This window comes from Lissotriton vulgaris, chromosome 9 (assembly GCF_964263255.1).
Source record: "Lissotriton vulgaris chromosome 9, aLisVul1.2, whole genome shotgun sequence".
Taxonomy (NCBI): Eukaryota; Metazoa; Chordata; class Amphibia; order Caudata; family Salamandridae; genus Lissotriton; species Lissotriton vulgaris.
Window position 1 is genome coordinate 685,707,712 of NC_141697.1, and position 144,179 is coordinate 685,851,890.

The following is a 144,179-nucleotide window of genomic DNA, read 5'->3' on the forward strand; positions in this document are numbered from 1 at the left end:
GTTCGCCTGGGTTGGAGCCTGGAACAATGGCCCAACCCGCTGCTAAAAAGGGACAGACCCGGAGACAGGGAGAGCCTGCTCCGGCTTCCACACCCCATGTGACAGATCGGCCACCTGCGGTGGTGGACCAGGAGTCCGTGGAGGGGGAAGTAGACTCTCTGGAGGATTTACCCATCCCTGATGAGTGGCATGTGGAGGGAGGTCCTACCAGAGAGGAATTCTGTAAGGGGCAGAGGGAGTGCCCCACCCTTGAGGGACTGAGGCGACAGGCTGAAGCCCAAGCAGCAGGTGATGTTACGGGACACTACCATATTTACTGGGAGGATGGACTCCTCTACAGTGAACCCAAGGTACCCTTGCCTGGTTCATCAAGGGCCTTGGTAGTCCCGCAACAATACCGAGCCTTTCTTTTGGAATTGGCTCATGCCATACCCCTGGCAGGACACTTAGGTCAGGACAAGACCTTTGCACGGCTTGTCCTCCACTTTTACTGGCCTCAGATGAAAGTGGCTTCCAACACACACTGTCGGACATGTGTAACCTGCCAGGCCAGTGGGAAAACAGGGGTGAAGCTAAAGGCTCCCCTGGAACCACTTCCAGTCGTTAGCACACCCTTTGAGAGGGTGGGCATCGACATTGTAGGGCCTTTAGATCCACCAACAACAGCTGGTCACAGGTTTATCCTGGTTCTGGTGGATCATGCCACACGGTACCCAGAGGCAATTCCTCTGAGGACAGTCACTGCACCTGTAGTGGCAAGAGCCCTAATGAAGTTCTTTACCCGAGTGGGATTTCCCAAGGAAGTTGTGTCTGACAGGGGAACCAACTTCATGTCAGCTTACATGCGGGCAATGTGGAAGGAGTGTGGAGTGACCTACCGGTTCACCACTCCTTATCACCCCCAGTCGAATGGACTGGTTGAGAGGTTTAATAAGACCTTGAAGGGCATGATCAGAAGTCTGCCCGAAAGCCTGCGGAGGAAATGGGACGTCCTCCTACCCTGTTTGCTCTTTTCCTACAGGGAAGTGCCCCAGAAGGGAGTGGGCTTCAGCCCCTTTGAGCTTCTGTATGGGCACCCTGTACGCGGTCCTCTCAGCCTGGTGAAGGAAGGTTGGGAGAAATCTCCCAGGAAACCCCCCCAGGATGTGGTGAGCCACATGCTGGCCTTCAGGAGCCAAATGGCGAAGTTGTGGAAGCAAGCTTCTGACAACTTGGAGGCCAGCCAGGCAGTCATGAAGGAGTGGTATGACCACAATGCTCACCAGGTGGAATTGGAGCCTGGCCAGAAAGTGTGGGTGATGGAGCCTGGAGAGCTTAGTGCCCTCCAGGATCGCTGGACAGGCCCCTTTAAAGTGTTGGAGAAGAAGGGTAAGGCCACATACCTGGTGGACCTTAAGACCCCTCGACAGCCCCTACGGGTGTTGCATGCCAACCGTCTCAAGCCCCACCATGAGAGGCCCGAAGTCATGTTGATGATGGTGACTGACGGGGAAGAAGAAGCGGAAAGCGAACCTCTCCCAGATCTATTCTCGTCTCAAGAGAAGGATGGGTCAGTGGAGGGAGTGATTCTCTCTCCCACTCTAACTCCTGAGCAACGGGAGGACTGCCGCCAGATCCTGGAGCAGTACTCTACGTTGTTCTCCCTTGTCCCGGGAAGGACTCACCTGTGTACCCATGACGTGGACACAGGGGACAGCCCACCAGTGAAGTCGAAGACCTACCAGCTGTCCGACAAGGTGAAGGCTAGCATCCATGGAGAGGTTGCCAAGATGCTAGAGCTGGGAGTTATTGAACCTTCCAACAGCCCTTGGTCCAGTCCGGTGGTGCTCGTGCCAAAAGCCGCACCACCAGGCACCACACCCGAACTGAGGTTCTGTGTGGATTACCGAGGACTGAACTCAGTGACAAAGACTGATGCTCATCCGATCCCTAGGGCGGATGAATTAATCGACCGGCTAGGAGCTGCCCAATATCTGAGTACCTTTGACCTCACTTCAGGGTACTGGCAGATCTCCTTGACAGATGGAGCAAGGGAAAGGTCAGCCTTCTCCACACCCGAGGGACACTTCCAGTTCTGTGTGATGCCCTTTGGGCTCAAGAACGCCCCTGCCACATTTCAGCGGCTGGTGAACCAGGTCCTCTCTGGAATGGAGAGTTTCTCTCCTGCTTACCTGGATGACATTGCTGTCTTCAGTAGCAGTTGGGAGGACCATTTGCAGCATTTGCAAGCAGTTCTCCAGGCCCTGAAACAAGCTGGATTGACAATCAAGGCCAGCAAATGCCAGATTGGGCAGGGGTCAGTTGTGTACCTTGGACACTTGGTGGGTAGGGGGACTGTGCAGCCCCTGCAGGCGAAGATTGAGGCAATCATGGCCTGGGAACCCCCCAAGACACAGACTGAGGCCCGAGCTTTCCTGGGCCTCACAGGCTACTACTGTCCCTTTGTGAAGGGGTATGGCACTATTGTAGCGCCCCTCACAGAGCTCACCTCGAAGAAACAACCTCGACGGGTAGTTTGGTCGGGAGCTTGTCAGCAAGCTTTCGAGAAATTGAAGCAGGCGATGTGTGCAGCACCGGTCCTGAAGGCCCCAGACTTCTCCAAGGAGTTCATTGTCCAAACAGATGCATCAGAACATGGCATTGGGGCAGTGTTATCGCAACTAAATGAAGAGGGCCTGGATCAGCCTGTAGTCTTCTTATCCAGGAGACTGCTTCCCCGGGAACAGAAGTGGAGTGCAATTGAGAGGGAAGCTTTTGCGGTGGTGTGGGCTCTGAAGAAGCTGCGGCCATACCTCTTTGGCTCGCACTTCCTGGTTCAGACTGACCACCGACCCCTTCGTTGGCTGATGCAAATGAAGGGGGAAAATCCCAAGCTGTTGAGGTGGTCCATCTCCCTACAGGGAATGGACTTCCGGGTGGAACATCGGCCTGGAGTGGACCACGCCAATGCAGACGGTCTCTCCAGGTATTTCCGCCTTAGTGATGAGGACTCCCAAGGGGTTGGGTAGTTCTCCCCACTTTCAGCTGGGGGGGACGCGTGTTAGACCTGTCTGGCTTTTAGCGTAGTCCCTCCAATTTATTATTTATTTTGTCCCCTTTTTGCCCCTCATACCCTTAATAATTTTTGTGTCCACTAGTTTTTATAGGTGTTGGACAAGGGGATAGGTGTTCTTTTGTCCCTCATAGTTTTTCACCTCAGGCCCAGAGGCCTGTTCTGTCAGGAAACTGCTGTAATTCACAAAATGGAGGGCCCTAACTGTTTCCAACTGCCACATCTTAGACTGCCCCATAGGATAACCTTAGGCCTTCCAGAACCTTCTGGACCCTACTGGACTCTGTGGGGGTTGTCTATAAAAGGGCAGGGTTTGGGAAGCCGTTTTGTGTTGACCAGAGAGTGGAGGAGTGAGGCAGTGGTGAGAGGAGGAGGACGCACTGGGAGCAGTTAGTTTGTCCTAGTGACAGACAGCCACTACAGGGAGACGTTCCACCTTCAACCCCTGACCAATCCCTCCCAACCACCTTCTTCTGCTGAAGAGATCGATCTAATTGTGGTGGAAGCCCCCTCTAAGCCTTGGCCCCATTGATCCCTAGCGGAACGCTCTTGCTGGGAGACTTTCCTAATTTCCCTGTGGCAGAGCTTCACCTACCAGCGTTGTGGAGGAAGCAGATTCCAGCCAGGTGTTGTGCTCTGTGTTTCCCCGAAGCTTTGAGGGAGAGGCAAGTGGCTGCGGAGCCTATGTGGCCCTGAGGAGTGAGCGTTCCGCTCTGAACAGCGTTATCCCTGGAGCCAGGTGAGGGGAAGAACTGTGGGTGAAGGAGCGGTGACAGCGCGGCGCCAAGCGGGAACACTAGTCCCTCGTGCCCGCGCTGCCTTGCTCTGTGACTGTGAGGCGATCCAAGAAGTGAGCAGGCCCCCGCAGGAGACGCTTCCAGCATCAGGTCCGCGCATGCCCCAATTCGTGAGGTGATCCGTGAAGTGAGCAGGCCCCCGCAGGAGACGCTTCCAGCGTCAGGTGATCGGAACCGACTCCCAGCCGGCAACACTACTCCCCCGCATTTGCGCAGTGGAACCGCGGAGCGAGTGACGCCCAGACCGCCGGGGAGACGATCGGCGCGGGAGCAGGCTTTGGCGCTTCCCCGCGTCAGGTACCTCTTTCCCTGCTGAAGCGCCAACACGGAGGAGCCGCGCTGAGCAGTGGGGAAGGGGAGGAAACCTGTCAAGTTCCCGCATTTTTGGTATTGATTTTTCCCGCGCCAGCACCAGGCTAAGTAGATGGTCGGGGAAGCTTGGCAGAGTCGTCGGTGGCCGGCTGTCAGCCAGAAGCCGGAGGACTGTGGCAGTACCGCCACTGAAACAGTAAGGAGAGTGGGGGTGAGGAAGGAAGGTGCTGAGCACTCTTTGGTATTGTTTAATAACACAAGTTCTAGTGCTTAGAAAGGTGCCAGACATCCGGTTCGTCTTCACTCCTAAGCGGTGTCCTAGTAGGTGAGGGAATACTTTCAAACCTCCGCCTTCATTGGGACAGGTCTGATTAAGGCTACTTCTGAACCAGAAACCAGGGGGGTAATCTATAGTCAGAAGAGCGCTGACAGTTCCTACCAACTGAGAAACCCCCCCTGCTGACACTTATAGAGGTAGTTGATGCTCCTGGAGAATTTGTGAGTTCCCCACATTCCACGCTGGGTGTGCATTCACTCTGTGTGTTAAGGTGCAGATAAGGGAGGGAAAGATCTTAACACAGTAGTAAAGACATAGCCAGTGAATTTGAAATGAAATGAAATTAAATTGAATTTATAAAGCGCATGGCTGCCCGTAAGCGTCCCAGCGCTACCATGCGAAATTAAGAGGCTCTAAGGAGGGGCAGGGGAATTTTAAGAGGTTTTGGGAAAAAGAAAGAATTTAAGACATTTGCGGAATTTGCTAAGGGATGGTTCAGTGCGAATGTGTCTAGGGAGGGCGTTCCAGGTCCTTGCTGCATTTACCGAGAAGCGACGGCCTCCCGAGCGAGCCTTTCTGACTCTGGGGACTATGACCAGGTTTTCAAGGTCCGATCTCAAGGCTCGTGAGGGTCTGTATGGGCGTATCAAGCTGCTTAGGGCTTGGGGACCTTTACCTTGAAGAGCTTTGTGGACGATACATGATGATTTGAAAGAGATGCGTTCACGCACTGGGAGCCAGTGCAGGGTTTTCAGCAATGGTTTTGCTGATGCTCTTCTTGGGGCACCCAGGAGCATCCTGGCAGCAGCGTTTTGTACTCGTTGTAGCGTGTTGATAGTGGCTTCCGGGGCTGTCAGGAGCAAAGCATTACTATAATCCAGTCTGGACAAGATCAGTCCCTGAATTAATAGTTTTCTGGATTGGAAGGGTAGTAGTGGCAGGACTTTCCGCACAGTTCGGAGCAAGCCGAAACATGTGCCTGCCACTTTCTGGGCATGTGCCCTGAAGGTTAGTTCGGGCTCGAACCATACCCCCAGGCTCTTGATTTTGTCTTTTGGTGAGGGCACCTCTCCCATGCACGGGGGCCAAGATGTGGTGGGTAGAGAGGAGAGTTGGTGACCCAGCATTAAAATCTCGGTTTTTGCTCCGTTTAATTTGAGCTTGGAGTTGGTCATCCAGGAGAAAATTTCCGAGAGGCAGGCTGAAAGGTTGTCTGAGCATCCCGAATTTTGCGTCAGCGAAACGACTAGTTGGGTGTCATCAGCGTAGGTGACGCATTTAATCCCGAACGGGGCTACTACCTCCTCCAGTGGGGCCATATAAACATTGAATAGGGTAGGGCTCAAGGATGAGCCCTGGGGGACTCCACACTGGAGGGGAGTAGATTTGGACATAATGCCATTTTCCCAGATCTTAAATGCTCGTTCGTCCAAAAAGGATTTCAACCATTTCAGGGCCAATCCCGTGATCCCGAGTCTTGCGAGGCGGTGGACTAGTATTTTATGGTCCACCGTATCAAATGCAGCGCTTAGATCCAGGAGGATCAGAACTCCAGACCCCCCTGAATCCAAGATGCATCTTGCCTCCTCATTTGGCAGGGTAAAGTGATGAAATGTATTGTTGTTATTGATCATTAATGCAAAGTAGCACTGCTGAGAGTAATCTTATTAAGATAAGTTCACAATTCCAAAAGTAAGCATTTCTGAACTCATGACAACTGAATGTTTTGAACTGTAATTCTTCCACAGCCAGAAGAGTGTTGAGAACTTCTCCTGATCAAAGTTGTAAATTCCAATTGTGAATACTTGTGAGCTAAAATGCAGAGAATATTATTTTTATAAAGCAGTACTTATTTTTCCACATTTTGGTGTAGCGTTATCTTTTTGTGTGATATTGCGAGGTTTTACTGTTGGGTGGTTTGCAACCTTCACACGTGTGCCTTCGAAATGCATGTCTTGCCTTAGGCCAGGCTACCCCAGGTTCTAACAGTGGTCCAAACTATAATTAAAGGGCCCCAATCGGTATGTGATAAGACCGAGAAGCAGCATCCGATGGTTTCCGAATCCTAACGACGGCACGTTTTCCAGGAGCTTGAAAACGCGCCGCGGTTAGAATTCGGAAACCACAAATTACAAATCAAATGTTAAATGTTGTGGTGCACCTGTGCTGCTGTAGTTAATTGATTCAGTTCCTTAGGGAACAAGCACTGTGACAGTGGGTGCTATCCAGTGTGCACACGAACCCCTATACAAATACCAGGGGTATCTATTATTATTTGGGGTCACTTTTTGTTAGGTGCTAGCCTTAAGAAGGTTCCACTGTTAGGTTCTTTTTTTCTCCTATATGTTTGTTATATTTGTCACTCTATGCCACAAGGAGGGGTTTGCCCATGATCGACTCCTGTTTTGTAAATGTTTATTGTTCAAAATATAACACATCTAAGCTTATTGCTACTTTTCTTCACTCGTTCTACAACTCAGATTTTACAAAAATTTATTTTCTTGTAGCTATATTTCTACATAAAATAATTGAAATGTTCCTTCTCCATTGAGTTGATCTGTGTCATAAAAACATTGCAATCAAGCACATATTGACATTGCTGCACTATTTGGAAAAGTAAGCTTGCTTTCTAGGCCTTCCTCCTGCACCACAAGCTTCCATACCTTTAATGCATAAATAGTGACCATGTTAGCATACAACCAAGCCTGTTAGGTTTAATTGTTTAATGACAACAAACCATTGCAATTATATTATTTTCCCATTATGCAAGGAACAACAATGCTACATACATGAAGTTTGTTTGGCAACTCTGCTTTTATAAATGTGTAGAAATTATATACCATGATTTTAACTAGAGACCCTTAAAGTGAACATGGTTTGAAATACTGTATCAGTTTCAATTTTAGATGAAATATTTTTTATAAACAATAGGCACAAGTAGTTAGCCTGGAATACTAGTAGGATTGATATTCCTTATAATTGCGGACTGCCTCTAAACCTGTGCTTTCCTATAGTTTCCTAAGTAGCAGGACTATATTATATGTTTCACAAGCATATTAGCACTTAAATTCAACTTCTCCACTTAAATAAAATGTATGTAAACACTCAGGGGCCAAAACACAAAGAAAGTAGTACATTTAAGCTTCTAGATTTATATCTACATCCTGTGTAGATCTAATACTTTATGGAATTCATGGAAATTTAGAGAAATCTGCGCAGAAAGCTGTGCCAGGTGCAGGATTCCTGGGAAGGCATGTCATTTCCAATTGGGATACCATTCCCGTTGTGCAGAATTCTCTTTTTTTTAAATACATTTTTATTGAGCAGAGCTTTAGATAAATAATTTCACAGATACATGATCTATTTAAAAGACATCAAAGAAAAAACACAGTAATACATATTCAATTTGATAGCTTCCAATTTCAAGATAAAACTTTAAAAACAAGAAAGCGAAATATTCAACTGTAGCAGCAAATAACATCATTGTTTAGTATTGATCCTGTGCAAATTATTAAAAATAAAGTGCAATAACCACTACGGTTACAAGTTTATATAAAGTGCAAGAGTGTAAAGTGCAAAGTATTTCTAAAGTGCAATTCAAAACGATTAGCGTATTGATATAAAAGATGAATATTACAATCCCTCTTTTAGACTTCTCTAAAAGTACAAAAAACAAAGGAATTACGGATATTCCTAAGATACTAATAAAGTGTGACAATTTAAAGTGCAAATGCTTCTAAAGTGCAGCACATTAAAACTACAGTATTGATATAAAAAATGAATACTATAATCCCTCCTTCGATTTTTCTAATCCAATAAAAAACTTCCAATTCTTTTCAAACTTCCTGGATGCCCCGACCCGTCTGGCATAAGCTTTTTCAAATTCTCGGGTCCTATTCATTTTGTTAAACCATTTCAAATGCGAGGGGACTTCACTAGATTTCCAATTCTGGAGAATTAATGAACGAGCTACGGTACAAGAAATAAATAGAAAAGTTTTCTCAACCTCCGATAAGATCGTTCCATCTCAACAGATTCCGAATAACGCGGCCTCTGTCTTGAGTGGAACGCGCCTACCGATTGTTGACTCAATATCAGCAATAATTGCATCCCAGGATGGTCTCAACCGAGGACACCCGAAAAAAATATGATGCCAACACCTTCCCCATCTGCCTGGCAACGGAAGCACTTATTCTCGGCTCCTGGAAATCTTTTTTCTAAAACTGTTGGGGTTAAATAGGAGAGCCATCGTGAAAGGAAGGCCATCCTTTTAAAATTCGCTGCATGCAAAGATTTGCTTCCTAGATGGCATATGGCCTCCCAGACATTCGGGGAGAGGATACACCCTGTCTCGTGATCCATTTTAGCTAAATGGCTCTCCAACACAGACATTTGATCCTGTTTATATATTAACCAATACCAGTTCATCCACACCGCTCACTCTGGCCCCATATAGAGCTACCATCAATTGATCTGGGGTGTCCAAAACACCGTTCATCTTTTTAAAAAAGTGAATGATTTGTAAATATTAAAAAAAGGGGGGTTCCGATGGCTTTCTGCCCGGGCCAATATTTCTTGCTAAGAAATCACCCTATTTTTAATTATAAAATGTCTTAACTCGAGTAACCCACAGCTTTCCCAATCCCTAATGTGTCTAGATCGGAGCTGGAGACCGCAGCTACAATTTTCCCTCAATTTTAAATATTGGAGACCCGAGGAGCCCGTTTTTAAAACAAATGACTGAAGCCTAAGAGCCACGTCTTTCAAGGTCTTATTCCTAGTTTTTTTGGGAAGTTTGGAAGTTTTCAAAAACACTGGGGTTTGTGAGCCGCTATCTTGAACCATTTTATCTAAAAAAAAAGCTATCTTTAGTGCATTTAGATCCCATCAGTCCCGATATTAAATCAATAAAGGCTGCCTCGTATTACGTTCTTAAATGAGGCAAGGCTAAGCCCCCTTGTGCAGTAGGTAGTTGAACCACAGCCATTTTGACTCTTGGTGCTTTCCTTCCCCAGACAAATTCTCTAAATAAACTTTCTAGCTCTTGAAAAAAGGACATGTTATCCTTATTGGGACATTGGTAAAAAGAAATATAAGTAATGGGAGTATAGACATTTTAATTAACGAAACTCTTCCTACTATCGAAAGAGGGAGTAAAAGCCATTGTTCCAAGAGTTTCTTAATTTTCTCCTTCATCCTTAAATAATTCAGTATGAATAGCTAATGGTATTGGCTAGATACATATATCCCAAGATATCTGATTGGGTCCAGTTTAACTGCTTGCCTCCTCAAGCAAGGTGGAAAAGAATCTAGGTCTGCATTGAGAGCAAGAACTTCAGTTTTATCTGCATTTATTTTATACCCGTAAATTAACTCAAACCTTTTAAATTCCCCTAAAACCAATTCAAAATTCTCTTTATCTGGGATCAAATATTATTATTTGGGGTCACTTTTTATTAGGTGCTAGCCTTAAGAAGGTTCCACTGTTAGGTTCTTTTTTTCTCCTATATGTTTGCTATATTTGTCACTCTATGCCACAAGGAGGGGTTTACCTATGATCGACTCCTGTTTTGTAAATGTTTATTGTTCAAAATATAACACATCTAAGCTTATTGCTACTTTTCTTCACTCCTTCTACAACTCAGATTTTACAAAAATGTATTTTCTTGTAGCTATATTTCTACATAAAATAATTGAAATTTTCCTTCTCCATTCAGTTGATCTGTGTCATAAAAACATTGCAATCAAGCACATATTGACATTGCTGCACTATTTGGAAAAGTAAGCTTGCTTTCTAGGCCTTCCTCCTGCACCACAAGCTTCCATACCTTTAATGCATAAATAGTGACCAAGCCTGTTAGGTTTAATTGTTTCATGACAACAAACCATTGCAAATATATTATTTTCCCATTATGCAAGGAACAACAATGCTACATACATGAAGTTTGTTTGGCAACTCTGCTTTTATAAATGTGTAGAAATGATATACCATGATTTTAACTAGAGACCCTTAAAGTGAACATGGTTTGAAATTCTGTGTCAGTTCCAATTTTGGATGAAATATTTTTTATAAACAATAGGCACAAGTAGTTAGCCTGGAATACTAGTAGGATTGATATTCCTTATAATTGCGGACTGCCTCTAAACCTGTGCTTTCCTATAGTTTCCTAAGTAGCAGGACTATATTATATGTTTCACAAGCATATTAGCACTTAAATTCAACTTCTCCACTTAAATAAAATCTATGTAAACACTCAGGGGCCAAAACACAAAGAAAGTAGTACATTTAAGCTTCTAGATTTATATCTACATCCTGTGTAGATCTAATACTTTATGGAATTCATGGAAATTTAGAGAAATCTGCGCAGAAAGCTGTGCCAGGTGCAGGATTCCTGGGAAGGCATGTCATTTCCAAATGGGATACCAATCCCGTTGTGCAGAATTCTCTTTTTTTTAAATACATTTTTATTGAGCAGAGCTTTAGATAAATAATTTCACAGATACATGATCTATTTAAAAGACATCAAAGAAAAAACACAGTAATACATATTCAATTTGATAGCTTCCAATTTCAAGATAAAACTTTAAAAACAAGAAAGCGAAATATTCAACTGTAGCAGCAAATAACATCATTGTTTAGTATTGATCCTGTGCAAATTATTAAAAATAAAGTGCAATAACCACTACGGTTACAAGTTTATATAAAGTGCAAGAGTGTAAAGTGCAAAGTATTTCTAAAGTGCAATGCAAAACGATTAGCGTATTGATATAAAAGATGAATATTACAATCCCTCTTTTAGACTTCTCTAAAAGTACAAAAACCAAAGGAATTACGGATATTCCTAAGATACTAATAAAGTGCGACAATTTAAAGTGCAAATGCTTCTAAAGTGCAGTACATTAAAACTACAGTATTGATATAAAAAATGAATACTATAATCCCTCCTTCGATTTTTCTAATCCAATAAAAAACTTCCAATTCTTTTCAAACTTCCTGGATGCCCTGACCAGTCTGGCATAAGCTATTTCAAATTCTCGGGTCCTATTCATTTTGTTAAACCATTTCAAATGCGAGGGGACTTCACTAGATTTCCAATTCTGGAGAATTAATGAACGAGCTACGGTACAAGAAATAAATAGAAACGTTTTCTCAACCTCCGATAAGATCGTTCCATCTCAACAGATTCCGAATAACGTGGCCTCTGTCTCGAGTGGAACGCGCCTACCGATTGTTGACTCAATATCAGCAATAATTGCATCCCAGGATGGTCTCAACCGAGGACACCCGAAAAAAATATGATGCCAACACCTTCCCCATCTGCCTGGCAACGGAAGCACTTATTCTCGGCTCCTGGAAATCTTTTTTCTAAAACTGTTGGGGTTAAATAGGAGAGCCATCGTGAAAGGAAGGCCATCCTTTTAAAATTCGCTGCATGCAAAGATTTGCTTCCTAGATGGCATATGGCCTCCCAGACATTCGGGGAGAGGATACACCCTGTCTCGTGATCCATTTTAGCTAAATGGCTCTCCAACACAGACATTTGATCCTGTTTATATATTAACCAATACCAGTTCATCCACACCGCTCACTCTGGCCCCATATAGAGCTACCATCAATTGATCTGGTGTGTCCAAAACACCGTTCATCTTTTTAAAAAAGTGAATGATTTGTAAATATTAAAAAAAAGGGGGGTTCCGATGGCTTTCTGCCCGGGCCAATATTTCTTGCTAAGAAATCACCCTATTTTTAATTATAAAATGTCTTAACTCGAGTAACCCACAGCTTTCCCAATCCCTAATGTGTCTAGATCGGAGCTGGAGACCGCAGCTACAATTTTCCCTCAATTTTAAATATTGGAGACCCGAGGAGCCCGTTTTTAAAACAAATGACTGAAGCCTAAGAGCCACGTCTTTCAAGGTCTTATTCCTAGTTTTTTTGGGAAGTTTGGAAGTTTTTAAAAACACTGGGGTTTGTGAGCCGCTATCTTGAGCCATTTTATCTAAAAAAAAGCTATATTTAGTGCATTTACATCCCATCAGTCCCGATATTAAATCAATAAAGGCTGCCTCGTATTACGTTCTTAAATGAGGCAAGGCTAAGCCCCCTTGTGTAGTAGGTAGTTGAACCACAGCCATTTTGACTCTTGGTGCTTTCCTTCCCCAGACAAATTCTCTAAATAAACTTTCTAGCTCTTGAAAAAAGGACATGTTATCCTTATTGGGACATTGGTAAAAAGAAATATAAGTAATGGGAGTATAGACATTTTAATTAACGAAACTCTTCCTACTATCGAAAGGGGGAGTAAAAGCCATTGTTCCAAGAGTTTCTTAATTTTCTCTTTCATCCTTAAATAATTCAGTATGAATAGCTGATGGTATTGGCTAGATACATATATCCCAAGATCTCTGATTGGGTCCAGTTTAACTGCTTGCCTCCTCAAGCAAGGTGGAAAAGAATCTAGGTCTGCATTGAGAGCAAGAACTTCAGTTTTATCTGCATTTATTTTATACCCGCAAATTAACTCAAACCTTTTAAATTCCCCCAAAACCAATTCAAAATTCTCTTTATCTGGGATCAAATATAAAATTATATAATCTGCAAAAAGTTTCAGCTTTGCCATGCCAGAGATAGGAGGTTTAATCACCATATTATTACATATTTTAATTGAAAGTGGCTCAATAAAAAAGGTAAAAAGCACAGGCAAAAGCGGGCAACCCTGCCTGGTCCCACAATTTATTTTTATAGTCCCTGCTTGTTTCGAGTTAATGACTACCTGGGCCGTGGCCCCTGGTGTACATTACGAAGCATGTTGACAACCTGAACTGGGAAACCAAATTGCTCAAGGGTGAAAACAAGGTTCTCCAGTTCACGAGATCGAACGCTTTCTCTGCGTCAACCATAATAATACTGGCCGGGATAGAGGTCGTAGTAAAAAAATCCAGAGCATGTATTAAAAACTGGGTGTTCACCGTCATTAATATGCCTGCTGTAAACCCAGTCTGATCACCACCAATAGTCTCCTGAGCTGCAAATATAAAGCGCTCAGCCCATACTTTTCATTAATATTTTATAGTCTGAATTCAGAAGACTAATGGGCCTATATGAATTAATGTCTGCCGGATTTTTATCTTTTTTGACAAAGGATATAATTATTGATTCTTTAAAGCTTATGGGAACTGGGCAACCTCCTTTTACGTAATTAAGTAAGTTCTTCAAAGGAGTGATCAATTCCCCTAAAAAAATCTTTAAAAATTCGATAGGGAATCCATCCTGTCCACATGCTTTAGCCCCAGCTGTTGCTTTAATGGCTGCCGAGATCTCATCTGATTCCACATCTGATCCTACTAATCTGGTCCTATTCTCTGATAATTTGGGAATATCCATATTAAAAAAATACTCCTGGATCTTTTCCTCTGTTATCAAATATTCAGCAGAGTAGAGTCGTTGAAAGTGGTGCAGGAATATCTGGGGAATCTTGTTGCTATCAACCACATCCAGACGTGTCAGGGGATCAAACACTTTCGATATTATGGCCGCTTCTTGTTTATTTCTGGTTCAGTTAGCCAAGAATTTCCCTATTAACTGGCTTTCCTCATAAACCCTTCGTTGGAACATTTGTGAACTACAAATCTCCTCTAAAACAAAAAAATCCCTCAGTGCTATTCTTGTCGGTTCTAGATGATTGGGCAGCAACTGAAGTTGGAGAGCATATTCCTTTTCCACCTTTAATTGTAGTTCGGCTATTTTTAACCTCCGGGTATTTGCTTCAGCGGCCGTAAAGGCAATTATTTGGTCGCGGGCAGCTGCCTTGCACTCACCCCAAACTGCGAAGGGTTCTGTTGTGTTCTGATTAATATCAAAATATTCAGATATCCACTTTCTGAATTCTTTCACCCAGTCCTGATCCTGCAGAAGGAGTCATTCCAGCTGCCACCTGGGCCGCTCCCTACGTTCTCCCCTAAACATTATTTCCAACCCAACATACGCGTGATCTGAAAAAATGATTACACCCAATATCTGCTTTAAGAGCTTGAAGAGATCTAGACATAAGAAAAAAATCAATCTGTGACGCTGTTCGAAAGCGATGCGAGTAACAAGTATAATATTCTTTATTGGGATTCATTTTCCTCCATGGATCTAACAATTGCTATTCTGTTCTAATGGCTTCCACTATCTTTTTGGTATTGTGTTTCAAATGTCTTTTATTTTTATTAGAAGTGTCCTTTCTCAGGTCCTGTATGAAGTTAAAATCCCCACCAAAAATGAACTTCCCAGGGGCCCTAACTTAAGCTCTTTTATCTCGACCAATGCTGAGGTACCATCTAAGACAGGACAATAGTAGTTTATTAAGCCTTGCTAACACCCAAATCCATCTGCCTTGTATGTCCCTATGTATTTGTAAAAATTCCCAGGGGAGTTGTTTAGAGAAATAAATAGCAACTCCTTTCATGGCAAGACCTGCAGATGCATAAAAGACATTAGAGGAAACCCTAGGAACAAATAATTTAGGAGAATTAGATTTTAAGTGTGTCTCTTGAAAAAACAGGTCTTGGGGATTAAAAGATGTCAACCATCTTATCAAAGCACCATACTTCTTTTTGTTCAAGATTCCATTTACATTCACAGATAGGATTTTACATTTACTGGTTTCCATTATAAAAAATTTCTAGCAACATTTTCGATTGTATATTCTCACTAAACCCTGACCCCCCCCACCCTGCCCTTCCCAGCCACCCTGGGAAGAACAACCCCCCCGAAATGTGGAAGAACCCCTACCAACCACACTAACCACATTTCTCTCCTCCCATCTACCCTCATGGGTGTCATGAAATTACACCCTGAGTGACCTCGCTGACCCCTAGGCCCCCCTTACAGTACTTTTCAAAACACACCAAAATTAGCTGGCTGATAAACACATCTTGTACTTTATATAACCATGTTTAATCACCTGATCCTGATGAGATTTCTTTTAATAGCGCCTGAGATTCTTCTAAGTTGGAACATATAAAAAAACTTCCCCTTTACTAGGACTTTCAACTTCGACTGTTGTGCAATAGAAGCCTGGGCACCACGGACTTTAAACAAATGAAGGATCTTAACAAATTCTTTCCTTCTCTGAGCGGCAGGGGCAGACATGTTGGAAAAAATACGGCACTTGGTGGTCTCATTTACAGAAAACTATCTCTACTGAATCGCCCTTGTCTAAATCCTTTCCTTAATACGAAAATCTGCGAAATTCAGCAAAATGTTTCTTGGTATCGAGGAGTTCAGAAACAGTTGTGCCGGGACTCAATGAGCTCTCGTAATCGTAAGATCGCCCTCAAACTCCGGAAGAACTTTCTTCTTATTAAATGAATTGACCCATTGGAGGGTTTGGGAACCTTCAATACCCTTTGAAACTTCCACAATCCGGAGATTTGACCTCCGAGAATGGTTTTCGAGCTCCTCCAATTTAATCTCCAGGTAGCTTTTGTTCTTCACTGCCTCCGTTGCCTCTCCCATTACCACATTCATTTAGTCCTCTAATACCGAGATTCTTGCTTCTGCCTCCTGAAGTATGATGGGGAAACATGTAATTGTTTTTTCTATTTTCCCCAGTCTTAGATGCAGAGCAGCAAGTTCCAGTTGCTGCGTTTTTTTCATTTCGCGGACTTCTTCCAGTATCAAGTGAAGCATATCTGTAATATCTAGCTGATACACACCCGTAGTCTCCGTAATTTTACAGAAATTATTTTGTGAATCATCAATACCATGACTTATACTTCCAGCCTTAGAGTCTACCTGGGCTGTTATGGCCTCTAACAGTCCTTGCCCTTGAGATCCCAGTTGAGATAAAGGTTGAGTTTGCTGCCGAGACTCCATTTGCGGTGTTCTCAAGCTCGAGGGGGTATCAATCACTGTCCCTCCATCTTCGACCATTGGATCTAAAGCCTGAGATGGATTAGGCTTATCCATGGTGTTTTACCCTATACTCAAGGATGTTTGCGATATAACGGGTGCTACCGAGTCTTGTGCTTGTGGTTGAGTCAAACCTTGTTGCAGCATCTGAACTCCCCGATAATCAGCTGTGGGGTCAGATATGGGATTTTCCAACTCTTTGGGAGCCGGGTCTTGTACCGGGTCTGATAATTGTAGTGAGGAGACCGATCCAGACCCTGCTGATACCGTTATAGATGGTCTTGTAGTTGAACTTAGATTTAGAGAGGAAGGTTATAGGATGGTTTTCTTTACAAACAATGGAAATTTCTTCACTTCCCTTAAGCCTATTTTTAGGCCATTTGACTCCGGGTTACCCAGTGGGCTTTGGTCGATAGGACAGTAGCTTCTATCAGTTCAGGTGTAATATCTGCCTGATCAATAACTAAATCTCCATGACCCTCATGTTCCTCGTGTTCCTTATGTTGTAGGGAAAGGGTAGTAGGGGGTAGTTCTTCCTGTGAGCTTTCAAGGGTGGTGTCAAGTCCTGGAGAGCCAAGATTAGGCTGCTTGCTGTTGACCCGATGCGCTGCTTTTTTTGCTTGGGCTAGGCGTGTTTTTGCCTTAAGGCGAGCTACTGAGTCTGCTTTATTAACAGCATTAATATTCTTCTGGGGTTTACCCATTTTTTCCCTTTCCTTTCCTCTCTTGTTTTCTGCTCTTAATATCACTGTATCTTTATTTGTCTCCTTTTCTATCGATTTACATTCTCCGGCTTTCTGTGTTTTTTTCTTTTTATATATATATATATATATGTATATATATATATATATATATATATATATATATATATATATATATATATATATATATATATATATATATATATATATATATATATATATATATATATATATATATATAAAAAAGAATACCGGCCCTTCACCTTCAGCTCATATCTGGCGAACAGAAACCACGGCGAGTACCAAAATTTCAGGCAAATGTTATTTTATTTCACCACAGCACAGCGGTCTGACGCGTTTCGGGCGGATTCCCTTGCTCACATATATATATAAATATTTTTTTTAGCCCCTCGTGTAGCTGGTAGTAGTTAGCCTGTGCCTTTCTATGCCTTTCTGTGTCCAGTAGCACACCCTACTACTCCCAATCGCGCAGTTGCCCTGGAAGATCTGTATCTGGGTTACTTTCTCTCTACACGAAAGTTTCTTCCAGGAGATGTTCACTCTGCTGTATCCACAGTCTGTTCGTCTCTTCACCGCCTGGCACGGAAACCCGGAGGCCAGCACTGCAAGAAAGTCAGCCCAGATCCACCTCAGCCGACACAGGACAGAACGCGCCGCTCTCTCTGGAGACGCCTCAGCTGGACGTACCGCTCTCACTGAGCGCGCCGGAGCCTGTCAGCTGCCTTTCACACCGGGTGGATTCCTCGCGGGTACCTCACGATCACCTACGGCGTTCGTCGAGTCAGAAACACTGTCGGCTCGAGAAGGGAAGCCTCTCCTGCCTCACGACCCCTGTAGCTCGCCGCCCGGTCCTTCTCTCTGAAAAAATACTTACTGATGCTTTTCAAATCGCTGCGGCATCAAATGCCAAGCCAGGTACCTTCCTCCATTACTGATAGGAGGTGGAGCTGTGGGTCACCTGTGGCTGCATGGAGGCATGATTCTCTGTAGCCATCCCCCCAGGTACCCCTTGTGCAGAATTCTCCAGGGCAGGGAACTCAGTACAAGGGAGTAGGACCTCTGTGATGGAAATATTTTTTCCCATGGAGAAACCTTTTTCCTTACACCCCCTACAAACGTGTGGATGTTTAATTTTCCTTACCACCCATGAAAAGGGAATTACATCAGCACCGTACTTGAGTAAAAACCAGACCCTTTCCAGCCCAGAAATGGATTTGTGAGGACTGTGTGAATGTCCACAAAGTTGTTTGTGGGATATTCCAAATTTCCAAGGCTAATCACAACTTGGGACACCCACACTCCCAGCCACACTCCCAACCCTTGAGTGGAACTTACAAGTGTGGGGAACTCCACATTTGTGGCAGAGATTACTGCATTCAGTACTTGCCAGGAATCCCTTTGCAAATTACTGGCACGCGTAAATACAGAAAATATGGTCATAGACCTAAGTTTGTGAATTGGCCAAATTGACATTTATTAAGAGAAATGTAAATATACTTAAACCATAATATGTAAGCCTATAGTTAATATAGTACTACTTGAATTGTACCTCTGCGTGATGCACAATGGGCTAAAAAAATGCCATGTTCATTTTAGGACTACGGGCGCTATTTGGAATATATTGATTGATTGATTGATTGATTGATTGATTGACTACAGTTTCCCTTGCTGCAAAACATTTGCTGTGTTCCTCTCTTACATGTATGTCCAAAACTGGAAATCATGTCAAGATGAATAAAGATTTTCTGGCTTAGGACAGACGAATTTGAGAACTATATGATACTCAAGTATTATAAAGACTGGATGAACTACTATGTGAAATGTTATAACAAGTATATGTATTGAAACAAACATGAAAGACGTAATTTAGCAGAAACGTTTTTCTACTTCTGATTGTATGAATGTGTGGAATGACTTGTTTATAAACCTTTAAAAAATGTAAACATTGTTCTCAGAATTATCTGAATGTAAATAACCATCAATGTTGTTAATGTAGATAAGAATATATTTCAGCAGTTATAGGGTACTCTTTCATTAGTAAATTGCAAGCTGTGTTTTTATTTCTGTCGCCACAGAACAATATCGGGCCCCACCCGAGGTACCGAGTGTACCTCAGGTGTGCTTCGATGCCAGATTACTGCGGAGCGGGTTCTTTTGGTTTGTGAGGGTGGTGTGAGTGTGCTCTGAGTTAGGTTTAAAATACTGTCCTGGATGTCCCAAAGACTGTTTTAATGGTGGGCCCCAGGCAGTCAATACAAACAAAGGCTATCGGACATGCACGGTAGGCTTCTGGCCTCCAATGTCCTGTGCGGTCAACTAGTTTCAGCCAGGACTTTTCTTCTACTGGCTTTCGTCAGGACCTTATATGTGTAGGGTGTTACAGGGGTTAGTATAAGTTTGTCAGTGCCCTGTGTGTAAAGCACACGCTACGGTGCTTATATGTGCAAGAGGTGTTTCCTCTCGAGTTGTACCTGTAGGGGGTAAAAAAGGACAAACATAACATTTAAGTAAAGGCTCCCTGTAGCGGGCTAAAACCATTTAGTGAGGCCGCGCTGGGTGCCTAGAGGTGACCACGGACAAGGCAGTAGTGTTGGCGTCAGTGGCGGGCAGTGAAAGTGTGGCCAGTCTCACAATATGGTTTATTATATGTGAAATTAGGCCTAAGTACTGTAACCCGAGTTGGCGTAAATAGTAGTGAAGGAATAAAAAATATAAAAAATGTAGTTGCTTACACCTGATTTTAGCGAACAACTCAGCATGGAGCTCAGCCGGGGGCCAGGACCATGTGCACTCTAAATTGGGGGAAGAAAAGAAAAAAGGCTGTTGGGGGAGGGGGGTAGTCTGCACCCAACAAGGTAACGGTAAAATGATGCACACACAGACACGGCCGGGGGCAGCATGAATGGTGGCTGTACCGTTAGCAAAGTCGAGTTCAGGTACTTACTGCGCGATGTCGCTGGGCCCGCAATGAACCTGTAGTCCGGGCAGAGCTTCCGTGAGGAGTGAGCTTCAGTATAGAGAGCGCTTAAATACCTGTGGAAAGCGCCCGGTGTTGCTTGTTGGCTGTGTCAGGTGTTCATGCCTGGGCACGTGTCACGGGGCGTGTTCAGCTTCCTGTTGTCTCGAGGAGATGCCTGTACTAGAGGAAATAGAAGAAAGACTCGCATGCAGGTGTATGTAGCGCTCTCTCTATTTATTTTCATGGTGCAATTGAATGTCTAAGTTGCTAACATGCGCGTGCAAATCTGCGGTTATCTATGGGAGTGCTAACCCATTTAGGGGAGTTGCGCTCCATCTGCGCACTATAACGGTGGCGTACCCTCTCTATTTAAATGTAAAGTGGCAACTAGGAGGGGCTGAGGAGGTAGCGTACGCTAATGTGCAGTGATGTTTCTGCATATTGGCCCTGCCATGAAAGGAGGTGATGAGCCCACTGTGTGGGGGCTCATGGGAATGTGCAGGTGGATTACACATGGGGGGCACACGTGCTCTTCAGGGAAGGGACATTGCAGGGTCATAATGGTCTCATGTGAGTGTATACCCTGGCCCAGTATAGTGGGTCTAGGCGGGGCTTGGAGTTTAAGTGCCCGGCCGGGTGCAGTAAGGTTCACAGGGCATCAGTGGGCAGGATCTGATGTTGTCCCACAGAGAGATGGTTTAGCGCATTTAGAGAAGGACCTGTGAGTGCGGTGGTCACAACCTATGTGTTAGAGCCAGTACGTCGCACTGAGGACGTTTGGTGTTGGGACATGTAACAGCATGGTCATGGAAATGATGTGTCAGGTGTTGACAGAAGGGGGGCCTTATCTGCTGAGGCTGTTCCACAGAATATTATCATTCAGTCCCTCCGTCTGGGTTGACAATCTGTAGATCCAGCGTTGTTCTTTGGACAGTAGCTGCTTCTCGTTGTCTGTAGGGTGGACAGGGATTTGTTCGATGACTGTCCATCTGAGGTCATTTGTGGTATGTCCAAGCCTAAGGAAGTGGTCTGTGAGTTTGCTGATAATCTTCTTGCACCAAATCGTACTTCTGTGTTCAGTGATTCTGGTGTGTACTTATCTCATGGTCATCCCCACGTATCGGAGCTGGCATGGGCACTCAATCAAGTAAACTAGGTTGGTTGAATTGCAGTTTGTGTGCTTGCGTTGGTGCCATGTTTTTCCGGTTTCCAGATTGAGGGATTTGGTATGTGTCATGAGATGGTAGATGCTGCAGTCGCCACAGGGGTAGTGACCTGTGACTTTAAGGAGGTTCCACACTTGATGTAGTGTAGGGTTGATGGTGGTTTCTGTGGTTCTCGGCTGTGTAGAGATGAGTTGATCCCATAGGCTGTTCGATTTTTTATAGGCGAAGAGGGGTGGGTCCCAGTCTCGTTTGCCCATGTTGATGATTTTCTAATTTTTCTTAATGATTTTAGCCACTGTATTGGAGATAGGGTTATACGTGGAGACACAGGTCAGTGGTGTTGTTTCTCGACGGGTCGGTGTTTCCAAGAGGGCGTCTCTATTTTGGTTCTTTGCCCATTTCTTGGTCCTGTTGATGATCATTGTTGGATAGCCCCGTTGTTGTAGTCTGTGGGAAAGGTCTGTGGCCTGTGTGTTGTAGTCCTCCTTATTGCTGCAATTGCGCCTTATGCGTAGAAATTGGCCATAGGGCACGTTCTCTGTTAGTGGTCGTGGGTGGAAACTTTCAAAGGCCAGTAGTGAATTTCTTGCCGTGGGTTTGTAATACGTGGTGGTTGACAGTTCACCATTGGCGGCTTTGATCAGTAGGTCCAGGAAAGGTAACTGGTCTTTGCTGCTGGTGTACGTTAAGCGTAGCTAGGGATCACGTGTGTTGAGCCAGGTCAGGAAGTTCTTCAAGGACTCCTCCGAGCCTTCCCATATCATGAGGACGTCATCAATGTATCGACGTCAGAAAAGTATTGATTCCGTGAAAGGGTTATTGGGCTCGAGGATGTGTGACTGTTCCAGGTGGTAGACGTATAGTCCCGCCACGCTGGGAGCAAAAATACTACCCATGGACGTACCGTTTGTCTGGAGATAGTATGTTCCCTCAAATTCAAAAAAGTTTTCCTTTAATGCCAATCTTGCGCAGTCTAGGACAAACTCTCTTGGTGTTGTGTGTTCCCATTGTGAGTTGGTCAGAGTTTCTTATAAGACCTTGAGGGTGTTGTCTTGGGGCAGGCTTGTGTACAGGCTTTCAATGTCCAGTCCCACAAGTAACTGGGTTGTGGGGTTAAAATCCAGGTCTTGAAGGAGGGACAGGAGATGTTTGGTGTCCTTGATGTAAGTGGTTGCAGCCTGTACTAGAGGGTTAAGAAAAAAGTCACAGAACCTTGAGAGGGGCTCTAGGAGTGAGTTGCAGCCTTACACAATCGGTCGTTCCGGGGGTGTTCTCGTTTCCTTGTGTGCCTTAGGTACTGTGTAAAAGTACGGTATCCGGGCTTGTGTATTGTAGAGGAAGGTAGCCTCCTGTTTGGAGATGTGGTTGTTGTTTGCCACTGTGGTCACCAGGTTGGTGATTGCTAGCTTGAGTTGATTGGAAGGGTCGCAGTCGAGGTGTCTGTAATTGCGGTTGTCATCGAGAAGTCTCTGGCACTCCGCTCGGTAAGCCTGGGTATCCTGTATCACAATCCCTCCGCCTTTGTCGGCGGGTTTGATGGTAATGTTGTCGTTGTCTCGGACGGTTTTCAGTGCTGCCCGTTCTTCTTTAGATAGGTTGTTGTAAGTCTCTGTTTGATTGGTTTTCTCTACTTCATTGTAGACGGCCTGCTCTAAGGCAATGATTTCTACAGGTATACTGGAAGGGGGAGGCATGAATGTTGATCTGGGTTGTAGACCAGTCTCATTGGTTTCCCTTGTGTCATTGTTGGTGTCATGTCTTTCAAAAAAGGCACAGAGCTTCAGCTTCCGGAAGAACTCGGCTAGTTCGGTGTGTAGGAGGAATTTGTCAACTCTCTTGGTAGTGACAAAGGAGAGGCCTTTATTCAGTACTTTCTCTTCAGTAGCGGTTAAGTCTATGGAGGATAGATTGAAGACCAGGGAAGGTGTGTCTAATTCCCTGGTTACCGGCTGGTGCTCGGTTGTTGTTTCTTGCCCTTGTTGCGGGTATAGGCGCTGACCGGTCCGTCTTCCTCTGTCCAGTGTACATGGGGTGTCTGTTGTGCATTTCTCCTGCGGCCTCTTGTTCGGCAGCCCTGCCCTAAAAAACGCGGTCTGTAGGGTTGGCCATAGAAGTTCTGGGGTGCTTGGTGGTACAAGGGTGGCCATCCGAAGTAGGTGTTCTGTTGTTGGTGGTTTAACTCCGGGGGTCCATAGGCCTGGTTGGGCTGTTGTTGTCCTCCCCATGATTGTTGCCAGCGACGGCCCCGGCCTCTGTTTCTTTGTTGTTTTACAGACCCTGAGCTAGAGTCGCTGGACATTGAGGTGTTGTCCCCCGATGAATCTGAGGCTCTGTCTTGTCTTAGTGGGGCAACATAATCATCCGCGGCGTAAGGGTGGGTTTTTGAGTAATTGAATTTCTTTAAATCTTTGTCAAATATTGCTATCTTTGCTTGGGTCAAGTACTCTTTGTACTCATTCAGTTCTTTATTGGATTCTTCCAGTTTCTTTTTGAAGTAGGTTATTGTAGTTTTGAAATGTGATTCAGTGTCCTGTATGTCGATGATCATTGCATCCGAGAGGCGTGTGGCGGTTTTGATTATGAGGACCAACCAGTCTCGTGTGCAGTGCCAAGCTATCTGAGCTCAGTCCTTCCAAAATGTGGCATCATCAAGGAAGATCCTGGGTGCGTTGGTGACTAGCAGGCCTTTAGGTGCGCTGTTTGTTCATAGGTATTGGGTTAGGATCACTCCACGTAGAATGGTCCTGATCTTGTTCCTTTTCTTTTCTGTGAGTGCGTCCCAGTCGGTGATTTGAGCTATGGCCAGGGCGATGTTGATGTCCAGTGTGAATGGCGGATTGGCGAGGAGTTCGCTGATCTCAGTTTCAGAGAACGTGAGGCCAGGGTTTTCGGCCATGTTCTAGACAATCTCTCACAGCTGCGCGCTGCCGAGGATATGTTGTAATCAAAAAGAGAGAGGAGAACTAGAGAGGCTAGTCCGTTTCCCCAGTTTATATGTTAGCAATCAATGAGAACTAGCTCTGTTTTAAATTGTTTCTATGTCTGCGGGTGGAGGAAAACCATTCGCTTTTATGAAGGCCCTCACCCACCAACCTAGTTGGTGGCATGCTTCATCATCGGGCCCCACCCGAGGTACCGAGTGTACCTCAGGTGTGCTTCGACGCCAGATTACTGCGGAACGGGTTTTTTTGGTTCATGAGGGTGGTGTGAGTGTGCTCTGAGTGAGGTTTAAAATACTGTCCTGGGTGTCCCAAAGACTGTTTTAATGGTGGGCCCCAGGCAGTCAATAAAAACAAAGGCTATCGGACGTGCACGGTAGGCTTATGGCCTCCGACGTCCTGTGTCAATTAGTTTCAGCCAGGCCTTTTCTTCTACTGGCTTTTGTCAGGACCTTATATGTGTAGGGTGTTACAGAGGTTAGTATGAGTTTGTCAGTGCCCTGTGTGTAAAGCGCACGCTACGGTGCTTATATGTGCAAGAGGTGTTTCCTCTCGAGTTGTACCTGTAGGGGGTAAAAAAGGACAGACATAACATTTAAGTAAAGGCTCCTTGTAGAGAGCTAAAAGCATTTAGTGAGGCCGCGCTGGGTGCCTTGAGGTGACCACGGACAAGGCGGTAGTGTTGGCATCAGTGGCGGGCAGTGAAAGTGTGGCCGGTCTCACAATATGCGTTATTATATGTGAAATTAGGCCTAAGTACTGTAACCCGAGTTAACGTAAACAGTGGTGAAGGAATAAAAAACATTAAAAATGGAGTTGCCTACACCTGATTTTAGCGAACAACTCAGCATGGAGCCTTCATAAAAGCTAATGGTTTTCCTCCACCCGCAGACATACAAACTATTTAAACCGGAGCTAGTTCTGATTGATTGCTAACATATAAACTGGGGAAACGGACTAGCCTCTCTAGTTCTCCTCTCTCTTTTTGATTACAACATAGCCACAGAACAATAAACACAGTGATGCCACTTTTGCAAAACACTTATAAATATTTTTATTCCCAAGCGCATTTGAGAACCACAATAGGTAAATAAAAATTCTTTATATCACAAAACTCTCAATGTTTGTCATGTTGAACGCACCGCAGACTAGCTATTGCCCGGAGAAAAATGTTCATGAGAGGCAGACCACAGAATGACTTCAATTAGGTAATTTCAAATGTCAATGAAATCAATGAATACACCATTCATTGATAATTTGATTGGTCTACCAAAAGGTGCATCCTTTATCGAAAAGGTCTTTATCTGGCCTTCCTTATTGGTTAAGAAGTGTAAGGTTATAGGGGCCATATATAAGCTGCAATTTATCAGTAGCAAACCCTTTGATTCACTAAATCACTGCAGTTTCGATCACACTACATTGATAGGTTACTGACTCCTCAAAGGAGGTGGTAAACCATTTGCAAATGGAAGGGGTACTTTTAGACCCCTTCTTCTTTGTGAATCTAAAAAACAGTTTTTGGGAGTGGGACATGGTCCAGGAGACCATTGCCAACTCTTAAACAAACTTTTTGAAAAACTGCATTTTTAAACAACAGCTTCATTTTAGGAAAATGAGCTGCATTACAAGTGTTTTTTAAGAGATTGTTGACATGGTGGTATACTGATCTCAGCAGGTCACCAGCCCTCATTTCAAACCTACCTCAACACTAATCGTGAGGTAGGTCAGATTGTGACCCACTACAAATGGTAATTTTGTGAATTGACCTAATTGCATAGAGGTATGTTCACAAAATCTCATTGGATTTACAAAATTGTGGTGCACATTTTGCAAAATCGTTTTGCAAATCCAATATTAGTTTGTCTGGCCATAAATGAGTAGGTTTAATTAAAAAAAATATGACTCGAAGTGCAGTCCTTCAGTCAGTCAGTTACTTCCAATAAAAACCATTCTACTGATTTGGATTAAAACAGTTAGGTACATAGTACTGATTTTAAAGTAAGTGGGCATTAATCTTAGAGTCGAAAATATGGCAGGGATGGCCTTTCTTGCTAAAAATAAAAGTAGTGAACTGTGAATATACTTACAAATATGTCACTGTTAACCTCCCTCTCAGAGTCTTAAATTACTAACTAAATTTCTTGTGGAATTTTGTACATTTGTGTAAATGCAAAAAACTCACTTTCAGATTGTATAGTAAATCAAAACATTCTCCATTACATCATGTTCCATTACTTTGACCGTTATTTCTTTACAATAAGTCACATTGGTTCTCTGGATAATCAGTTCGTCCCACCCTGCCAAACTTGCATCAGACTTTTCCTTTGCACTCCCTCCCGTCTCACTGTGGTGTCAAATACCTGGACCGGGCTTTAATCTGTTCATAGCCATCATCCCGGGCTTGCGTCAGGGCTTGACTCTGTTTGTGGGGGTTTGCATATGTATCCCCTAAATTCGTTCCATTTCCCCCAAATCTTGGCCCATTTCCTGGGGCATCCCCTGTGTATAAAAACCGCCCTTTCCGCCATCATTGCTTCATCTATATAATTTCTCCAGTGCTGGTATGTGGGCAGTACATCTGTTCCCCAGTTCCTTGCTATATTCCTTTTAGCAATTGTCATCTCCAATGTAACCCAGTTTTGCATTTGCAGGGTCAAGTCCGTGGGTTCCCATATGTGTAGGAGACATCTCTTTGGGTTTGGCAGGACCTCCACCCCCCCTGCCTGCGATAGCACACTCATAATTTTCCCCAGTATGTCTGTATCCGTGGGCATTCCCATAGGTAGAATGTACCCGGGAGTCCACAGTTTCGCAAGCACAGTGAGTCAGGTGCGCGGCCAATTTTATGTAGCATGGTACGGGAGTAGTACATGTGGTGAAGTATCTTTAGCTGTATAGTTTTAGTTTGGATGGTATTGCCCCTTCGCGTGGTGATGTCAAGGAATCCTGCCAGTCAGAGTCTTCCATGTCGCCCTGGTCTGTCTGCCATCGCTCCCTTAGAGCTGTTGTTTGGTCAGGTAAGTTATTTATGATCTTACGATACGTTAGGGAAATAGCCTTCTTGTCCATGTGGTCAGTGAGGAGTCTATCATCTAGGGGAGCGGTCTCCGGTAATTGTGTCACTGGAGGAATGGCACTTGTAAGGGCGTGTCTGATTTGGGTGAATCTATACAGTTCGGACTCCGCTATTTCATATTTTCCCTGCAACAACATCAAGTTTTAATTCACCAGTGGCACGTGTAAACCAAGTTTACACCGACAGAAAATGACCTCAAGTATCTTCTTAATAAATGTTATGTATACTTTATGTTTGAGGAAGTCCACACAAACAGGGCTTCAGTTTACATCTACACATAGCAGAATATTAAACAATAATGAAATAATTGCAAAGTGTTCATTAAACATTTCCTATGAGGCAAACAAAACCAATAAAATGAATTATTGCCAAAAAAAAGAATAACTATGCCTATTTGAGGAACCATTTCTCTTCTATGCTCCTCACCAACATTCCACATTCTTGAGAAATTTCCACACTTCAGTTTCACAGTTTTTAGGACTTGCCCCTTTTTTCAGGGTCATCCCCAGCTTTCTGCCTTCTGTTGCTGAACCCGTTTCTGATGGCATTATGAATCTGTGCACATTTTCCCTGCTAACTAGATTGGGATCTATTACTAAACCATGGTATAATTGGTTTCTTCCTCATTGGTACATTTTATTTACACATAAGTCCCTAGTAAATGCAGTGGCATTTGATGACCCTCAAACGTGGAGGGTCATAAAGCCAGTGCCAAACCGAGTGGCAGGAACTATTATAATTCACAATGCCTTTATATTCACATTGCAAAGCTATCAATTATGGCTTGTAAACAGATTTTATAATGGGCCATGACTGAGAGCTCTGGAATTAAGGCTGAAGGCAATGCAAGTTTCCCACAGTTCTTGTCAGTAGGCCAAAAAGATCAAAATACAATGAAGGATATACTTACCCACGTTCCTCATCCTTGTCTTGATTGCAGTCAGAGCGACTGCACCTCATGGAGCTTCAGCCAGCTCTGCACTCTAAATCTTGAGGCTGCGCCAGCACAAGGATTGGCTCTAGTGGGGTGCCTTGATGCTCCAGAGGGCACAGGGGGGGCCTGTGCCTGCTCCCCACCCGGCTGTCTTAGACAGCTTGGTGGAGAGGTTTACGCTGCATATGTCAAGCTGGCTATCGCAAGACAACCAGCTAAAGAGACATACACAGTATAAGCTGGTCGAGTGAGCGCCACTCCCCTGCTGCTGATCAGCAGCAGCCCCGCCCCCAAAAACTGCTCGCGCTGGAAGCAGTGAAAAATAAAATGGTAATTAATTTTGTTACCTTTTTATTTTTCACTTTTGCTGCACTGGCAGCAGAGGGGGCAATGTTCCCCTGCTCTAATGGGGTTGGGGGGGGGGGGGAGGGGGGGTCTGTCACTGAATAAATAGTGTTACATCTTACCAGGGCCTGCACATTAAATGCTACTAATAAAATATGTCTCAGGCTTGTCACTGCAGCATGCTTTCATTTCAACCTGGCAAAATATATGTTTTGCCAGGCCCAAACTTTCCACTATAAAACTATGTCATCCCTAAAAAAGGCCCTAAAGGCTCATAGGGCAGGGTGTATTTGATTTAAAAAGTAGGAAATGGATACTTACGTTTTACATGCCCTGGCAGTAAAAACTCTAAAATTCATTTTTCACTGTTGTAAGGCATATCCCTCCCATAGACTAAGACTGGGTTACCTTAATACAGTTAATAAGTGATAATTGTAGATTGAGAGCAGATAGAGATATGCTGATTACACCCAAATGATCTCTTGTAATGGTCGGATTTTAAGTTACAATTTTGAAAATGGCACTTTTAGAAAGTTGTGATTTTCTTGTCCATGACATTGGTGCCTTCTGCCACTGCCCTGGGTCACATGAATGTAAACCACTCTGTTGCTGGGGTTTCTGTATTACTTCCAGATTATGACATGAAGGGGGATTAGATGTGGACAGGATTGGCCATCCTACAGGATGACCGGGGAGGGGCTGTACCCAGCCCGACTTGCACTTCAAAGGACTTTGTCTCCAGCATTCACAAATGAACCTAAAACCACACCTGCCCTGTCTTTTGTCATATCCACTATAATCAAGAAGAACTGGCTCTCATCTAGAAGCCTTTAGTTTATGTCATGAGAACCCAGTGGGTTTTTCTAGAAGACCCTCACCCAAAAGTGTTGCACGCGCTAAGGTGCCAAAGAAAAAAGAGGAGGTGAACCAATTGTTTCCTCCTGGTAATGCCGTCAAACCTATGGTGAATTCGCCAATTGCAGCATAAATCCCACAAGTAGGAACAACGGAATCCTGAACCGAAGCCGCAACAGGTATTATCAGAGGGCAGTGGACCTTGATGAACGTGGGCCCGATTCACAGAACTAACTTAAGATAAAATCCTAAACTTACAACTTTTGGTATTCACAGAAGTTAGGATTTTGTATTACGTTTGTCTTAAGACAGACTTAAGACACACTTAAGACAAAATCCTAACTTCAGTCTGTCTTAAGTTTGTCTTAAGACAACCTTAAGACAAAATCCTAACTTCTGTGAATAGCAAAAGTAGTAAGTTTAGCATTGTGTCTTAAGTAAGTTCTGTGAATCAGGCCCCCAGTGACTACAGGCCCTGCCTCCTTGCGGGATCTATGCGGCACATGGCAAATTCACCATAGTTTCGACTCACTACCAGAAGGAAACAATTGGTTCACCTCCACTTTTTTCTTTCGCACCTTAGTGCGTGCAACACTTTTCTCACTATAATTGGCCAGGAATACCCTGACTAACACACATAATTCTTGGCCCACCTTTCTCAACAGGTCCTGACAAAAGCAAGCACATTTGTAGAGACTGGCTGAAACATGTAGACCTTTTTCTAGGATTTTAGAGTCATACAATAAAACTCTACACATATCCGCATCCTCTTATTTTAATCCTACCATAGGGCCCACCATTACATCCAATTAATCAAGGGACACTATAGGCTGTTTTAACATCACTTTCACCACACCATATTAAAAAAAAACGCTCTGCTGTAATCCAGGCGTCGTAGCACACCCGAGGTGCCCTCAGCACCTTGGGTGGGATCCAATGATGAAGCATGCCACCAACTAGGTTGGTGGGTGAGGGTCTTCTAGAAAAAAACACTGGTTTTCCATAGACATAAACTAGAGGCTTCTAGGTGGGAGCCAGTTCTTCTTGATTATAGTGAATTCTAATGGGAAATGAACTAGTTCCCCTTTTCCATTGTTCCTCTCTCTCCCATTGATCCATATTTTGTTATATCCAGACAGATCTGTACCTTGGGAGGAGAAGGGACAAAAGTCTAAGCATGATCCAGAAAATGATATGCCTCCATGGACACCACTTCTCAAAATAGATTGACTGTGTGGTGCAGGCAGAATTCCTATATAGCTGAACTTTGGAGTCTGCCCAAAGCAACAAGACAAATAGGATGTCATGAAAGAAATTACAGTGGGACAACTTTGAGGCGTCTGCCAGGTTTTTCCACAGTTGCCCTGAAGCTGTTATAAGATAAGCATCTATCATGAATAAGTGGCAATACTCTCGCATAAAATACAGGCAAAAAAAATGTGTTTGCAAGATTTAAATATGTAGACAAAGAATGGAAAGAATATTTTGAGATGTATTTCACATCAGATTATGACACCAAATGGACAATAAAGGCAACACAGATAAATATATGCCTGACTCCAAACAATTCAAACGTATATCTGACGCCCAAAAAAGGATGAATGAAATCTATATAAATAAAACTGTAAATGTTAGTTTGCTCAAAATCATGAATCTCCGAAAGTTCATCACCGATTGCTTTGAAATTTGGACATAACGTTGGATCCGAATAAGCGTGTGTTTTTACATACACAACGTTGAATTCCAATACGTGCGTGTCGAATACGCGCGTGTTTTTAATCGAAAGCCCTTACAGACACATAAAAATGTCAATGTTTGTTTGTTCAAAATCTTAAATCTCCGAAAGTTCTTCACTGATTGCTTTGAAATTTTGAAACAACGTTGGATTCGATTAAGCGTGTGTTTATATATACACAACGTTGGATTTGAATACGCGCGTGCTCAATACGCTGGTGTTTTTAAAAGAAAGGGCGAACAGACCCTATTGATTTGGTAGCTGCGCAACAACTACAAGGGATGCATAGAGACAATAGTCTACATATATTAGGATTGACAGTTTGTGTCAGGATGGCAGACCGGGAAGTAGGCTATTTGAGGGGGGAGGAGTTGGGTCACTTTGCTACATTAACAAAGGACGCTTAGAGACAATAGTCTACATATATTAGGATGGACAGTTGGTGTCAGGATGGCAGACCGGGAAGTGGGTGGGGGGAGGGGGGAGGAGTTGGGTCACTTTGCAACATTAAGAAAGGAAGCATAGAGACAATAGTCTACATATATTAGGATGGACAGTTGGTGACAGGATGGCAGACCGGGATGTCAGGCCGGGAAGTGGGTGGAGGGAGGGGGAGGAGTTGGTTCACTTTGCAACATTAGCGAGTGTTTATATATACACAACGTTGGATTAGAATACACGCGTGTACAATACACACGTGTTTTTAAACGAAAGGCCGAACAGACCGTATCAATTTGCTTGCTGCGCAACAACTACAAGGGACGCATAGAGACAATAGTCACAAAAACATATTGTATACTCATAAGCGTTGTGAAATTGAACATATTAGAAACGTGCGCTTACACTTTTCTTTCTCTTCCATTTACCCAGACTGAGCCACAGCAATGCGTAGCCGGGCCAAGCTAGTTATAAATAAACGTGTTGCCAACTTACAATTATTTACAATTGTCCAAAAAGAGAAAAACACTTGAAAGTTTCTATTCATTATATCAATCTGGCTCTTTGACATTTCTTTCCAGGCACAAGCATACTTCATAAAATTGCCAAAGCACGGAGAAAATAAGACTGTTTGCACTAGCCAGAAGCAGAGCACTCATGCTAAATTCTGTGCTAAATCTAGCTAAGTCGGAAAAATGCCACTGTGGTTCAACTGAGGATCTTGCTCATTGTGTGTTTACGTACCAAAGACACTATCAGATCTGATCAAACATATTCAAACACATTTTGGACCTGATAAAAGCTTAAAATATTATTTCTTTTTATTCATTTTTTTTATCTAGATGTTGTTAAGCCTTATAATTTATTGTGATTCTGTGTTTGAAAGGCAATATTTCACGCTAAAAGCAGTTAAATACGTTTCATGTTCAATGGCACCACATAGTTCCAGGTGTCTGAAGGACACCATCTTCTCTACACTTCAATGGGAGCTCAGCCACCAGGTCTGACAGGTGATAATGATGATTACCTAGCGGAAACATTCATTGACCCACGATTTAAAGACCATGTGTCAATTTTATTCACTTCTACTTAATCGGCATCACATATGTGGACATATTGTAAGGACTTTCTACTTATGTGTTGTAAATCAAAATGGCTGTGGCCTACAAAATGACAGCAGAATTTTCAATACTCGGTCAAGACCATGCTAGATGTACACACACTTCAGTATGTTTTAGGGTGTACACTATTGTCCCTTGTCATTTCTCTAGTGCTGCCTTTGTTTCTCAACAAGGAACTGGATTTGGCCAAAGAGTTACATGCTGAAGAGATCAAAGTGTACTGGGCAAGATCAATAATTGCATGAATGTCAGAGCAGTATTGGTGTATTCAATGGTTCATTTTTACACTTCAAAACCAAAAGCAAGCATTCCTATGATAGCACATGTATTTGTAGTGATAGTTAGTTGTCTGCCTGTCAATGTTCAATTAGCATGTGTTTTTAGTGTATAAGGGGAACTAGTAAATGAAAAAAGGACCTATTTATCAAGTCTCGAATCAAGAGACTAACATTTCCAAAAATGAAGCAACATCTCATTCCCAGTAATCACCGTTCCCTCTAGGCCGCTGGCGCGTGCACTTCCCCTGACGTCAGCTTGCACCACCTAGCACGGTGCGTGCAAACAGGACGTCGCTAGAGAGTCGCGCCACCCGCCGCTTTTAAAAAGCGAGAGGCGCGAACATGAGACACCTTTCCATGTGGTGGCGGTGGAGCGGGCGTGGGGAGTGCAGGTAAGGAGGCGGGGGTGGTGGGGAATCTGGCGCTGTGGGAGCGTGGCAGACTGTGGCCTTTTGTTTAAATATTGCTGATAATCAGAGCCCCTTCAAGGGCTCCGATTAACAGCAATACTTAAACAAAATGCCACAGTCTGCCCCGCGCTTTACTAACAAAAGCGTAGACACTTTCCAAACACAGCGTGTACCATAGCACACACTGTGTTTGGAAAGTGTCTACGCTTTTGTTAGTGAAGCGCGGGGCAGACTGTGGCATTTTGTTTAAGTGTTGCTGTTAATCGGAACCCGTGAAGGGGCTCTGATTATCAGCAATATTTAAACAAAAGGCCACAGCGGCTGGGGAAACGAGCGGAACAGAAGGCAAAAGGGCAGAAAGGCACAAAAATGAGTGGAACACAGGACAGAAAGGCAAAAAAAACGAGCGGGACAGAGGGCAGAAAGGCACACAAAACGAGTGGGACAGAGACACAGGGCAGAAAGGCACACAAAACGAGTGGGACAGAGGGCAGAAAGGCATATCAAACGAGTGGGACAGAGGGCAGAAAGGCACAAAAACGAGTGCAACACAGGACAGAAAGGCACAAAAAACGAGTGGAACAGAGGGCAGAAAGGAACAAAAAACGAGTGGGACAGAGGGCAGAAAGACTGGGACAGAGGGCAGAAAGGCACAAAAAACCAGTTGGACAGAGAGCATAAAGCCACAAAAAACGAGTCGGACAGAGGGCAGAAAGAGTCGGACAGAGGGCAGAAAGGCAGAGAAATACGAGTGGGACAGAGACACAGGGCAGAAAGGCACACAAAATGAGTGGGACAGAGGGCAGAAAGGCACACAAAACAAGTGGGACAGAGGGCAGAAAGACACAAAAACGAGTGGAACAAAGGACAGAAAGGCACAAAAACGAGTGGAATAGAGGGCAGAAAGGCACAAAAAACAAGTGGGACAGAGGGCAGAAAGACTGGGACAGAGGGCAGAAAGGCACACAAAACGAGTGGGACAGAGAGCATAAAGGCACAAAAAACGAGTCGGACAGCGGGCAGAAAGAGTGGGACAGAGGGCAGGAAGGCACACAAAACGAGTGGAACAGAGGGCAGAAAGGCACAAAAAACGAGTGGGACAGAGAGCATAAAGGCACAAAAAACGAGTGGGACAAATGGCAGAAAGGCACCAAAAACGAGTGGGACAGAGACACAGGGCATAAAGGTACAAAAAGCGAGTGTAGCAGAGGGCAGACGGGCACAGAAAACGAGTGGAACAGAAGGCAAAAGGGGCACAAAAAAGAGTGGCACAGAGGGCAGACGGGCACAAAAAACTAATGGCACAGAGGCAAAATACAGAAATATTGGGGCAGCTAAGAACAGAAGGCAGAACTGGCAGAGAGGCACAGGGCAGCGAGGGAAACAGAAGGGAAAACTGGGCAAAGACAAGGGCAGCAAGGGGTACAGAAGGAAAGACCGGGCAGAGAGAGCACGGGGACAGCGAGGGGAACAGAGGGAAGAAAAAGGGGCACGGACCATGTACAGGCAGCGGGGAAGACAGACAACAGCAGTCACAGGCACAACAATGAAAATACAGGCAATACAATAAATGTGCAAACTGCCTTTAAGACCCTTATTGTTGCGCTGTATATGTGAAAATGCACCATCTTTTCACTTTTTAAAGTATACGTTCTGAGTGCCTTTTGGTGCCGCAGACACGCGCAGTTTAGTTCCTGGCGCACATAGCCATGGTTGCAGAGACCCTCCACTGCCACACACAGAGGAAAAAATTAGAGGGAACATTGCCAGTAATATTTAAAATTTCTTCCATTCCAATAGATGAGGAAAACACTTCACAAATGAAATCCTATTACTCGCATGAGTTTTGCTAAATATAAGACATATCACATGTCAATGACTGTGCTAGTCATGAATGTCTTCCTGTAGTGTTTCTTTGACATAGTCACCTTAATATTTGAATTGATTAATAATATATGTATTTATAATTTATTGTTGCAGTGATGCACAAGTCACATTGGTATGAAAACAACAGGAGAAAACCCATAAACCACGTTGGGATGGGTGCAATATGTAGATAAGAACAGTTCCCAACAGGTATTATGTAGAGACAGTTTGAAAGATGCAGTGCATTCATTGCCTGCAACCCGTTGTGACAGCAGACCCCGGTTACGGCCATCCTCCTTGATTCATTCAGGACTCGCCAACGCCGCTCGCTACCCAGACGGAAAAATCATCCAGTAACCTTGAAAAACGGAGTTTTAACCCAGGATTTGGACTTTGCCATCCTTGGAAAGCTACTATCACTGTTCTCATCGACAACCCCGTCCTGATGAGGATCCCGAACAACAGGGATCGAAACGCCGTCGACTAGACAGCTCGAATTTAACGACGCATTCCACATCTTGTGCTCCCATCCTAATAACTTTGTTTCGAGTAACGATTACTTGTCTCTACTGGGGCCATCATTTGATGTTGTGAATTCTGTTTTAATGCGTCGCAACTGCTGTCATTTTAAAACACTTGCACACTCACATGTCACTGATTGTATATAGCACCTGCACCAAGTGTCACCGGGTTGTCACACGATCCACTCTGTACAGTGCTGCTTTAACTGTATTGACCCTCAACCACTTTGGAAATAATACCACTGTTTATGAAAAACCTCTTTGACTCCTTGGCTCTTCCTTTCTTTGTAATGCTTATTGCATACATCTTTCAAACTGTCTCTACATAATACCTGTTGGGAACTGTTCTTATCTACAAGTCACATTGGGGCACATGCATCAATGTATGTTGCGATCGCAAAAGTTACGAATTGCAAAAATTGCCCATTTGCGATCGCAAAATAGCCATAAGCAATGCATGGAGCAAAATCGCTGAATCTTCCACAAATTTGCAAAATTTAGCGATTACCTATTTACCGATTCTCAATTAGCAAATTCGTAATAGCTAATCGATAATTGTTAATCGCAAACCCATGCATGAAAAATTCGCAAATTGCGAATCAGCTGGGAATTGCAAATTGCATTTGCTAAATACCACAAAATGAAATCAGGTGGTAACCATTTCAAAGTTAACAAATCAGGTGGTAACCATTGGCAAACTACTTAAGCAGGCCCAGAAGACCTCAGAATGTTTCACAATGGCAGAGCTGTACGTCATGGCGAGGAGGATGAGGCTACAAGCAGCAGCATAGAGAAGAAGAAGGACACAGGAGCGAATTTTCAGAGTGTGCATTACATTGTTGGGCAAGGCAGAGGAAGAGATATATAACACAAATAGATTGAATGCAGACATGATCTATGATCTTATAGCTGAATTAGATCCACAACTGCAGTATCAGACTCGCAGGACACATGCCATCCCCACTCATGTGCAGGTCCTATGCTCTCTGCACACCCTAGCATCAGGTAGCTTTGAGGGGTAATAGCTGCAGCTGGAGGTGTCTCCCAAAGTGTCCTAAAGTGCTTTTTCAACTCATTCCTTGACACCATGATGCAGAGGATACACCACCACATAAGGTTTCCCACAACGCCACAGGAATTGCAGCAAACCAAATATGATTTGTATCAGGTAGCCCATTTTCCCAGTGTAATTGGTTGCACTGGACGCATTTAGCCATTTGCCAGACCTCAGTGAAAGAGTACATTTACAGGAACAGGAAATCATACCATTCATTGAACATACAAGTGATCTGCAATTCCAAAAACAGCTTCACAGACATAGTGGCTGGTTACCCTGACAGTACACGACTCCTTTATCTTCAGATACAGTGACATACACACGTCTCCTTGCGGGTACATTTGGCGAAGGATACCTGCTTGGGAAAATTATGTAATACTGTCTTGCAGACTCTTTGACCATGGTGACACATAGCAGTAATCTTTTTGCTTTACACCCTGTAGGTGATAGCCCATACGCTGTGCGCTCCTTCATACTGACGCCATACCTAAATCCAAGTACCCCAATTGAGCAGCATCATAATGAGGCACATATTTCCACCCACAACCTGATTGAGAGGACATTTGGATTACTGAAATCTAGGTTCCGCTGCCTCCACAAAACTAGTGGTGCATTGCAGTGCAGGCCAGATACCTTCTGCAAAATTGCAGCCGCTTGTGCCTTGTTGTGCATCATTGTGAATACTAGAAGCATACTCCTGGGACTCTCTGACAGCGAACCTGAGGAAGACAATCAGCCAGGACAACCACCACAAGCAGCACGTGGTCCGAGGGCAGCAGAGGGGAGACAGAGACATGCAGAAATCACACAGCATTTTTTTAAGGTGGGCAATGATGAGACAACACACTACATGCTCAACTGTTTAATTGAACAAAATGTGGTAGTGTTAATGCACACATACTAGGTGCAAACTTGCATTGTGTTTCATAAAATTAAACAACAAGATATTGCCATGGTACTTTAATGTCAGCCCAGACAATTTGTATGCTACTGGTTACCTCACCAGATTTCACTTTGTCCCTCATTTACTTCTTGCGGCCATGCACTCCTGGGGGCCTTTCTGTTGGCTTTGCCACATCCCTTGTGGAGCCTTCAGAGCCATTGGTGCACCGAGTACTACGCCTCCTACCTACTTGTGGTTACTCGTGCCAGGAGACTACTTCGGCTTGAGGTGTCCTCTCTCTCCCCCACCCAGTAAATTGTTGCCACCAACTGCAGCAGTCTGAAATTCTTCCACCGCATTAGTGACCTGAATAAGGCCACTGGCCACATACCCATAGCAATGGGTCATCTCTACCTGCATCTCCACAGCACGACAAGACAGCTGAGCTGTGGTTGTGCTCAGGCGATTGATGGCCCTGGTGTACCCATCTGGGTGCACCATCAAATTATGAGATGCCATATATGTTGTGATGCATGGTCATCCTTCATTACCCTGCACAACTCATGCATAGCTTTGGTGACAGTAGTTACATTGTCATTTGTGGCCCTCTCTCCTTCCACAACTCCAGTGGTGAGCTCCTTCATGCAGTCCCTGATTTCTGCTAGGTTTGTGGCCAATGTACCAAGTTGGGCCTGCATTGAGCGCATGTTCTTACATTGTAGGTGCTTAACCTTCAACATCTGTCCTTATAGGGCACCCCAGGCAGCAGACCAGTCATATTCTGCAGCTCCCATGTGTGCCCTTGCCCTGCGCCTATGGAAAAGGACGTTTCAGTGCTGCATCAGTACCTCTGCTCTTGTTGTGGGGATATGGCCAGCCTGTGATGTTGGAGGGCTAGGTTGGCTCCCCTCTTCAATTTCAAAATCTGGCAGTGGTGGCACTGTGGTCCTGCGTCTAGAGGATGCAGGTATTGGTGTTCCTGGTGCCACTTGTGTATCCTCATCTGACTGGGCCTCCGTATCTTGGGTGTCATGGACTTCACCACCATTAGACTCTTGCGCAGCTGCATATGTGATGTTAAACAGTGCATGTTCGGTATTTTTGCTGGACATGTATGTCACATTGTGCATGGCATTGTTTAACCTCATCCGTGCTGCCCCGATTTACCGCCGGTGCTGGGCCCAATGAAAACGGGCGGCGTCATGACGGAACGGTTCCGTCATGAGCACAACTCGACCGATGCTCATGACGGAACCGTTCCGTCATGAGCATCGAAAGGGTTAATAAAGTTATTTAGTTACACGCAATGTCTATTTTATTAACTTGCTTGTTGTACTATGATGCACTAATTCTGTTTTGTTCCCTCCTTGCCTTTCCTATTGTAGTTGCTGTCTGCTAACACCATAATGCATTTGGGTGTGGCAAGTAACATGTGGACTGGATTCAGATTTGCTACTAAACCTGATCTACATAGAGGGGAGATTTTTAAGATTAACAATGAATGATAATTTGCATGGATCTTCCCTTCTGAAGTGCCAGCCTGTTCCGAGGTGTCAATCTGTGTTACACCAACTACTGCTTCTGCAGTGTTGACTACACCATGCCCTCCAGGAGTGTGTTGGCAGTTTCTGTTGATGGTCCCCCTCTTGTCTTTTTGGCATCTGCAAGTCTTGCGGCAACCCTTTCCTTTGCAGAGGTCCGCAGGTCATCTAATATGGAGCACTGTGTGACCCCCACAGCATTGATCCTGGATTGGATTCCAAGACATATATTCCTTTACACTGACTCTGGGACCGGGAGTGACTGCTTGCCAAACAGTTTGTCATGGCTCTGGATGACTTCCTCAATGAGGACTTCAAGTTCTTTGTCACTGAATTTCAGCTTCCTCTTGCGCCCGTCTGCTTGCTTGTCACCTGTTCCAGAAACCATGCTTGTGTCCTTGCACAGGTTCTGCTATCGAAAATGCGTCCTTCTACTCGACTCCAGTAGTCCTCCTCTGTCTCCCTCAGTACACAGGTGTGAGCAATTCCAGCTTTTGCTTCCTGGTTGTGATGTCATCATGCTGCATCGATATTTCCGAATCGCTATTTGCGATTTGGTAATTGCGGATTTGCTTTTTGCAATTCGGTAATACACAATTGCAAATTGAGATAACAAATTTTACTGATTCGCAAAAAATCATGATTTTTTTAATGCATAGACTTTTGCGATTACCAAATAGCGATTTCTTAAAATTTGCTCTTTAGAAATTGCAAATTGGGAGTTTGATGCATGTGGCCCATTGTTCTATTGCCTCCAAATATCCTAAGCTCCAAAAGGAATCTATGACCTTTTAAGACAAAATGAAAACGGACGTCTCTTACTCCTTCTCTACAAAGTCATGCTCATGTTAACGAGGGCATTATGAGTCAGGCAAAACCTGTTGGAGAATATCTCAGGCACGGGTAATATATAGAGTCATGTCCATATCCTGAAATAAGTATGCACACACAGTAGTTAGTATTTTATAATATACTAGCAGCCCGCCCCAGCGTTGCCTGGGGAAGAAGGGGGCTGGGGCAGCATTTCCGGATTGCGGCAGCGTTGCCCGGGGCAGAAGGGGGCTGGGGGCAACATTTCAGGCTTGGGTGCACTCCCGCCCCGGCCCCCGCCCTCCCCGACATTGCCCAGACAGCCTCCCGCCTCCCGCCTCCCGCCCGCCTCCCGCCAGCCTCCCGCCTCCCGCCTCACCTTTGCCTTTGCCTTACCCCGGCCGCCCCGACATTGCCCAGACCGCCTCCTGGCCGCCTCCCACCTCCCGTCTCCCGCCTCCCTTCTCGCCTTTGCCTTACCTGAGCCGCCGCTCTTCCCCGCGCTCCGGACTTCACCACCACTCCTCGCTGCTCGTCACCGCTCCTCCCCGCCTGTCGTCATCACGCACGTTGCAGACATCGCTAGGTCGCGGCCAGCACTACTTCGCGGCCGGCGCTACTTTTAGGGGACTACTTTGTTTTTAAAGTTTAATTTTTTAATTTAGTTTTTTTTTTATTTTTTGCAGCCCATGTCCATCTACACACCCTAAGGATTACAACAATGTATTGGGTGTGTGGATTGGCGCTGTGGTTCCCGAGCTTACCTTGCCAAAAGGTTTCTGTTCTCTCTTTATAATAGTAGTATAGATGGTTGTTTGATACTATCTAACCAACAGCAAATCGTGTGTATTAAAAGGATTGTAAACTTTTTTCTTTTTTTTTTTTGTTCCTCATCTCCACTATGGCACTAATCTGTCAAAATATTCGGACAGGGTAGTCTGGCTCATAGTATGACTGACACGCTGCCTCAGCCGAAGGCTGGAAGGGGCCGTGTTGGATGTACGATTCCGTCAGCACACCTCAGCAATGTCGTTCAAACTATTCCACCTTAAGACCCCATTATGTTTGTATTAGACAGATATTTACCAATAGCCAGTTACCACCATTGCTTTTGCCACCAGATCGCTGAATAAGGAGCGAAGATGTTTTAGCAGAAGAAGTGTATCATGACTTTGTAATCATTGGAAATGGGGGGGAAAAAAAAACCCCAGCTCAAACTCATAGGACTTATCTAGTATCTGCCAAAATGCCCTTTTATTTGTTGTTCCAGTCCTGGACATGCCCATCTTTGATGTTTGTAACATTGAGGAGCACCAATCATAGAAAGTCGGGAGAGAAGCCTCTTTCCATCGCTTGCACATTTCTCGTCGGGCCAACAGCATGGAATAGAACAATAGGTTATTATTTGGGCTGTGTTTCTGCTCCACAACTCCGAATATTACCAACCGAAGATCTATTACTACGGTGGAGCCTGTAAGAGATGTTAATTTGTTACCTATTGATTGCCAATATGATGTTAACTGTGGACATTCATAGAACATATGTGTGTCTGAAGCCTCCACTAGGCCACATCGGGCACACGCAACCGGCTCCGCTCTTGTGAATTTAGACAATCTTTGGGGGGAGTAATATGCCCTATGCAGAGTAAAAAGATGATTTCTGCCAAGCCAAGCCGGTTTCACTAAGTCCCAGAGAACATTACAGGATGTTAACCATAATTCGTGTAGATTAACAGATGGCAACAGGGAACCCCAAAGTTGGATGGAAATCACCATCTATTTCCTCCAAGATTAAATTATAGAAGAAAGAAACCTCCTTTGGTCCTGATGTTTTATCTAGTAGAGAAGATTCCAAATAACTGCTACCACCTATGGGCAAATGGACGCGGCGAGACGCCCGAGAGGATAGTGCTTGTGCCCAGCTTGAAATTTGTAAGTACTTCAGTCTAGAAAGATTGGGGCCCACTTTACTTACTAAATGTTCCCAGGATAGCAAACCCCTTCTACAAACAGGTCACCCCAGGTTGAGATGTTGGCATCTTTTAGTGGATATATCAATACATCATTTGCCCAACCAAGAGAAACAGGAAGGTCCCATATGGGAGAACGATTTGAGTAATATCCTCTTTTGGTGGCAACTCTGAGATTATACCAAGTTTTTTCTAGGCCTGACAACACCTTCAGTTTGATTTTTTTGAAAAATTTGGGGTCTCCAAACTTAAAAAGAAACCCCTTCTGCCCTATCCCTTCGCACTGTAGTAGTGTTTTAAACATTAATCCGATGCTGTGATCTGATAGAGTGTTTAAGAGCATTCGGGCATGCGACATCTGAAAAGCCCAGGCATAGATCTGAAGGTCCGGGCCAGCCAATCCCCCCTTCTCCCTGTGTCGCCTTAATTTCTTCCATGCTATTCTTACACTTTTCTTCTTCCAAACGAAGGAAGATATGTCAGACTGCATCTTCGCTATTAGTGAGGTTTCAAAAAATAGAGGGATACTATTAAAAATAAAGGTTAACTTGGGTAAAATGGTCATTTTCGCTAGATTTGAGCGACCCAAAAGTGTCAAAGGGAGATGACTCCAAGAGCCCATTAACTTCCTACATTCCTTGGCAACTAAGTTGAAATTTGTAGAAGCAATTAGGTTTATATCTTTGACAATTCTTATACCTAAGTATCTCATGCTGCCACAGAGTTGCACTGGAAGGCCAGTTGTTACACTGTTCCATTCCATGACCTCGGTCTTGGAGGCGTTTACTTCATAACCGGATAACTTACCAAATTCCAGTGCTAGCTTAATAGCTGATGGAAATGCGGAGCTGATGTCTTTTGTAATTATCATAATATCGTCCGCATATAGGGACACCTTCTTTTCCCAATCTCTATATTTAAAAGGTATAATGCTGCTCTCATCTCGAATTTTTTGAGCAAACGGCTCTATATAGAGATCGAAAAGGAGGGGTGACAGGGGGCAACCCTGTCTAGTTCCCCTAGTTATTTTAATAGGTTCTGATAAACCACCATTAACCATAACAGAAGCTGATGGCTTATGATACAAGAGTTCCACTGCTCTGCGAAAAGACCGACCCACGCCGAACTTTCCCAAGGCCTCCGACAAGTACAACCAATTGACCCTGTCGAAGGCCTTGGTCACGTCCAACTTGAGAACTGCCAGGGGTAATGAAGAGCTAGAAGCCATATCGATTGCTCCAATCAAATCATACGTCAGCTCATAGAGCTGGCGACCCCTGACAAAGCCCTTTTGATTTAAATGCAGGACTGAAGGAGCAACCTGACCCAACCTCTTAGCCAAGAGGGAAGTAAAAACCTTGTAATCAGTGTTAAGTATTGAAATGGGGCGATAAGAGCCACAATCAGAGGAGGCCTTGCTTGGTTTCAAGATAAGTGTGATAGTTGCATTGTTCCAAGATATAGGTGGTAAATCTCCTTCCAACAGAATTTGATTAAATAATATTGTTAGAAAAGGAGAAATATCTTCCGTAATACGTTTATATATCTCTGCGGGCAAGCCATCTGGCCCGGCCGCCTTGCCATTTTTGCTGTTATGTATAGCCATCACTACTTCTTCTTCCGTTATAGGCTGATCTAAAAAGAACATTTGCTCTGGGGAGAAGGATGGCAAGGAGATCTTACTCAGCCACTCCTTTATACTATCAGATGTGATATTATTATCCTCCTGATATATGTTTTTAAAGACGTTTTTAAAGGCAGATCTTATTTCTACGTCCGATGTTTTAATACCCGAACTAGTTTTTATCTCCCCTATATTATTACAGGTTCGGTCGGTCCTGGACTTCCACGGAAGCAATCTACTTGCCCCTTCTCCAAATTCAAAGTGGGCAAGTTTACTTGCTTCCCACCTTTGTAGTACACGTTGGTTAAGTGTTGAGGCTAATTGCCCTTTAAGTTTCAACACTTCTTCTAGTTTTACTGATGTTACAGATTCGGATTGAGAAGCATCTTGCTCATTTTGGGCCAATAATAAATTCGCCTCAATAGATGCTACTTCCTTGGCATATTGCCTCCCACGGAACGTTGTCTTGTTTTTGATGATCCCCCTTAGAAAACATTTGAAGGTGTCCCATAGAGTACTTGGGCTAGCAGAACCTATATTTCTTAGGAAGAATTCTTTTGATTCTGCCCTTATATACTCTAAATCTTCAGGTGATGTAAGAAAAGACTTATCAATAGACCATAACCTGATTGGAGGTTGAGTAAGTACTTCAAGATCTAAAAGTACTGCCGAGTGGTCCGAAAGGTGAGATGGCAGGTAGCTAACATTCTTTGTTAAGTTTAGTAACACTCTACTTACTAGGAAAAAGTCTATCCTAGATCTATGGCAATATTTATAATTTCGAAAAGAAAAACTTTTTTTCTGCCCAGACCTAACCCTCCATATGTCTATAATGCCATATTGTGACATGGTTTTAAGTAAAAAGTCTCTGGATTTCGACAAAATATGTTGTCGACTAGAACTGGTCTTATCTAGTAAAGGATCGAGTACAATATTGAAATCTCCTGCTATTATAACTGGTTCTGTAATGTGTAGGAGTTCAGAAAATAGTGATTCTAAGGTTGATGTACTGGGTGTGTGGATTGGCGCTGTGGTCCCCGAGTTTACCTTGCCAAAAGGTTTCTGTTCTCTCTTTATAATAGTAGTATAGATGGTTGTTTGATGCTATCTAACCGATAGCAAATCGTGTGTATTAAAAGGATTGTAAACATTATGAACAACTCAGCACTAAACATATTAGGGCAGAGGCTCGATAATCTCCAGTTGTATTTTATTACACATCTCTAATTTATTAGTCTAGACTCTACCTATTTAATAACTTGCTGTCTTACAGCATAGTTATATATACTATCATAATATGCCAAGCCATGTTAATGCTTGCCACGTCCTTTATACCACCATCAGCCCTGAAGTCAGAAAGTGTTAGTTCAGCATCCCTTCACCAACCGGTCACTGTTTCACCAGCCAGCACCAGTATCTTATATATGTTTGTCATATTTGTTGCTCTATGCCCCAAGGAAGGGTTTGCTCATGATCAACTCCTGTTTTGTACATGTTTCTTGTTCAAAATATAATAGCACACAGAAGCTTATTGCTACTTTTCTTCACTCGTTCTACAACTCAGATTTTACACAGATGTATTTCCTTGTAGCTATATTTCAACATCAAATAATTAAAAATTTCCTTTTTCATTCAGTTGATTTGTGTCATACAAACATTACAATGAAGCACTATTTGGAAAAGTAAGCTTGCTTTCTAGGCCTTGATCTTGCACCACAAGCTTCCATACCTTTAATACATAAATAGTGACCATGTTAGCATACAACCAAGCCTGTATTGTATATAACACTAAATAGACATAAATAATCCTCACCATCCATGGCAACTTGTTCAGTTTAATCGTTTCATGACAACAAACCATTGCAATTATATTATTTTCCCATTATGCAAGGAATAATAATGCCACAAACATGATGTTTGTTTGGCATCTCTGCTTTTAGAAATGTATAGATTTTATACACTATGATTTTGCCTACAGGTAATTAAAGTGAGGAACATGGCTTGAAATACTGTATCAGTTCCAATCTTTGATGAAATATTTTTATAAACAACAGGCACAAGTAGGTAGCCTCAAATACTAGTAGGATTGATATTCATTATAATTGCTGACTGCCTCCAAACCTGTGCTTTCCTATAGTTTCTTAAGTAGCAGGAATATATTGAATGCTTTAAAAGCATACTTTCACTTTAATTAAACTTATCCACTTGATTAAAATGCATGCAAACACTAAGGGGCCAAAACACAAAGAAAGTAGTAAATTTAAACTTCTAGATTTATATCTACATCCTGTGTAGATCTAATACTTTCTGGAATACATGAAAATTTAGAGAAATCTGCACAGAAAGCTGTGCCAGGTATAGGATTCCTGGGAAGTCATGTCATTTCCAATTGGGATACCATTCCCGTTGTGCAGAATTCTCCTGAACAGGGAACTCAGTACAAGGGGAGTAGGACCTCTGTGATTAAATATTTTTCCCCATGGAGAAACCTTTTTCCTTACACCCCCTCCAAACGTATGGATGTTTAATTTTCCTTACCACCCATGAAAGGGAATTACACCAGCACCACACTTGAGTAAAACCCAGACCCTTTCCAGCCTGGAACGGGATATGTGAGGACTGTGTGAATGTCCACAAACTTGTTTGTGGGAGTCCCCAAATTTACAAGGCTAATGACAACTTGGAACCCCCACATTCCCAACCCTTGAGTGGAACTTACTAGTGTGGGGAACTCCATCTTTGTAGCAGAGATCACTGCATTCAGTACTTGCCGGGAATCCCTTTGTGAATTACTGGCACGTGTAAGTAAGAAAAATATTGTCATAGACCTCAGTTTGTGAATTGGCCGCATTGACATTTATTAAAAGAAATGTAAATATACCTAAACCATAATATGTAAGCCTATAGTTAATATAGTACTACTTGAATTGTACCTTTGTGTGATGCACAATGGGCTTAAAAAATGCTACGTTCATATAAGACTACAGGTGCATTGGAATATATTGATTGAGTGATTGATTGATTGATTGATTGACTACAGTTTCCCTTGCTACAAAACATTTGCTGTGTTCCTCTCTTACGTGTATGCCCAAAACTGGAAATCATGTCAAGATGAATAAAGATGTTCTGGCTTAGGACAGACGAATGTGAGAACTGTATGATACTCAAGTATTATAAAGACTGGATGAACTACTATGTGAAAAGTAATAACAAGTATGTGCATTGAAACAAACATATGAAGTTTTTCTACCTCTGATTGTATTAATGTGTGGGACGACGTGCTTATAAATCTTTAAAAAATGAACTACTTTGTGAAAAATAATAACAAGTATATGCATTGAAACAAACATAAAATACGTTATTTAACAGAAAAGTCATTATGAAGTTTTTCTACTTTTGATTGTATTAATGTGTGGGATGACGTGTTTATAAATCTTGAAAACATGTAAACATGGCTTTTAGAAATAACAAGCGGTGTTCTGAAGGTAACTCACCATCAATGTTGTTAATGTAGATACGAATATATTTCAGCAGTTATATGTTACTCTTTTATTAGTAAATTGCCAGCTGTTTTTATTTTTGGCGCCACAGAATAACAGACACAGTGATGCCACTTTTCAAAACACCTATAAATATTTTTATTCTCAAGCACATTTGAGAACCACAATAAGTAAATAAACATTTCTTGTATTGTTTGTTATGTTTAATGCACCGCAGACTAGGTATTGGCCGGAGAAAAATGTTCATGAGAGCCAGACCACAGAATGACTTCAAGTAGGTAATTTCAAATGTCAATGAAATCAATGAATACACCATGCAGTGATATTTTGATTGGTCTTCCAAAATGTGCATCCTTTATCGAAAAGGCCTTTATCTGGCCTTCCTTATTGGTTAAGAGGCGTAAGGTTCTAGGGGCCATATATACATTGCAATTTAGCAGTAGCAAACCCTTTGATTCACTAAATCACTGATTTGCGACTGCTAAATGGCTTTTTTGCTACTTACTAAACTCATTCAGTGATCCGGGAAGTCCTTACAGAATGGAAAAATGGGTTTAGAAATGCATAATGATAACAATTTGGATTGGGTGTGTTTAGGGCATCTGTTCCAAATTGAAATTTGGAATTCTATGTATCTAAGGCTTGAGGCTTCTGTTTCGATCGCACAACATTGATAGGTTACCGACTCCTCAAAGGAGGTGGTAAACCATTTGCAAAGAGGAAGGGGTCCTTTCAGACCCCTTCTCCTTTGTGAATCTAAAAAACTGTTTTTGGGAGTGGGACATGGTCCAGGAGACCATTGGCAACTCTTAAACAAACTTTTTGAAAAACAGTTTTTTTAAACAACAGCTTCATTTTAGGAAAATGGGCTGCATTGCCATTTTTGTAAGCGATCGTAGAGATGGTGGTCCGCTGATCCCAGCAGGCCACCATCCCTCATTTCTAACCTACCTCACCACTAATCATGAGGTAGTTCAGATTGTGACCCACTACCAATAGTAATTTTGTGAATTGACCTAATTGCATAGAGGTATGTTTGCAAAGTCTCATTGGATTTACAAAAATGTGGTGCACATTTTGCAACATCGTTTTGCAAATCCAATATTACTTTGTCTGGCCAGAGATGAATAAATTAAATTTAGAAAATATGACTCAGAGTACAGTCCTTCAGTCAGTCAGTTACTTCCAATAACAACCATTCTACTGATTTGGATTAAAACAGTAAGGTACATAGTACTGATTTTAAAGTAAGTGGGCATCAATCATAGAGTCGAATATATGGCAGGGATGGGTTTTCTTGCAAAAAAAAAGAAAGCAGTGAACAGTGAATATACTTACGAATATGTCACTGTTAAACTCCCTCTCAGCGTCTTAAATTATTAACCAAATACCTGTAGAATTTGGTACATTTGTTTGAATGCAAAAAAAACACGCTTTCAGATTGCACACGTTTTAATGCACCAGTGACACGTGCAAACCAAGTTTACACTGACAGATAATGATCTCAAATATCTTCCTTATAAATGTTATGTATACTTTATGTTTGAGGAAGTACACACAAACAGGCTTCAGTTTACATCTACACATAGCAGAATAATAAACATTAATGAAACACTTGCAAAGTGTTCTTTAAACCTTTCCTATGAGACAGATAAAACCAATAAAGTGAGTTATTGGCAAAAAAAAGAATAACAATGCTTATTTGTGGAACCATGTCTCTTCTATACTCCTCACCAAGATTCCACATTCTTGAGAAATTTCCACACTTCAGTTTCACAGTTTCTAGGACTTGCCCCTTTTTTCAGGGTCATCCTCATCTTTTTGCGGTTTGTTGCTGAACCAGTTCTGTTGGCATTATGATTCTGTGCACTAGATTGTTTTCTCTTCCTAAACCATGGTATAATTGATTTCTACCTGATTGATACATTTTATTTATACATAAGTCCCTAGTTAATACAGTGGCAGTCGGTAACCCTAAAAAGTGGAGGGTCATAAAGCCAGTGCCAAACCGAGTGGCAGGCACTATGATAAATCACAATGCCTTTAGGCTCACATTCCAAAGCTATCAATTATTGCTCGTTAAACAGATTTTATAATGGGCCGTGACTGAGAGCTCTGGAATTAAGGCTGAAGGCAATGCAAGTTTCTCACAGTTTCTGTCAGTAGGCCAAAAAGATCAAAATACAATGAAGGATATACTTACCCACGTTCCTCGTCCTTGTCTTGATTGCAGTCAGCACGACGGCACCTCATGGAACTTCAGCCAGCTCCCCTCTCTAAATCTTGATGCTGCTGTCATGCTGCAGATGTGCAGCATGAGAGCAGCACCAGGATTGGCTTGAGTGGGCTGCCTCGATGCTCCATAGGGCACAGGGGGCCTGTGCCTGCTCCCCACCCGGCTATCTAAGATAGCTAGCTGGAGAGGTTTTCACTGTGCATGTCAGGCTGGCCATCGCAAGACAACCAGCTAAAGAAACATGCACAATTTAAACTGTTTGAGTGAGCGCCACTCCCCTGCTGCTGGTCAGCAGCACCACCACCCCCAAACACTGCTCGGGCTGGAAACAGTGAAAAATAAAATGGTAATTAATTTTATTATCATTTTATTTTTCACTTTTGCTGCACTGGTAGTAGGGGGGGGGGCAAAATTCTCCTGACCTAATGGGGGGGCTGTCGCTGAGTAAATAGTGTTGCATCTTACCGTGGCCTGCACATTAAAACCTACTAGTGGGCAGCCGCATTCATTCTGCCACCGACTAAAGTAGCACTATAAAACATGTCTCAGGCTTGCCACTTCAGCATGTAATGCAGCTTTAACCTTTCATTTCAACCTGGCAAAATAAACGTTTTGCCAGGCCTAAACTTTCCATTATAAGACTTATAAGTCATCCCTAAATTAGGCCCTATAGGCTCATAGGGCAGGGTACCTTTTATTTAGAAAGAAAGAAATGGGTACTTACGTTTTACATGCCCTGGAAGTGAAAACTCTTAAATTCTTTTTTCACTGTTGTAAGGCATATCCCTCCCAAGATCTAAGACTGGGTTTCTTAATACAGTTAATAAGTGATAATTTTAGATTGAGAGCAGATAGAGATATGCTGATTACACCCAAATGATCTCTTGTAATGGTCGGATTTTAAATTACAATTCAGAAAATGGCTCTTTTAGAAAGTTGGCATAGTCTTGTCCATGCCATTGGTGCCTTCTGCCACTGCCCTGGGTCACATAAATGTAAACCACTCTGTTGCTGGGGTTTCTGTATTACATCCAGATTATGACATGAAGGGGCCTTAGGTGTGGACAGGATTGGCCATCCTACAGGATGACTGGGAAGGGGCTGTAGCCAGTCCCACTTGCACTTCAAATGACTTTGCCTCCAGCATTCACAAATGAACCTGAAACCACACCTGCCCTGTCTTTTGTCATATCCACTGTAACCCAGAAGAACTCGCTCCCACCTAGAAGACTTTAGTTTATTTCATTGGAAGCCAGAGGGTTTTTCTAGAAGACCCTCACCGAAACGAGTCGCACTAATTTGCAAAAGAAAAAAGAGGGGGAGAACCATCTGTTTCCTCCTGGTAATGTCGTCAAATCTATGGTGAATTCGCCATTTGCAGCATAAATCCCACAAGGGGGAACAATGGAATCCAGAACCGAAGCCGGAACAGATATTATCAGAGGGCAGTGGACCTTGATGAACATGTGACTACAGGCCCTGCCTCCTTGCAGGATTTATGCTGCACATGGCGAATTCACCATAGTTTCGACTGCATTACCAGGAGGAAACAATTGGTTCACCTCCACTTTTTTCTTTCGCACCTTAGCGCGTGCAACACTTTTTTCATTATAACTGGCCAGGAACACCCTGACCAACACACATTATTTTTGGAACACCTTTCTCAACAGGTCCTCACAAAAGTCAGCACATATTTAGAGACTGGCTGACACATGTAGACCTATTTCTAGGATATTAGAGTCATACAATAAAACTCTACACATATCCGCACCCTCCTATTTTATTCCTGCCACAGGGCCAACCATTAAATTCAATTAATCAAGGGACCCTATAGGCTGTTTCAACATCACTTTCACCACACCATATTAAAATAAAACGCGCCGCTGTAATCCAGGCGTAGTAGCACACCCGAGGTGTCCTCAGCACCTTGGGTGGGATCCAATTATGAAGCATGCCACCAACTAGGTTGGTGGGTGAGGGTCTTCTAGAAAAACCCACTGGTTTCCCATAGACCTAAACTAGAGGCTTCTAGGTGGGAGCCAGTTCTTCTTGATTATAGTGAATTTCAATGGGAAATGAACTTTTTTTTTTTATTTTAAAGTGTTTTTTATTTGCATCAAAGAATCACATATACAATAATAAACAATTCATTCTTCCATGACTTAAACAGAAAAAAAAAAAGCAGAAATTAGAAGATGGCAATGTTCCATAATTACCCTTAAATTAGCGTAAGAAATAGCAGTAGTAATACTAGTACAATGCAAAGTTTACAATTGAAAATCGGCAATTTTATATTTTGAAAGGAACTTATTACGACATAAGTAGGCCCCATATTCTATCAATTTTTCGCCTGGCCTGCCCTCCTCTAGCATCTGCAACAGCCGATTCCATCCTATAGATTTCATTTACTAACCTCCACCATTCTAGAACTGTTGGTGGGTTTTTTTCAATCCAAGCTCTAGCAACAATTAACCTTCCACAAGTAATTAAAACATTCAACAAGTCTTTAAACCTTTCCCCCCCACTAATGCCTACACAAACATCTATATTTGAGAATAAGAAAGGTTGCTCCAGCCTCTCGGTAATAACCTTAGTTATTCCTTCCCAATATTCCTTGAGGCAAGGGCAATTAAAAAACATGTGAACAATGTCAGCCCCACTCAAATCACATTTAGGGCACTTCGTTTTATCTGAATAAGTATTATTCGTTGACCATTTAAGTATTCTATCAGGCGTGTAATATAGTTGACATATTGTTTTAAACAGCTGTAGTTTTAAGCTGGAAGATATCACTGTTGTATTTAGGCTTGTAAGTGTTTTAGCAATCAAGTCTGAGGAGATATTAATGGCTAGTTTCCTATTCCATTTCTCTGTTAGAGTGGTAACATCACTAGTCTTGAGATCAGAAAAGAGTTTATAACCCACGCTTATGATGGATTTATCAACATCCCTATGAATGCAGTCCCATATCTCAGATTCTAGGATTATAGTAAGTTCTATTTTATTCACCAGGTAATCTCTGATCTGATAGTACTTAAACCTAGCTATCTCTGGTAAGTTAAAGCAGAGTTTCATTTTATCAAAAGCCATAAAACCCCGATTGTCAAATAAGTCCCCCAGAAGTCTAATACCAGAGCTTAAAAACACTTGACAAGCTGTATCATGAAAAATAATAGGAAAGCCGGGGTTGCCCCAAACAGGTGTTTGACTATGAAAAAGAGAGGTATTGCATTTAGCCATAATAGATCGCCAAATGCTCATAGTATCCTTTATGGTCTTAAATTTTACCCTTTTAAAGTAATTGGGGTCGTTCATCCTATACACAAACATGTTGGCATCTAGTCCTAATAAAAACTTGTGAAAATATGTACAGTTATCCAAAGCAGCTAAGCTGCGGATCCGAGACAAAAATGATGACCAATAGTATAATTTGAAGTCCGGAAATAGCAATCCTCCTTGACAAAAGGGAAGTTTAAGTAATGACAAAGCGCGCCGGGCTTTTTTGTACCCCCATACAAAGCTGCCAATCATACCTTCTAATCTAGAAAAGAAGGAGTTATTGACCCGCAGAGGGATAGTGCGAAATAGATATAGGAATTTAGGCAAAATTTTCATTTTTATTAAATTTATTCGACCAATGATGTTGATGGGAAGTTTATGCCATTTCTTGAGTTGCATAGCTGTTTCTTTTAATAAGGGTTCATAATTCAATCCTATTATGGAGTCAATATCTGCACAAATTTTGACACCTAAGTAGGTGGCTGTATTGCTAATTCCAGGGAGTGGGGGATTAGCTTGATAGTTCATAACAACTTGGGTTTTGGTAATATTTAGTTTGTAGCCAGAGACCGAGCCATAGGTGCCAGCTTCTTTTAATATACCTTTCATAGTCTTTGCAACATCTGGAGTGAAGACAGCTATATCGTCAGCATATACAGCGATATCTAATTTCTCTAATCCATTAAAAAAAGGGCAAATTGAAGTTTGTTGTTGTAGCGCAATTAAAAAGGGTTCTATTGCAAGAGCAAAAAGTAATGGTGACAAAGGGCACCCTTGCCTTGTCCCTCTTTTAATGGAGAACAGAGAGGAGCATTTCCCCATATATGAAACCTTACCCATAGAGTTATCATATAAAGATTGTATCCACCGTAAGTATTTTCCTTTAATCCCAAAAGCTTGTAGTATTGCCCACAAAAAACCCCACCCCACCCGGTCAAATGCTTTTTCAGCGTCCAGTAAAATCATACCGAGTGGGGTGTGTTTAATCCGTGCCGCATCAAAAGCTGATATAGCCATATTAATGTGTGCTGTTGTGTCGCGTTTAGGAATGAATCCATGTTGTTGGGGAGAGACAAGTTGGGACATAAATGGAGCTAATCTAGTAGCCAGTATTTTGGCGAAGATTTTAGCATCGCTATTAATAAGGGATATAGGCCTATAAGATCCCCTCTCTTGTGGTGCTTTTCCTTTTTTTAAAAAGAAAATAATTTGGGTCAGATTCCATGATCTAGGTGCTTGTTGCCCATTACCAATAGCGCTGATCACGTCAACCAATAGTGGTAAAAGTTCGTCAATACAATATTTGTACATTTCCAAGGGGATAAGATCTTCCCTGACCGCTTTACCAATTGCCAAAGATTTAATTGCACCCCTCACTTCTAAGGACGTGATCTCGGCCTCTAATTGAGCCGATTGGTCTAAATCTAAGTTCTTTACTTTATTAACACCAATGTAATTCTTAATACAATCGTCTAAAATAACATCCTCCGGTGTATAGAGAGTTTGATAGAATGAAGCAAACTGTTGTAGGATTGATTTTGGGTCAGAAAATAATTGATTATTGTCCCCTTTAATTTCTTTAACCATATTAATGGAGCGATCTTCCGCAACTTTATAAGCCAGCAATTTCCCACTTTTATCTCCACTTTCATACTGTTCCATATGGTACTTTCTAAGTTTATTAATACTTTTATCTCTCAGAAGGTTTTTAATTGCTGCTTTAAGCTCGATTAATTTGAGGTTCAGAGCTTCTAGGTTTGAAGCATTGTTACAAATGGCATCAGATATCTGGAGTTCGGTATCCCTTATTTCATTTAACCTATGCTGGTTAATGGTCCGAAGTTCTTTGTTCTGCCGCCATATGTATTGTTGGGTGAATCCCCGTACACTAGCTTTACATGCATCCCAGACTATCCATGGTAAGCTTGAATGTCTGTTAATGTCAATAAATTCTTTTATATGATCCCTAAGTTGATTTATAAACATGGTGTCAGAAAATAAGTATCGTGGGAAGGAGAATGAACGAATAGAATTTTCCTCAGTTATGAGTGTAAATGTTATGGAGATCGGATTGTGATCAGATGTCACCCTAGGATATATGTCCATTGAACATTTACATTTCTCAAAAATCAAACCTGATGCCCAGATCATGTCGATGCGCGAACACATCTTATGAGCCGCTGAATAAAAAGTATATCCACCTGTATCATGGTATAAAGATCTCCATACATCTTTCAAAAGATGAATTGCTGCCAACTCCAAAATTGCAGCCCTAGTTTTCCTCATCCTTTGAAAAGCATTTTTTCTTGTACTGTCCAATTTATAATTCATTATACAGTTAAAATCTCCTAGCACAATTATCTCACCCCTCCATCCCAGTAATTCCATGTTAATTTGGTCAAAGACTAAAGGTTCGTCCTGATTAGACGCGTAAACTCCACATATTGTAAGTTTAAAATTTTCTAACTTTATCTGCGCTATCGCCCATCTCCCCGCTTTATCGGTTAAAGTCTTAACTACTTCACATGGGAAATGAACTAGCTCCCCTTTTTCATTGTTCCTCTCTCTCCCATTGATCTACATTTTGTCATATCCAGACAGATTTGTACCTTGGGAGGAGAAGGGAAAGGAGTCTAAGCATGATCCAGAAAATGATATGCCTCCATGGACACCAATTCGCAAAATATATTGACTGGGTGGTGCAGGCAGTTTTCCTATATAGCTGAACTTTGGGGCCTGATCAAAGCAACAAGACAAATAGGATGCCATGAAAGAACTTTCAGTGGGACAACTTTGAGGTGCCTGCCAGGTTTTCCCACATTTGCCCTGAAGCGGATATCAGATGAGTATCTATCATGAATAAGTGGCAATACTCTCCCATAAAATACAGGCAAAAAAACTGAGGTTGCAAGATTTAAGTATGTAGACAAAGAATGGAAGGAATATTTTGAGAAGTATTTCACATCAGATTATGCCACCAAATGGACAATAGAGGCAGCACAGCGAAATATATGCCTGACTCCAAACAACTCAAAGGTATAGCTGACGCCCAAAAAAGGATGAAGGAAATTATAAATAAACGTGTTGCCAACTTACAATTATTTACAATTGTCCAAAAAGAGAAAACCACTTGAAAGTTTCTATTCATTATATCAATCTGGCTCTTTGACATTTCTTTCCAGGCACAAGCATACATCATAAAATTGTCAAAGCACAGAGAAAATAAGACCGTTTGCACTAGCCAGAAGCAGAGCTCTCATGCTAAATACCGTGCTAAATCTAGCTAAGTCGGAGAAATGCCACTGTGGTTCAACTGAGGATCTTGCTCATTGTGTGTTTACCTTCCAAAGACACTATCAGATCTGATCAAACATATTCAAACGCATTTTCAACCAAGAGTATCCCGAGAAGGTTGAGGAATGAACGTTTTTTCTTCCATGAAAAAGGTTTGACAATGTCTGGAATCTCATAGAGAGAAAGGAGTAAGGAACTATCAGGCACATGCATCAATATTGGCTTTTGGAATTCCTTAATTGCGATTTTTAGGGAATCGCAATTAAGGAATTGCAAAAGCCAATGCATGTAGAAATAACTAAAAAAATAGCGATTTGGAAACATTTCTTAATTGCGAGTCGCAATTAAGGAATAATTCCCCATTCATTCCTATGGGCCTAGAGGCCCATAGGAATGAATGGGAAGACATTCTCAATTTGCGATTCTCAATAAGAGAATCGCAAATTAAGAATGCAATTTCAAGGGTGTCAAAAGGACACCCTTTTGCACCCCTGAAATTGATCAGTGCGCATATGTTGCGCACACACATGCCCTAAGAGCATGTGTGTGCGCAACATGAAACTTTGAAAAATGCACAAAAGCGCATTTTTCAAAGTTTTTCCAAATTACCATGAAGGTCAACTTCATGGTAATTTGCTCCCCCTATTAGCGAAATCGCGGATAATTTAACTTTCATGCATTGCATTTAAGGAATTGCAAAATGCGATTCCTTAAATGCAATCGCAATTTGAAAACTAGCAATTAATTGCAAATTCTCAATTTGCGAGGGCCTTGACCCTTGATTCATCGTAAAAGCTAATTTTGCGATCGCAAACGGACGATTTTTGCCTTCCTGACAGAGACGTGGATGAACGACTCCTCCGCACCTGACATCTCCATAGCCATCCCAGACGGCTTCAAGATCACCCGCAGAGACCGCACCAACGTAGTCGAAGGAGGAATCGCCATCGTCCACAAGAACAGCATCAGGGTCTCGACCAACACCAACAACACTCTCAGCACCGCCGAACACATGCACTTCCAGATCCACACAGACCCCAACACCACGCACAGAGGTACCCTCTTCTACAGACCCCCCAGACCCAGACCCCAATTCAGCGACTCCATCGCTGACTTCATCAGCATGCACACCCTGACCTCCACCGACTACATCCTCCTCGGAGACCTGAACTATCACCTTGAGAACAACAACGACAGCAACTCCACCACCCTGATCGACAACCTCGCCAACCTCGGACTGAGGCAGCTCGTCACAACACCTACCCATTCCGCCGGCCACACGCTCGACCCCGTCTTCTCCTCAAGCTCCCACATCTCCTTCAACCACACCACCAAACTCCTCTGGACTGACCACCGCTGCATCCACTTCACCTTCCAGAAACCCACCACATACCACCGCACCAACTACACGCAAACCTCACTCTCAGCCCACCCACCGACACCTCCAATATCAACGACGCTACCTGTAACTTCAGAAGCTGGATCAACAACTGCGCCAACACCCTCGCCCGCTGAAGAAACCCACCCTCAAAGACACCAGCAAGAGAGCAAGCTGGTTCACCCCAGAACTCCTAGCCTCCAAGTGAACCTGCTGGACACTAGAGAAGAAATGGCACAATGAAAAGACACCGGACAGCCTCGCAGTCTACAAATTAAGTGTAATGGGGTAACCCTGTAAACCTCAGAACCTGGGCGGGTAATTAAACAATCAACAATGATTCTGTCGGATCACAGTTCAATTGAACATAGTACTTAATGCATTAATATAGCCATATACCCCATGAAGGATATATGCAATAATGAACACACTGACCACAAACAAAGGAGACTTCTTTAGTATTCAATCTTAAAAAGCATTTGGCTTCTGCAATAAATCAGATATGCTGTCCAACATACATAAAAAACATAAACTGTAAATAAACAAAGTGTCTAGGTCATGACGGGTGACTCAGTGTTACAGGTGACAAAACATAAATACATAAGACAAAAAGCTTTTCCAGAATATCAACTGTAAAAACAATAGTCACAAGAAATGTGAATTGTTCTTTTGGTTCAATGGGACTTTGTGCCGATGGATATATGGCATAGAACGTCGACGTTTCAACCCTGGGGACGATGTGCTGATTTATGCGCATCTAAAGCGAGTCTTCATCAGGACTGGAAGATGGATGGACAGCCATATTATTAGGTGTGTGATTCGTCTGGTCTTCTAATGTAGAAGGTGAATGTCAGCCGACACGCACCAGGGATAATCACTGGTTCTTAATATTCCATGGTGGTTGTTCTGCACCAGCCGGTGCAACTTGTTTTAAGGGTCTGTGCTGCTTTGGCGATTGCTCCAGCGTGCAGAAAAGACGTGTGATTCCTTTGGTTCGGTCATCCTAAAGAAACAAACCGAAGGAATCACACGTCTTTTCTGCACGCTGGAGCATCCACAGCACCGAGACTGCCCTCATCGCCGCCACCGATGACATCAGGACCCTGCTGGACAACGGTTAGACTGCGGCCCTCATCCTCCTGGACCTCTCCGCCGCCTTCGACACCGTCTGCCACCGCACACTACGCACACGCCTCCAAGATGCAGGGATCAGAGACAAGGCCCTGGAATGGACCACCTTCCTCTCCGGCAGAACTCAGAGTGTCTGCCTCCCCCATTACGATCCAAAGCCTCCAAGATCATCTGCGGCGTACCCCAGGGAACATCCCTCAGCCCGACACTGTTCAACATCTACATGGCCCCACTCGCACAAGTCACCCAACAGCACGACCTCAACATAACCTCGGACGCCGACAACACTCAACTGATCCTCTCCCTCACTAAGGACCCCTTCAACGCCAAATCCAAACTCCACAAAGGAATGAAGGCCGTCGCCGACTGGATGAAGGTCAGCCGACTGAAGCTGAGCACGGACAAGACGGAGGTCCTCTTCCTTGGCTCCAACCCTTCAGCCTGGGATGACTCCTGGTGGCCTACAGCACTGGGAGCAGCCCCTACACCCACCGACCACGCATGCAACCTGGGAGTCATCCTCGACTCAACAGTCTCCATGACCAAGCAAGTCAACGCAGTCTCCTCCTCCTGCTTCAACACCCTCTGCATGCTCTGCAAGATCTACAAGTGGATCCCGACAGATACAAGAAGAACAGTCACCCAGGCCCTCGTTTAGTAGCAGACTCTACGTGGCATCCCCGGCCAAGCTCATCTAACGACTGCAACGCATTCAAAACACCTCTGCACGCCTGTTCCTCGACGTACCACCCCACACCACATCGCCCCCCACCTGAAGAACCTGCACTCGCTCCCCGTCAACAAGAGGACTTCCTTCAAGCTCCTCATCCATGCACACAAGGCACTCCACAAGACCGGCCCAGCCTACCTCAACAAACGACTATTCTTATACATCCAAAACCACCAGATCCGTTCCGCCAACCTAGCCCTTGCCACCGTCCCTCGCATCCGAAGAACAACCACCAACGGCAGATCCTTCTCCCGTCTCGCCGTCAAGACCTTAAACATCCTCCCAGTGAGCCTACGACAGACCCAAGACCTGCTGACCTTCAGGAGGCTACTCAAGACCTGGCTGTTCGACCAGTAGCGCCCACCCACTTTTCTCCCCCAGTGCCTTGGGACCCTCACGGGTAAGTAGTGCGCTGCGCTACAAATTCTTGATTAAATGATTGATAGTTCCAGGTGTTTGAAGGACACCATCTTCTCTACACTTCAATGGGAGCTCAGCCAGCAGGTCTGACAGGTGAAAATTATGATTACCTAATGGAAACATTCATTGACCCACAATTTAAAGATCATGTGTCAATTTTATTCACACTACTTAATCTGCATCAGATATCGAGACATGTTATAAGGACGTTCTACTTATGTATTGTAAATCAAAATGGCTGTGGACTACAAAATGACAGCAGAAATTTCAGTACTCCGCCAAAACCATGCTAGATGTACACACACACTTCAGTCTCTGTTTTAGGGTGCATCCTATGGTCCCTTCTCATTCCTCTAGTGCTGCCCTTGTTTCTCAGCAAGGATCTGGATTTGGCCAAATAGTTACATGCCGAAGAGATCAAAGTGCACTGGGCAAGATCAATAATTACATAAATGTCAAAGGCAGTATTGGTGAATTCAATGGTTGATTTTTACACTGCAAAGCCAAAGGCAAGCATTCCTATAATAGCACATGTATTTGTAGTGATATTGAGTTGTCTGACTGTCAATGGTCAATCCGAATGTGATTTTAGTGTTTCAGGGAAAATATTAATTGAAAAAAGGACCTATTTTTCAAGTCTGGAATCGAGAGACTAACATTTCCAAAAATGAAGCAACATCTCATTTCCGGTTACATGTAAAATTTCTTCCATTCCAATAGAAGAGGAAAATAAATCACAAATGAAATTCTATAACTCGCATGAGTTTTGTTGTATAAGACATATCACATGTCAATGACTTTCTTTAGTGTTTCTTTGACATATTCACCTTAATATTTAGATAGAATAATAATACATATATTTATAATTTATTGTTGCAGTGATGCACAAGCCACATTGGGGCACATGCATCAAGCTATTTTGCGATCGCAAAAGTTGCGAATCGCAAAGATTTGACGTTGGCGATTGCAAAATAGCCATAAGCAATGCATGAAGCAAAATCGCAGAATCTTCTACAAATTCACATTTAGAGATTACCTATTTACCGATTCTCAAATAGTACATTTGTAATAGCTAATCGCTAATTGGTATTCACAAACCTATGCATGAAAAATTTGCAAATTGCGAATCAGCACGGAATTGCAAATTGCATTTGCTAACTACCACCAAATGAAATCAGGTGGTAACCATTTCAAAGTTAACAAATCAGGTGGTAACCATTGGCAAACTACTTAAGCAGGCACAGAAGATCTCAGAATGTTTCACAATGGCATAGCTCTACATCATGGCGAGGATGATGAGGCTATGAGCAGCAGCACAGAGAAGAAGGAGGATATAGGAGCGCATTTTCAGAGTTCGTGTTACATTGTTGGGGCAGACAGAGAAAGAGATATATGACAAATATAGGTTGAATGCAGACATGATCTATGATCTCATAGTTGAATTAGATCCACAACTGCAGCGTCAGACTAGCAGGACACATGCAATCCCCACTCATGTGCAGGTCCTATGTTCTCTGCACCTCCAAGCATCAGGTAGCTTCTAGGGAATAATAGCTGCAGCTGGAGGTGTCTTCTGCACTATCGCACTTTTTTAACTCATTCCTTGACACCTTGGTGCACAGGATACACCACCACATAAGGTTTCCCACACTACCACAGGAATTGCAGCAAACCAAATATGGTTTCTATCAGGTAGCCCATTTTCCTCATGTAATTGGTTGCATTGATGAGACACATGTAGCCATTTGTCCGCCCTCAGTGAATAAGTACATTTACAGGAACAGGAAATCATACCATTCATTGAACATACAAGTCATCTGCAATTCCAAAAACATCATCACAGACATAGTCAGGGCCGGACTGGGAACCACAACCGGCTCTGGCAAAGTGCTCGGCCGGCCCCCCCCTTCCTACACGGGAGTTGGAGGTGCCGCTGAGCTCTTTGCCGGGGTCGGTTTTCGGACGATTTTGGTACAGGGCCGATTTTGCAGCTACGTTGCAAAAACTGCCCTGTAACAAAAACGTCCCCCAGGGGCCCAACACTGGCCCCTATTTGTGCGGCGCACTGGGGGATTGCCCGGTGCCTGCTATGGCCAGTCCAGCCCTGGACATAGTGGCTAGTTACCCTGGCAATACACATGACTCCTACATCTTCAGACACAGTGTCAAACACACATGTCTTCTTGCTGGTGAATTTGGCAAAGAATGCCTGCTTGGTAAACATATGTAATACTGTCTTGCAGACTCTTTGGCCATGGTGACACATAGCAGTGAGTAATCTTTTTGCTTTACACCCTGTAGGTGATAGCGCATACTTATTTAAGAGTTTTATATAGCTCTGGCCAGACCCGAAGGTATCGGAGCGCTTTACATTATGATCACTCATAAGATACATGTTATGTTATGTTACCGGAGTTTGTAGAGCGCCTGGTTACACTGACCCAGTGTGTCCCCGCGCTAGGTAACAGAAACCAGAGAAGCCAAGTCCGCAGACAACATAGCACTGATTATGCCCTTGAAAATAAGTGGGTGTTCAGACCCTTCCGGAAGAGAAATTCGGATTCCTCCAGACGGAGGCTTTGAGGAAGGGTGTTCCATAATTTAGCCGCCATGTAGCGGAAAGAGCGGCCTCCCATCCTGGCCCTCTTGATTCTAGGGACACACATGAATCCACTTCCGCTGGATCTAAGCTTCCTAATTGGATCATACATGCATAGTAAATCATGCAAGTAAACAGGGCACTTCTTTCGTAGGATACGATGGCTCACGCACATGGCTTTAAATTTCACTCTTTCCTTGATAGGGAGCCAGTGCAGATAAGACAGGGCTGCCTTTGCTGATGATCTTCTGGGCCGCATCAGAACAAGCCTTGCTGCCGCATTCTGGACACCCTGAAATCTGCGCATACACCTGTCGCTAGTACCTAAGTATAGGAGATTGCAGTAGTCCAGACGCGAAATTACCAGTGCCTGTACCATGATCCCTCTAGAGGCCGTGGGGAGGATGTCCAAGGTTTTCCATAAATTACGCATGATGCTTAAGCAGGCACCTGCCACCCATTGGGTATGATAGTTAAATGACAGTTGATTGTCGACCCAAACTCCAAGATTTTTAGCATGTTTGCATGGTGTAGGAGTGGGGCCCAGCGTCTGGGGCCACCAAGTAGAGGACCAGACAGAAGGGGCCCTCCCAAACACCAATACCTCCGTCTTGGAGCCGTTAAGCCTCAGACAATTGCTTGTCATCCAGCTGGCCAGATTTTCTAAGCAAAGTCTGAAGTAGGAGTCGGCGTCAGGTTGGGCTTGGGTCAGCGAGACCACCAATTGGGTGTCATCAGCGTAGGACAGAGTCCTAATCCCAAATCTGTCAGCAATGTCTGCAAGGGGGGCCACATACAGATTGAAGAGAGTTGGGCTCAAAGTCGAGCCCTGGGGAACCCCTGCCTCATCTTGATGTTTCTGGAGTAGGACTCCCCCTGCATGACCTGGAAAGAGCGCTCGGTTAGGAAAGATTCCAGCCACTTGAGCGCCCTATCCGTAACTCCGGCGCTCCTCAAAGCCTGAAGGAGTGTGTGGTGAGCAACCGTGTCAAACGCGGCGCTTAAGTCCAGCAGGATAAGCGCCGCTGTTTGTCCAGCATCCACATGCCTCCATATGGTTTCGATGGAATAAAGCAGGGCCGACTCAGTGGAGTGGAGGGTGCGGAAACCAGACTGAGAGGGGTGTAAAAGGTTGTTTTTCTCTATATGCTCAGTCAGCTGAGTGTTTACGATTTTTTCCGCCACTTTAGAAAAATAAGGCAGTGAGGAGATGGGTCTGAGATTGTCTAGTTTTCCAGCACTAATGTGGGGCTTTTTCTGTAGGGGAAGTACCACTGCTTCCTTCCACCTAGTAGGGACCACTTCTGACCTAAAGGACAGGTCAATGAGGTGTCTAATGTGAGGTTCTAAAAGGTCCAGACTGTCTTTAAGCACATTAGGAGTTCCAGGGTCTTTAGGAGACCCGGATGTAATGGTCCCAGCTATCTGTTTAATAATGTCCGGCTTGGGCACAAAAAAATCATGAAGTTGTTGAGAAATAACGTTATTCACACCTGTAGGCATATATTTGCTCCACCTTGGTAGTCAAGTTGCAAGATTTCTCAGAGCCTATAATCGGAGCTGCAATAGAAGACAGGGAGGTGATTTCATCATGGCTCTTAAACAGCTCTTTAGTGGAGTTTTCAGCTAGCTCAATTCATTCTTGAAAGTAGGTGGATTTCGCCTTCCTTATCAGTGAGTGGTATTCTCTTGTAAGGTTCTTATACTCCTCCTTAGCAATGTCCGAAAAGTCCTTCCTCCAGCTTCTTTCAAGACGCTTACACTTAGTTTTAATTTCCCCGAGTTCTTTCCCAAACCACGGGGCAGATTTAGCTGTCCTTATAGACATCTTGTTAGTCCAAGGTGCAGTGTGGTCAAGGGCTGCCATAATGCGCTCCTCCAAAGCTGTACAGACTTGGTCAACCTCCTGCCCGCCCGGTGGTCCCGCCTGAAGAAGGGCTGCATTAAACACCTCCTGTGAAAAACCAGCCCACCTCCTGCAACGCTGCCCATTTTTTATTTCCTTTGTTTGTTTAAGTCCTAGGGTCTGTATCACGAAAGGTATCACAAAGGGATTAGACCATGGAACAGGGCGAGGGGATCTAACTTTTACAGCGTCCCAGTTAGAAAAAATGGGATCCAGAAGGTGTCCCTGTTTATGAGTGGGGCAGTCTGATAGTAGTGAAAGTTGTAATGTATCTAGTTCCATGCACAGCTCCTGTGCCCTCTGATTAAGGGTGTTCTCGAAATGTAAATTAAGGTCGCCCAGTACAAGCAGTACTTGTTGGACCAGATATTCTATGAGATTCTGAGAGAACCCCTTATCTGGTCCTGGCGGACAATAGAGTAAAAGGCCTCTGATGACATAGTTATTAGCCAATCTGATAGTAAAAGAGCCCGCTTCACTACCCTCTATAGCAGCTGGTTCGAGGGAGCACTGTAGGAGGTGTTTGAAAATGATAGCAAGACCTCCTCCTCTGCCCGTAGGTCTATCTATTCTGGTAATCCCAAAACCTTCAGGAACAGCTACCAGTATGTCAGGGGCCGAGTCCTCATTAAGCCAGGTCTCGGTGACAAACAGAACATCTGTTTTTCTTCTTATAGAAGGTCATGTAGCTCATCCTTGTGTTTCGCCAGAGACCTACAGTTAATTAGAGATAGGGATAGCTGGGAATGGTTACCCCTCCTTTCAGTAAGCTTTCTAGCATTAAAAGCACAAAATGTGCATTGCCAGTCCTGAATGTCAGGATTTATACTGTGCATACAATTAGCGCTCATAGAAGGGCGCAATAGGCCAAGGGAGCGCGAGCTATATTTAATACATGGTAAAAAATTGCCAGGGGGTGTGGCCCCAGGCCCCGGTCGGCCGCGGACGGGCGCAGGCGGGCTTGCCTTAGGCGCACTGCGCGTCCACTGCGCAGTCGCCGAGGCATGGGAAATTTAAAGAATCTCCTCTGCCGGCCACTAGACCGCTGCCCCGTCCGGAAATTCAGCGCCAGACCAAAACTACCTGTCTCTTGTCTACCCCACCCTCCGCGCAACGGTGAAACCGCGTCGGACCGGGGCGGGGAGACCAGTAATTGAGAGCAGGCAGATTCCGTGAGAAAAGAAGCTAAAAGCCAAGTATAAAGTGTAAAAGGTGCAAGTAGGGGATTAAACAATTTGCAATTTAAATTAAGAGTCATACTGTCCGGTGCACGTCTGCATAAAAAGTAGAGCAATTACACATAACATGTTAAAAGTATTACACCTTAAAACCTTAAAAACTACAACCCAAGAAACACAGTGAGTGTCACAGCAGGCTATGCCCTTCCTGCATCTGAATTCCTTCTAAGCGGAGCCAGGAGCCCTGCCACTGCTCCTTATCCACATAGACATACTAGTATGTACAATGGCTCCAGACGTATCACAATAATATCATCGTAGAGTGCACAATGTCACTCGTAGGGTATGTTATCACAATAGTATGTACACAGCCTTGTCGTCAGAGAGAGCACAGCGACTCGTGACAGGAATGGCCCGGGGGGGGGGGGGCGGTATACGGGATAGTGAGGTAGAGTTCTTAATGTCAAAGTGTCTTGTGAGCTGTTGTGAGCCTGCTTCGATGGTTAGGTTGTAGTTATCCATACGGGAGAGATTGGTTGAGGAAGAGTTCTTTCAGCTGCCTTTTGAATTGTAGGTAGCAGGGGTTAGTCCTGATGTGGACTGGTATAGAGTTCCAGATTTTGGAAGCATTTCCAGCGAAGGATCGGGATGCGTTTTGCTTGTTCTTGGAGGGATAAGAAGTAGGGTGTTGGAACTCCTTAGGCTTTTTGTCCCGACTGTCCTTCTGAAGTTTGGTCGCCAGGTAGGTGGGTTTGCCTGTGTGCCGCGGTTTGTGCGTGAGGCAGGCGGTTCTGAAGTTGGCCCGCATTTCGATTGGGAGCCATTTGAGCTCTCTGAGTGCAGAGAAGATGTGTTCATATTTTTTTACTCCAATGACCATTCTGGCTGCTGCGTTCAGAGTTGTTCTGAGGGGAGCTGGTGAGATTTAGCTGACCCTGTGAGGGTTGCAATCCTGTAGTCCATCCTGGACAGCACCAGGAATTGAGTAGCTTGTTTGAGGTCGTTCTGAGGGCTTAAGGGTTTTATTTTGTTGAGTAGTTTCAGGTTGAGGAAGGCATTCATTGCGGTGTTCTTGATGTGTTTGTTCATGTCTAATTTGGAGACCAGGGTGATTCCTAGCGATTTTGCAGAGTCGGCTAAGGTAAGGTGGTAGGTAAGTGCATTGATCACTTTTAGCCATTCTGAGATTTGTTTTTTTTCTCATCATTGGAGATTAGGAGGATTTCTGTCTTATTTGATTGAGTTTTAGGTGGCTGTGTGATAGCCAGTGTTGGACTTCTCTTAGAGTACCGTTCAGTCTCCGAATGTCTTCAGTGGAGAAGGTTTCCAGATAGATCTGGGTATTGTCTGCATAGAGGTGGAAGGGATTGTTGGATTTTTTTTAGTATGGTGGTGAGGGGTTCCATGTATATGTTGAAAAGTTGCAGAGAGAGTATTGGTCCTTGGGGGACACCCCTGCTAACTGGGAGTGGGTCTGATGAGAAGTTTTTGATTTTTATACGTTGGGTGCGGTTCTGTAGAAAAGAGGTGAACCATTGTAGTACCATCTGTTCAGCTCCAGCCCTTTCTTGAAGTGCCTTGATGACTAGTTTATGGTTAACAGTATTGAAGGTTCTCGAAAGGTCCAGGAGTATGAGTAGGCAACATTGGCCAGTATCAAGAGATTTGGGCATATTATCTATTATGTTGAGGATCGCTGTCTCTGTACTGCATTTTTTTCTGAAGCCTGGTTGGTGAGGGTCCAGGAAGTTGCTGTTGTCTAGGTGTTGGGTGAGTTGGAGGAGAAGACATCTTTCCAGGATTTTTGCTAGGAGAGGGAGGTTGGAGGCAGGTCTGAAGTTGTTTAGATCGTTTGAGTCTGCGCCAGTTTTTTTCAGTAGAGGTGTGACTTGCCAACTTTTAGTATTAAATCTGTTTTTATTAACAGAACACAATCAGAGGAACATGAGCAGAATGCCTACAACCCAGCGGGCCGGCTAGCTGCGAATGGGATGCACTGGCAGGGTCAAGATCAAAGTAGGCTACTAGATATTAAACACAGCAAGCAACCTACAACCCAACCGGGCCGGCCACATCAAAAGGGGAGCAAGGCCTGATAAGTGAAATCATGCCTGGGCAAGAAGGCCTATAAAGAAGCCTAGAGTCCATGGCAGCGAGATTGAGATCTTCTGGAGTCTACTGGTTCAAGACAGTGTTCCGGTTTTAAGCAAAAAACCCAACATATTAGGGAAACCCCACTAACCCACCCCACTCCCACCCCGTCTCCTCAGTGAGCTAAAAGAGACATAAGCATGTGTGTCTACTTTAAGGCCCCGGGTATTGTAACGGGGTCAGTGCAATGCAGGGGAATGAAGAGCCGACATTGCATATGTTTATGGGGTAGTTGCTGTGGCTTACGGAATGAGTTTCAGGATACGAAGGTAGAGCGGACTGGATAGTTCATGGAATTCAGTGGAAAGAATCGTTAGGAAGGGGGCCCAGGTTTTAGCAGTCTGTGTCCTTTCCTGTCGCTATCATAGAAAGTCTCTCCATGGCAACCAGATTCCATAGTCGGAGTAACCAATGTGCATTGTCGGGTGCTTTATCGGATTTCCATCTAGCAAATATTACCCTATTTGCAGCATTCAGCGCCAGCGCCATCTGTCGCCCCCTGGTGGAGCGTAAGGAAAATGTTATCGCATTAGGGAGGCCTAGAAGTGTGTAAGCGGGGAGCCGAGGTATAGAAGTGTTGAAGGCCCGGTCAATGTCATCTAGGATCTGTTTCCAGTAGCAGGTTAGTTTCGAGCAGTCCCAGAGCAAATGAATAAGCGTCCTGGGGTTACCGCACCCCCTCCAGCAAAGGCCATCATATTGGGGTTGCCATTTGCAGAGTCTAGCGGGGGCATGGTACCAATACAATTTTAAGGCTGTTTCGGAATAGCTCGAGGAGTATGTAGTATGATGCGCCCGATAGAAAACGTCTTCCCATTCCTTATCGGAGAGTGTGCGCTCTAGTTCCGCTTCCCAGTGTTTCTGTCCGGCAGTGCGGGTTTCCGGGATGGCGGGGGTCAGGAAGGAGTAAATTTCAGAGATAAGACTCTTTTCGTCATTTTTGGTTACTAACCATTTCTTGAATGCCTTCAGTGGTCGAAAGGCCAGAGGACAGGTTTTGGAGTCCGAGATCCAGTGTACCATCTGGGTGTTTAAGTATGTGTCAGTGGCAGGTAAGCTGTAATCCAATTGCAAATCTTTAAAGGGAATGAGGCCCTTAATGTCAAATAAATGCCCCAAGTGTTTACAGGCCTCCACCACCCAGCGCAATGCAGATTTGGCCATTTCTCTTGGCGGGAAGGCGGTGTTTGAGAACAGCAGAGTCATGGGAGACTGGAAGGAAGTCAGGTTGGCCGTCGGAGAGACCCTATCCGAGCCAAGCATTGTGGGTCGTGTGACGGGCAAAGAATATAGACCCCAAGCGCGTGCCACCTTCGGTAATCAGGCGTCTCGCCAAATGTGATGGCCTGCAACCGTGTGGTCCAGGAAGACCCAATATTTGTCCGTCATGGAGCGATTCCATTCTACTAAGTAACGTAGAAGGGAGGCATGGAAATACCTAGTGATCTTAGGGAAGGCTAGGCCCCCAGTCTTCTTTGGCCTTTGAAGCTGGACTTTTCGCAATCGCAGGGAGTCTGGGCCCCAGACGGAGTGCTCAAGTGCCTCCTGTATTTGTCGTAGGGCACGAGTGGGGGTTCCAGTGGTAGTGTTTGGAACAGGTAGAGAGCTTGTGATTAGGCGTTTATTTTAACCGCGGATAATCTCCCAAACCATGTCAGGGGAAGGCGGCGCAAACAGTGGAGGTCTGCCCGAATTCAGGATATAAGGGCAGAGTAGTTCACCTCCACAGTTTTCGCCAGGCTTTTGTGGAGGGTCAAACCGAGGTATGTGATTCCCTTGGAGACCCAATCAAAGGGAAAGCAGAGCCGGAGAGCCTGTTCTGTGTGCTGACTAGCGGTAAGATTGTGGACTTGGGATTTTTTTAAATTAATTTTAAAGCCCGAGAATTGACTGATTGTCTAGAGGTCCTGCATGATGGCCGGTAGGGAAGATAACGGGTGCACGACGGCAAAGATAATGTCGTCCGCATACAGGCTGATGCAGTGCAGATCTTGTCCAAATGGGATGCCTTGCACGAGGGGGTTGTCAAGGAGCCTTTGAGCCAGAGGCTCCATGTACAGAGCTAAAAGCAGGGGGAAAAGGGGGTACCCATGTCGCGTTCCTCTGTCCACCTCAAAGGGCTCGGAGAGTAAGCTGTTGACTCGAACCGTGGCTCTTGGGGCACTGTAAATGCTCGCAGTACAGCGCAGGAATGGAGGTCCAACCCAAAGCGTTCGAGAGTGGCGAACAGGTAAGGCCAATGCGCACGGTCAAAAGCTTTTTCGACGTCAATCACCAGGAGAAGGGCCTCCTCTTTGGACCCTTGTACCTTATCTATTAGATGACAAATACGCTTGGTGTTGTCTCCACACTGCCTTCCGGAAATAAACCGGGATTGGTCCGGATCAACTAGACCCGGCATGTGGGGATTTAACCTATGTGCCAAAATACCGGAGAACAGCTTTGCGTCTATGTTCAATAAGGAAATTGGCCGGTAGGAACCGCAGGACTCAGAGTCCTTGTCCGGCTTGAGGATGACTGAGCTAGAAGCTTGTAGCATAGATGGGGTGAGGGATAATGATCTCGCAAGTAAGTTAAACAAATGGGTAAGTAGAGGGGCAAGATCAGCGCAGTACATTTTGTGAAATAGAGCACTAAAGCATCCGGCCCGGGGGCATTTTTTTACTTCAGACAAGAGATTGCGGAGATAACTTCCTCAATGCGTATTGGCGCTTCCAGGGTGGCAGCCGTGTTCTCGGGTAGAGGTGTCACCGCAGCCTCTTCAGGTCGGTCTCCTAAAGGGAGTGGTAGAAGGATCGAAAGGCCGAGACGATTTTGGTGTTCCCCGTTAGGAGCCGACCAGACTCATCACGCAGCGACCGGACAGAGTGAGCTTCTTATTGGCTGCGTAGGCAGTGTGCCTAACATGCGTCCCCCTTTGTTAGAGCCAACAAAATATTTATGCTTTAGGCAGATCAGCTTGATCAAGATCTAAACCCCGGGGCTGTGGGCGTTCCTTTTCCAGCTGTCGCCAAATACGGGGGGCACCGGTGCGCTTATGAATGGCCTCTAACTCCTTAACGATGGCTTCAAGCTCTGCACGCTTTGTCTGTCTGGTCTGATTCTCAAAGGCGGCCTTAGCAATGAACGCTCCCCGAACTTCCAGCTTTAGAGCCTCCCATATCGAGGAGAGTGGTGTGTCAGCTCTGTCATTCATTGCTATGTAGTCAGAAATGCATTGTTTTATGTCAGTGACCACGTCCGGGGACCGGAGCAGGGAGTCGCGCAGGCGCCAGCGTGGTGTGAAAGCAGACAGAACTTAGTGCCGGGAAGCGCAAGGTTAGGGTAATGTGTGCGTGGTCAGAGAGGGCACATGCTTCAATGGTAGAGGCAGCTGAGGTTACTAGGAAGCCGAGTAGTATGAAAAATCTGAATTGTGTGGATTTAAGCAGTGCGACGCATCTCTTATCCCGGCGTCGCGCAGCACTCCTCCCCCCTTTTGTGGACAGTGCACCGGCGTCTCCAAAGCAGGAGCCAGATCGATCCTGGTTGCTATTCATCATGAGGTTAAGGTCACCCCCACTATCACCTCCCGGTCCGGGGAGCTTAATACCTCTGCACAAACCTCCAGCAGAAACTTCTCTGGGTGGTCATTGGGGGAGTAAATGGAAGCCACAGTACAAGAGGAGGAACGCACGCGGAGCCGGAGCACCAAGAGACGTCCCTTGATTTCGGAGAACGACCCCCTACAGACCCCCTAAAGAGTTTAGCTACAAGGACAGCTACACCCCCCCTTTTGCTACCCGATGAGGACCAAAACTGGATAAGGAAATGGCAATGACGCATGCGGTGGGTATCACACTGCAACAGATGGGTCTGTTGGATGAGGATATGTCCCCTAGGAGTGCTCTAAGAAAGACAAGATGGCCCGTCATTTAACTGGGTTGTTGAGACCCTGGACATTAAGACTGACTATTTTAAGATCCAAGGGGCAAATAAGAAGAGGGGAAAGCTACAGGGGAATGCCTGTCGGACTGTGATAGAGGGAAGCTAGCTACGGGTCGAGAGCGTGCAGCAGTTTCGTGTGGTATCAAAAGGGAAGTGAACTGAGGAGAGGACCCACCCAAACCCACCAACAGAGGGGAAAACATTAAAACCTGCAACAAGGGATAAACACCAAAGAGGGATGAATAATTAAAAAATAAAACATGACTAGTGTCCGTCAGAGTACAAAAAGTCCAGGGGGGTAAGGCCGGCGCTGCGACCCGGATCGTGAAAGATACAGTAATGGGCTGCCTACCTGCAGGGAGACTGTCTATAAGTTCCATATGACAGTCAGAGTCGTCCCCCGGCACCCCTCTAGGTGGCCGTTCCAAAGCCATCAGAGTCGTAATGTATGCGGTGGTAGGACGTGTTGTTGATTGTGTTAGGGTGGTAAGTACAGCTTCTCACTCTTTGTCTTGTGTGACTTGATCGGGCTTTTTGGCGGGTGATGCCCGTCCCACTCGCTGCCATCCTCCAGAGCGGGGGGCGCGTGGCACGCTAGATCGCTCCATCTCGTCCTTTGTATCGCTGTTTTCAAGGTCAAGAATCTTCAGGGCTTTGGTGAGAGAGCGAATCTGAAGTTGCTTAACACCATGTTTAAAGATAAGGCGAAAGGGGTGGTCTCAGGAATAAGGAATATTGTGCTCACGGAGTTGATTGGTCACTATCTAGAAATCATGACGTTTGGAGGGAGTGGAAGCAGCTAAATCCTGAAAAATCGCAGGAGAGTGACCTCAGTACTGTGTGGGCTGGGCCTCCCTAGCTTTCTTTATAATGCGTTCCTTTAATTGGAAATCGTGTACACACACGAGTATGTCCGGTGAAGGGGCTTTGTTACCTCGTGGGAGGCCTACTCTATGGACTCTAGCCATTTGTATGGTCACCGTATCATCTTCTCCTAAGATTTGCTGGAACATAGCCCCAACATAGGCCAGAGGTCCTCTCCCTCCTCCTTCCAGGGTATGCCTTGAATCCTCACAATGTTCCACCGGGAACGATTTTCTAAATCTTCGGCATGGGCCTGTAAGTTAATGTTCTGCTCCTGGAGGCGCAGCAGGTCTTGTTGCATTCCTGCTGACGTCATGTTCCTCAAGGGTCGCTACTCTCTCCCCAATTTTATCAACATCACAACGCATTTCATTCAGGTCTGCTGCGAGCTGGTTTTTGAGGTCCTGGATGTCATCTTTTATGGCCGTAAAGAGTTCTACCATGAATGCTTTGGTGGCCGGAGAGTCATCACCATCCATTGCCCTGGGGGTTTTTCCGCCCTGCGCTGAGGACTGCCCAGACAGCTTCAGGAGGAGCTCCTTCAGAGACTTCTCCCTCCTGGCGCGTGCAGCCGCCATCGCCCCCCCACCAGCAGAGAACGGTCGGGCCCACTTTCTCCTCAGACTAAGGCCTGGCAGTAGGTAAATAGGTCCATGGAAAGGGGTTTTTTGGGGATAGGGACAGCGCCCCACACGGGCTCTCGCAACGTTCGGCTGCTCTGCCATGCTCTAGGCTCCAGACAGGTCTGGGAATTTCAGGGGCACAGCGCGCACCGTCCACCGGAATGCGGACCGAAGGCGCCGCACACCCGACCTGCTCTACGTGCCCAAAGCTGCAGCTCCCAAAAACAGCAGGGCCCGGTGCTTTGTAAAAGCAGAGGTCCAAATGAGCCCAGAGCCCCTAGCACAGCTCCTTTGGTTCTGCTTATAGAGAGGGGAGGCCGCCGGGCGCCCCGCCGTGTGCTAACCGGATGTAGGCTTTGCAATGCAAGTAAATAGTGGTGGGCTATGGCGGCCTCTCAGACCTCCCCCCTACACAGCAATCACCAGCCCCCCCACGGGGAGCACCCCATCCACCGAGCCGCGGCCCGTTAAGGCTCTCAAAACTGGCCTGCTACTCTAGCGCGGGCCGCAGCTCACTCACCGCCTGTGAAGGAGAAGGATCGCGGTAAGCTCCACTCGGCCCAACCAGCAGGAAGACCTCTGCCGCTGTGGCCATTTCAATTGCACTGGTGCTGGGGGAGCCTGGCAGATTCCGCCTCTCAAGGGTAGTGCAGTGAGTGCCCGGATGACCCGCAATCCCCGTGCAGGCCGCTGCCACAGCTCACCACAAGGCCGCAGAGGCCTGCGCTGCTCAGGAGCTCCAAGGGCCGCGGGCACAACGTCCGCAGGCACACCACTCGCTCCGGAGGAGCACTGCAGTCCCCCAATGGCCTTCTGAGTAGTTGCGAAGAACGATGGCAGCAGGAACGGGCGATATGACAAGGCTCAGTGGCAGCGGTGCCAGAGGAACGCGATCCTGCGTCCTACCATGCTACCATTTTAAACACGCCCCCTGACTTGCCAGCTTTTGAGACAGTCTGGCATAACTCCAGTACTCAACGAGCTGTTTATGATCTTGGTCCAGTGCGGGGCTAGGGAGAGTTTTAGTTTTTTGGCCAATTGGGCTGGTATGGGATCCAGGACGTGTGCTGAGGGTCTGGAAGAGGAAATAATTTTGATGACCTCTGCTTCGGAGATGGGGGTTGAAAGAGTTCCATAAGTTAGGGGGTGCTTGAGTGTGATATCATCTTTTGTCTCTGTGGGCGATTTGCTATCTGGGGGACTGCTTTGTACGTCCAAGGAGAGTTCAATCTTGGTGAACTTGTCGTTGAAGAAATTGGCAAAGTTGTCGCACAGGTCTTTGGAGGCCACAACTTGAGTTGAAGGGGGCTTGGAAGTTTGTTGTCTGATGAGATTGAAATGTTCTCTCAGTCTATTTTTTGCTTTGCCAAGGGCATTGAGAAAGAAGGACGCTTTTTCATTCATTATGTGATTTTTGTATTTCCTTCTTACTGATTTAAGTCTCTCTCATACGACTGAGGACAGGTTTTTTTTGCCAGAGTCTTTCTGCCGCTCTTAGTTCTCTTCTTTGGGAGTTGATGTCTGTGTTGAACCATAATCTGGATGGTGTGCTTCTGACTCTTTTCAGTTTCAGGGGTGCTATTTGGTCCATAATGGAAGTCATAGTAGAGTTGCAATGGGAGGTGAGTTCTGTTGTTGAGAGCTCATCAGAGTTCTTTAGGAGGAGGGAGCTTACCCTAGCCTCCAGTTTCAAGGACTTAGATTTCTTGCCCAGCGTGGGGGGTCCTTCGTGCGGGGCTGGGATAGGATTCTTTGGTTTATGTGAAACAGAATGTTATGGTGGTCAGACCAGTCAACAGGCAGGGTGTGGTCAATGGAGACTATGTCTGCTTGAGTGATAATGGCATCGAGGATTGAGCCCTAGTTGTGTGTTTTCTCAGTGCAGTGTTGGGTGAGGTTGCAGTTGATTAGGAGACCGTTTAGGGTTTTGATTAACGTGTTGTTTTCATCATTCCAGTGAAGTTTATGTGTCATACAAGGCGGCCAGATCCATCGCTTCACTTGCGGACCTGCGGTTCTGGTTCTTTTCGGTCTCTGTTTCAGGTTCGGGAGGGGGAGTGTGGACCATTGGGACTTGTGGGGTCTTGAGTGATTGAGTTGGTGACTGAGGGTGTGGGATAATAGTGTTGGATGGGTTTTCGGGTGTGGTGAGGTTCAGTAGGATTTCTGAGAGGCCCAGTATTACTGTATAAAGCTGGCCATTGAGTAGGGCTAGCCTCTGGGTCGTCACTCTGGTGGAGTGCGAGGGGGCAATCCTGGAGGTTGATGACATTCTTTTTCTATTGGGTCTATGTGTCAGGTTCCATGTGGGGGTTGTGGTCGAGCTGAGCCGTTGAGTCTTGGGAGCCCTTGTGTGCTTCGTGTTGGTAGCTGTGGCAGTCGGGTGAGGGTGAAGGCTGGGCTCTTGGGGTTGGCTATTGCTGTTGGAGTTACATAAGTTATCCCTGTTGGTAGTCCTGTGTCTGTGGTGTGTAAGGTCTTGGCGTAGTTCAAGCTGCCCTCTCTTGTGTGTCGATGATGGGGGAGCGATTCAGGAGTCAGTAGCTGCAAGCTAGGTTCATTGGTTGGTCATTGAGGGTGGTGGTTTAGGGAAGGAGGGGTTGCTGTTGTTTGATAGGGGGTTGTAGAGCCTCCGATTCCATTTGGAGGAGTGGATTGGGTTGGACGCGATCGTGGAGGGGTAGATGGAGAGAAGAATGGTGACAGGAGGGAGAGGTTTCCTATCTTGGCAAAAGTGTCCTGTTTGCCTAGTGCGCCTCCAGGGTGGGGCGGTCTATCATAGGATAGGGAATCGGGTGGGCGGGAGCTGTGTAGATGTGCTAAGGGCTTTGCAGAGCGAGGGGAAGAGGGAGTCGAAGGCTTCCAGGTTGCCATTATTGGCTTGGATCAAGACTGTGCCATTGGTGTAGATGGTCACTGCTATGTTGCTGTTACGTTTAGGGCGGTTTGGGAGTGTCATTGTTAGTTTGGAGCTGTGAGAAGTGTCTGTCATTTTTGATATGATCAGATGTGTTTTGAGTATGTTGTTCCATTTAGCAGGTCTTATAGTGTGGAAAATGAGGACTGTTTTAGCTGGCCTTTGGAAGAGCAGTGGTATATGTCTGCGATTAGAGTTTCTGGGTGCTGCCTAATCACTCAGGCCCGATTCACAGAACTAATCTGAGACAAAATCCTAAACTTACTACTTTTGGTATTCACAGAATGCACTTACTATTTTTGGTTAAATTTACTACTTTTGGTTAAACTTACTACTGTATTCACAGAAGGCATTTAGTAGTAGTAAGCTAACTTTACTACTACTAAATGCCTTCTGTGAATACCAAAAGTAGTAAGTTTAACCAAAAGTAGTACGTTTACCCAAAAGTAGTAAGTGCATTGTGTTAATACCAAAAGTAGTAAGGGCCTTCTGTGAATACCAAAAGTAGTAAGTTTAGGATTTTGTCTCAGATTATTTCTGTGAATCAGGCGCTTTGCGCTTGAGGTTTCTTTTTGCTTTAGGTGTGAGGTTGGGGGGGAAGGTGATGGAGAAGGAGTTCAGGCTGTGTGGTTTCAGTCCGTTGGGTGTGGGGGGGCGGAAGCGGACAGATGTGGGAGGTGACATTTTTAACCTGGTTGGGGGGGTTCAGGGTTCCTCAGTGTTGTGATCTCTTTGGTGGAGAAGGTACGAATTATCTGGGGTTTAGGGTAAGTGGCCTTCTCCATGTTTGAGTAGGATTAGTGGAAGGGTTTATTGCTCTTTCAAATCAGAAGAGCTAAATCTTGGTCCTTCAGCGAGGGGATAGCCTCTATGATCCTTAGGCGAATTCGAGTAGGGGAGAGCAGTTACTGGAGGGGGAAAAGAGTTGGGGTGGCTTGTCTAGTTTCCTCTTATTAATGGTTAAGGTGAAGTTGCGTGTGGAGGGTGTCTATTGTGGCTGGCTTTCCTTAGCTGCAGTATGCCTTCGTTTTGGGACAGATAGGTGTATATTGTGTCTGAGACAGTGAATATTATTACAGAAATGATGATTTAATAGCGGGTGGCCTCCATCTTTGGGACAGGCATCAGGTAGTGATGGAGAGATTAAATAAGCGATTCGTCCGTTTCTAAGGCCAGCAGGTCCGGTCTAGAATTGATTGTCTGCTTGGGGGAGGAGCACCTAAAGTGGTGGTGGGAGTTAAGGGGGTTAATTTGTCTGGGGGAGTCCAGTGAGTTTGCTAAATACCGGAGATAAGGGGCGGGCGGCCGCCATCTAGGGAACAGGCCCCAGGTGTTGGTGGTGAGCTGGGGTATACTGTGTATGCTGTGCTTCCCGTTCTTGGGGCCAGAGTGTTCGGGATAGATAGGTTGTCCGGTCAAGGTGTTAGTGCAAATTGCTGGGGTTGATCCGTGGGTGGTAGCCGGCTTATCTATTTGTTGCCTTCATCTTGTGGTCAACAGCAAAGCACACGAGATGATGGACGGAATGTTGCACAATGGCAAAACATTAACCCCAGTCATAGATCAGGGTTTAATCCATCGTCATTTTGCTCACCAAGCCACCCCAGTTCAGACAGGCCATATTCAAACCAGTCTTGACCCTGTGCCCAATGGGAACAGTCCAGCCCAAACTGCCAAGCCATGTCTTCCCTGGACCGGAATCAAGCATTCTAGGACCGGTTTCTGGCTATCAGCCGTCTTCAGCCAGGATATCTTGACTCCAGTGGCGTAGTGAGCACGGGACCCACGTCTGGGCATACCTTTCCCACATAGGGTGAACAGCACAATACACAAGTTGATGGACGGAATGTTGCACAATGGCAAAACATTCACCCCCAGTCATAGTTCTGGGTTTAATCCATCATTATTTTGCTCACCAAGCCACCCCAGTTCAGACATGGCCATATGCAAATTAGTCTTGACCCTGTGCCTAATGGGAACAGTCCAGCCCGAAATGCCAAGCCATGTCTTCCCTGGACCGGAATCAAGCATCCTAGGACCGGTTTCTGGCTATCAGCCGTCTTCAGCCAGGATAGCTTGACTCCAGTGGCGTAGTGAGCACGGGACCCACGTCTGGGCATACCCTTCCCACATAGGGTGAACAGCAAAACTCACAAGATGATTGTTGGAATGTTGCACAATGGCAAAACATTCACCCCCAGTCATAGATCTGGGTTTAGTCTATCGTTATTTTGCTCACCAAGCAACCCTTGTTCAGACATGACCATATGCAAATCAGTCTTGACCCTGTGCCTAATGGGAACAGTCCAGCCCGAACTGCCAAGTTATGTTTTCCCTGGACCGGAATCAAGCATCCTAGGACCGGTTTCTGGCTATCAGCCATCTTCAGCCAGGATATCTTGACTCCAGTGGCGTAGTGAGCACGGGACCCATGTCTGGGCATACCCTGAATAGCATGGTGAGCAAAAAAACGATGGATTCAGGCCCAGTTCTCTGTACTGGGGAGAATGTATGCCATTGTTCTGCATTATGTCCATCAATAGGTCTTTTTGAATTCATCTTGGGGTCAGGACTGATGAGGTGCGCCTTCTGTCCCTTGGTCCTTGTCCCTTGGTCCTGGTCCTGGTCCTGGCGTGCCTAAATGTCCCTTGGTCCTCATGTCCCTTGGTCCTGGAATGCTCCTTCATACTGACGCCATACCTAAATCCAAATACCCCAAGTGAGCAGCGATATAATGAGACACATATTTCCACCCACAAAGTGATTGAAAGAACATTGTATTATTGAAATCTCTGTTCCGCTGCCTCCACCAAACTGGTGGTGCATTGCAGTGCAGGCCAGATACCTGCTGCAAAATTCTGGCTGCTTGTGCCAACATTGATACTACTAGAGGCATACCCCTGAAACTCTCTGACAATCAGCAAGGACAAGCACAACAAGCAGCAAGTGGTCCGACGCAGCAGAGGGGAGACAGAGATGTGCAGAAATCCCACAGCATTTTGTTTTAAGTGGGTAATGATGAGGCAACACACTAAATGCTCAACTGTTTAAACAAAATGTGATAGTGTTTCATAAAATTAAACAACATGACATTGCCATGGTACTTTAATGTCAGCCCAGACAATTTGCATGCTACTGGTTACCTCACCAGATTTCACTTTGTCCCTCATTTACTTCTTGCAGCCACGCACTCCCGGGGGCCTTTCTGTGGGCTTTGCCACATCCCTTGTGGAGCCTTCAGAGCCAGTGGTGCTCCGAGTACTACACCTCCTGCTTGTGGCTACTGGTTCCAGGAGACTACTTAGGTTGGAGGCCTCCTCACTCTCCCCCCACCCAGTACATTGTTGCCACCAACTGCAGCAGTCTGAAGTTGCTCCACCACATTGGTGACCTGTATAGGGCCCCTGGCCACATCCCCACAACCATGGGTAATCTCCAACTGCATCCCCACAGCACAATGGAACAGCTGAGCTGTGGTTGTGCTCAGGCAATTGATGGCCCTGGTTTACCCATCTAAGCGCACCAACAAATTATGATGCCTTTTAGGTTGTGACCAATGGTCATCCTGCATCACCCTGCCCAACTTCTGCATGGCTTTGGTGACATTAGTGAATTTGTCATTTATGGCCCTCTGTCCTTCCACAACTGCAGTGGTGAGCTCCTTCATGCAGTCCCTGATTTCTGCCATGTTTGTGGCCAATGTACCAAGTTGGGCCACATTAAATGCATGTTCTTACATTTTAGGCACTGAACTTCAACATCTGTCCCTCCAGGCCACCCCAGACTGCAGACCCATCATCTTCTGTAGCTGCCATGTGTCCCCCTGCCATACGCCTACGGAAATGGACGTTTCTGCGCTGCATCTGCACCTCTGCTCTTGTTGTGGGGATATGGCCAGTCTGTGATGTTTGGGGGTCAGGTTGGCTCCCCTCTTCAATTTCAAAATCTGGCAGTGGCGGCACTGTGGTTCTGCATCTAGTGGATACAGGTAATGGTGTTGCTAGTGCCACTTGTGTATCCTCTTCTGACTGTGCCTCAGTATCCTGGGTGTCATGGACTTCACCAGCGTCAAACTCCTACGCAGCTGCATCTGTGTTGTTAAACAGTGCAAGTTTAGTATTTTTGCTGGACATGTATGTCACAATATGCATGCATTGTTTAATAAAGGTATTTCGTTACACACAATGTCTAGTTTATTCACTTGCTTGTTGTACTATGATGCACTAATTGTGTTTTGTTCCCTCCTTGCCTTTCATATTGTAGTTGCTGTCTGCTAATACCATAATGCATTTGGGTGTGGCAAGTAAAATGTGGACTGGATTCAGATTTGCTACACTAAGCCTGATCTATATAGAGGGGAGACTTTTAATATTTAACTATGAATGATAATTTGCATAGATCTTAACTTGTGAAGTGCCAGCCAGTTCTGAGGTGTCAATCTGTGTTAAGCCAAATACTGCTTCCGGCTGCAGTGTTGACTCCACCATGTTCTCTAGGAGTGTGTTGGCAGTTTCTGTTGATGGTCCCCCTCCTGTCTTTTTGGCATCTGCAAGCCTTGCGGCAACCCGTTCCTTTGCACGGTTCCGCAGGTCATACCAGCGCTTGCACTGGTCTGATATGGAGGGCTGTGTGACCCCCACAGCATTGATCCTGGATGGGGTCCAAGACATATCTTCCTTTACACCGACTCTGGGACCTGGAGTGAATGCTTGCCAAACTGTTTGTTGTAGCTCTGGACGACTTCCTCAGTGAGGACTTCAAGTTCTTTGTCGCAGAATTTCAGATTCCTCTTGCACCCTTCTGTTTTCTTGTCACCCGTTCCAGAAGCCATGCTGGTGTCCTTGCACAGGTTCTGCTCTCAAAAATGCTTTCTTTTGCTCTACTCCAGCAGTCTGCCTCTTTCACTGTCTCTCTCAGTACACAGGTGTGAGCAATTCCAGCATCACTTCCTGGTTGTGATGTCATTCTGCTGCATCGATATTTCTGAATCGCTATTCGGTAATTGCGGATTCGCTTTTTGCGATTCGGTAATAGCAATCACCCATAGAGACATCAAATTTTACCAGTTCGCAAAAAAATCGTGAGTTTTTAAATGCATAGACTTCAGCGATTACCAAATAGGGATTTCTTAAAAATTGCTCTTTAGAAATCGCAAATTGGGAGTTTGAAGCATGTGGCACATTGTTCTGTTGCCTCAAAATATCTTAAGCTCCAAAAAGAATCTATCGGCCACATGCATTAAAGTTAGCATTTGCGATTTCTTAATTGCGAAAAATAAAGGAATCGCAATTAAGAAATCGCAAATTGCTCTGCATCAAAAAATCGCACTTTTATTTGCGATTTCTAAAAATTCCTTAATTGCGATTCACAATTTGCGAATCACAATTAAGGAATCCCTTCCCATTGATTCCTATGGGCCAAGAGGCCCATAGGAATGAATGGGAAGGCATTCACAAATTGCGATTAGCATTTTGCGAATCGCAATTTGTGAATGCATTTTCAAGGGTGCAGAGGGGGGTCCAAAGGACCACACCTGCACCCCTGAAATGTAACTTTAAGTGCAAGTTTCACACACACACGTCCCAAGTACATGTGTGTGTGTAACATGAAACTTTCAAAAATGCATTTTTGTGCATTTTTGAAAGTTTTCTCAAATTAGCATGAAGGTCAACTTCATGCTACTTTACCCCTTCCTATTTGCAAATTCGCAAATGAAAAATGATCATGCATTGCATTTAAGAAATCTCTAATAGCGATTTCTTAAATGCAATCGCAATTTTAGAAATCAAAACATAGTTGCGATTCCTAAAATTGCGAAAAGCATGATGCATCCCAAATTTGAGAATTGCATTCGCAAACGGCCGAAAATTGCGATTCCCACCGTTTGCGAATGCAATTCTCAATGATGCATGTGGGCATATGACCTTTTAAGACAAAATGAAAACTGACGTAGCCTACTCCTTCTCTACAAAGACATGCTCATGTTAACGAGAGCATTAGGAGTCAGACAAAACCTGTTGGAGAATATCTCATGCACAGGTAATATATAGAGCCTACAGAGCCATGTCCATATCCTGAAATAAGTATACACACACAGTAGTTAGTATATTATAATATATGGTTGTTTAACACAAACTAATCAATATCAAATCATGTATATTAAAACGATAGGAAACATAATGAACAACTCAGCACTATACATATTAGGGCAGAGGCTCGATAAGCGCCAGTTGTATTATAGTACACATCCCTAATTGATTAGTCTAAACTTTACCTATTTATTAACTCGCTGTCTAACAGCATAGTTATGTATACTATCATAATATGCCATGTCATGTTAAGCCTTGCCAGGTCCCTTATACTGCCATCAGCCCTGAAGTCAGAACGTGTTATTTCAGCATCCCTCCACCAACCTGCCATTGTTTCACCAGCCCCACACCAGTATCTTATCTATGTTAGTTATATTTGTCACTCTATGCCGCAAGGAGGAGTTTGCTCATGATCGACTCCTGTTTTGTAAATGTTTCTTTTTTTAAATATAATAACACACTGAAGCTTATTGCTTACTCGTTCTACAACTCAGATTTTACAAAGATGTATTTCCTTGTAGCTATATTTCAACATCAATGAATTGAAATATTCTTTCTCCATTCAGTTGATTTGTGTCATAAAAACATTGCAATCAAGCACATATTTTACTTGCTGCATTATTTGGAAAATTAAGCTTGCTTTCTAGGCCTTGCTCTTGCACCACAAGCTTCCACGCCTTTAATGCATAAATAGTGACCATGTTAGCATACAACCAAGTCTGCATTGTATATAACACTAAATAGACATAAAGAATCCCCACTACCCATGGCAACGTGTTAAGTTTAATTGTTTCATGACAACAAACCATTGCAATTATATTATTTTCCCATTATGCAAGGAACAACAATGCCACAAACATGATGTTTGTTTGGCAACTCTGCTTTTATAAATGTGTAGATTTTATACACCATGATTTTGCCTAGAGATAATTAAAGTGAGCATGGCTTGAAATACTATATCAGTTCCAATCTTTGATGAAATATTTTTATAAACAATAGGCACAAGTAGGGAGCCTGGAATACTAGTAGGATTGATATTCCTTATAATTGCTGACTGCCTCCAAACCTGTGCTTTCCTATAGTTTCTTAAGTAGCAGGAATATATTTAATGCTTTAAAAGCAAACTTGCACTTTAAATCAAGTTCTCCACTTGATTAAAATGTGTGTAAACACTCAGGGGGCAAAACACAAAGAAAGTAGTAAATCTAAACTTCTTGATTTATATCTACATCCTGTGTACATCTGATACTTTTTTGAATTCATGATAATTCAGAGAAACCTGTGCCTGGTGCAGGATTCCTGGGAAGTTATGTTATTTCCAAATAGGGTCCATTCCCATTGTGCATAATTCTCTAGGGCAGGGAACTCAGTACAAGGGGAGTAGGACCTCTGTGATGGAAATATTTTTCCCAATGTAGAAACCTTTTTCCTTACACCCCCTCCAAATGTATGGATGTTTCATTTTCCTTACCACCCATGAAAGGGAAATACACCAGCACCATACTTGAGTAAAAACCAGACCCTTTCCAGCCTGGAAAGGGATATGTGAGGATTGTGTGAATGTCCACAAACTTGTTTGTGGGAGTCCCCAAATTTCCAAGGCTAATCACAACTTGGAACGCCCACATGCCCAACCCTTGAGTGGAACTTACTAGTGTGGGGAACTCCATCTTTGTAGCAGAGATCACTGCATTCAGTACTTGCCGGGAATCCCTTTGTGAATTACTGGCACGTGTAAGTAAGGACAATATGGTCATAGACCTCAGTTTGTGAATTGACCACGTTGACATTTATTAAAAGAAATGTAAATATTCTTAAACCATAATATGTAAGCCTACAGTAAATATGTTACTACTTGAATTGTACCTCTGTGTGGTTCTCAATGGGCTTATAAAATGACATGTTTGTTTTAGGATTACAGGTGCTATTTAGAATATATTGATCGATTGATTGATTGATTGATTGACTACAGTTTCCATTGCTGCCAAAAATGCGCTGTGTTCCTCTCTTACATGTATGTCCAAAACTGGAAATCATGGCAAGATGAATAAAGATGTTCTGGCTTAGGACACATGAATGTAAGAACTATATGATACTCAAGTATTATAAAGACTGGATGAACTACTTTGTGAAAAGAAATAACAAGTGTATGCATTGAAACAAACATAAAAGACGTAATTTAATAGAAAAGTTATAATTTATGAAGTTTTTCTACTTTTGATTGTATTAATGTGTGGGATAACGTGTTTATACATCTCAGAACATTGTAAACATGGCTCTCAGAAATAACAAGCAGTGTTCTGAATGTAACTCACCATCAATGTTGTTAGTGTAGATAAGAATATATATTACAGCACTTATATGTTACTCTTTTGTTAAAATTGCAAGCTGTGTTTTTATTTCTGTCGCCGCAGAACAGTAGACACAGTGATGCCACTTTTTAAAACACATAAATATTTGTATTCCCAAGAGCATTTGAGAACCACAATAAGTAAATAAACATTTCTCATATTAAAAAACTCTCATTGTTTGTCATGTTTAATAAACCGCAGGCTAGGTATTGCCGGGAGTAAAATGTTCATGAGATCCAGCCCACACAATGACTTCAAATAGGTAATTTCAAATGTCAATGAAATCAATGAATATACCATGCAATATTTTGATTGGTCTACCAAAATGTGAATCCTTTATCGAAAAGGCATTTATCTGGCCTTCCTTATTGGTTAAGAGGTGTAAGGTTCTAGGGGCGATATATAAGCTGCAATTTAGCAGTACCAAACCCTTTGATTCACTAAATCACTGATTTGCTAACGCTAAATGGCTTTTTTGCTACTTACTAAACTCATTCTGTGATCCTGGATCCTGTGTTCCATTTGTTCATTCTGTATGTCCATTCTGTAAGTCCTTACAGAATGGAAAAATGGGTTTAGAAATGTGTACTGCTAGCAATTTGGATTCGGTGTGTTTGAGGCATCCGTTCCAAAATTAAATTCGGAATTGTATGTATCAAAGGCTGGAGGCTTCAGTTTCGATCACACAACATTGATAGGTTACGGACTCCTCAAAGGAGGTGGTGACCAATTTGCGAAGGAAAAGGGACCTTTTAGACCCCTTCTCCTTTGTGAATCTAAAAAAACAGTTTTGGGGGAGTGGGGCATGGTCCAGGAGACCATTGCTAACTCCTAAACAAACTTTTTGAAAAACAGGTTTTTTAAACAACAACTTCGTTTTAAGGAAATGGGCTACATTACAAAAAAATGTAAAAAGATGGTAGACAAGGTGGTCCGCTGATCCCAGCAGGCCACCATCCCTCATTTCTAACCTACCTCATCACTAATCATGAGGTAGTTCAGATTGTGACCCACTACAAATGGTAATTTTGTGAACTGACCTAATAGCATTTAGGTATATTCGCAAAATCTCATTGGATTTACAAAAATGTGGTGCACAGTTTGCAAAATCGTTTTGCAAATCTAATATTAGTATGTCTGGCCATAGATTAGTAAGTTCAATTTATAAAATATGACTCGGAGGGCAGTCCTTCAGTCAGTCGCTAACATCCAATAACAACCATTCCACTGATTTAGATTAAAACGGAAGGGTACTTAGTACTGATTTTAAGGTAAGTGGGAATTAATCATGGAGTCGAAAATTTGGCAGGGATGGCCTTTCTTGCTAAAAGAAAAAGTAGTGAACAGTGCACATACTTAGAAAATAAACATCACATTTTTACTATGTCTCTGTTGAACTAAGTCTCAGAGTCTCAAATTACTAACCAAATACCTTCAGAATTCTGTACACTTGTTTAATTGCAAAACAAAACCACGCTTTCAGATGATAACAATGTGCCCTTCCCCAGTAGCAAACATATAGCAAGTTTTAATACACCAGTGACACATGTAATCCAAATTTACACTGAGAGATAGTGATCACAAGTCTTTTTTAAATAAATGTTATGTATACTTTATGTTTGAGGAAATACAAACAAACAGGCTTTCAGTTTACAACTACCCATTGCAGAATATAGCACATTAATAAAACACTTGCAAAGTGTTCTTTAAACACTTCCTATGAGATAAATAAAACAGACAAAATGAGTTATTGATCAAAAAAATATCTATTCTTTTTTGTGAAACTATATAACTTCCATGCGTCTCACCAAGATTCCACATGCTTGAGAAATTTCCACACTTCAGTTCACAGTTTGTTGGACTTGGCCCTTTTTGCAAAGTCACCCCCTGCTTTTTGCCTTCTGTTGTGAAAGCCGTCTTTGTTGGCATTAGGATTCTGTGCACTTTTTCCCTGCTAATTAGATTTTTCCCTCTTCCAAAAACATAGTACAATTCTCATCTACTTGATTGGTACATTTCATTTACATGTAAGTACTTAGTAAATGATACTATGTCTAACCAGGGCCTGTAAATTGAATGTTACTAGTGGGCAGCAGCACCCATTCTGCCAAACACTAAAGTAGCACTGTCTCAAGACTGCCACTGCGATCTGAATTGCAGTTTTAACTTTTCCTTTCAACCTGGCAAAAAAAACTTTTGCCACTCCTAAACCTGCCATTAAAATACTTATAAGTCACCCATAGGGTAGGCCCTAAAGGCTCATAGGGCAGGATGCGTTGTATTCAAAAAGTAGGAAATGGGTACCTACGTTTTACATGCCCTGGCAGTGAAACACTCTTAAATTCATTTTTCACTGTTGTAAGGCCTGTCTTCCTATTGACTAACACTGGGTTACATTATTACACTTAATAAGTGATGACTTTAGACTAGGGGCTGATTGAACTTTGCTTATTACACCCAAATGATACCCTGAAATGGTAAAGTTGTTTTTTGGTTACAATTCTGAAAATGCTACTTTTAGGAAGTTTAGAAAACACTACTGGGCATGGGCTTCCAACAGTAAGGCCAAGCCACTGACCTAATATTAAACAGAACAATTGCCAATACTGCTGTCCTTTACTCTTCTTATTTTTCACAACACATTCGGAATTAAACCAAACATGGGTCTACGACTTCTAAATCAGTCTGAATGAATCAATATTTTATTTTTTACTTGAATTACATTTGTCAATTTTTTTAAAACCAGTTCCACAAATTTTACATCTCTACAATCATCATACAAAAATAATTTTTACAATGAATAAAATACATTCCAAAACATTCATCACTTCCAATCAATCAACACATTCCACATTCACATGTTCACTAACTCACCCAACAAATATAATCTCTGTACATTCGCAGTTCAAAAATCTTTATACACAAAGCCATAGAAAATAATTTTTTTTCAATGCTTATATTTTAATATACTCAAACAACAGAAGGTGTGGAGGGTCGAGGGGATAGTTTAACGACCTGTCTACTCACTCCCCATATTTGGAATACATGACAACAAAAGAGTAGACCAAGTCTAGAAATGGTGTGTGTCTGAACAAGCGACCGTGTAACAATTGGATATATGTAGATGATGCCAGAGACTGTTGAGTTACAGAGGTTTGAAAAAATCCCATCAGACCACCCAATTGGCGGAATATCATCATTTGGGGATTTGTAAGTATTCAAACCCTTTCCTGACCATTTAGTGCCTGGGTAACATGGGAACTCCATGTACATCGTTCCTCAATATAATAGTGTTGATAAAGTGCAGTGCTCAAATTATAATAGTGAATAAAATTGACTACTAAGACTAAAGAATTTTTCAAGTTAGTGGTCTGAGTGTCAAAGGTTTAAAAACATGCCTGGCAGTTTGAGATGAATACTTGCCAGTGGCGCTGAGCAAGATGGTCGACATGTTTCAGCCTGTAGGGGAACTACCCCGGCTTTCTTCAGGACCTTTCATATAAGCTTACTACTGCAACTAACAATAATATGTGATATGAGGAACATTGAAAATTGTGCTTATGAGAAGTCACATATCTACCAGGAACCTTGCATTCCAATGTTCGCTGGAGTATATGAGACAGGGCTTCTTCCTATCGTGAGACAAAAGATAACACAATCAAACAGGACAAGGTCACCCACATACATCTGCATGAATATACATACGCCGCTCAGATCACCACACATGCGTGAACAAATAATATTCCGCATTATTAGGACAAAAAACATACTAGCTACATCACACAGAGGCATTTCCTCATATTGATACTCACCCAGCTTTGTGTGGGTGATGACCCCACCTCACCCGGCAACCGCTCGGGAGAATGAGGCCCCACTGTATAGTGTAGACAAAGGACATAGTAAGTGAACGACATCTTCTATGCCCAGCCAAATTGCTCTACACAGTAACCCAACAAACGTGTGAAGGAAACCCAAATATCAGACCACTAGGTTATCTACTCAGAGGTTAGCAATGAGAAAATGAAAAAATGAGGGGCTCCAGATACTAAAAGGTATGCTTCCCAGTACGCCTTATAGGCACTATTAATTATCTCTGGATTATCACCTTATCAAACACAGTGGAGGCATTCATAAATGACACCAGGATTAAGATGTAGATATGATCATAGTTGAAGACCAACAGTCTATAAACAATATATAAACAATATAGAGCCCTACTAGTCTTGATTTGCCCATCTGTTAAAGTGCATATCAGGTAACCCACAATAGAGTGTGAGGGTGAGGGCAGTTTCTGCTGGTAATACTAATGGTGAGTATGAACTAAATTAACACAGCAAAAGCGGGCTGCTTCTTACCTGTCCGTCGGTACCCCTTGTATTGAACGAGCGGAAGTGGAGGTGTGTCCCATTCCGCCCGCCTTCATTTTATAAAGGAACCGTGTTTGGTTAATTAGTCACACTGGGACTGATTTCGCGCTAAAAGTGGCAAGCTCTAACTATCCGGAATTCGTCATGAGGGGAGTGTTTAGGAAAGCGCCTCTGCGCCAGGGCAGGAGACCGATGCTCTACCCGGCGAGTACAACTGCGCATGCGCTAAGCGGTAACCGCTGTTCACCAGCGTCTGTGCACCAGACGCGGGGATTCCCCTGCCAGTCTGCAAAACCCTTTTTCACACGAAAACCCCGTCCCCCCATCCCAAGGGGCGAGCGCTAATTAGAGGAAACAGAAGGGGCAATGTAAATAAAGTACATGGCATGAGAAACACGTCGATTAGTCTGTGCACGCATGCCCAAATCGAAAGACACTATTCTTACGATATATGCAAGTCGGACGGTAAACACACTACAATAAGGGAAACCATGTCTCTAATGCACTAATAATGATTGTGTCTCGGGGGCAAAGACTATTTCAGTCTAAACATACTGGAATCAGAGTGTCAAAACCAGGCAGCGAAACTTGTATTTTATACACATGTTAATCCCTAATGAGTGTATAGGGTTGACTGATTAAAGAACAAAATTAACTGTAAAAATATTTTATCAGTTATGGGATTAATGTGATAGAGAGTCTGTAAAGGTTGGGCTGGGTCTGTGTAGGGTAATCATCACAATTAAGTTGGGTGAGCTACAAATGTATACGAAGGTGCGTATACATAATACAATGACCCGCAGCAAGAAGCTGCACTTTATACTCAAAAAACAGAAGGTGTGGAGGGTCGAGGGGATAGTTTAACGACATGTCTACTCACTCCCCATATTTGGAATACATGACAACAAAAGAGTAGACCAAGTCTAGAAATGGTGTGTGTCTGAACAAGCGACCGTGTAACAATTGGACACATGTAGATGATGCCAGAGACTGTTGAGTTACAGAGGTAAGAAAAAATCCCATCAGACCACCCAATTGGCGTAATTTCATCATTTGGGGATTTGTAAGTATTCAAACCCTTTCCTGACCATTTAGTGCCAGGGTAACATGGGAACTCCATGTACATCGTTCCTCAATATAATAGTGTTGATAAAGTGCAGTGCTCAAATTATAATAGTGATTAAAATTGACTACTAAGACTAAAGAATTTTTCAAGTTAGTGGTCTGAGTGTCAAAGGTTTAAAAACACGCCTGGCAGTTTGAGATGAATACTGGCCAGTGGCGCTAAGCAAGATGGTCGACATGTTTCAGCCTGTAGGGGAACTACCCCGGCTTTCTTCAGGACCTTTCATATAAGCTTGCTACTGCAACTAACAATAATATCTGATATGAGGAACATTGAAATTCGTGCTTATGAGAAGTCACATATCTACCAGGAACCTTGCATTCCAATGTTCGCTGGAGGAAAGGAGACAGGGCTTCTTCCTATCGTGAGACAAAAGATAACACAATCAAACAGGACAAGGTCACCCACATACATCTGCATGAATATACATACGCCGCTCAGATCCCCACACATGCGTGAACAAATAATATTCCGCTTTATTTGGAGAAAAAACATACTAGCTACATCACACAGAGGCATTTCCTCATAGTGATACTCACCCAGCTTTGTGTGGGTGATGACCCCACCTCACCCGGCAACCGCTCGGGAGAATGAGGCCCCGCTCTATAGTGTAGACAAAGGACATAGTAAGTGAACGACATCTTCTATGCCCAGCCAAATTGCTCTACACAGTAACCCAACAAACGTGTGAAGGAAACCCAAATATCAGACCACTAGGTTATCTACTCAGAGGTTAGCAATGAGAAAATGAAAAAATGAGGGGATCCAGATACTAAAAGGTATGCTTCCCAGTACGCCTTATAGGCACTATTAATTATCTCTGGATTATCACCTTATCAAACACAGTGGAGGCATTCATAAATGACACCAGGATTAAGATGTAGATATGATCATAGTTGAAGACCAACAGTCTATAAACAATATATAAACAATATGGAGCCCTACTAGTCTTGATTTGCCCATCTGTTAAAGTGCATATCAGGTAACCCACAATAGAGTGTGAGGGTGAGGGCAGTTTCTGCTGGTAATACTAATGGTGAGTATGAACTAAATTAACACAGCAAAAGCGGACTGCTTCTTACCTGTCCGTCGGTACCCCTTGTATTGAACGAGCGGAAGTGGAGGTGTGTCCCATTCCGCCCGCCTTCATTTTATAAAGGAACCGTGTTTGGTTAATTAGTCACACGGGGACTGATTTCGCGCGAAAAGTGGCAAGCTCTAACTATCCGGAATTCGTCATGAGGGGAGTGTTTAGGAAAGCGCCTCTGCGCCAGGGCAGGAGACCGATGCTCTACCCGGTGAGTACAACTGCGCATGCGCTAAGCAGTAACCGCTGTTCACCAGCGTCTGTGCACCAGACGCGGGGATTCCCCTGCCAGTCTGCAAAACCCTTTTTCACACGAAAACGCTGCCCCCCCATCCCAAGGGGCGAGCGCTAATTAGAGGAAACAGAGGGGGCAATGTAAATAAAGTACATGGCATGAGAAACACGTCGATTAGTCTGTGCACGCATGCCCAAATCGAAAGACACTATTCTTACGATATATGCAAGTCGGACGGTAAACACACTACAATAGGGGAAACCATGTCTCTAATGCACTAATAATGATTGTGTCTCGGGGGCAAAGACTATTTCAGTCTAAACATACTGGAATCAGAGTGCCAAAACCAGGCAGCGAAACTTGTATTTTATACACATGTTAATCCCTAATGAGTGTATAGGGTTGACTGATTAAAGAACAAAATTAACTGTAAAAATATTTTATCAGTTACGGGATTAATGTGATATAGAGTCTGTAAAGGTTGGGCTGGGTCTGTGTAGGGTAATCATCACAATTAAGTTGGGTGAGCTACAAATGTATACGAAGGTGCGTATACATAATACAATGACCCGCAGCAAGAAGCTGCACTTTATACTCAAAAAACAGAAGGTGTGGAGGGTCGAGGGGATAGTTTAACGACCTGTCTACTCACTCCCCATATTTGGAATACATGACAACAAAAGAGTAGACCAAGTCTAGAAATGGTGTGTGTCTGAACAAGCGACCGTGTAACAATTGGATATATGTAGATGATGCCAGAGGCTGTTGAGTTACAGAGGTAAGAAAAAATCCCATCAGACCACCCAATTGGCGGAATATCATCATTTGGGGATTTGTAAGTATTCAAACCCTTTCCTGACCATTTAGTGCCGGGGTAACATGGGAACTCCATGTACATCGTTCCTCAATATAATAGTGTTGATAAAGTGCAGTGCTCAAATTATAATAGTGAATAAAATTGACTACTAAGACTAAAGAATTTTTCAAGTTAGTGGTCTGAGTGTCAAAGGTTTAAAAACACGCCTGGCAGTTTGAGATGAAAACTGCCCAGTGGCGCTAAGCAAGATGGTCGACATGTTTCAGCCTGTAGGGGAACTACCCCGGCTTTCTTCAGGACCTTTCATATAAGCTTGCTACTGCAACTAACAATAATACGTGATATGAGGAACATTGAAAATTGTGCTTATGAGAAGTCACATATCTACCAGGAACCTTGCATTCCAATGTTCGCTGGAGGAAAGGAGACAGGGCTTCGTCCTATCGTGAGACAAAAGATAACACAATCAAACAGGACAAGGTCACCCACATACATCTGCATGAATATACATTCGCCGCTCAGATCACCACACATGCGTGAACAAATAATATTCCGCTTTATTAGGACAAAAACATACTAGCTACATCACACAGAGGCATTTCCTCATAGTGATACTCACCCAGCTTTGTGTGGGTGATGACCCCACCTCACCCGGCAACCGCTCGGGAGAATGAGGCCCCGCTCTATAGTGTAGACAAAGGACATAGTAAGTGAACGACATCTTCTATGCCCAGCCAATTGCTCTACACAGTAACCCAACAAACGTGTGAAGGAAACCCAAATATCAGACCACTAGGTTATCTACTCAGAGGTTAGCAATGAGAAAATGAAAAAATGAGGGGCTCCAGATACTAAAAGGTATGCTTCCCAGTACGCCTTATAGGCACTATTAATTATCTCTGGATTATCACCTTATCAAACACAGTGGAGGCATTCATAAATGACACCAGGATTAAGATGTAGATATGATCATAGTTGAAGACCAACAGTCTATAAACAATATGTAAACAATATAGAGCCCTACTAGTCTTGATTTGCCCATCTGTTAAAGTGCATATCAGGTAACCCACAATAGAGTGTGAGGGTGAGGGCAGTTTCTGCTGGTAATACTAATGGTGAGTATGAACTAAATTAACACAGCAAAAGTGGACTGCTTCTTACCTGTCCGTCGGTACCCCTGGTATTGAACGAGCGGAAGTGGAGGTGTGTCCCATTCCGCCCGCCTTCATTTTATAAAGGAACCGTGTTTGGTTAATTAGTCACACGGGGACTGATTTTGCGCTAAAAGTGGCAAGCTCTAACTATCCGGAATTCGTCATGAGGGGAGTGTTTAGGAAAGCGCCTCTGCACCAGGGCAGGAGACCGATGCTCTACCCAGCGAGTACAACTGCGCATGCGCTAAGCGGTAACCGCTGTTCACCAGCGTCTGCGCACCAGACGCAGGGATTCCCCTGCCAGTCTGCAAAACCCTTTTTCACACGAAAACGCCGTCCCCCCATCCCAAGGGGCGAGCACTAATTAGAGGAAACAGAGGGGGCAATGTAAATAAAGTACATGGCATGAGAAACACGTCGATTAGTCTTTGCACGCATGCCCACATCGAAAGACTCTATTCTTACGATATATGCAAGTCGGACGGTAAACACACTACAATAGGGGAAACCATGTCTCTAATGCACTAATAATGATTGTGTCTCAGGGGCAAAGACTATTTCAGTCTAAACATACTGGAATCAGAGTGTCAAAACCAGGCAGCGAAACTTGTATTTTATACACATGTTAATCCCTAATGAGTGTATAGGGTTGACTGATTAAAGAACAAAATTAACTGTAAAAATATTTTATCAGTTATGGGATTAATGTGATAGAGAGTCAGTAAAGGTTGGGCTGGGTCTGTGTAGGGTAATCATCACAATTAAGTTGGGTGAGCTACAATGTATATGAAGGTGCGTATACATAATACAATGACCCGCAGCAAGAAGCTGCATTTTATACTCAAAAAACAGAAGGTGTGGAGGGTCGAGGGGATAGTTTAACGACCTGTCTACTCACTCCCCTGTATAGACAGGCTTTTTGGCCCTATTTTGGGAGTGATATAGACTTTAATCTTGCTCACATCTAGGATATGTATTCCTAGCTTGTGTTGGCCCCTTTAAGCCCTTTCTTCCAGACCTAGAAGAGGCCATCTATTGCCTATTGGCTTTGGCCTGTCATTATTGCTTATAGTAGAGGTTGGATCCTGTGGTCCTGACTTTATATTACACATTGGTATGGTTTATGTAGGTACTCTGACAGAGCTAAGGGTTATTTCATCCTTCTTAGGCCTACAAGGTCCAGAACTAGAGAGACTCCATTGTGATGGAGCTGAGAGGCTTCAGGGGGAAAGGTTAAGTTTATAGTTAAGGCTGTTGACTGCTAGAGGAAAACCAGTCAGGACTGCTTCTTATCCGAGGAATATGTTTGTCTCTTGGGCCCAGACGTAACAAGCAGCTGGCCACTGCGGTTGCGTAAAGAGCTCTGGAGCTAGCACAGGAATTCGGTGGGAGGCAGCCCTCTGTTGGAAATTTCCATGAGGGGAGAGGAATCCATATTAGCGAACTGCAGGAGAGGAGGAGTGGTCAGTGCAGTTTGGTTCTTGCAGAGGAGAGAGCAGGATGTCTGCTGGAGCTGCAGAATGCAGTGCAGTTCTGGAATGGAGAAAGAAGGCAGATGATTGCTGAAGCTGAAGAGAGAGCAGTGCAGAGAGCATCAAAGCAGATGGAGGAGCTAAGGCTGTCAGCTGGAGCAATTGAACCAGAGGCGTGTAGCTGTGGTGACGGAGGGAGAGACAGAGAGAGCCCTGAACCCATAAGAGACAGAGAGAGCCCTGATCCCACCAGAGTCAGAGAGAAATCTTCCTTCTAATAGGTGAGGTAGTCTAAACGAGTCCCCTTTACAATTACACCTTAATCTTGTCCTTATTCCCTAGGCTATTGTATGTCTAATCCTTTTCTTTCAGCGGTGTGTTAAAAGTTCCTGTCCCCGCAGATAACCTTGTACTGTATGCCTAATCCTTTTCTTTCAGCGGTGTGTTAAAGTTCCTGTTAGTCATAGAGACCCCGCAGATTTGTGTATGTGTATTTCATCATTGTTAAAATAAAGAGACCCCAGTTCTTAGTGAACTAGTTTGTATGTGTTGTTTTTATGATAGAGAGCGTTTTTAGAGACTTCCCAACATAGAGAGACAGAGAGCTGAAGGTATTCATAGGAAAGTGGTCGTCATTGGTAAGTGGCGTTAATGAGAACACTGGGAAGGAGACCAGTGTTTAGATTTGCCGGATTGTAGATCGTGTGTAAATGAGAGCACTGGGTAGGAGACCAGTGTTTAGATCTGCCGGATTGCAGATCGGATTGTAAGTGAGTGAGCACCAGGTAGGAGACTGGTGTGTAAGTCCCGCTGGATTGGGGACACAATAGAAAGAGAGTGAGCACTGGGGTTGCAGCCCAGTGTATATGGCACGCTGGATTGTGTGTCGAGTGAGCACTGAGGGTGAGCAGTGTGTATACCCGCAAGATTGCGGCTTGAGTGAGCACTGAGGGTAATCAGTGTGTAATGGTAGATAATCAGAACTGCCCCAGGGTAGATTAGTCTGGACCCATGAGGTCACGAGACTATGAGGTATGAGTGTGGTGTAGGGCATGGATGTCCTTAGTAATCAGTGAGTATTCTTAGTATCCCTATAGATGTAGTGGTGTTTCTGATGATATGAGCTTGTATATTGCGAGTTCCCCATCCTCAGGTAGGTACCCAGGTGCCTGGATAGATAGTCCTGAGGAGGGAGGTGGTTACGTTCCGGCTGGGTTAGAGGGGCTCTCAGGAGCTGATCCCATCTGGTCCGAAAATCCGGTCGGTACATCCCCATATTTGGAATACATGACAACAAAAGAGTAGACCAAGTCTAGAAATGGTGTGTGTCTGAACAAGTGACTGTGTAACAATCGGATATATGTAGATGATGCCAGAGACTGTTGAGTTACAGAGGTTTGAAAAAATCCCATCAGACCACCCAATTGGCGGAATATCATCATTTGGGGATTTGTAAGTATTCAAACCCTTTCCTGACCATTTAGTGCCAGGGTAACATGGGAACTCCATGTACATCGTTCCTCAATATAATAGTGTTGATAAAGTGCAGTGCTCAAATTATAATAGTGAATAAAATTGACTACTAAGACTAAAGAATTTTTCAAGTTAGTGGTCTGAGTGTCAAAGGTTTAAAAACACGCCTGGCAGTTTGAGATGAATACTGCCCAATGGCGCTAAGCAAGATGGTCGACATGTTTCAGCCTCTAGGGGAACTACCCCGGCTTTCTTCAGGACCTTTCATATAAGCTTGCTACTGCAACTAACAATAATATGTGATATGAGGAACATTGAAAATTGTGCTTATGAGAAGTCACATATCTACCAGGAACCTTGCATTCAAATGTTCGCTGGAGGAAAGGAGACAGGGCTTCTTCCTATCGTGAGACAAAAGATAACACAATCAAACAGGACAAGGTCACCCACATACATCCGCATGAATATACGAGCGGCGCATGTATATATAAGCCGGGGTAGTTCCCCTACAGGCTGAAACATGTCGACCATCTTGCTTAGCGCCACTGGGCTGTATTCATCTCAAACTGCCAGGCGTGTTTTTAAACCTTTGACACTCAGACCACTAACTTGAAAAATTCTTTAGTCTTAGTAGTCAATTTTATTCACTATTATAATTTGAGCACTGCACTTTATCAACACTATTATATTGAGGAACGATGTACATGGAGTTCCCATGTTATCCTGGCACTAAATGGTCAGGAAAGGGTTTGAATACTTACAAATTCCCAAATGATGATATTCCGCCAATTGGGTGGTCTGATGGGATTTTTTCAAACCTCTGTAACTCAACAGTCTCTGGCATCATCTACATATATCCAATTGTTACACGGTTGCTTGTTCAGGCACACACCATTTCTAGACTTGGTCTACTCTTTTGTTGTCATGTATTCCAAATATGGGGAGTGAGTAGACAGGTCGTTAAACTATCCCCTCGACCCTCCACACCTTCTGTTTTTTGAGTATAAAGTGAAGCTTCTTGCTGTGGGTCATTGTATTATGTATACGCACCTTCGTATACATTTGTAGCTCACCCAACTTAATTGTGATGATTACCCTACACAGACCCAGCCCAACCTTTACAGACTCTCTATCACATTATTCCCATAACTGATAAAATATTTTTACAGTTAATTTTGTTCTTTAATCAGTCAACCCTATACACTCATTAGGGATTAACATGTGTATAAAATACAAGTTTCGCTGCCTGGTTTTGACACTCTGATTCCAGTATGTTTAGACTGAAATAGTCTTTGCCCCTGAGACACAATCATTATTAGTGCATTAGAGACATGGTTTCCCCTATTGTAGTGTGTTTACCGTCCGACTTGCATATATCGTAAGAATAGTGTCTTTCGATTTGGGCATGCGTGCACAGACTAATCGACGTGTTTCTCATGCCATGTACTTTATTTACATTGCCCCCTCTGTTTCCTCTAATTAGCGCTCGCCCCTTGGGATGGGGGGACGGCGTTTTCGTGTGAAAAAGGGTTTTGCAGACTGGCAGGGGAATCCCCGCGTCTGGTGCGCAGACGCTGGTGAACAGCGATTACCGCTTAGCGCATGCGCAGTTGTACTCGCCGGGTAGAGCATCGGTCTCCTGCCCTGGCGCAGAGGCGCTTTCCTAAACACTCCCCTCATGACGAATTCTGGATAGTTAGAGCTTGCCACTTTTAGCGCGAAATCAGTCCCCGTGTGACTAATTAACCAAACACGGTTCCTTTATAAAATGAAGGCGGGCGGAATGGGACACACCTCCACTTCCGCTCGTTCAATACAAGGGGTACCAACGGACAGGTAAGAAGCAGTCCCCTTTTGCTGTGTTAATTTAGTTCATACTCACCATTAGTATTACCAGCAGAAACTGCCCTCACCCTCACACTCTATTGTGGGTTACCTGATATGCACTTTAACAGATGGGCAAATAAAGACTAGTAGGGCTCTATATTGTTTATGTATTGTTTAGAGACTGTTGGTATTCAACTATGATCATATCTACATCTTAATCCTGGTGTCATTTATGAATGCCTCCACTGTGTTTGATAAGGTGATAATCCAGAGATAATTAATAGTGCCTGTAAGGCGTACTGAGAAGCATACCTTTTAGTATCTGGATCCCCTCATTTTTTCATTTTCTCATTGCTAACCTCTGAGTAGATAACCTAGTGGTCTGATATTTGGGTTTCCTTCACACGTTTGTTGGGTTATTGTGTAGAGCAATTTGGCTGGGCATAGAAGATGTCGTTCACTTACTATGTCCTTTGTCTACACTATAGAGCGGGGCCTCATTCTCCCGAGCGGTTGCCGGGTGAGGTGGGGTCATCACCCACACAAAGCTGGGTGAGTATCACTATGAGGAAATGCCTCTGTGTGATGTAGCTAGTATGTTTTTTGTCCTAATAAAGCGGAATATTATTTGTTCACGCATGTGTGGTGATCTGAGCGGCGTATGTATATTCATGCAGATGTATGTGGGTGACCTTGTCCTGTTTGATTGTGTTATCTTTTGTCTCACGATAGGAAGAAGCCCTGTCTCCTTTCCTCCAGCAAACATTGGAATGCAAGGTTCCTGGTAGATATGTGACTTCTCATAAGCACAATTTTCAATGTTCCTCATATCACATATTATTGTTAGTTGCAGTAGCAAGCTTATATGAAAGGTCCTGAAGAAAGCCGGGGTAGTTCCCCTTGAGGCTGAAACATGTCGACCATCTTGCTTAGCGCCACTGGGCAGTATTCATCTCAAACTGCCAGGCGTGTTTTTAAACCTTTGACACTCAGACCACTAACTTGAAAAATTCTTTAGTCTTAGTAGCCAATTTTATTCACTATTATAATTTGAGCACTGCACTTTATCAACACTATTATATTGAGGAACGATGTACATGGAGTTTCCATGTTACCCTGGCACTAAATGGTCAGGAAAGGGTTTGAATACTTACAAATCCCCAAATGATGATATTCCGCCAATTGGGTGGTCTGATGGGATTTTTTCTTACCTCTGTAACTCAACAGTCTCTGGCATCATCTACATATATCCAATTGTTACACGGTCGCTTGTTCAGACACACACCATTTCTAGACTTGGTCTACTCTTTTGTTGTCATGTATTCCAAATATGGGGAGTGAGTAGACAGGTCGTTAAACTATCCCCTCGACCCTCCACACCTTCTGTTTTTTTAGTATAAAGTGCAGCTTCTTGCTGCGGGTCATTGTATTATGTATACGCACCTTCGTATACATTTGTAGCTCACCCAACTTAATTGTGATGATTACCCTACACAGACCCAGCCCAACCTTTACAGACTCTCTATCACATTAATCCCATAACTGATAAAATATTTTTCCATTTAATTTTGTTCTTTAATCAGTCAACCCTATACACTCATTAGGGATTAACATGTGTATAAAATACAAGTTTCGCTGCCTGGTTTTGACACTCTGATTCCAGTATGTTTAGACTGAAATAGTCTTTGCCCCTGAGACACAATCATTATTAGTGCATTAGAGACATGGTTTCCCCTATTGTAGTGTGTTTACCGTCCGACTTGCATATATCGTAAGAATAGTGTCTTTCGATTTGGGCATGCGTGCACAGACTAATCGATGTGTTTCTCATGCCATGTACTTTATTTACATTGCCCCCTCTGTTTCCTCTGATTAGCGCTCGCCCCTTGGGATGGGGGGACGGCGTTTTCGTGTGAAAAAGGGTTTTGCAGACTGGCAGGGGAATCCCCGCGTCTGGTGCGCAGACGCTGGTGAACAGCAGTTACCGCTTAGCGCATGCGCAGTTGTACTCGCCGAGTAGAGCATCAGTCTCCTGCCCGGGCGCAGAGGCGCTTTCCTAAACACTCCCCTAATGACGAATTCCGGATAGTTAGAGCTTGCCACTTTTAGTGCGAAATCAGTCCCCGTGTGACTAATTAACCAAACACGGTTCATTTATAAAATGAAGGCGGGCGGAATGGGACACACCTCCACTTCCGCTCGTTCAATACAAGGGGTACCGACGGACAGGTAAGAAGCAGTCCGCTTTTGCTGTGTTAATTTAGTTCATACTCACCATTAGTATTACCAGCAGAAACTGCCCTCACCCTCACATTCTATTGTGGGTTACCTGATATGCACTTTAACAGATGGGCAAATCAAGACTAGTAGGGCTCTATATTGTTTATATATTGTTTATAGACTGTTGGTCTTCAACTATGATCATATCTGCATCTTAATCCTGGTGTCATTAATGAATGCCTCCACTGTGTTTGATAAGGTGATAATCCAGAGATAATTAATAGTGCCTATAAGGCGTACTGGGAAGCATACCTTTTAGTATCTGGAGCCCCTCATTTTTTCATTTTCTCATTGCTAACCTCTGAGTAGATAACCCAGTGGTCTGATATTTGGGTTTCCTTCACACGTTTGTTGGGTTACTGTGTAGAGCAATTTGGCTGGGCATAGAAGATGTCGTTCACTTACTATGTCCTTTGTCTACACTATAGACCGGGGCCTCATTCTCCCGAGCGGTTGCCGGGTGAGGTGGGGTAATCACCCACACAAAGCTGGGTGAGTATCACTATGAGGAAATGCCTCTGTGTGATGTAGCTAGTATGTTTTTTGTCCTAATAAAGCGGAATATTATTTGTTCACGCATGTGTGGTGATCTGAGCGGCGTATGTATATTCATGCGGATGTATGTGGGTGACCTTGTCCTGTTTGATTGTGTTATCTTTTGTCTCACGATAGGAAGAAGCCCTGTCTCCTTTCCTCCAGCGAACATTGGAATGCAAGGTTCCTGGTAGATATGTGACTTCTCATGAGCACAATTTTCAATGTTCCTCAGATCACATATTATTGTTAGTTGCAGTAGCAAGCTTATATGAAAGGTCCTGAAGAAAGCCGGGGTAGTTCCCCTACAGGCTGAAACATGTCGACCATCTTGCTTAGCGCCACTGGGCAGTATTCATCTCAAACTGCCAGGCGTGTTTTTAAACCTTTGACACTCAGACCACTAACTTGAAATATTCTTTAGTCTTAGTAGTCAATTTTATTCACTATTATAATTTGAGCACTGCACTTTATCAACACTATTATATTGAGGAACGATGTACATGGAGTTCCCATGTTACCCTGGCACTAAATGGTCAGGAAAGGGTTTGAATACTTACAAATCCCCAAATGATGATATTCCGCCAATTGGGTGGTCTGATGGGATTTTTTCTTACCTCTGTAACTCAACAGTCTCTGGCATCATCTACATATATCCAATTGTTACACGGTCGCTTGTTCAGACACACCCACTTCTAGACTTGGTCTACTCTTTTGTTGTCATGTATTCCAAATATGGGGAGTGAGTAGACAGGTCGTTAAACTATCCCCTCGACCCTCCACACCTTCTGTTTTTTGAGTATAAAGGGCAGCTTCTTGCTGCGGGTCATTGTATTATGTATACGCACCTTCGTATACATTTGTAGCTCACCCAACTTATTTGTGATGATTACCCTACACAGACCCAGCCCAACCTTTACAGACTCTCTATCACATTAATCCCATAACTGATAAAATATTTTTACAGTTAATTTTGTTCTTTAATCAGTCAACCCTATACACTCATTAGGGATTACCATGTGTATAAAATACAAGTTTCGCAGCCTGGTTTTGACACTCTGATTCCAGTATGTTTAGACTGAAATAGTCTTTGCCCCTGAGACAAAATCATTATTAGTGCATTAGAGACATGGTTTCCCCTATTGTAGTGTGTTTACCGTCCGACTTGCATATATCGTAAGAATAGTGTCTTTCGATTTGGGCATGCGTGCACAGACTAATCGACGTGTTTCTCATGCCATGTACTTTATTTACATTGCCCCCTCTGTTTCCTCTAATTAGCGCTCGCCCCTTGGGATGGGGGGACGGCGTTTTCATGTGAAAAAGGGTTTTGCAGACTGGCAGGGGAATCCCCGCGTCTGGTGCGCAGACGCTGGTGAACAGCGGTTACCTCTTAGCGCAGGCGCAGTTGTACTCGCTGGGTAGAGCATCGCTCTCCTGCCCTGGCGCAGAGGCGCTTTCCTAAACACTCCCCTGATGACGAATTCCGGATAGTTAGAGCTTGCCACTTTTAGCGCGAAATCAGTCCCCGTGTGACTAATTAACCGGTAGACAGTCAAAATATCGAGTTGTTAATGTCGATGTACCATATTATCGAGTCCAAAATATCGATGGTAAGAAATTTCGAAAACCAAAATATCGTCGTAGAAAATATCGATTTGTGTGTGTCAAAAATATCGAAGACATGATTGTCGAAATCAGTAATATCGATGCTGAAAATATCGATTGTCAAAAATATCGATATGTAAAAGTGATGTTTTAAAGTATGTTAAGTAATGATATAGTTAAATGTTGTTTATATATAAGGTAATTTTTACATATAATTGTATTATTTTTAGTTAGAAGTGTAGGAGCGGGATGTAGAGTTTATAGGGGATAAGGGTGGGTAGTGTATTAAAAAAGTATAGTGTAAATATGGAATAATAAATTTCGCATTTGAAGTAAAAATTTAAATTTGCGAAATTTAATTCAAATTATTTAAAAATGCGAATTTTTATATAAATTTATTGAGTATAGTTAAATTATTTGTACTTTGCTTTTGGATATATATTAATAAATTGTGTAAATATATCTAAATTTTTCATTTTTTACTAAATAATTGTATATTAATGTTAGGAGCGGGATGTAGAGTTTATAGGGGATAAGGGTGGGTAGTGTTTTAAAAAAGTATAGTGAAATTGTACAATTTTAAATTTCGAATTTCCTTTAGAATTCAAAATTTCGATAATTTTTAAAAATATTTGTAGTAGTCGAAATTTGATCGAAATTTAGGGAGTATATAAAACATTATGATTAATTTTTGGGTATGTACAAAAAAGTATTATAAATATTAAAATATTACATTATATTTTCATAATATTTGTACAATAAATTTAGGAGCGGGATGTAGAGTTTATAGGGGATAAGGGTGGGTAGTGTTTTAAAAATATATAGGGTAATTATATAAATTAAAATTTCGCAATTTCATATAAATTTGCGAAATTTCTAAAATTTAAAAAAATATTTCGAATTATGCGAAATGATATCGATTGTTATCGAATATAGTACTTATTTTTTAAGTTTGCTGTTGTGTATGTACTAAAATAGATTTGTAATTATAATATTTTTATATATTTTCAAAAAATATTTGTCTAATTATTTTATGAGTGGGATGTATAGTTTCAAGGGGATAAGGGTGGGTAGTGTATAAACAAAGTATACTCTAATCATAGAATTAAAAATTTCGCCTTGTATTTACTTTTTGTTTCAATTCGAAATTTTATATACATATTATTTAAATACGAAATTATGAACACTATTATGTTGTTGTTCTAAATTGAGGTATTTTGTGTATGTAGTAAAAAGTATTAAAAATATATAATTTAGTAGATATTAAATAAATAAATGTATCATATTTTTTGGAGTGGGATGTCGAGTTTATAGTGGATCAGGGTGGGTAGTTTTATCAAAGGTACATTTTGTGCGTTTAGGGTCTGTTTTTTGTGTATGTGCGAAGGGGTATTTTAAGTGTTCAGGGTCAGTTTTTGGTTTGTGGGTGAAGGGGTTTTGTAAGGTTTAAGGCTCAGTTTTTAGTTTGTGGATAAAGGGGTATTTTTAGGTTTCAGGGTCAGTTTTTAGTTTGTGGTTGAAGGTGTTTTGTAAGGTTTCAGGGTCAGTTTTTAGTTTGTGGGTAAAGGGGTTTTGTAAGGTTTCAGGGTCAGTTTTTAGTTTGTGGGTAAAGGGGTATTTTTAGGTTTCAGGGTCAGTTTTTAGTTTGTGGGTGAAGGAGTTTTGTAATGTTTCAGTGTTAGTTTTTAGTTTGTGGGTGAAGGAGTTTTGTAAGGTTTCTGGGTCAGTTTTTAGTTTGTGGGTAAAGGTGTTTTGTAAGGTTTCAAGGTCAGTTTTTAGTTTGTGGGTAAAGGGGTTTTGTGAAGTTTCAGAGTCAGTTTTTAGTTTGTGGGTAAAGGGGTATTTTTAGGTTTCTGGGTCAGTTTTTAGTTTGTGGGTAAAGGGGTATTTTTAGGTTTCAGGGTCAGTTTTTTGTTTGTGTGTAAAGGGGTATTTTTAGGTTTCAGGGTCAGTTTTTAGTTTGTGGGTGAAGGGTTTTGTAAGGTTTCAGGGTCAGTTTTTAGTTTGTGGGTAAAGGGGTATTTTTAGGTTTCAGGGTCAGTTTTTAGTTTGTGGGTGAAGGGGTTTTGTAAGGTTTCTGGGTCAGTTTTTAGTTTGTGGGTAAAGGTGTTTTGTAAGGTTTCAGGGTCAGTTTTTAGTTTGTGGGTAAAGGGGTTTTGTGAGGTTTCAGAGTCAGTTTTCAGTTTGTGGGTAAAGGGGTATTTTTAGGTTTCTGGGTCAGTTTTTAGTTTGTTGGTGAAGGGGTTTTGTCAGGTTTCAGGGTCAGTTTTTAGTTTGTGGGTGAAGGGGTATTTTTAGGTTTCAGGGTCAGTTTTTAGTTATAGGGGTACAGGGAAAACATAAATTAAGATTGTATTTAAATTAAATTTATTATAATAAATTAAATTTAATGATATTACATTATTCATTTTTTAACATTTGATTTACTATAGTAATTTATTATTATTTAATGTCCTGCAGTTACTTAAATTAATTGTTAATTGGAGTTGGAAGAGTAAATTTAATATGTTCTGTGTCCTGCACTTACTCTAATTAAATGGTGATTGCAGTTCTAATAGTAAATTAATCACTGTTTTTGAGAAGCAATTACCTAAAGTAAATGGTTATTGGAGTCGGAATATTTAAACATTTAATTATGTGTCTTTCAAATATGGATATTATATGTATATGGGTGTATGAATAATAATTGTTATAACTTCAGTGTATAGTATGTTATTTATTTACATGTGGTATATAGAAATAGATAGAACATTACAGTTATAATACATTTGCAAAAATACATAAAAATGATTTTGTCATAGGTAATACAAAATAATGACACCAGTTTTCTTTCCTGTAAATTTTTTTATTCAACACTTGAAATATACGATCACATATACATTTTATCAAGCTATCTTTGGTATACATATAAACAAAAAAGGAGGACAATGTTCTTTTAATAATCACATTTTACAGTAATTTTCTTGACAAGTACTTTTAATTTGTAGAGAAAAAATGGTTAGTTCACATAATGCAATGTATGATATTATACATACATAATACAATTATTGTTTCTTAATAAAACATCAAACATGTGTAATGAAAAACATAAGTCACAAATTTTTAATACATATAGTGATATACTGATGATGATATTAACATATGAACACTTTTAAATGTAAAATATAATATAAATATCCTAATTAGAACATGTACATCATCATCAATGATTCTTTTAACATTACAATATTCTTATGCATGATTATTATTATTAATAAATACGTTTTAATAATAACAATTTTCACATATTAGTCATGTTGTAAACAATTAAATCTGATAAACAAATACAATATTACACATTTAGTTATATAATAATTTTAATAAATATTACATTCAATATTTTTATATTTTCATACTTAATGTAATAAATATTAAAAGTATGTAATATATAATTAATATACAGGCAAAAAGATTTTCTATTCACAATATACTATACAATTTTTTTTACATTACACATAATTTCGAGCCATATATATAACAATAATGGACATTTATAGTAGTACTTTTCACAGTTACATATAATTTGGATCGTTTATTTTGTAACCACTCTTTGTCTTTTTGCGTTATTTTGGTAAAGGGAAAGTCGCGGTTGGAAGCAGGTTCACTTTTGAGTAGGTACAAATCTACTTTTATATTTTTAAAGTATTGTAAATTAAAATTAAAGGTTATATTTTGTTTTTTTGGGGTTGGTAATTAAAGTATGACTATTTACATATAATGGAGTGGAATCAATACGTATTTTCGTTCACGACTTTTTGAGCCATTTAAAATAGTTGGAGTTAATGAGTATGTGGTATAATTTAATTAAAATAAAAATAAATAGGAATGTTATGTTTATATATTATGGGATACTCGTTAGTGTTATGTCGGTGGGATTGTTTAGCTGTTTTTTTTTCTCGTATTTTGAAACAGCTATTTCCGTTTCCGATTATTTTTTTTTTTGGGAAAGGAAGTGTGTTTCAGTTGTTAGAACAGAGATGATTTACATTCTTCCTTTATATTTTGAGTTCTGTGAAATATTTTTCAGACTTTAAGATAACAGTCGTTATTTTAAATGGCATTTAAATAGTCGTTTAATTTGGATGATGGATAGTTTTAGCAGAGTTAAAGAAAACATAATTAATGATTTGTTGGATTAAGTCTTTGATATTTACACATTGTATTGTCGGTAAAGGATTATCTTTATGATGTTCTATTTAAAGGTAAGTTATAAATTTATGTTATTTTATTTGGATGGAAGCAGTTTTTAAAAACAAATATTGTGATATAATAATATATTTATTTAGTCTTTTTAGAATAGTGTTAAAAAATAAATTAGACTAAATAAATATTTTTTTATTATATTAAAATATGTGTTTTATTAGATTAAGGATATTGTTTGATCTCTATCAATTAATTTAGTTATTGCAATTAGTTCAATGTTTTGGCTATCATTTTTAAATATTCCAGTCCTCTTGTTGTAGGATATAGTTGGACTTGCTGTTGAAGATATAAATACATTTGAGCAGTTTGTCTAGAGAGTTTTGGTTTCAGTTGTATGACAGATTGCTGCATACGTAGTTCCTGAAAGCTTTGCTCTTTTTGTATAGCTGTGACTAGCTTGTGTAATGTGGGTGTTGTACGTCCAGTAGAAGAGAGGAAGGCATTGTGCCAACCTTCAACAGCATTGTTCATTTTTGCCTCTTGGTTGAGTGTTGGTAGATAGACATTCCACCAGGGAATTGCAAATTTTGGCTGGCGTCTGTGGCCTGACCTATGTAGTCTTCCTACCCAGTTGTCCTCAAAGTAATCTATAAGTGGGGCGAGTCTTTGCTCATTTTGGGTGTAGAAAGGACTTTCAATTAACAAATTGTAATGTTCGGCCACATCAGTTACTGGTACATATGCCAGAGCAATGAGATGTTTGATTTGGCATGCAAAAGTTATATTTGTTGCATACTCAACACTAAGGGCAGATTTTTGTAAATATCTCCAGAGACATTGATTGAAATGAAAATAACATCCTTGAATGGATGTGTGTGGGTAAGTTTTCAAAATAGAATTAATCATAGCTTGCTCGAAGTCTATGATGATTTTCATTGGGAAGTAGTCAGAAGTTTGTTCCTTTATTTTTTGTAAGATTTCTGAGTAAGTTGTGGCTTGTTTGTTTGGTAATAAACAATATATGAAGGGGATACAGGTATTATGATATTGCCCATGAATTGTGTATAACTGGTAGAAAGGTTTTGGGCATATAGAAAAAGTTCCTTCGATCATCCAAGTAGTACTTTCAGTTAATTTTTTTATATTGTTATTAGTTGCAAACATGATTATTCTTTTGTCCTTGCTATGATTATCATAAAAAATAAATGGCTCGTCATTATGAGTAATTACAAGCTCTGGCGGAATTATGACTTCTTCAAAAGTTTTAGGAGTTGGTATATTGGGTCTACTTGCTTTTTTTGTTCTTGCTATTGTTCTTTTAATGGTAGCAATAGATGGTAGCTGACCTCTTCCTTCTTTGGGAACTTTAGGTAGTAATTCTTTCAGAATTACGTTGGTAGGTAGTTCTGATCTGGTACTTAATTCCTTGATATTTTCAAGAGTGGATCTCACTTCTATTTCCAAGATGTTTGGTGGGTGATTATGTTCAGTGGTATTTATAACACTAGTTTCCCTTGTTGTAGCACGGCCATAGCATTTATTGGAGTAATATTTTGTACACTTCCAATTCACTTTAAGGTCTTTTTGTTTCTCCTGAGTATAAATATAGCTCATATAGCATAACAAAAATTTGCCTTTCTGAGATGTAATAAATGTTGCATCATCAGTCATTCTTAAGTTCTGGTATCTAGAAAAGTTAATATACAAATATTAATACAATCAGAAATGTATAAAAGATTTTAAATCAAGCTAGTATTCTTCTAGTTATTTACTTACCAGCAGTAATGTTCTATTTATCGAAAGTAGATGCTTGTTCAGTTTGATGTTGTTCTTCTATTGCCACGGTCTGTTGAGAAATAATTAAGTATGTTATAGGAAAAGTTACAATTTGTTTTCTGGTAACATTTTTTTTACGTTATAACGTCTCTAAAAATAGTTTTGTTTATTTGGATTTAAAAAGAGAAATTTCCAAGATTATACTAACAGATGCATAAAAAGAGTCATTTTTATTTGTAGCAAATTCTATAGAGTTTATAAAGACTACTTATGTTTTATTTATGAACTTACCAAGATAATTATAGTAGTAGCAGAATGTTTGTTCTTTGATGTGAATTATCTCTTTTCTGTATCTTTGAGTTTTGTTTAGAGAGAAAGTTGATGAAAATTACTAATGCGTTTATATGTTATATAAATAATGCACATTTGTTATAAAGCATTGTTACTTATTTGCTAAAAAGAACCGGGGATGATAGATGTATTATGAGTAAAAGCACCAAAAAACATATTTAAGAACAGGAAGATTATACTAACAGATGCATAAAAAGAGTCATTTTTATTTCTAGTACAATCTATAGAGTTTATAAAGACTAGTTATGTTTTATTTATGAACTTACCAAGAGAATTATAGTAGTAGCAGAATGTTTGTTCTTTGATGTGAATTATCTCTTTTCTGTACCTTTGAGTTCTGTTTAGAGAGAAAGTTGATGAAAATTACTAATGCGTTTATATGTTATATAAATAATACACATTTGTTATAAAGCATTGTTACTTATTTGCTAAAAAGAACCGAGGATGACACATGTATTATGAGTAAAAGCACATAAAAACATATTTAAGAACAGGAAGAAAACATTTTTTACACAGCATTGTAACGTTTTTTCCTCAAAACATTCTGGCTTCACACTATGTATTAAGATTTACAGGCTAAGAAACAAAGTATAGAGTTTTAAATTAGGCCAATAATTGGCAAATAACGTAAGTAAATGTTAAACATATGTAGATACCTTTTTTAAATTTAAAGTGTCCTGTATCTTGAAGTTGAAGTATAACTTGATTTGTTTGTAGAGTCTGTTTAAAGGTAAAGTACATAAAGAAATAACAAATTAGGGTACAAATCTTGGTCTATAAGTAATAGCCAAAAAACATTAGACTTTATTAACAGAGCTATATGATTACTTACTTGTAGTTTCAGGACGAATTTTCTTGCAGAGAAGAATATAGATGGTGCTCCCAAAATTGGCAGTATGTGGTCACGAAGAATATTTCCTGCAACTTGTATGGCTGTTTGTGATTGGTTTATATAGTCTATGTGTAATTAAGTTTGCTATCTGATTGGTCAGATATGTAAAGACGAGTTACTATTGGTTAGTTTGAATTTTTTTTAAGTTAAACATTTAAGATATATCTTCTTATATAGTTTATGTTGAGGAATTGAAATGATATATTTATGTTAAAAAAAACTCTTGTAATAAATAAAGATTATGTAAAATGAGTACTAAGTATTAAATAAGTATGTTTACAAAGAGTTTATATACAAATTTCGTCAGTTTGCGAAAACACAATTTTGTACACTAAATGTTACTTAATACATTGAAAATACATTAGTGAAGTCATTTGAAATGTGTGTATTACTTAGAGAATAGATTTATTGGTGTTATATATAAAAAATGGAGTATTATTTAGCTATCGATATTTTGATATAGACGAAAATAGTGCTATCGAAATTTTAGTATTCGATATTATTGTAGTATGTTATATGTAGTATTGAGTGTCGATATTATGGTATTCGAAAATAATGCTAACGATATTTCTGTAGACGATATTTTTGTGCATCGATATAGTTTGCTCGATATTATTGTAGTTTTCATGTTAAGTATAGGGTGTCGATATTAGTGCTATCGATATTAGAGACTCGATGTTATAGTAGGTCGATTTTTTAGAAATCGAAATTCTGTCAGTGATTCTAATTAACCAAACACGGTTCCTTTATAAAATGAAGGCGGGCGGAATGGGACACACCTCCACTTCCGCTCGTTCAATACAAGGGGTACCGACGGACAGGTAAGAAGCAGTCCGCTTTTGCTGTGTTAATTTAGTTCATACTCACCATTAGTATTACCAACAGAAACTGCCCTCACCTTCACACTCTATTGTGGGTTACCTGATATGCACTTTAACAGATGGGCAAATCAAGACTAGTAGGGCTCTATATTGTTTATATATTGTTTATAGACTGTTGGTCTTCAACTATGATCATATCTACATCTTAGTCCTGGTGTCATTTATGAATGCCTCCACTGTGTTTGATAAGGTGATAATCCAGAGATAATTAATAGTGCCTATAAGGCGTACTGGGAAGCATACCTTTTAGTATCTGGAGCCCCTCATTTTTTCATTTTCTCATTGCTAACCTCTGAGTAGATAACCTAGTGGTCTGATATTTGGGTTTCCTTCACACGTTTGTTGGGTTACTGTGTAGAGCAATTTGGCTGGGCATAGAAGATGTTGTTCACTTACTATGTCCTTTGCCAACACTATAGAGCAGGGCCTCATTCTCCCGAGCGGTTGCCGGGTGAGGTGGGGTCATCACCCACACAAAGCTGGGTGAGTATCACTATGAGGAAATGCCTCTGTGTGATGTAGCTAGTATGTTTTTTGTCCTAATAAAGCGGAATATTATTTGTTCACGCATGTGTGGTGATCTGAGCGGCGTATGTATATTCATGCGGATGTATGTGGGTGACCTTGTCCTGTTTGATTGTGTTATCTTTTGTCTCACGATAGGAAGAAGCCCTGTCTCCTTTCCTCCAGCAAACATTGGAATGCAAGGTTCCTGGTAGATATGTGACTTCTCATGAGCACAATTTTCAATGTTCCTCATATCACATATTATTGTTAGTTGCAGTAGCAAGCTTATATGAAAGGTCCTGAAGAAAGCCGGGGTAGTTCCCCTACAGGCTGAAACATGTCAACCATCTTGCTTAGTGCCACTGGGCAATATTCATCTCAAACTGCCAGGCGTGTTTTTAAACCTTTGACACTCAGACCACTAACTTGAAAAATTCTTTAGTCTTAGTAGTCAATTTTATTCACTTTTATAATTTGAGCACTGCACTTTATCAACACTATTATATTGAGGAACGATGTACATGGAGTTCCCATGTTACCCTGGCACTAAATGGTCAGGAAAGGGTTTGAATACTTACAAATCCCCAAATGATGATATTCCGCCAATTGGGTGGTCTGATGGGATTTTTTCTTACCTCTGTAACTCAACAGTCTCTGGCATCATCTACATATATCCAATTGTTACACGGTCGTTTGTTCAGACACACACCACTTCTAGACTTGGTCTACTCTTTTGTTGTCATGTATTCCAAATATGGGGAGTGAGTAGACAGGTCGTTAAACTATCCCCTCGACCCTCCACACCTTCTGTTTTTTTAGTATAAAGGGCAGCTTCTTGCTGCGGGTCATTGTATTATGTATACGCACCTTCGTATACATTTGTAACTCACCCAACTTAATTGTGATGATTACCCTACACAGACCCAGCCCAACCTTTACAGACTCTCTATCACATTAATCCCATAACTGATAAAATATTTTTACAGTTAATTTTGTTCTTTAATCAGTCAACCCTATACACTCATTAGGGATTAACATGTGTATAAAATACAAGTTTCGCTGCCTGGTTTTGACACTCTGATTCCAGTATGTTTAGACTGAAATAGTCTTTGCCCCTGAGACAAAATCATTATTAGTGCATTAGAGACATGGTTTCCCCTATTGTAGTGTGTTTACCGTTCGACTTGCATATATCGTAAGAATAGTGTCTTTCGATTTGGGCATGCGTGCACAGACTAATCGACGTGTTTCTCATGCCATGCACTTTATTTACATTGCCCCCTCTGTTTCCTCTAATTAGCGCTCGCCCCTTGGGATGGGGGGACGGCGTTTTCATGTGAAAAAGGGTTTTGCAGACTGGCAGGGGAATCCCCGCGTCTGGTGCGCAGACGCTGGTGAACAGCGGTTACCGCTTAGCGCAGGCGCAGTTGTACTCGCCGGGTAGAGCATCGCTCTCCTGCCCTGGCGCAGAGGCGCTTTCCTAAACACTCCCCTGATGACGAATTCCGGATAGTTAGAGCTTGCCACTTTTAGCGCGAAATCAGTCCCCGTGTGACTAATTAACCGGTAGACAGTCAAAATATCGAGTTGTTAATGTCGATGTACCATATTATCGAGTCCAAAATATCGATGGTAAGAAATTTCGAAAACCAAAATATCGTCGTAGAAAATATCGATTTATGTGTGTGTCAAAAATATCGAAGACGTGATTGTCGAAATCAGTAATATCGATGCTGAAAATATCGATTGTCAAAAATATCGATATGTAAAAGTGATGTTTTAAAGTATGTTAAGTAATGATATAGTTAAATGTTGTTTATATATAAGGTAATTTTTACATATAATTTTATTATTTTTAGTTAGAAGTGTAGGAGCGGGATGTAGAGTTTATAGGGGATAAGGGTGGGTAGTGTATTAAAAAAGTATAGTGTAAATATGGAATAATAAATTTCGCATTTGAAGTAAAAATTTAAATTTGCGAAATTTAATTCAAATTATTTAAAAATGCGAATTTTTATATAAATTTATTGAGTATAGTTAAATTATTTGTACTTTGCTTTTGGATATATATTAATAAATTGTGTAAATATATCTAAATTTTTCATTTTTTACTAAATAATTGTATATTAATGTTAGGAGCGGGATGTAGAGTTTATAGGGGATAAGGGTGGGTAGTGTTTTAAAAAAGTATAGTGAAATTGTACAATTTTAAATTTCGAATTTCCTTTAGAATTCAAAATTTCGATAATTTTTAAAAATATTTGTAGTAGTCGAAATTTGATCGAAATTTAGGGAGTATATAAAACATTATGATTAATTTTTGGGTATGTACAAAAAAGTATTATAAATATTAAAATATTACATTATATTTTTATAATATTTGTACAATAAATTTAGGAGCGGGATGTAGAGTTTATAGGGGATAAGGGTGGGTAGTGTTTTAAAAATATATAGGGTAATTATATAAATTAAAATTTCGCAATTTCATATGAATTTGCGAAATTTCTAAAATTTAAAAAAATATTTCGAATTATGCGAAATGATATCGATTGTTATCGAATATAGTACTTATTTTTTAAGTTTGCTGTTGTGTATGTACTAAAATAGATTTGTAATTATAATATTTTTATATATTTTCAAAAAATATTTGTCTAAATATTTTATGAGTGGGATGTATAGTTTCAAGGGGGTAAGGGTGGGTAGTGTATAAACAAAGTATACTCTAATCATAGAATTAAAAATTTCGCCTTGTATTTACTTTTTGTTTCAATTCGAAATTTTATATACATATTATTTAAATACGAAATTATGAACACTATTATGTTGTTGTTCTAAATTGAGGTATTTTGTGTATGTAGTAAAAAGTATTAAAAATATATAATTTAGTAGATATTAAATAAATAAATGTATCATATTTTTTGGAGTGGGATGTCGAGTTTATAGTGGATCAGGGTGGGTAGTTTTATCAAAGGTACATTTTGTGCGTTTAGGGTCTGTTTTTTGTGTATGTGTGAAGGGGTATTTTAAGTGTTCAGGGTCAGTTTTTGGTTTGTGGGTGAAGGGGTTTTGTAAGGTTTAAGGCTCAGTTTTTAGTTTGTGGATAAAGGGGTATTTTTAGGTTTCAGGGTCAGTTTTTAGTTTGTGGTTGAAGGTGTTTTGTAAGGTTTCAGGGTCAGTTTTTAGTTTGTGGGTAAAGGGGTTTTGTAAGGTTTCAGGGTCAGTTTTTAGTTTGTGGGTAAAGGGGTATTTTTAGGTTACAGGGTCAGTTTTTAGTTTGTGGGTGAAGGAGTTTTGTAATGTTTCAGTGTTAGTTTTTAGTTTGTGGGTGAAGGAGTTTTGTAAGGTTTCTGGGTCAGTTTTTAGTTTGTGGGTAAAGGTGTTTTGTAAGGTTTCAAGGTCAGTTTTAGTTTGTGGGTAAAGGGGTTTTGTGAAGTTTCAGAGTCAGTTTTTAGTTTGTGGGTAAAGGGGTATTTTTAGGTTTCTGGGTCAGTTTTTAGTTTGTGGGTAAAGGGGTATTTTTAGGTTTCAGGGTCAGTTTTTTGTTTGTGTGTAAAGGGGTATTTTTAGGTTTCAGGGTCAGTTTTTAGTTTGTGGGTGAAGGGTTTTGTAAGGTTTCAGGGTCAGTTTTTAGTTTGTGGGTAAAGGGGTATTTTTAGGTTTCAGGGTCAGTTTTTAGTTTGTGGGTGAAGGGGTTTTGTAAGGTTTCTGGGTCAGTTTTTAGTTTGTGGGTAAAGGTGTTTTGTAAGGTTTCAGGGTCAGTTTTTAGTTTGTGGGTAAAGGGGTTTTGTGAGGTTTCAGAGTCAGTTTTCAGTTTGTGGGTAAAGGGGTATTTTTAGGTTTCTGGGTCAGTTTTTAGTTTGTTGGTGAAGGGGTTTTGTCAGGTTTCAGGGTCAGTTTTTAGTTTGTGGGTGAAGGGGTATTTTTAGGTTTCAGGGTCAGTTTTTAGTTATAGGGGTACAGGGAAAACATAAATTAAGATTGTATTTAAATTAAATTTATTATATTAAATTAAATTTAATGATATTACATTATTCATTTTTTAACATTTGATTTACTATAGTAATTTATTATTATTTAATGTCCTGCAGTTACTTAAATTAATTGTTAATTGGAGTTGGAAGAGTAAATTTAATATGTTCTGTGTCCTGCACTTACTCTAATTAAATGGTGATTGCAGTTCTAATAGTAAATTAATCACTGTTTTTGAGAAGCAATTACCTAAAGTAAATGGTTATTGGAGTCGGAATATTTAAACATTTAATTATGTGTCTTTCAAATATTGATATTATATGTATATGGGTGTATGAATAATAATTGTTATAACTTCAGTGTATAGTATGTTATTTATTTACATGTGGTATATAGAAATAGATAGAACATTACAGTTATAATACATTTGCAAAAATACATAAAAATGATTTTGTCATAGGTAATACAAAATAATGACACCAGTTTTCTTTCCTGTAAATTTTTTTATTCAACACTTGAAATATACGATCACATATACATTTTATCAAGCTATCTTTGGTATACATATAAACAAAAAAGGAGGACAATGTTCTTTTAATAATCACATTTTACAGTAATTTTCTTGACAAGTACTTTTAATTTGTAGAGAAAAAATGGTTAGTTCACATAATGCAATGTATGATATTATACATACATAATACAATTATTGTTTCTTAATAAAACATCAAACATGTGTAATGAAAAACATAAGTCACAAATTTTTAATACATATAGTGATATACTGATGATGATATTAACATATGAACACTTTTAAATGTAAAATATAATATAAATATCCTAATTAGAACATGTACATCATCATCAATGATTCTTTTAACATTACAATATTCTTATGTATGATTGTTATTATTAATAAATACGTTTTAATAATAACAATTTTCACATATTAGTCATATTGTAAACAATTAAATCTGATAAACAAATACAATATTACACATTTAGTTATATAATAATTTTAATAAATATTACATTCAATATTTTTATATTTTCATACTTAATGTAATAAATATTAAAAGTATGTAATATATAATTAATATACAGGCAAAAAGATTTTCTATTCACAATATACTATACAATTTTTCTTACATTACACATAATTTCGAGCCATATATATAACAATAATGGACATTTATAGTAGTACTTTTTACAGTTACATATAATTTGGATCGTTTATTTTGTAACCACTCTTTGTCTTTTTGCGTTATTTTGGTAAAGGGAAAGTCGCGGTTGGAAGCAGGTTCACTTTTGAGTAGGTACGAATCTACTTTTATATTTTTAAAGTATTGTAAATTAAAATTAAAGGTTATATTTTGTTTTTTTGGGGTTGGTAATTAAAGTATGACTATTTACATATAATGGAGTGGAATCAATACGTATTTTCGTTCACGACTTTTTGAGCCATTTAAAATAGTTGGAGTTAATGAGTATGTGGTATAATTTAATTAAAATTAAAATAAATAGGAATGTTATGTTTATATATTATGGGATACTCGTTAGTGTTATGTCGGTGGGATTGTTTAGCTGTTTTTTTTTCTCGTATTTTGAAACAGCTATTTCCGTTTCCGATTATTATTTTTTTTTTGGGAAAGGAAGTGTGTTTCAGTTGTTAGAACGGAGATGATTTACATTCTTCCTTTATATTTTGAGTTCTGTGAAATATTTTTCAGACTTTAAGATAACAGTCGTTATTTTAAATGGCATTTAAATAGTCGTTTAATTTGGATGACGGATAGTTTTAGCAGAGTTAAAGAAAACATAATTAATGATTTGTTGGATTAAGTCTTTGATATTTACACATTGTATTGTCGGTAAAGGATTATCTTTATGATGTTCTATTTAAAGGTAAGTTATAAATTTATGTTATTTTATTTGGATGGAAGCAGTTTTTAAAAACAAATATTGTGATATAATAATATATTTATTTAGTCTTTTTAGAATAGTGTTAAAAAATAAATTAGACTAAATAAATATTTTTTTATTATATTAAAATATGTGTTTTATTAGATTAAGGATATTGTTTGATCTCTATCAATTAATTTAGTTATTGCAATTAGTTCAATGTTTTGGCTATCATTTTTAAATATTCCAGTCCTCTTGTTGTAGGATATAGTTGGACTTGCTGTTGAAGATATAAATACATTTGAGCAGTTTGTCTAGAGAGTTTTGGTTTCAGTTGTATGACAGATTGCTGCATACGTAGTTCCTGAAAGCTTTGCTCTTTTTGTATAGCTGTGACTAGCTTGTGTAATGTGGGTGTTGTACGTCCAGTAGAAGAGAGGAAGGCATTGTGCCAACCTTCAACAGCATTGTTCATTTTTGCCTCTTGGTTGAGTGTTGGTAGATAGACATTCCACCAGGGAATTGCAAATTTTGGCTGGCGTCTGTGGCCTGACCTATGTAGTCTTCCTACCCAGTTGTCCTCAAAGTAATCTATAAGTGGGGCGAGTCTTTGCTCATTTTGGGTGTAGAAAGGACTTTCAATTAACAAATTGTAATGTTCGGCCACATCAGTTACTGGTACATATGCCAGAGCAATGAGATGTTTGATTTGGCATGCAAAAGTTATATTTGTTGCATACTCAACACTAAGGGCAGATTTTTGTAAATGTCTCCAGAGACATTGATTGAAATGAAAATAACATCCTTGAATGGATGTGTGTGGGTAAGTTTTCAAAATAGAATTAATCATAGCTTGCTCGAAGTCTATGATGATTTTCATTGGGAAGTAGTCAGAAGTTTGTTCCTTTATTTTTTGTAAGATTTCTGAGTAAGTTGTGGCTTGTTTGTTTGGTAATAAACAATATATGAAGGGGATACAGGTATTATGATATTGCCCATGAATTGTGTATAACTGGTAGAAAGGTTTTGGGCATATAGAAAAAGTTCCATCCATCATCCAAGTAGTACTTTCAGTTAATTTTTTTATATTGTTATTAGTTGCAAACATGATTATTCTTTTGTCCTTGCTATGATTATCATAAAAAATAAATGGCTCGTCATTATGAGTAATTACAAGCTCTGGCGGAATTATGACTTCTTCAAAAGTTTTAGGAGTTGGTATATTGGGTCTACTTGCTTTTTTTGTTCTTGCTATTGTTCTTTTAATGGTAGCAATAGATGGTAGCTGACCTCTTGCTTCTTTGGGAACTTTAGGTAGTAATTCTTTCAGAATTACGTTGGTAGGTAGTTCTGATCTGGTACTTAATTCCTTGATATTTTCAAGAGTGGATCTCACTTCTATTTCCGAGATGTTTGGTGGGTGATTATGTTCAGTGGTATTTATAACACTAGTTTCCCTTGTTGTAGCACGGCCATAGCATTTATTGGAGTAATATTTTGTACACTTCCAATTCACTTTAAGGTCTTTTTGTTTCTCCTGAGTATAAATGTAGCCCATATAGCATAACAAAAATTTGCCTTTCTGAGATGTAATAAATGTTGCATCATCAGTCATTCTTGAGTTCTGGTATCTAGAAAAGTTAATATACAAATATTAATACAATCAGAAATGTATAAAAGATTTTAAATAAAGCTAGTATTCTTCTAGTAATTTACTTACCAGCAGTAATGTTCTATTTATCGAAAGTAGATGCTTGTTCAGTTTGATGTTGTTCTTCTATTGCCACGGTCTGTTGAGAAATAATTAAGTATGTTATAGGAAAAGTTACAATTTGTTTTTTGGTAACATTTTTTTTACGTTATAACGTCTCTAAAAATAGTTTTGTTTATTTGGATTTAAAAAGAGAAATTTCCAAGATTATACTAACAGATGCATAAAAAGAGTCATTTTTATTTGTAGCAAATTCTATAGAGTTTATAAAGACTACTTATGTTTTATTTATGAACTTACCAAGATAATTATAGTAGTAGCAGAATGTTTGTTCTTTGATGTGAATTATCTCTTTTCTGTATCTTTGAGTTTTGTTTAGAGAGAAAGTTGATGAAAATTACTAATGCGTTTATATGTTATATAAATAATGCACATTTGTTATAAAGCATTGTTACTTATTTGCTAAAAAGAACCGGGGATGATACATGTATTATGAGTAAAAGCACAAAAAAACATATTTAAGAACAGGAAGATTATACAAACAGATGCATAAAAAGAGTCATTTTTATTTCTAGTACATTCTATAGAGTTTATAAAGACTAGTTATGTTTTATTTATGAACTTACCAAGAGAATTATAGTAGTAGCAGAATGTTTGTTCTTTGATGTGAATTATCTCTTTTCTGTACCTTTGAGTTCTGTTTAGAGAGAAAGTTGATGAAAATTACTAATGCGTTTATATGTTATATAAATAATACACATTTGTTATAAAGCATTGTTACTTATTTGCTAAAAAGAACCGAGGATGACACATGTATTATGAGTAAAAGCACATAAAAACATATTTAAGAACAGGAAGAAAACATTTTTTACACAGCATTGTAACGTTTTTTCCTCAAAACATTCTGGCTTCACACTATGGGCCCCATTAGGATAGCGGGCGGAAAACCACCCCGCCCGCCATGGATGCGGGAAACAACCGCCCGCCATGGAGGCGGTGCAACCGGCAGACAAATTAGGATCGACCGCCACTAGAGACCGACCGCTGCGGTAGCGGTGAAAATGAAACCGCCCGACGTGTGCGGTGATGACAAAACTCCGACCGCGGCGGTCGGAAAAGCAGCTGGAAATACAACACCGCCCACAGGGAAAGCGGAGACACCGCACAGGAAATTACGATATCCCCGAGGGTGGCGCGGGCGGACCGGCAGGCACCGACCGCCGCGGTCGAAGGCAGGATTGCATGGGAGAAATGACGGACAAGCACCAGCAAAGTCACCGCAGCGGACGAACACGAAATCCATCGCGGTCGATGTCAAAGCACCGCAGCGATGCAAAATACTGCATAAACAAAGTAGCCCAGCCACAAATACATACAACACACACACACAGATACAGAAATGGCAAAGAAATACACAATACTACATAACCACACCCACTACACACCTGACAACCACTATCCAATTGGACACACCCACACAGCTGAGTACAAATCCACACCCTCCACTCACCACAATCCTTTGCATCTTCCCAGAACAGAAGGCCACACACCACATCTGAGAGAGGCAAAATCGCACACAACACCCACCACCACCATCAACACCACCATCACACCATCACAATCAAACCCCCAGCACAGAACACACCTCATCACCACACCCTTGCACCCAGACACCCCTGCACCCACAAACACCTCAACACCCCCACACCATGACCTCACAAAAAATGCCCAAATTCACAGAGAGTGAGTTGACAGTCATGGTCAACGAGATTGTGAGAGTAGAACCACAACTATTTGGGAACCTAGTCCAACAGACACCATTAGCCACCAGGACACAAATGTGGGAAAGGATTGTCCAAAGGGTGAATGCAGTTGGGGCCACCCCAAGATCCAAGAAGGAGATCATGAAGCGGTGGCATGATCTCAAGAGGGTTGTCAAGGAGAAGAGGAGCAAGAACTGGACTGTGGCAAACTTGACTGGCAGTGGCCCTCCCGTCCCACTGAAGACATTCACACCATGGGAGGAGAAGGTGCTTGCTATCCTGCTACCTGAGAGTTACACAGGAGTAGCCGGGGGAGCGGAGGCTGGTAAGTACAGACAACCACATTGACTTTTACCTCCTTGCAATACCCAACCACCAATACACTGTCCATCCCTAAACAAGATGTAGCCAGCCATTCTGCTGAGGAGGCCTGTATGGGGCCGGAATGTCAGTACAACAACTCCCACCATAGCCCCTGTCCCACAGCCCAGCATCATGGAGGCCTGCCCCACCCAGGAGAAAGTGTCAGCCATTGCACTGTGTAACAAACAAACTTACAGGTAGGTAGCCATCTGCACTTGGAGGGTGTTTGTGGGGGTGAGGCCTGTACCACTACTCCCAGCATGCCCCCTGTCCCACAGCCCAGCATCATGGAGGCCTGCCCCACCCAGGAGAAAGTGTCAGCCATTGCACTGTTTAACAAACAAACTTACAGGTTGGTAGCCATCTGCACTTGGAGGGTGTTTGTGGGTGCGAGGGAGGGAGGGAGGCCTGTCTCACTACTCCCAGCATGCCCCCTTGTCCCACAGCCCAGCAGCATGGAGGCCGGCCCCACCCAGGAGAAAGTGTCAGCCATTGCACTGTTTAACAAACAAACTTACAGGTTGGTAGCCATCTGCACTTGGAGGGTGTTTGTGGGTGCGAGGGAGGGAGGGAGGCCTGTCTCACTACTCCCAGCATGCCCCCCTGTCCCACAGCCCAGCAGCATGGAGGCCTGCCCCACCCAGGAGAAAGTGTCAGCCATTGCACTGTTTAACAAACAAACTTACAGGTTGGTAGCCATCTGCACTTGGAGGGTGTTTGTGGGTGCGAGGGAGGGAGGGAGGCCTGTCTCACTACTCCCAGCATGCCCCCTTGTCCCACAGCCCAGCAGCATGGAGGCCTTCCCCACCCAGGAGAAAGTGTCAGCCATTGCACTGTTTAACAAACAAACTTACAGGTTGGTAGCCATCTGCACTTGGAGGGTGTTTGTGGGTGCGAGGGAGGGAGGGAGGCCTGTCTCACTACTCCCAGCATGCCCCCTTGTCCCACAGCCCAGCAGCATGGAGGCCTGCCCCACCCAGGAGAAAGTGTCAGCCATTGCACTGTTTAACAAACAAACTTACAGGTTGGTAGCCATCTGCACTTGGAGGGTGTTTGTGGGTGCGAGGGAGGGAGGGAGGCCTGTCTCACTACTCCCAGCATGCCCCCTTGTCCCACAGCCCAGCAGCATGGAGGCCTGCCCCACCCAGGAGAAAGTGTCAGCCATTGCACTGTTTAACAAACAAACTTACAGGTTGGTAGCCATCTGCACTTGGAGGGTGTTTGTGGGTGCGAGGGAGGGAAGGAGGCCTGTCTCACTACTCCCAGCATGCCCCCTTGTCCCACAGCCCAGCAGCATGGAGGCCTGCCCCACCCAGGAGAAAGTGTCAGCCATTGCACTGTTTAACAAACAAACTTACAGGTTGGTAGCCATCTGCACTTGGAGGGTGTTTGTGGGTGCGAGGGAGGGAGGGAGGCCTGTCTCACTACTCCCAGCATGCCCCCTTGTCCCACAGCCCAGCAGCATGGAGGCCTGCCCCACCCAGGAGAAAGTGTCAGCCATTGCACTGTTTAACAAACAAACTTACAGGTTGGTAGCCATCTGCACTTGGAGGGTGTTTGTGGGTGCGAGGGAGGGAGGGAGGCATGTCTCACTACTCCCAGCATGCCCCCTTGTCCCACAGCCCAGCAGCATGGAGGCCTGCCCCACCCAGGAGAAAGTGTCAGCCATTGCACTGTTTAACAAACAAACTTACAGGTTGGTAGCCATCTGCACTTGGAGGGTGTTTGTGGGTGCGAGGGAGGGAGGGAGGCCTGTCTCACTACTCCCAGCATGCCCCCTTGTCCCACAGCCCAGCAGCATGGAGGCCTGCCCCACCCAGGAGAAAGTGTCAGCCATTGCACTGTGTAACAAACAAACTTACAGGTAGGTAGCCATCTGCACTTGGAGGGTGTTTGTGGGGGTGAGGCCTGTACCACTACTCCCAGCATGCCCCCTGTCCCACAGCCCAGCAGCATGGAGGCTACCCCCACCCAGGAGCAAGTGTCAGCCATTATACCCTGCACGCTCACCTTACAGGTATGTAACTACCGTTTATCTTCATGAAGTGTGTGTGTATTAATCTATTTACTATTGTACAAAATGCATAGACAATCAACCTTTAGGACACCATGATCTAACTATCCACTATGTAATGTAACACGATGTTGCCATGATTTGTACAACTGATGACAGCACAATGCACTAGTGTACAGACAGCTGATGATACACAGATGACACAAACACTGACCACTCCCCATCTACTCCACAGGTGATGAAGAACTCACTGCTGGGGACAACACCAACGACCCGCAGAGCCAGTCTCCACCTCCGGCACATGGACTCACAGATGCAGACTCCCAGGACAGTATGGACGATGAGCTCCAGGCCGGCACATCCGGTGTTCCACACACCCAGAGGTCCCAGGCCCCCATCCTCCCCACCACCACCTCTGCTGCAACGACAACGCAGCAGACCCCTGCTGTCACAGCCTCTGCCTCCACCGCAACCACCACCGCAGCCACTGCCACCAACACCACCACGACCACCAGTACCACCTGCAGCACCCTCCCTGTCCCTAGGGATGACCAGCCCACACCAACAACTGTGGAGGGCAGGGAGCCAGTGCGTGGCGCACCAGTGGCGAGGGAAGAGGTTCGTGGCAGCAGAGCAGGTGGGAGGGCCAGGGCCAACACCAGACCTCGGGCGGAGTGGACACCATCCCTGGACCACTTCACCAGAGTTGTGGATGCCTATCAAGAGGTCCAGGGACAAAGTGGCCGGTCGGACGAATTTTTCAGGGAGCTCATCCTGCTGATGAGGTCCATCAATAACCACATGGGACAGATGGTGGACCTCATGGGCCAGCAAGTGGCGTTGCAGAGGGACAGGCCTGTGTCCCAACCATCACCGCCATCCCCTCCTGTTGTGCAGCAGGATGACAGTCCACCATCCTCCCCTGCGCCAACAGAGAGGGGCGAGTCCTCTGACGCCGCTGGCCATTCAGCAGGCCCCCCACCGCCAAAAAGATCTAGGGGGCGTCCAAAGAAGAGCCTGGGAGTCTCTGGAAGCCAAGCACCTGCCACACGCCAGTCACGGAGCCAGCCTTGAAGACAACCCTCTCCCCAACTGCATTGACTCTTTTGGACTATCTTTCCCCACATTGCCTTGGCAATGGCACCTGTCTGTTGGACTGGGTCACCACATTCATGTGGTGTCTACTCTTGCATCTCAGCGACCATGACTGTCAACTCACTGCTCATTCCCCACCTTCCTGTAAATATTCACGCACAATTCACATGTCCACCCCGTAAATAAAATACCTTACAATCCAGATTTTGTGTAGTGAATTCTTTAGTGCATAATTTACAATGATGATTATGTCCATGATATGTAAACATGATGTACAGTATGCAGGGTAGGAACACGCTGGAGAACCTAGGGAGACACAACAGAACTACAGTCACTGGTCTCATCGTGGCAACACACACAGATCACTGATCCACAAATATCCTAATTATCACAGGTACCCTACACAGTGTCTATCTGAAATGCTGTAATGCCGTCCATAATACATCTCCGGACGTAACGTCCATTCCAACAATCCCATACATAGGTGACAGAACATGTGGCTATTGGGAACATCTGCGCATAACCATTCATAACATAAGCTAAGACACTAGACTATGTAGACGTTGTAACTCGTCACACACCTTCAAGTGAAGTAGCGTTGGATTAGCTGCTGCCGTTGGTCAACTCCTTCCTCCTCTCCACTCTCCTCATCACTGGATTCAGGTCCCTGAGCAGGTTGTGGCCTTGGTTCCTCACCGTCATCCAGGAGCAGGGGGACCCCCTTGTGGATGGCCAGGTTGTGTAGCATACAGCATGCCACAACGATCTTGCACACCTTCCCAGGCGAGTATGCAAGTGCGCCTCCAGTCCTGTCAAGGCACCGGAACCTTGCCTTCAGCAGCCCAAAAGTACGTTCAATTACCCGTCGTGTCCTGCCATGGGCCTCATTGTAGCGGATCTCTGCAGGTGTCTGGGGATTACGGAGTGGGCTCAACAGCCATGGCCTACTGGGATAAGCCGAGTCCCCTGTGGAAAAAAAAATACACATTGCAATGTTGTACGGCCACAGTAAAGGCAGTGACACACAGCACGCGATAGCAGTTGTGTAACTCACCCACAATCCAGGCACGTTCGGGATGCAGATTCTCCATCATCCGTGGCACCATGCTGTTCCTCATGATGAAAGAGTCATGTGCCGAACCGGGATACTTAGCACACACATGTGAAATTGTCATGTCTGCAAGGCACACCACCTGCACATTCATGGAGTGGTAGTGTTTCCGGTTTCGAAAAATGTGCTCCGTCGCCTGCGGTGCCACCAGAGCCACATGGGTGCAATCTATCGCACCGACTACATGTGGGATGTGCCCAAGTGGATAGAAGTCCCCCTTAACGGCAGCCAATTCACGTCCCCGGGGGAAATGGATGTAGCGATTCCGATAGATCATCATGGCCTCGAGTACATCCCTCAGCACCATGCTGAACATGGGCTGCGACATTCCCCCAGCGTTAGCCACGGTCTCCTGGAAGGAACCAGTCGCAAAGAAGTGTAGTGCTGCCATTACCTTGTGGGCGGGTGTGAATGCCGTAGGATAGTGACGGCGAGGCTGCAGGTGGGGCTCCAATAGATCACACAAGATCTTCAATGTCGGTCTGTCCAACCGGAATTTCCTGATGATTGCCTCATTCTCCATGTCCTCAAGCACAATTACCTGACGTAGGAGATCTGGCCTCCTCCTAGTTTAGGATTAAAAACAATAGGTCAATGACAAGCATCATGAGATGGCCATAGCACAAAACATCAATGATGTAATGGGTAAAAAACAATGGCCAGAAAGCTGCATGGCACATCTGGTTACATGGCTGCCCAATAGCTACACACAGAGGGCAGGCCTCTCCAGTGACAATACCCAAGTGACAATAATGTGGATACAATGATTAAACGAGTGACATGCGCAGACATGGAGCTACAAGAGCCACAAATCTAATGTGACTTAACATGTCTGTCATACCCATCTGCCGTACCTGCCAGACCTCAATGCATCATGTACATTGTGGAAGCATTCATCAACACAATGATCACAATAGCAGGGACACTTCTGGTTGTGTGCATGATCAGTTCTGAATGCACAAGTCAGGTACGATACAATGCAGTGCCACCAGCCTGGTCAAGGTCTGCACTGACCAACAACACATTAAACCTCACTACATCTATGTAGAGCACCTGACGTCTGTCAATTATCAGCACCCATCAAAAGCCTTACTAAAATGGCACAAACACATGCTAAAGTGGCTCAGACTGAACGTGCGTCCTCCTGTGGATGCAATGGCTCTGTGGCATCGTGTGTACAATGATGTGCCCTACACCATGTAGCTGCATGGCACTTATACATTGTCCATGATTGACATACACAGCAATGTGTACGAAAATGCCAGAACCTAGCGCCAGTCCCTGGCGGTGTGACCCCAGCACCACCATCTACCCAGCCAAGGTAGCCATTGGCACATGGACTGGTGTCCATGCCGCTGGCTAGGCTCCGCCGCATCAGTCGCGGTACCTACCGCCGGTCCCCGGCGGAGCGTCACCGCCATGGTGCATTGCATACAGCCAATGGCATGGGTGTTCAATGTGGCATGATGCAGATTTGAATAATGCGGAAGCGGCGCGCCGCCGCCGCGGAGCCGGTCATTGGATGCTTTTGAATGATGCACCATCGCGGTAGCGCACCCCGGACACCCGCGGTGCGTCACCGCCATGGTGCATTGCATACAGCCAATGGCATGGGTGTTCAATGTGGCATGATGCAGATTTGAATAATGCGGAAGCGGCGCGCCGCCGCCGCGGAGCCGGTCATTGGATGCTTTTGAATGATGCACCATCGCGGTAGCGCGACCCGGACACCCGCGGTGCGTCACCGCCATGGTGCATTGCATACAGCCAATGGCATGGGTGTTCAATGTGGCATGATGCAGATTTGAATAATGCGGAAGCGGCGCGCCGCCGCCGCGGAGCCGGTCATTGGATGCTTATGAATAAGGCTGACCCAGACAACCAATTGTAGCACCTTATCAGCTTCCTAACGACCCCATGGGCCTATAAATCTGTGGGAGTGAGCCACACATTCCCACTGCTCACAGAGCCTGCTGCCTGAGACCCTCTCCTGCTGCTGCCTGGGACCCTCTCCTGCTGCTGCCTGGGACCCTCTCCTGCTGCTGCCTGGGACCCTCTCCTGCTGCTGCCTGGGACCCTCTCCTGCTGCTGCCTGGGACCCTCTCCTGCTGCTGCCTGGGACCCTCTCCTGCTGCTCACAGAGCCTGCTGCCTGGGACACCTCACAACTCACTTCCGCCACAGGTCTGCCATATCCACAGGGATGTCAAGAACAGATAAGATCCGTGCCAGTCCATTCACGAGTGAGGAGCTGGATGTCCTTGTGAACGAGGTGCTGGCACAGTACCCACAGCTGTTTGGTGGCCCCAATGTCGTGGTAAGTCACCATGTAGGGAGCAGTAGGGCAGGGTGGTGTCAGACGTGTATTCATGATGCAGCTGTATGTTATTTTGGATGTGTGGTGCTGACAAACACTGACAGACAAGATGTTTGCAGGTGGTGGGAGTGTGTGTTTTGCATTATGACTCTGTCCTAGGCCAATACTTGTATGTGTGAGTGGGATGTGCTACTTTTTGGGGCAGACATGACCAACGGTTGTTTGCCTTGTAGCTGGTTGGACAGTGTCCGCTTGTGATGTAATTTCAGGGTGCCCCTGTAGTCATAGTCAGTGTGCCCCACAGAGTAGGTTCAGTGGCTGCCCTTCCAAAGTTTGTCCATCAGCCAACTTACATGCTACAGTTGCTGCACACTGATTAGTGGATATGCCACATCAATGCCCTGTACAATTTATGATTTACACAGCGCTGTCGATGCATTTGTGTTGAATCATCATTCTTCAGTGTGATAATCATGGAGACTACGAAGCTCAATGTGTGCATGCATTCACTAATGTTTATGCCATGCAGAGTGGCCTTGTGAGGGTACCCCCAGTTCTGGAGGGAGGGGGGTCACTGTGCGTCCAGATTCAGTGTCTGGCTGCTGTACTGATAGATGCTGACATATGACAATGTGTAAATGTTCATTAGTCCTTCTTTACTCTCATACCTGCAGCTCAAAGTACACCAACGTAAGGCTGTCTGGAGGGCCATAGCAGCAAAGGTGCGAGCCCTGGGGGTATCAAACAGACGACACACACACTGTCACAAGAGGTGGGACGACATCAGCCGGCTGGCTAAGCAAGTGGCAGAGATGAAGTTGGGGATGGTACCACCCACAGGGCGTGTGGCACGCCGCACCATGACTCCGCTGATGGCACGCATACTGGCAGTGACCTATCCAGACCTGGATGCACGTCTGAAGGGGCTTCAGCAGCAAGACAGCGATGGTGAGTATCCGGGGAGGGAGAGTTTGTCTGGGAGTGGATGCATGTGTAGAGTGCCTGTGTCTGCGGTGACACATGTGATGTGCGTGTGCTGCCATGCTGTGATATGTGATGTGAGTGGCAACTGTGATGTGTGTCTGTATGAGGCATTGGCCCACCATGGCCTTACTCTGCAGCTCCTGGCTGCAATTTTCAGTCCTTGACATATATTTTGTTGTCCACATGGTCACTCTTCTTTGTGATGGTGGGTGTAGTCCCTATTATGCTGTACAGCTGTGTCCACTTAATGAGTGTTACACCATGTCAGTCTACTTTGCATGCACCTGCATGGTAGTGGCCCACACATCTGACAACAATGTGAACCCACATTGGCACATGGTGATTGTAATGACCTATTTGACAATGTGGCATGTGTAGACAAAACAGGTGTGTGTATTCCCCTCTGGATCCCTTTAGGCTCTGGAAGTGGTGATGTTAGTTGTGGCTACATCATGTCCGTGGGGCAGGTCCATGTGGGCTAGGGGAACACCATCCATGGGCAGGGTGTAGTGCTGTGTGTCATCGACATTGGTCCACTCCTGCCTGTTTGTCCGCATGACAGGCTCAGTTGTGGTGTAACTGGTGTGTAGCAGCACAATGATTTGAGGGTGTGGTGGTTACCATGTAGCTCTAGGCCTCTCATGTGCTGCATTGCTCTGATATCGTGTGACCAGACTATGACACTTATACAACCATGTTTCTGTCACTAATGCAGATTCGGAAGACACCACGGCGGAACATGATCCTGAAAGTGGTGGGGAGACCAGCACGACAGCGGCAGCAGAGCAGGGTGAGACGGAGCAAAGTGACACTGACCACACCAGCGCTACTGAGGGTGACAGGAGTATGCATGAGGAATCTGGGGCTGAGACACAGAGTACCACTTCATCTGATGGTGGGGGGATGAGTCCCTGTTAGCAGCCACAGGGGATGGGGACTCTGCTGCTGCATCTGACTACCAACGGCCACTGCCCACCCTCCCATCCACTTCCTCTGGGGCTGGCCGTATCCGTGTCACTAAGAGGGGACGTGTGACATTCACACATGGCACCGCAGCACCTGCACCTGTCCCCCCTGCTGCCCTCAGTGCAGAGTGCGTAGAGCTCCTGCGGCAACTTTGCGTGGGCCAGACCGCCCTGCTGAATGCCTTCAGTGCCCACGATTACAAAATAGGGCAGGTTCTGGCATTCATGGAGGGCATACACTCTGACGTGGGTGGCCTACATCGTACACTCCTGTCATTGTCAGGTACAGTGACGTCAGCCCTCCAACATGCCCCCTTTGCAGCTCAGGTGCCTGTGACGTCCACCCAGTCAGTGGCCACATCAGATGACAGTGAGCACTTGGGACATACATCAAGTAAACGTTACAACACTAGGAGCACAGCTCAGACCCAAAGCAAACAATCCCGTCCACAGACTCCATCCCCAAAGAAGGGCAGGGACCCCCCAATATGCACAGACAAGGTGAAGTCACAGAAGAGCAAGGCCAGAAGAACATTGTGTCAGACATCAGGCTCACATGCTGCTGAGCCATCACCAGATATTGACTCTGCTATGCCCACAGAGGATGTGTGGGATGTCATGACTACACCTGGGGTGAACACAGGGACACACCCACCTACCACATCAACCCCAGAACAAAGTACATCGAGGCAGGTGGAGGGAAGCCCTGTTGTGACCAGCCCAGTCATTGTGGCAAAGAAGGGCAGTGTAGTGGCCATCCCTGGCAAGAAGGGACAGGAGGGCAGTGTAGTGGCCATCCCTGGCAAGAAGGGACAGGAGGGCAGTGTAGTGGCCATCCCTGGGGTAAGTGGGAAGGTGGTCACTGTGGGGGGTACACCTTCCAGAGAGGCTAAAGTGGTCCGGAGGCGTAGCCAGCACAAGCGTACTGCAGGATCAAGCACTTCTCCAGAGGGAGTGGCAGTGTCTGCCCCTGAAGTGGAACAGTTGGGGGGTGTGCAGGTGGTGTCAACGCCACTTCCCATCAACCCCATGACAGGGAAGCAAATTCATATTCCAAAGAAGTGGAAGGGCACCCCTCCAACCTCTCCCACCCACACTGTGTCAAGGGCATGCATGACTCCACCTCCACGTGCCACGGTGCCACCTGGTCCGCACAGCCCTCCACCTTGCAGGCCCTCTGTTATAGCCACACCACATGTCCCTCTGTCACACCAGTCAAGTCGACCTGCAGTCCCTGACACACAGCCAGGTTCCACTCCACATGACAGCCAGGAGTGAGTTGTCAACACCCTCAGACGCCTGTGCCACACATAGGTGTGCTACAGTACACCATTGTTAGCGATGTGGGTGTGTTCCTGGGCCTGTTGCTCTGATGTGCTGTACCCTGCCCTGCCAAGGACACTGGGCCTGTTGCTCTGATGTGCTCTCCCCTGCCAGGGACTCTGGGCCTGTTGCTCTGATGTGCTGTACCCTGCCCTGCCAAGGACACTGGGCCTGTTGCTCTGATGTGCTCTCCCCTGCCAGGGACTCTGGGCCTGTTGCTCTGATGTGCTGTACCCTGCCCTGCCAAGGACTCTGGGCCTGTTGCTCTGATGTGCTGTACCCTGCCCTGCCAAGGACACTGGGCCTGTTGCTCTGATGTGCTCTCCCCTGCCAAGGACTCTGGGCCTGTTGCTCTGATGTGCTGTACCCTGCCCTGCCAAGGACTTTGCACTTCCCGATTGTGATTCACCAGTGCATAGTCTATGGCATTTGCACATGATTTTGAGAGTTGCTGTTGTCTACTTATGTTGTGTAGCTACATCTGTGCAATATGTGAATAAATACAGTACATTATGGTGTGTTTTCTCTGTCTCCTTACTGATTAAAGTCATTTTCTTGTTTGACTGAGTTCCATGGTCTATTTTGTACATCACCATTGCAAGGTTGTATGTGGCCATATGATTTTTAGACAGGGGGACAGGTTCTTCAGTCCATTGTGGCCCTGCTGATGTTGTACTCTGTGATGGTTATTTGGCAGGCCATGCAGTTTTCGTGTGGGTGAATTGCTATTGCTGCATACACTGTTCACAGGTCACCTTGGGGGACACTGGCAGCACAGGGTGTGCAGCTGTGCTGTGGTGTAGTAGATGTTTATGATGTGATGAGGTGTGTGTTTCCCATTCTGTGTGCCCTGGCGTGTATGTGTATGGTCGTCTTGTGTTGGCCCTTGGTCCTGGTGGCATGGCTTACATGGCATGTGTGTGGCAGAGGTGTGCAGTGTGAAGGGTGTTAGTTTGTAGTGTATGTATGTGTGCCCCTGTATGGTGTGAGACACACATGTGTCAGGCAGGAGTTGTATGCCTGTTGTATGTTTTGTCTTGCCCTGTGTGGATGTTTGTATACAATTGTGTGGGCTGTGGGGAGTGCACTGGTGTTGTGTGTCCTTTGTCAGGCAATCCTGCTGTGCCTTTGTCCCTGGTTGTGTGTCGCAGTGTGTGTGTATTGTGCTTGTTGTTACAGTGCTTGTTGATGTGCAAGGGGGTGCACGGGATTGGCACCTGGCCTGTGACTACTTCGGGTGGTGTGCAGTGTTGGTCGGGGTGGTGTGTCGCTGTGATGTTTGGAATGTGTCCATGCCTTGGTGTTGCCCTGCCTTCTGCATTGTGCGCATGTGTTGACCGCGGCGGTGACGTGTCCGTGACCGTGACGTTGCTGCAGGTTGGCCGACGTTGTGTGTTCCGGATGCCGTGGGGTGCCTTGTTCTGAGGTGGGTGATGTGTGGGTGCCCATGTGTTGTGCCCCCCAGCAGGATGCCAGTGTTGTGCTTGGGACCTGTGTCGGCATGTGTGTTGTGTGGTGTATATGTGTAGTGACGTACCTGCGGCGGCGTCCGCGGCGGCCCATCTGGCGATAGTGTTGCAGCAGGTACATGACCGGATGCATGTGGAGGGCTGGGTCCATGGGGTTCATGTCGGATCTCGGCGTGCGTGCTCCGCTGTAGACTTTCCGCCTGCTAGAGCTGTGCGGTGTCTCCGGTGCGGTGCGTCAGCTTGTTTGGCCCATCCTAATTTGTCGAGCAGGGCGGACGTCATCGACCGCGGCGGAGGGTCTCGATTGGCTGCAGCCGCCGCGGTGGCGGGCGCACCTTGATGGTGGAGCGAGGCGCTCCGCGGCGGACGGGAAATGACCTGTGTTTACATATCCTAATGTGGCGGACGTGATTTCCACTGCTAGCGGGCGGAAAAAGCTGTTTTTCCGCCCCGCCATCGTTTCGGTAGTGCCACCGCCCGCTATCCTAATGGACCCCTATGTATTAAGATTTACAGGCTAAGAAACAAAGTATAGAGTTTTAAATTAGGCCAATAATTGGCAAATAACGTTAAGTAAATGTTAAGCATATGTAGATACCTTTTTTAAATTTAAAGTGTCCTGTATCTTGAAGTTGAAGTATAACTTGATTTGTTTGTAGAGTCTGTTTAAAGGTAAAGTACATAAAGAAATAACAAATTAGGTTACAAATCTTGGTCTATAAGTAATAGCCAAAAAACATTAGACTTTATTAACAGAGCTATATGATTACTTACTTGTAGTTTCAGGACGAATTTTCTTGCAGAGAAGAATATAGATGGTGCTCCCAAAATTGGCAGTATGTGGTCACGAAGAATATTTCCTGCAACTTGTATGGCTGTTTGTGATTGGTTTATATAGTCTATGTGTAATTAAGTTTGCTATCTGATTGGTCAGATATGTAAAGACGAGTTACTATTGGTTAGTTTGAATTTTTTTTAAGTTAAACATTTAAGATATATCTTCTTATATAGTTTATGTTGAGGAATTGAAATGATATATTTATGTTAAAAAAAACTCTTGTAATAAATAAAGATTATGTAAAATGAGTACTAAGTATTAAATAAGTATGTTTACAAAGAGTTTATATACAAATTTCGTCAGTTTGCGAAAACACAATTTTGTACACTAAATGTTACTTAATAAATTAAAAATACATTAGTGAAGTCAATGTGTGTATTACTTAGAAAATAGATTTATTGGTGTTATATATAAAAAATGGAGTATTATTTAGCTATCGATATTTTGATATAGACGAAAATAGTGCTATCGAAATTTTAGTATTTGATATTATTGTAGTATGTTATATGTAGTATTGAGTGTCGATATTATGGTATTCGAAAATAATGCTAACGATATTTCTGTAGACGATATTTTTGTGCATCGATATAGTTTGCTCGATATTATTGTAGTTTTCATGTTAAGTATAGGGTGTCGATATTAGTGCTATCGATATTAGAGACTCGATGTTATAGTAGGTCGATTTTTTAGAAATCGAAATTCTGTCAGTGATTCTAATTAACCAAACACGGTTCCTTTATAAAATGAAGGCGGGCGGAATGGGACACACCTCCACTTCCGCTCGTTCAATACAAGGGGTACCGACAGACAGGTAAGAAGCAGTCCGCTTTTGCTGTGTTAATTTAGTTCATACTCACCATTAGTATTACCAGCAGAAACTGCCCTCACCCTCACACTCTATTGTGGGTTACCTGATATGCACTTTAACAGATGGGCAAATCAAGACTAGTAGGGCTCTATATTGTTTATATATTGTTTATAGACTGTTGGTCTTCAACTATGATCATAACTACATCTTAGTCCTGGTGTCATTTATGAATGCCTCCACTGTGTTTGATAAGGTGATAATCCAGAGATAATTAATAGTGCCTATAAGGCGTACTGGGAAGCATACCTTTTAGTATCTGGAGCCCCTCATTTTTTCATTTTCTCATTGCTAACCTCTGAGTAGATAACCTAGTGGTCTGATATTTGGGTTTCCTTCACACGTTTGTTGGGTTACTGTGTAGAGCAATTTGGCTGGGCATAGAAGATGTCGTTCACTTACTATGTCCTTTGCCAACACTATAGAGCAGGGCCTCATTCTCCCGAGCGGTTGCCGGGTGAGGTGGGGTCATCACCCACACAAAGCTGGGTGAGTATCACTATGAGGAAATGCCTCTGTGTGATGTAGCTAGTATGTTTTTTGTCCTAATAAAGCGGAATATTATTTGTTCACGCATGTGTGGTGATCTGAGCGGCGTTTGTATATTCATGCGGATGTATGTGGGTGACCTTGTCCTGTTTGATTGTGTTATCTTTTGTCTCACGATAGGAAGAAGCCCTGTCTCCTTTCCTCCAGCGAACATTGGAATGCAAGGTTCCTGGTAGATATGTGACTTCTCATAAGCACAATTTTCAATGTTCCTCATATCACATATTATTGTTAGTTGCAGTAGCAAGCTTATATGAAAGGTCCTGAAGAAAGCCGGGGTAGTTCCCCTACAGGCTGAAACATGTCGACCATCTTGCTTAGGGCCACTGGGCAGTATTCATCTCAAACTGCCAGGCGTGTTTTTAAACCTTTGACACTCAGACCACTAACTTGAAAAATTCTTTAGTCTTAGTAGTCAATTTTATTCACTATTATAATTTGAGCACTGCACTTTATCAACACTAAAATATTGAGGAACGATGTACATGGAGTTGCCATGTTACCCTGGCACTAAATGGTCAGGAAAGGGTTTGAATACTTACAAATCCCCAAATGACTATATTTTAATATATACTTTTAGGAAGTTGGCATTTTCTTTTTTAATCTAACTGTGCTTTCTGCTAGTGCCTTGGGCCAGGGAATGCGATTGACCCTGCTGTAAGAGTTTCTGTTTTCCTTCCAGACAGTGAGATGAACAGGACTTGGATGAGAACAGGATGGGTTATGCTGGCAGGGTGACTGTGAAGGGGCTCTACCCAGCTCTACTTACACTTCAAAGGGTTTTGCCTCCAGCATTCACAAAGGAACGTGACAGTAGGCCTGCCCTGCCTTTTTTCACCCCCAGACATATTACTGCCTTGATAGGGGAAAGGGAAGAACTTTCCAGAACTCAATGTGGGGGTAGGACAGGGATTCCCTCCACACAAATGCTGCAACCAGGAATAAATATTGGACCTCCAGAGCCACTCTGCAGAACACTCCTATACCAGTAAAAGGTCTTTGAGGACTACATTGCTGCTTGAATGAATACTTTACTGTCCGAGAAGGAAGGCTAGACCTGCTTGCCTTCATTCCAGGCTAACCAGAGTGACTCCAAAGGTCAGTTGATTGACCTCCTGTGTGAGCTACAGGGATACAACAAGCTTCAGAGGCTTCCCTGCAACTGCCCAGCTGACCTTTTTGCAACTGGACCTGCCTAAGCCCTGCTGGCCTCTGTTGGAGTGCATCCCTGATCCCAAAGAGCTGCCTCCCTAGGTCTTGAACCCTTAGCTGGCATCAGAGTGTTCTCCTACAAAGAAAAAATTCCTGAATCCTTGCACAGAGTATCTATAAGACCCGCTCTTCACACAGACGACAGTCTGTGACGACCACAAGGAGAGCCCTGCACTTCGTGCTACAGAAACAACAGCCCATGACTACCCCAAATGCAAAGCTTTAAAATCGTCTGCAATATTTGTCTGCAGTGCTTGACCAGCTCTTTGCAGTACAGTGATAACAGTCCACGAAACCCAGCCTGCGCTTCACGCTACAGTGACGACCCCACAACGCTCATTCTGCTCCTTGCGGTCTCCTCCAATACAACTGGAGCTCTTTGTGATAAACTCAGAAGGTAACTTTTCAGCTGGACTAACCAGGTCCCTCTATCTGACCCGTGCGCCATCATGGTTGGCATAAACTTGTAACTTTCTTTTGTGCATCCAAAGAGCAGAGAGTGGTGATTTGTGTTTTTAGGCCCTATTTTCACTAAAAACTTTAATATGGCCTATCTCTGATTCTACTGATTAGTTATTTGTCATTCTGGTATCATTCTATTTATTAAAATGTACTCTATTGTTCTTGTTTGATTTGGGATTTTTCTTGTGCTATGTTTTTACTGTATTACTGTTTGTGTGCTGCATAAATACTTTACACTTTGCCTCTAAGTAATGCCTGACCGCTCTTGTACCAAACTACCAGAGGATTAAGCACAGGTTAATTTAATGACTTTGTGCTTTACCCTGACAATGATTGTGCTTGTTTTCTAAGCGGGACTTCGATTACCCGCGAACCAATTTCTTGCACAGGTCATAATCAGACAAATAAGGCATCAAACCTACTTTCTTGTTGACATGTACCTGCATCACTCCATTCATTCTTTCCTTGTGTGAACAGGCTCAAACAAAGAGGAGAGAAAGGAAATCAAGGAGACTGCTAGAAATTATTTTGCTTCTTTTCAAGAGGAGCACCAACACCGCCCTTCACTCCACTTCATTTTTGTCCTCTACCACTGCTTATGTGCCCACCCTGCCAGACCACCTAAGATAAAGGAAAGACAAGCACAAGAAAACAATACCCCAAAGATCCACACATTGGTGTAGTACTGAAATAGTATTTTCCAAATATGGAGTGATATATTGTCCCCCAAGTATTGTCTTTGGAATTCTGAGCTTGTAATAGCTCATTTATGTACTCCTCTTCTGAAAATATTGCCCCTAAAATACGTTCCCTGGCTATGATAGGGGTATGGTCATAGGATGTTTCCCCAATCTCATATCCTAGCTGGGAAAGGGCGCCGGCTTTCCCATGTTTTTTACAGCTTTAAATTGTATTAAAAAGTCAAAGTCACTGAAGTATTGGGTCCAGGGCAATTGTCTCATGAACAAAGCTCTAGCTCATTTTAAAAAACTGCAAATTCCTATGATCTGTAAGAACAGTGACATAGTGTTATGCTCCCAATAAATACTGGCACCACTCTTCAAACCCCTTTTTATTGCTAGAAGTTCTTTATCTCCTACGGAATAGTTTTGCTCAGTGGAGTTCAGTTTATGTGAATAATAAGCAACAGGATGTAAACACCCTGAGGTTGTATCTCTTTGAGAAAGTATTCCCCCAATAGCCATTTGAGATTCATCAGCCTCAACAACAAAGGGTTGGGATGGGTCTGGGTGTTTCAATACGGGGCCATGGGTGAAAACCTCTTTACATTTTTTAAATACTTCCTAGGCTGCAGCGGTAAAAATACATTTAACCCTTTTTTAAGAGTTTAGTGATTGGCGAAGACAGGGCTCAATGAAAGTTGGCAAATCCTAGAAAACTTTGTACTTCCTTCACTGATCGAAGAGACTGCCAATGTGTTATGGATGATGGCTTTTGAGGATCCGTACTCACCCCATCTGGAGATAACACAAACCCCAAAAAGGTTACTTGAGAGGTGTTAAAATAACATTTATCTAATTTCACATACAGGCTAAGTCTTTCAATCACAGCCCTGAAATGTTCTTTATGCTCTACCACAGAGGAGGAGTAAATCAGGATATCATCTATATATGTAGTTGCATATATATCCAACATTTCTCTCTAGATTTCATTTATGAAGATTTGAAAGGCTGCAGGGTGTTACACATACCAAAGTGAATAACTAGGTATATATAATACAAACTTGGTTCAAGTTTCAAGTTTATTTTAATTTGATATAGACCTCGACTGAGGAGAACAATACAAACACAATTTTAAAACATTTAACATAGAACTCAATTCAATTCAATCAGCTTTATTCGATTATTTACATAATAATCATAAAAGCACAATAAAAACATCAACAGATTGTCATGCACAAATACATCTATTTAAAAGCTAAAACACATCTAGGGACATGAACTACAGATTTAATTACATCATGATTGAATTTCTACGGCTCAAAACATTCTTTAAAAATAGTAATACAAATACAATAATTTGTTCTTCTAATGGTTGTAAAAACAGAAAGGCGGTCGGCATTGTCTTAAGCCACTATTCCTTTGGATCGGCAGGATCCACCTCTGCCGGATCACTGAAATTATATTGACCACAAAAATATTGAGTTGACATAATATCGTTGACAAAATATCGATGGACAAAATATTGATTGGCTATCTTTAAACAGGTAAGTACAAAAATATCGACTCTAAAATATTGAGTTACTAAAATATAGACTGTAAAAATATCATTTTTTTGTCTTTAAATTAAGTTAAAACTAATGTAGTAATAAATATATTTATTATAAACTTACTTAAAATGAATAAATTAATGTTATATTAATAAATATTTATTGTAAATTTAAAAAAATATAAAAATAATACATATATATTTATATAATAATTTTTTTATTAAATAAACATATATAATAATTTTCCCGTAGCATAGCAAAACAGTTAAATTTTATTGTAACAACTGTAGTGAATTCTACAATAGCTAAAGCGTTGGATAGCGTAGGGGTTAAAATTACTATTCCCCTCCAGTGGGTGCTACAGTAGGGAAAGCGTTGGATAGCGTAGGGGTTAAAATTACTATTCCCACTCCAGTGGGTGCAACAGTAGGGAAAGCGTTGGATAGCGTAGGGGGTAAAATTACTATTCCCACTCCAGTGGCTGCTACAGTAGGGAAAGCGTTGGATAGCGTAAGGGTTAAAATTACTATTCCCACTCCAGTGGGTGCAACAGTAGGGAAAGCGTTGGATAGCGTAGGGGGTGAAATTACTATTCCCACTCCAGTGGGTGCTACAGTAGGGAAAGCGTTGGATAGCGTAGGGGTTAAAATTACTAATAATTAATTAACAATTAATAATTTTAATTAAGTTCCATATTTAATTAATTATTATTAAATTACTTCCCACCCTATCCCCCTATAAACTCACAACCCAATACTAAAAATAATTTACTAATTATTAATTATTTATCAATTAATTATTTATAATTAATTACCAATTATATGTTAATTAATTACCAATTAATAATTAATTAACAATTATTATTATTTTACATAATTAATTAATTATTATTAAATTACTTCCCACCCTATTCCCCTATTAACCCACAACCCGCTACAGCAAATAATGTACTAAATATTAATTATTACTCAATTATTATTTTAACCAATTATACTTTAATTATTAACTAATTAATAATTAATTAATAATTAGTATTAATTTACATAATTAATTAATTATAATTAAATTACTTCCCACCCTATTCCCCTATAAACCCACAACCCGCTACAGATTTATATTACACAATTATTAAAAAATATTACAAACTACCTTATTTTCAAATTTTTTTTTATATTCTGTCTAGTCGATATTATGTCTAGTCTATATTTTTGATTCGATATTTTGGCTATTATTATCGATATTACTCGATATTTTTGTAGTCTATATTATGTCTGGTCGATATTTTTGCTAGTCTATATTTTTTACTCGATATTTTGTCCAAACGATATTTTGGAATCGATATTATGCCTGTTTACCACCTCTGCCTATAAAAGGAATAAAATTTACAAAAAAGCAAAACATGTATGGTCTATTTAGCGGACAGAAGATCCCATTACCTGTGAAGTCTACCAAGGCTCCCCTCATTCTCTACAAACTATCTGTTGAACTCCTTGGACCTCTACTCACCAGCACAGCATCATAATTTACCACAACACTGACAGCATCCAACTCTACCTGAAAGTCTTGTCCCCTCCAGATACTCAATGCCTCAATAACTGCCTGCACCTCATCCAGAACTGGATGTCCAACACTTATGTGACGCTCAAACCAATTGAAATAGATGTTTTTCCACTTAACACGTATAACAAGAAACAGCGAGTCCAAATATGGCTCAACAGTATGAACCTGGATGGATTTGAAATCCAACTTTCACCGAAAGTTAAATAACACAGATTTACCCTGGACACAGAACTCACATTCAAGGAACACAACACCAGCAAAACCATGAATGCCTAACACCAGTTCTAATAAAGATAGTGAAACCGTTTCTCCTAGAAAGCATCTTCATAGCTGCTGTCCAAACCCTCTTACCCATGTATCGCAATGGTGGCAATGTCTGCTCCATGACCTCGCAGATCCACACTGGCCTACAGGACATAATATAGACCGCAGCATGCCTTGTGAAAGGCCTCCAAAAAATGGTCACCTTACCCCCAACCTAATAGAACCCACTGGTTCCAGTAGTCATCCAGCACCACTTTTTCAGACTGGGCGCATCATCTCCGAAGCCATCCTGTCCCGATCAGCACCCCCTTCTGCCAGGCTGGTAAGCTCAAAATTTCTGGTGGCTCTCGGCACAACTGCTGCCAGGACACATTTAGTATGGGAACAAATGGTGAAAAAAGAATAAAACATACAATCTGTTATGCATTAGGACTGCCACAACCCTGCCCCAATTTAAGAAAGGTCATAAAAACAGTGTTCTCCTAGGAATCATTCATTCTGTGGCATAATACATAATCTTATTGGCCAGAAATATTCACCAGCATTATACCAGTGATCAATGTTCAGTATTAATAGCAGTCACAATTATACAAACTCCAAGTGATGGCGCAGTGAAAGTGCACATCTGTGAGCCAAACATATATTACATTGAGGATATTTACAATATAGCACTTGTAGGTCTTGCCATTAAGACTTAAAGATGTTCAATGATATAGACATTTGGGTTAATGTAGTCCAACACTCAATGATACAAATGGAACGTAATGAGTTGACGTTTCAACCCCTAAAAATCATTCATGTCGGATCTTCATCAGGACAGCAAAGGATGGACTAGAACTTAATATGCTAAAAATACTCCAAAGACAGAATTTCACCTGACCAATGTTAATCTGGTATGTTCCTCTTAATTTCCCATATAGTCTGGACACATAAATCTAAGAAAGAATACATTGGCAAATTAGTCATAAAGGGAATATTTTTACTTAAGTAGGCAAACAATCCAGTTGTGTTGTAACAAGCATGCATCTTATAACCCGTAAAGTGTTACATGCAAAAACTCTTGAGAACCCATACTGAAAAACAGTGTGAAAAACAACCATCTGATATAGAATGTGAGACAGAGACAATATTTCTAAGTAAAAGAAGCACTCCAAACTAAATCAGCAGTAACCGCGAAGCCGCACCACAGGAGTATGAAACATGTGTTATCATCATCAAAGGGAAAAAGATTACATGCCAACTAATAAACTGTGTACACAAGACGGAAGAAATCATAAAGGCAGCAGTGAATAGGAGCAAAGGACTGCGTACTGCATAACCAAGCATAGATACTTTATCACTGTCAAAGGATAAAGAACACATGAGCTGTGTACACAATTTAAGAGCAATCATGCTTTGAAAAGCACCAGTAAATCATGGTGGAGAGCTGTTAAGAGTGATTAACTAAGTGTGGATAGTTCAAAGCAAACAATCATAAAACAAACCAGACTGGGACTAAATATGAAGGATAACAGGCTCACTATCAATGGAAAAAGAAAGAGTGAATCGTTGTCTTGTCTAATACTGTAGAGCGTGTTCAAAATAACCTAGTGTCACACAAAAATCTTTACCTGAGGCCGTGACTGCTCAAGACTATAGGCAATGCAGGTCCCACAGGTGTTAGCGAAACTCCAATTAAAAAGCACAAACGGAGATGACAGAGTCAGAGGGCCTGCATCTCACAACTGAACCACAAAAAGACTCATATGCAATTGGAGCCGGAAAGCAGAAAAAGGACAAATTATGTGATCTGTAAACCAAATGACTAGACAGCGTTCTGTAAAACATTGCTAACTCATGAACAAATCCAGAGGGGAGGTAATGAGCAAAACACACAGGAACCAATTAACCCAGTAACTGTAAAAAGGGCAGCCTTATAATTACAAAGCAGAGAAATGTGTACATTTTGCAGAAACCATGTATTACGAGGTGAAAAGCCTGCGCAGGTGAAAAGTGTTTGTATGGCAGCCACATGTTTAAAATACCAAACTGGCATACTAATAGGAATGTGGAATAAACCTTTTTGTTTATACATTAGGTATATATAGGAGGCAGTAAATGGACCATGATGTAAATAGTTTGAACAAGGAAACACTAAGAAAAAGAAAAGTACTTCAGTTTGTACCAGGAGTGCTAAACTGACTCCATTCATCATTTGTGTTTAGTCCATCACATATAGATGGGACCTGTTTGATCCATCTGCATTCCAACGCCAGCAGTTTGTTGATGAAATTGCGATCTTTCAGGTCTAAGTATGCTGCCTTCACCACCTGCCACTTGATCTCAACCATTGTATGGCCATCTTGTTCAAAATGTTCCACCAGTTGTGCTCCAGTGGTATTACAGTTGATATGTCTCTGATGTTGTAATATCCTTGTCTTCACCTTCTGTGTGGTCTGACGAGTATAAATCTTTGGGCATGGGCACCAAATGGCATAAATTACATTATTGGAGTTCCAATTGGTAATTGAGTTCAGTTCATACTTGACATCTCTGCGTTCAGAAAAGTTTGTTTCAAGGCAGTATCCACAAGCAAAGCAGTTTCCACAATTGAAATACCCTTTAATGGGGTTCAGATCCTATTAAGATTGCATTGTGGGTGCAGTGGGGGCTGGGAGAGAAGCTCTCACTATTTTGTCCCTAATATTGGGTCACCTCTTGAAGGAGCACATAGGTAAGTTCTTATGTTCTGTTGTCTCTTTTACAAGATGCCAATGTTTGCATACAATGTTTTTGATAGCATTGCTATTGGTCTGAAATGTGCCTACAAAAATAATGCGATCATGGGTATTGGAGAGTGCTTTAGGTATTATCATTCATTCTCTGTGTGTGAATACCATGCTCTTTCCCTTGCTTGTTTAACGAGTCTCACAAGGTACCCCCTATTAGCCAATCGGGTGATCAGTAGATCACATTCACTAAAATAGCCTTCCTTTCTCATACAATTCCTATGTATGCTCAAAAATTGACCATATGGAAGGTTGTCTCAAAGACCTTTCGGATGTTGGCTGGAGAATGAGTAAGGAATTTCTCTCTGCCAGTTTTCTGAACAGTGTGGCACATAGCGTGCCTTCCTCTACCTTAATTGCCAAATCCAGAAATGTTATGCTATTACTGCTGTGACTCACAGTGAACTGGATATCAGAGGAAAAGGTCTTGACCCAGTCCACAAATAATTTTAATGTTGTGTCATTGCCTTTCCAGATCAAGAAGGCATTGTCAATATCGTGAAGCCAAAGAGAGATGTCCAGCTTGAAAGGGTTCTGATTTCTGAAACGATATGTCTTTTTATGGTTATCCATGCAGCGAGTTGCCAAATCAGGAGTATACCCTGCTCCCATAGCAAACCTCATTTCTTTGATTGTAGTATGTGTTCATAAATTGGAAGATGTTTTTTGTCAATGCAATCGCTGTGAGTCCAACTATAAATGAGGTAGGAACCCAGTAAGAGGATTCTCCAGAGTCTATGATCTTAGTAATCCTCTGAGTTTTCCAAATTGAGGTATATTGATATACAAAGATTGTATATACAGTCACCAATAACTGTCTGGAACTACCAAACAGTATGCCTTCTATCTGATGTATTAAATGCATGTTGTCTCTGACATATGACTGTGTCAATGGTACAAAAGGATTGAGTAAAATATCCACATATTGGTATACAAGTACAAGTAGTGAGCAACATTCTGAGACAATTGGATGAACAAGGGGGTTATAGAGGTAGTACCCACATGGCAAGGCACTCGGACGTGGCAGGTACCAACAGAACACTCACGGGTATAGACATACCAAGAGGCAGAAATACGAATGGTGAAGAGCAGAGCCAACCACAACATGAACAATGATACACCAGTTTTTAATCTGTCCAAGTACACTCTTTCACCAGATGAAGTTCCTATATTGAGCAAGGGTTGGAGTCTTGTCCCCACCAGCAGACCAGATCCATTTTTGGTTAAGTTGGAATCGCAATTCTTTTTCACAAGATCCAATTGAGACGTTTTTCCTGCATAATCCAAATATAGCAATACCAGTGCTAAAGGATTGAACCCCGCCTCCACCTTTAATCAACCTGCTAATACTATTCCACCAAAGATTATCACTTATGAGAAAGTAGTAATGAAGGGTATAGAAACACTTCACAACACATGGAGATACATCAGGTACAACATTTCACCGAAAGAAAGAGAGGCTTTGCACACATTAGCGCCCAACAGGGAGAGTATCGTAAAACCTGCTGATAAAGGGTGAGGATTATCATTGAGGTTATAGGCAATTTCTAATTTAGAGTGCTTTTTCTTTTTGGAAATATTGGAAAGGTGACTGCACCAGAATGAGTGGTCTCTTGCTCACATTCTGTATCAGATAGTTATTTTTCACAAGTTTTTTAATATGGGATTTCAACAGCTTTTTCATACAATACTTTACGTACTAAAAGATGCGTGCTTGTTAC